The following is a 135,507-nucleotide window of genomic DNA, read 5'->3' on the forward strand; positions in this document are numbered from 1 at the left end:
AAAGCTCAGGACCCTGACCCCGATACCTTCCCATACTTTTCCACTCCACAAATCACCTGACCATATGATGTTAGTATCCTGGTATGTGTTCATATATTCACTCTTACAATCTATCGCCACTTATGAATGTCTAACTCCTATTCCAATTAATTCACCCACTGAGTATAGCATTTTTCACAGGAGGTTGCGGCCGTTCAAGGAGAAAAATCTGGCTGCTGCGCCTGAATGGGGAGGGGGGGGGGGGGCTAGCCTAGCTTAGCCTGATCCAGATTTGGATGGAGAGTCTGGAAGTTGCTTTCCTGGGAAGGAATATGTTATGACCCAACATTTACAATACTGTTGTAGGGTTGAAGACAGACTTGAAGACGTGGGTGCTGATGACTCAAAGCAAACTTGCCGCACTGTTTGTATGATAGTCTCAATAGTCTCTTTGGCTTTTGGGCGTTAGTGATAACATATTCATACTGTTCTCATGTCCTGTGAGCTCTTTGTGTATTTTGCAGTATTTTCCACAATAACCTGTATTTGCATTGCATTTTGGGTTTATGTACCCTTGTGAAACAAATACATCTTTAACAAATTCACCTGCACCTTGTATACATTGAGTCAGGGCCGACTGCAGTAATTTGTCTTAACAAAGTGTGACAAGAGATTATTATGTCCACCCCCTTAGAAAATATCAAGTCAAGGCGTATCTCTCTACCTCTTTCTTTCCTATACTCCTGTCGTATCCATTTCTCATCTCCTACCCATCTCCCGCTCTGAATTTCTATCCTCCCTTCTTTTCTTCCATTCTTCCAGTGTCTGTGCTTCTCTGTCGTCGCCCCCCCTTCCTTCCACACACGCACGCATGCACACGCACACGCACACGCACACACACACACACACACACACACACACACACACACAAGCACACGCACACACACACACACACACACACACACACACACACACACCAAACCTCTCCTTCCCAGGGCGCTTGTGTAGATCAGAGATGGCATGTCTCTCAGTTACTAGGCTCCTTGAGTCCTCTGAGCTATCTGGGTGACCCATTTCTGCTCAAACTCATGGATTTAAAAGCTGTGATATTAAGTAAAACATATTTCAACATCAACTTGAGAGTAGCTCTTTCACTGTCTTTGAAGTCTTTTCTCCCAATGATGCTGTCTGTTTAAGCATTTGAATTGCCTTTAATAGTAGAACAAACAAGATTAGGGTATTCTCATTAGGGCAAAATCTGTGGTATATTACATTTTGAAATATTCATGTGTTCTTTGAAAGTCATTGGAAGATGCAACAGTGGGCAGAGGCTTATACGGCAGTTGCATACTATTCTAAAGATATTGTTTCACTTGGGATGTAGTTATGATGGATGCACGGTTTTTAGAAAATAAATAATTTGAATGAGCCATAATTGCAGATAATTGGTGCAAGTGAGCCGCTGCGTTGCCATCACGCTCTGATCCTTGAGACCTGCAAGTTACTCAGAGCTATGGTCAGACCCCTTTAAAATTCTGAGTTTCGAAACAAAAACCTTCGAGGACCGGGAAGATACCAATCAGTCAGTTACCAACTTACCACTCTAGTCGAATCATGCAAAAGGAAAAGATGGGTTTACCAGAAATCAATCAATCAATAAAATGTAGAGCGTTTTTTTACAAAGACAATTATCTTAAAGTGCTTTACAACAACAATAATACAAACAATATAAACAATAAATACAAAACAAACAATATGAAATAACACCCGACCGTAGACCCCAAAAAGCAAGCCAAGGAAAAACTCCCCAGTGGGGAGAAAAACATAGGGCACAGTGGCAACGTCTGTCATCGCGAGACTACGGGTACACTATTCAATCTAAAAAATTATCCCTTACATTGACCTCCAGTCCAGTTTTCCCGTGCGCCTTCATTGAGCGCTATCATGCACAGAGAGAATTAGAGGAAATAACGGGACACAATAATAAAAAAAACGAAACGCAAGAATGACAGGAAAAAGGTTTTTCTATGATTATCTATAGTGAAAATGTGAGTAGAAACCCTGTATGATTTCAGGCGAATTTCTGTGTTGCGTTTGAGGTACCACATTGTGGATGCTGCGCCTGCAGACCATATATCTGTCGGCGTGCAGTCTCGTGTAAAGCAACGCTCAAATTATCGCTGAATTATTTCTTCTACATTTGGCAGATTGAAGCTGCACAGCGAATGCTTAAGCATGAACTATGCGTTTGATGTGGTTATTTATCTGCTATGATTTTAAAGATCCGCTGTCAAAGACATCTGCACGGCGCAGTGCTCATTCGCATCATTGCTGACTTCTGCTGGACGGAAAGAAAGGCACACTTGAGATAACCGTCTGACTCTTTAATATTTAAGAACAAGGATTCTACAAAGCCAAAGATATGCTAGTCTGTTTGTCTTACATATTCCACGCATGATCTTTGACCAAGACATCAGTGGCGACAGGATGAAAGCCCATGACCAACCTCCAAAATGCGGAGCACGCAACCTAAGTAGGTGGGCGGAGATCCACTATTGGAGCTCAGAGAACACAGATATTTCTCATCTTGTAGCTTAGGCTACGCATCACAACGCTGAGACTCGTGAATTAGTGACATCTTTTCAAAGATACTGCTCCTCGGATTCCGGACATCAACAACTTTAATGGCTTTTGTGTTGAGAAGATGGAGAGTGTTATTGGTGCTGAACGTGATTGCGGTTGCGGGGTTCATGACTTTTTGGGCCAAGTGCAACACACGCACCGTCAAAGCCATCGGTCAAGACGCATCGGGTGATGGGAAGAGACAATCCCGGTCCAACGGCACCGCTCAAGGTTCGAGCATAAGTCATGAGGTATTGTTGAAGAGACTCGGGTCATTGGAGGACGTGGTCTACAGACAGCTTAATGGTACAGCAGCGACCATTACCCACACTCTAAAGCAATAACAGTCTAGGCTATATGCACTTTAATTTCAATTAATCATTTGGACAACTTCTACCAAACTCCATTCATAAGACTCTTAATAGGCTATTCATTCACAATCTGATGCAACTTGTTTTTGTCAATGTCACTCAACTTATTAGCCCTCACTTGTAGGCTATGTGAAACATATAACAGGTTTCAATAACCTGTTTAGTAAAGTATGGCTATTATTGGTGACAAAATTCAATGATTCTCATCATTCATAAAGGTGGCAACATATCCTATTTTCCTTGATTGTGTTTTACAGGTCTGTCCAAATCACTGGGCCTCATCGAGGGCTTCGGGGGTCGAGGTACAGGAGGTCTCCCTGCCACCCTGTCCCCAGTGGAGGAGGCCGATGCCAAAAACCTGAGGGAGAAATATGGCTACAACGCCTTCCTCAGTGACAAAATCTCCCTGGATAGGACCATTCCAGACTACCGCCCTAGCAAGTGAGTGTTGCAAATGTGTTTTAAAAATCCACCATAGCTAAAGCCTCCTGTTGTTTTTAGTGCATTTGTGTTTTCCAAAGACTAATCCAGGCTTTGATATAGATGTTCATGTCATAACATCGCATAATCGTTGGTAAGCCACACACACTGTATTGTCCATGCATAGGCATTAGCATCATTTTTTTAGTTTGATACCCTTTTCTGGATCTCAGCCACATCTCTGATTCATGTCCTAATCAGACGTGAACACCATGGTGCTGTAGGCCTTCTGTTCTCCAGTGTTCATGTGTTTAAACGCTACCAGGATGTTGCCCCTCTCATTGACTGATCAAAGCCAGCAGATGTGTTGTCTTTTGCCACCACTTAGCTTTGTGGTCAAATAGACACTTAACTTTAAAAAAAAACTCTCTCTCTCTTTTTGTGGTGTTATTTTTGATGAACTTGCAGTCTTAATGCAGCTACCAACACACACACACGCAAGCACGCACGCAGACACACACACACACACACACACACACACACACACACACACACAGCCTCTCTCTCTCTCTCTCTCTCTCTCACACACACACACACACACACACACACACACACACACACACACACACACACACACACACACACACACACACACACACACACACACTGCTTGTACTGGCAAGTGTGTGTGTGTGTGTGTGTGTGTGTGTGTGTGTGTGTGTGTGTGTGTGTGTGTTTGTGTGTCTCCATGCTCAACCAATCAGCTCCCTGATACCATTATCTGTACGCATAGTGCAGCGCATCTAGTCCCCCATCCTTTCTCCCAATGCTGTGCTGGTTATTGGGCGACAACCCTATTTGAAAACCCCTGATGAGAAGCCCCTTGGCCCTAGCTCTGCCACCAGCTGTGAAGCATCCGGGGGGAAACAGGAATCCACACTCTCATTTGTCATTTTGAGTTTTGTGTTGCAAGATCAAAGAGGTGCATGGAGCCTGTTGGGTGCGATATCTCAGGGCTTGGCAACACAGTGTCATTGCCCAGCTCAGCTCTACAGAATCTGAGCCTCCTCTCTTAGGTCCCTCTGTGCCCCATAGCAGAAGGAGCTAGAAGCCCTGAACCAGACTAATATCACCCAATTCACACTTACTTTGTCTTAGTCAAAAGAGGCTTATCCATTCCTTTTGCACATGCATTGATCATAAAACACTTGTTGTCTAGACTTGCTCCAACCTGTCGAATTGAAAGTGTGGATAAAGGAATGTAGACAAGGGAACTAATAGGATGTAGCCACCAAGGGGAGGCTGGTGGAGGTAGAAATCAGAGGACGGGCTCATTGTAATGCATGGAGTGAAATTAGTAATGCTATGATACACGATACCATTCTTCATTCCATTCCATGCATTACAATGAGCCCGTCCTCCAATTTCTACCTCCACCAGCCTCCTCTAGTAGCCACAGCCTTCCTCGCTCTGCCTTCCCTTCCTCTCATTAGGGCGGAATCGCAATCATACAAAGGCTGGTGTAAAAATAGACCCTCTATCTCAAACACAGTGCAGTGAATGGGTGATATGAAGAAAAGTGTGATTATGTTGAACAGGAAGAGAGGCACATGATTTTCTTTCAACTCTGTGAACAAAACCGCAGTGCCTTGGAGAAAAAGAGGTCTTCTTTGGCAACATTCACATCAGAGTAATGGGAAGACTTATCTATTGCTTTTGTCTGTTATCCACGTTGCTTTTTAAATCTAGCTTATGACTTTCGGGTTTATATCATTGTTGTTCTTCTTTTCTTTTTTTTCCATTCATTTTTTTGTTTATATCATTATATATGATGATTATATATCATCATATCCATTCATTCTTTTGTAGATTTCCTTTTTGTTTCCCCTCTCTGCTTTTATTTTGTTTAAGTATTGTGTGATTGTGTCTGTCTGGATGTTTCTTTTCTTCTATTCAGGTCTTAGTAAGGTGTCCCTGTTTAAATAAAGGATACATAAGATGTTGCTTGGACCTGTGGTTATAGGAGCAGAATAACACTGCCATAAACACTGTGTGTTTGGGAATTTTTAGATGACTGAAGTTTTATGTTTAGACTTGTATAACCATAATGTGTTATATGATGATTATATGTGTAGAGTTAGAGTATATGACATGATGTCATGGCTGATCATATCACTAAATCATGTCTAGCTTTATGAATACTTTTATGTTCTATTTATAGTTCTATCACAGACTTGTTGGCTGATGTTCAGGGCCAGAATGAATAAACAGTATGATCACACGTGATGGTTTTATAAGTCTAAACATAAACTTCAGTAATCTCAAAATTCCCTGTCACAGACTGGCAGAAGGGCATTATGTAGGCCTTGTGATGGGAGGGTTTGAGTAAAAAATTAAACAGAATATTCCACAACGAGACAAGATTATTAATGCACTCACATGGACTCACCATTAGCATGTATCCATGTCCATGAGTCTTTTGCCATCACTGGTAATGCTAACTAATGGTTGGTAATTCTTTGGTAATGCTAACTAGTGGTATCTATCTATCGATCTATCTATCGATCTATCTATCGATCGATCGATCGATCGATCGATCGATCGATCTATCTATCTATCTATCTATCTATCTATCTATCTATCTATCTATCTATCTATCTATCTATCTATCTATCTATCTATCTATCTATCTATCTATCTATCTATCTATCTATCTATCTATCCAGGTGCAAAAAGGTGGGCTACCCCAGGGATCTTCCTCAAATCTCCCTCATCTTTATCTTCGTCAACGAGGCCCTGTCAGTGATACTGCGGTCCGTCCATTCAGCTGTCAATCACACCCCGGCACACCTGCTCAAGGAGATCATCCTGGTAGATGACAACAGTGATGATGGTTAGTGTAAATAGTTATACAATTTACAACAGCTATACACAATATTCATGTCAGTGGAGGTGAAATCGGAGGACGGGCTCAGTGTAATGCATGGAATGGAATGAGCCCGTCCTGCGATTTCTACCTCCACTAATTCATATATATTTATTATGTGACTGTAACTGGTGGGGTTTGAATTGGGGACCCCTTTGCATGGATGCTACAGACGTATACCATTCTACCGAGAGATGTTAAGTTTCAGGCAAGGCTACCTCATCACGAGAGCGTGATTCCAAATCATCTCTGCTACATGACCCACTTGGTATCAGACCTGGGTCATCTGTGTGCATATTAGCTGATTGAGCTAAAGTATTAGGTCTGAAAGATAACACAAGTCTTCAGGTTTCAGTGATATGAATACTCATCCATCCGTCCGTCCATCCATCCATCCATCCATCCATCCATCCATCCATCCATCCATCCATCCATCCATCCATCCATCCATCCATCCATCCATCCATCCATTCATCCATCCATACTGTACATATGTATCCAGTATATACATGTTGTAAATGCATTTTGTTTAATTATTTCATATTCAATGCCCTTTAAAAACATTGAATACGTCCAAAATGCTAAGTTGAACAGCATCGAGAGAAGAGAAAGAAGTCTCCTTGACAAAATCCATCTCAGTGTTATTGAGGCATTGAGTTGTGTTTGTGAATGATGGTGTCACATCTGCCACCAGAGGCGGCCAGAGGCGGCTTGCCACAATAACATGTCAATGGGATGTCTGAGTTTTATTTATTGGGTTACAAGGGTTTCTAAGGAGAGGGCGGCGGATGGAGGGAGGGAGGGAGGGAGAAAGGGAGAGAGAGAGAGAGGGAGAGAGAGAGGGAGAGAGAGAAGGAGAGTGAGAGAGAGAGAGAGGGAGAGAGAGAGAGGGATAGGGAGAAGGAGAGGGAGAGAGAGAGAGAGAGAGAGAGAGAGGGGGGGGGGGGAGGTTCCGTATCTTAGATTGTAGAATAGTTAGTGAACAAGTTTGATATGACTACAATTCATAAAAGATGATAGATTGGCTCCCTACTTGCCTATACTTGCCGTATATAATGAGCCTGAGGTTTATAGTCGGAATACCCTTATGGCCAGTAACGAGAGCAACTCACTAGACTCTTTGAATATACATACATTTTAGTCAGGAATCAATTATGCAAATAACTAGTTTAAGTAAGAGTAATTTCCTGTCGTGCTATACTATATGTACATCAGCAATTATCTGTGTTCTCTGAGCTCCAACTAGCTCTATCTAGCTCCATTAAGATTTCCTTTGCAGCTTTTTGCTTTATTCATTTATTTATTTATTTATTTATCATGTTTAGCCTTTGTTTTTTTTACAGTCCATAATGTGATGTGATCTAGACAATGCACTTGTAACTGTTGGGACACAGTAAAGTGGCAGTTATTGTTTGTATGACATCCCTCATGGTTGAAACTCAGTTGATGTGTGTACTAGAAGTGTTGTCAAGTACAATGGTAGTAAAAAATCATGTTTAGCCTTGGAACATATTTTGTGTACAGTCCATTATGTGTGTCCTACGCAGTGCAAATAGGGCACTTTGAGCTGTATGGCCGGAGTAAATAGCCAGTATGGAGTAAATAGCCAGTATGGAGTAAATAGCCAGTATGGAGTAAATAGCCAGCAACATTTGCAATGACATCGCTCTAGATTCAAACTCACCTGTTAGGCATTCTAGAAGTGTTGAGGAGTAGAGTGGTACCAGAGAAGTATTGAAATCTTTGAAAAATAGTTATGTACAGTCCAGTTTATACAAATATAATAGGCATGTGTAAAATGACATGTAATTCCACCAATATTTAAATTTTAAAGCTCAAATTTCTTTAAAAAAAATGTTATACATTTTCTGTTGCGTAATTACTGCTTATTTCAGCAAAAATAAGAGAAAATATTGTGATCCCATCACTTTTCATTCATGTTTTAACTCACGCTTTTGTTTTGAAGCCGCGAAAACGGTGATAAGCGAAACCAAAGTCTTAATGGAGCTAGATTGATCTTATGGAGCTCAGAGATTCAGAAATGTCTCTCCCAATTAGGAGATAAGATTCTAACTGCAGAAATTGCAAGTCTTTGAAACCTCAATCACTGATCCAAACCGTATTGTACGCTAAATCTTGGGTTTGCAACATAACGATGATCATAAAGTAATTTCTAGGCTTAACCTGGTCATTATTATTGCTTGCATACTTCTAGCAGATTATCCTAGCACAGATTCATCTGAGGCATTTTCAGACAAATGAGGAGAGCACCGTATCATCATTTGAGGAGATTTATTTAGACAAGAAATAATGTGATGATGTAATAATTGTTAATACAATCAAAAGTGTAAACATACAACATATGAAACATACTGTTGTAGGCGATGGTTCTAAGAAACAAATCAATTAAGAATAAGATTTTCTTAGCAAGACTATACGTGTTAACACCACGTAAGAGACTGGATAAGCCTTGTCAAAAGAAAGTTCTGAAAACATTTTATACCATCCCAGACCAAATGTCATTTCTACAGAAAACATCAGAGGACCTTTTATCAAATGGGGGAGACCTTCTGGCAAATTGTAAAACAACAATAGTATTAAATTCACAAACAGTGTTCTCCACAGGTATTCAGCTGGATCCGGAGCTAACTATGCAATACCATTTCCATTCCAGTTGACCATGGTAATAAACTGATTGTCCATTTGGCTGAATTCCTGTGGAGCGTTATCAAAGATACATAGCAAAATAATGGAAAAAAAACATCACAGAATAATGAAAATAACATCAAAATACTACTCGAAAGAACACATGTTAAATTTAGATCAAATATAACTATAACACAAGTCTATGAAACATTCAAATGTCATAATAGAAACACCTAGGAGAGAGAGATTAAGAGAATAAGAAAGTCAGAGTGGGAGGCAGAGAATGTGAGGCGTTGAGAGCTGGGGACAGAGACAGAAAGGAGGGAGGGAGGAAGGGAAAAAGGGAGAGAGTGAGTGGGAGAGAGAAAAAGAGGGAGAGACAGTCCAATTTCCCTCCACTCCTGCCACGGCAGAGGGCCAATCATCCATCACTAAGAGGGAAAGGGAAGAGATTGGAACAGTGGAGATGGAGAGGCATGCAAACAAATAACACACACCCTCTTACTGTCTGCATTACTCCTCTCAGCCACACAGTGTGGTGTGCCCACAACTCACTGTGTATCTGGCAGTGTCAAACATGGCCTGAGTGTATGTGTGTGTATGTGTGTGTGTGTGTGTGTGTGTGTGTGTGTGTTTTAATGTGTGTGTGTGTGTGTTTTAATGTGTGTGAGTATGTGTGTGTGAGTGAGTAAAGTTGTCGGTGCGTGTTTGTGTGTATGGGTAAGAGAGGAGATGTGCGGTTCTGAGAGAGTGTGTCCAGGGGGGAAAAGCACTTGAGCAAAAGATCAAAGGTACAGCGACAGCCATAGCTCAGGAAGCCCCAAACAACCCCGCGTGTTGTTCTGAGACTGTTAGAAAGTACTTGAGCACCCAGGGGCCATGAATAGAGATTCATCTCCGCTCTCCTGTGTGTGTGTGTGTGTGTGTGTGTGTGTGTGTGTGTGTGTGTGTGTGTGTGTGTGTGTATGTGTATGTGTATGTGTGTGTATGTGTGTGTGTGTGTGTGTGTGTGTGTGTGTGTGTCTGTATGTCTGTGTGTGTATCTGTGTGTGTGTGTGTGTGTGTGTGTGTGTATCTGTGTGTGTGTGTGTGTGTGTGGTATGTGTGTGTGTGTGTGCATGTGTCTGTCTATGTGTGCGTTTGTGCATGCGTGCGTGCGTGCGTGCGTGCGTGTGTGTGTGTGTGTGTGTGTGTGTATTCTCTATGTGTCACAGAGCAACTCAAAGGCCCATTGGAGGAGTATGTGAACAAGCGTTACCCAGGTCTGGTACAAATTGTGAGGAACCAGAAGAGAGAGGGACTGATTCGTGCTCGCATCGAAGGATGGAAGGTGGCCAGTGCTGAGGTGACGGGGTTCTTCGATGCCCATGTGGAGTTCACACCCTCCTGGTAGGTCCATCGTTGCTCAGTCCCCTCAAGTCAACAAACTGCAATTATTATTATTTTTTTCATTATCATATTTTTTCATTTGAGTAAGTTTACAGTAATGATCGTTCAACCCAGTATTGAGCAAATAATAATAACATAATACATAGATAATAGGGCAGTGATGTGTACATAACACTTATTTACAGTTGCATATATACATATATTTTATATATGTATATATGGTATACATATATAATGTATACCATTGGTGTTCAAACCCCCCTCTCCTTGGGTTGACTACTGAAGGATGTGCTTAGCTGTATCTTTCCTACAGCCCCTTAAGGCCTAGTCTGAGCCCCTCTTAATTCTGTCATAGCACTAGTTATTTACCATATCTGATTAAAAGGCATGCCAGTATAAAGTCATAAAGTCATCAGCTGTTATGCTCTGTATTATGCCTTGCTCATGATATCAATAAGTAGGCCAGGGGGGGCTGGTGGAGGTAGAAATCGGAGGATGGGTCATTGTAATGCACGAAATGGAATGAGGAATGGTATCAAACATGTTTGTTTGATACCATTCCTTATTCCGTTCCATGCGTTACAATGAGCCCTGTCCTGCAATTTCTACCTCCACCAGCCTCCCCTGAAGTAGGCCTATGAGTGTTGGTATGTAGTGCTTACATACAGTATAAACACCAAAGTTAACAGACATAAGAGCAACCCAGAGATTCTCCCTGTGGAGGAGTAACCCTTTGAGTCTGTTCAAATAGAATAATTTAAGTCCAACTCGTAAGAACTTAAAGGAACTGACTGACTTATAGGAGTGAGAGAACGAGGGGAGATCTTAAGACCATCTGTCTGTCTCCTTCTGCCAGGGCTGAGCCGGTTCTGACCCGAATCAAAGAGAACCACAAGAGGATCATCTTGCCCTCCATCGATAACATCAAGCACGATACATTTGAGCTGGAGCGCTACGAGAACTCAGGCCACGGTTACAACTGGGAACTGTGGTGCATGTATATCAACCCACCCAAGCAGTGGTGGGACAAGGGGGACACCTCCGCCCCCATTAGGTACACACACACACACACACACACACACACACACACACACACACACACACACACACACACACACACACACACACACACACACACACACTTTTTCTCTAGGTCCACTCATATTATCCCATCGTCTCAACCACACACTAAAGCAACCCCTTGAACATTTTTGGAATAACAACAAATAGTTTGTTTCGGGTCTTAGCTTAAAGGGACACTTTTTAACATTATATTTATAATCTCCAGAACTCCTGCGATGATTGGCTGCTCCTTCGTGGCCAACCGGGACTACTTTGGGGAGCTGGGGCTGCTGGACTCTGGCATGGATGTCTATGGAGGGGAGAATATAGAACTGGGGATCAGGGTTTGTGTGTCACCAATTTTCTCTTCTTCACCCTATGCTAAAGTAGAGCACCGGCCACAGTGGCTCTGCAGAGTCATAGAGGAGAGGTCCTCTCTATGTGGATGGAGTAATGGAGATAAACAGGACAGAGAGAGAGGAAGCCTAAATATTGTTTGTGTGCTCACTCACGAGAGGGGGGAGAGGGTTGTGAGTCAGGGGAGGCTGGTGGAGGTAGAAATCGGAGGACAGGCTCATTGTAATGTATGACACGGAAAAGGAATTGTATCAAACAGTCCAGTTTTATACCATTCTTCATTCCATTCCATGCATTACAATGAGCCCATCCTCTGATTTCTTCCCCTGATGTGAGTAGTGCATTCTGTCTGTACTTGGTTTTATGTGTTTTTGTGTGTCAGTACAGCACTGTGCTTCCCCTTGAGGGCATGCGGTTGTTCATGTTTATACATAATGTAATACAATATTTGTTTGTATAAATAAGTAAATCTCATCATCATACAGTGTTTCGTTTCTGCCAATGTGCACTACCAGGTGTGGCTGTGTGGGGGCAGTATGGAGGTGCTCCCCTGCTCCAGAGTGGCCCACATCGCCAGGATGAAAAAGCCCTACCACAGCAACATCGCCTTCCACACACGCCGTAATGCCCTGCGCGTGGCGGAGGTCTGGATGGACCAATACAAGTCCAACGTCTACCTGGCCTGGAACATTCCAATGGAGGTTGGTCGTTCCCAGACACTTTGCATGCTCAGAATGCTTTATAAATGCACGTATAAATGCTTTCATAACTAACCCTGATGTGAAATCATGCAAAATTATTTGCAATGGTTGCACAGTGGTTGAACAGTTGGTAAAGTTATTTCCTGAATTGTGGGGATGATTTGGCTGGCACCAAACCGATTGAACACATCTTTACATACAGTACAATGTGAAGATCTCAGAAAGTACAGTACAGCTGTCACCATGTTTTTTAACCATGGCTCTTGAAATCCTTGTCAACACATTCCTCATTTAATGTCCACCGTGCAGGTTCACAGATTCTATATGTTGATATATCTATCCACTACTTACCCCTGCTCTGTGTTCACTGATGTGTGGTTAGTGCTCTGAGTAGGTTTGGGTATATCAATGAATAGCCCACATTGATAATTAAGTCACGAGTACTCTTCTATCCTGTGTACTTATGCAGAACACCTCTGACCATATAAGAGGTACCAACATGTATAACTGATGAAATGTCAGACCGTTAACCATTTATTAATGAGTTATCAACATTTATTAATGAGTTATCAACATTTATTAATGAGTTATCAACATTTATTAATGAGTTATCAACATTTGTAACTGACGAAATGCTAGCTAGCTAGCTTTTATAGCTAGTTAGTAGCATCAACTTTGAAGGAAGTTGCGCTGTGTGATTTACATCTTGCTCTTTTTCTTTGAGGCAGCAGCTGGCCATTGCCTACCGATCGTTTGTAGATGTTATATATATATCATATATTTATATATCATTTGATAGTTTGGACCAAATATTGAGTAAAGATAACAATACAAGAGAGCTGTCAAACCCAGTTCCGCGTTTGTGATGTTTTTTGAAAGTCCTTCAAAATATGTTAAAGTTATAAGTTATTATTCTCTTTAAAATAAGATTTCTGCACTATAAACGGTTTAAATACTAGTCATGCTGAATTGGAACCAGGTACACTGCTGTAACATACAGAGTGACTGGTACTGTACAGTATATCGTGTCCCAGTAGCAGCCATTAGTGTTTGCAGCCATTAGTTTTCAAAGCAATTATAAGTGCATTTATAAAACATTAATAACTGTCTCCTGATTGCAAGCTCCCTATTTGGCAAGCACCAAGTGAACATCGATTGGCTGAACCTAATAAATTGTAACTGTTTGTAAATGGTTTATAATTGAATAATAAATTGATTATAAGTGATTTATTAACTAATTATGAACCATTTATAAACCTTTTACAAGTGTGACTTTAATGTAAAGTGTTAGCCAAATAGTTTATTCAGTAAATTCATTCCTACTGAGGCCAGGTTTAAGTCGTTGTATTCCAAGCTTATATGCACTGTAATAGCCTGGGGACAAGGTTACACACACACAGCAGACCCTTGAAAAAGAAAACACTCACTGAACACTTTATTAGGAACACTATACTAATACTGGGTAGGGCCTCCTTTTATTAGGAACACTATACTAATACTGGGTAGGGCCTCCCTTTGCTCTCAAAACAGCCTCAATTCTTCGTGGCATTGATTCCACAAGATGTTGGAAACATTCCTTTGAGATTCTGGTCTATGATGACATGATTGCATCATGACGAATCTCCCGTTCTACCACATCCCAAAGGTGTTCTATTGAATTCAGATTTGGTAACTGGGAAGGCCATGGAAGAACACTGAACTCATTGTCATGTTCATGAAACCAGTTTGAGATGACTTTTGCTTTGTGACACGGTGCATTATCATGCTGAAAGTAGCCATTAGAAGATGGGTAAATTGTGGCCATGAAGGGATGCACATTGTCAGTAATAATACTCAAATAGGCTGTGGCATTCAAGCGATGATTGATTGATATTAACGGGCCTAACGTGTGCCAAGAAAACATTCCCCACACCATTACACCACCTCCACCATGAGAAGGTGTACAGGTGTTAAAGTGCACGGTGAGTGTATGTCTGAACGTCAGGTGTTTTTGTGCAGGCTTTGATAAATGAATGAAAATTGGGAGCATAAAACTCTGATATCCCACGTGTGTTTTACCCTGTGGGCAGTTCTGACTGGAGGTTAGTTGGCTACATAGGGCTCAAAATTATGAATATAAATGTAAATAAATGTTTTACCTAAGTTTTATTTAACATCAAAGTCAAACTTCTAGCACATTTGGTTCCATTTATTGAGCTAGATACAGTACGTATCAGTAACCTTAAACAAGCAGGGTCAGTCACTATGTAATGCCCTATTTTTACTTTTAACTTACTTTTCATCTGTTGATTATCTTAACTGCTTCACTAACACTAACACTGCTTCACTAGCAGCCCTGCATGGCTATTATGTTTCATTAGTAGCATTATACATTGTTATACGTCGAGGTGAATATCCCCCCATACAATGTAAAGCACTTTAAACGCACCTGGTGGAAATGCGATATCCAGTATAAATCCAATCAATGATTGTCTCACCCTCTTTCGGAGTAATCAAAATGGTGGAACAAAGCACTTGAGAGCAGCAGATACCGTTTTCTTCAACGGCTTTTCATCATTATTGCCTTATCCTCTTTCAGAACCATGGGATAGACTACGGGGACCTCTCCCAGAGGGTTGCCCTGAGGAACGCTCTCCAGTGTAACAATTTTGAGTGGTACCTGGACAATGTCTACCCTGAGATGAGGCGGTACAACAACACACTCTTCTATGGAGAGGTGAGTTACACACTGGGCAGGGCTATCACACAAAGGCTATACTTTATGGTATGGCAGTTTCCTGAGCAGAGATTAAGCGTAGTCCTAGACTAAGTCACACTTTCAACGGAAAATGTCCATTGAGGATGCCTTTAAGGATTTTTCTAGGATTAGGCTTAATCTGTGTCCAGGAAACCAGCCACCAAGTGTTCAACAGAGATGCTGTTAGTACAGACCAGAAAGACAGGCTATCAAACAAAGGGTTAACAAAACCTGTACATCACGGGCTACATTTTAATGGCGTAAAAACATGGGCACTGTCGAGGGGTGCTGGTGGCAGCACTGTGGGGTGTATCTGAAATGTTAGTGCTATTTTCAATGCCAGAATGTTTCAGCGCACCGAAAGGCACTTGACCTGTGCATTGTCATGAATGCGCCTGTTTTACCACTACTGCACCCACCTGAGCGCAGACAAGATAGCACTTCAGCGCTGTGTGATATATTCACCAGTTACCGCCAACACAAATTGCCAATACGCCTGCGTTTGCACTCAACAGAGATGCTGTTAGAACAGCCCAGAAAGACAGGCTCATGATCTAGTTCATCTATCCCTTGGTTTGATATCTCTTTCTGTCTGTCTGTCTCTCTCCTTGTGTGTATGGGCAGATTCGTAACACCAAAGTCACCAACCTGTGTGTGGACCAGGGAGAGAAGGAGAACCACACCGCCACCCTGCACCCCTGTCATGGATGGGGACCTCAGGTGCTGACTGACTGCATCAACCCGGGGAGACTGGTGGAGGTAGAAATCTGAGGACCAGGTTCATTCTAATGCATGGAATGGAATGAGGAATGTTATCGAACATGTGTGTTTGATACCATTCCTCATTCTATTCCATGCATTACAATAAGCCCAACCTCCGATTTCTACCTCCACCAGCCTCCCCTGGCATCAACAGACTGTATGGCACTTGTCTTTCCTTAGAAATGTCTCCATAGAACCTAACCACAAGATATACTCTACAGAGCCTCCTTTAACATTGAACTGCAGTTGTAATGTGTATTGAGATTATAATATAGACTGTAGATTATGTCTAGAATGAAGGAGTCCTTGAAATGTTCTCAAAACTTTCACACAAGAGACGTTCACTTTAGAACCCCTATTCAAATGTAAAAGTGCTACAGACACTGAGCTGCTTTATTTTGTTGATAAGATCAGGTGTGAATTGTAAGAAACTAAAAGATTGCAAATAAGACATTTTCCTACCTATTCAATATGACTCCCTCGACTACCTGACCTGAATAATTGAATAACAACAAGAAACAGACTGACACCCAGGCAGTAAAAGTGGTGTTATGTACTGTACCTTGTGGCAAATAAAGCGAGCTGATATCACAACTAACTCCACTGTCTAAAGATAACTATAGGTCATAAACATTAACATGTCTGGAAATCATATTTTGCCACCAGTCTTTGAATGGGAACTGATATGAAATAATTTAAAATTTAGTTTCAGTAGATTGCAATGAATTGAAAATAGAAACAACTTGTCCTCCATAGAGCACAAAAATTAATGATGTAGCTCACAGGCTGAACTGTCCCCCAGACATGAGATAGTGAGACAAGTAGGTATTAGCATTTGTTAAATAAAATCAAGTAGGGGTGATTTCCCAGACACAGGTTAAGAATACTCTTTTAAATAAGGATCCTCAATGGAGAATCTCCACTGAGAGTACAATTTAGTCCAGGCATAATCTGTATCCAGGAAATTAGCCAGTGCCAGGTCTCCTTGTAAAATAGATATTTTGACCCCAGTGGGTCTTCCCGAATGAATTCAGATTAAATGAAATAAAAATAATATACATTTTTGGATTAGTGTCTCCTTGTTTTTCTGAGTGTCTTTCTGTGTTTCCCACCAGTTGGGGCGGTACACTAAGGAGGGTCAGTTCTTCCTGGGTCCACTGGGCAGTACTGGGGAGGACACACGATGTCTGGTGGATGACCAGGTCAGCAGCTTCCCTCAGCTCCTCAACTGTGACAAAGTCCCCAACACCAAGCAGAAGACTTGGCACTTCTCTCAGGTTAGTGTTCTTTGACATGATTGTCATGGAGGGCTGTGTATGATGTAATCATATAAGATGTAATGGAATGTAAAGCATGTTGGCTCTCGTGTTCAGAAAAGGTTCTGAGAGTGAATAATGACATCACAAAAAAATTACATATTGACTGGCTACACTATTGTGCTGTATTTTCAGCCAACGCAAAACAGACGCAAGTCGAAACATAGGTGTACCCCCCTGTACAGTTCCTCAACTGTAAATAATGTAAATAAACTGTAAAAAAAAGCATTGTTACATTGTTAAAACTTCTAGCATTGTTACAGCCCATGGCCCCTGGTACTAGCATATTTTTTTTTTTCTTATGATGACTGATGTATCGATGATTCACTTACTTTAAACAAATGTACTTGTTGTAAGACGCTTTGGATAAAGGCGTCTGCTAAATGTCAAAAATATAAAAATGTAAATGTAGGCGTATTGGCAATTTGTGTGTGGTGAAACGCTGAAGCGCTGAATCACCTGCACTCAGATGGGTGGAGTAGCAGTAATAGAGGTGTGTTTATGACAACGTGCAGGTCAAGTGCCATCAGGTGCACTGAAAAATTCTGGCCTTGAAAATAGCATGAATATTTCAGAAACACTCTAGTGCCACTGCACTCTAGTGGCCAGCACCCGTGTTTGACTGTTCTTTATGCCATTAAAAGATAGCCCAGAGTGTATTAATATAATATAATGGATTAATTCAGGTGCTGAATCCTCATATAATATCATAGCAAGTGAAAAATGGACAGCACTCCAACACATAAACTTCAAATGATAATATCTAATGAACTTTAAAACATAATATTTCATTGCCCATGTATTAAATGTTTTGATTTGAAAGTTTAATAATTGGAGTGCTGTCAGTTTTTTATTCGCTGTACTATAGAGCGGCCAGCAGACACTTTTCTCTGTCTCTCTCCTTGTACTGTACGTGAGAATCAGATAATCAGAATCAGAATCAGAATCAGAATCAGAATCAGAATCAGAATCAGAATTCTTTTATTTGGCCAAGTGTATTTGCACATACAGGAAACTGACTTGGTGAGGTTGGTGCATGGGACATAAGAAACAATATAAAAAACAATATATAAGCAAAAATATTGACAAAAGATTTACGAAATAGCAAAATATTAACAAAATAGCAATAACAAATTGACAAAATAGAACAATAAAACAATACATTTTGTAGGCTGTGCGAGGCTAAGTGGCAATGTACACCATAAATTAGAATAATTTTAAATAAATATAGATTACACTGTCAGTGCATTTATAGTACAGGTTATAGTACAGGGGAGGCTGGTAGAGGTAGAAATCCAAGGCCTCCACCAACCTCCCCTGTTCTAGTACACAACATGTAGTAAGTGACAACATTCTCTCCCTCTCCCTCAGAATGAGTCGATCATAAACCGAGCCACGGAGCGCTGTCTGGAGGTGGTACCAGCCAATGTTTACTTTGGACACATGCTGGTTCTCCAGTCCTGCTCTGGCCAGAGGTGGAACATCAAAAACACCATGAGGCAGTAGACTAGCCACCATGAGGCAGTAGACTAGCCACCATGAGGCAGTAAACTAGCCACCATGAGGCAGTAGACTAGCCACCATGAGGCAGTAAACTAGCCACCATGAGGCAGTAAACTAGCCACCGACATCAACTGTCTGAATCACTCTACGATATCGCAGATGGAGGTGACATCCACTTAACCCCTAACAAAGAGAGAACAAAGGAAGATGAATGGGGGACGAGCGGTACTATGAACAAGGACAGGACATCGTTTGATGTGTGGTGTGATGTAATTTCCGCATCAGCAAGAAAAGGAGATGTATGTAGCAAGAGGCTTTGGACTTGTGCTACAGGGGAGGTTGGGAATCTGGCCCTTTAGCACACTTGGCTCTCAAAGAGGGGGTATTTTAACTCTTGGTAGGCTATATCCTATTGGAGCATTGTTTGATCCAAATTCAACTGCTGTTTGATGTGCCATGTATGTCTATAATCAACTGCCACCTCCACTCCCATTCTGGGCATTTAAATACAAAGTTATTGAAACTTGATAAACCAAAACGGTTTACTTTTGGGGTATTGGTAAATCATAAATGACCTGTACCATGATGTAAGAAAAAAATATTTTATTGGCAACACATTTATTTATCAATTATAGTATGTCATTTGATTCATTGTGTAAGGTGTGGCTGTTTTCATATGATTTCATATGATAGTATCAGTGAAAAATGTTCTGGTGACCTTTATAGACCAGCATATATTGCTTAATGAAAAGCTAACATTTCATTATACAAGTTTATTGAGAATGTTGTGGATTAATTCATTTTGTACTTTTTCATGTTAATTCAAGGACTATGGACTATTTAAAACATACTTTAGAAAACATTCTGTAGCACCAGATACATTAAGTAGCATGACCTGTTGATATGCACATGGGAAAACTGATTTCCACAATTCTAAATGTATAGAGCTAGTTTTTCCTCAACTGGTGAGTCATACTTTTACATACTGAGTGCCATATTAAAGACAACCTAAATCAATAGGCTAAATGAACTTGAAGCACTTTTTGAACAATCTAATGGAACTGCAGGCTATGTAAATGAATGGAATAGCGCACAAATGTATAGGTCAAAGCTGAATTGTGTTGAGGTCAGTATTGTTATTGTACTGAATTGTGTCAGATGTCATATATTCAAATTCATTTTTTTTTTTTCAAGATTGTCTTCCAATAAACTGCTGGTCTGCTGGTTTAAAAAAAACAAGTAATATGAAAAAAAACTAAAACTATTTACTGTACAGTAATTGTGATTACCACATTCAATTGTTGCCACTGTCAATTCAGAATTCTAAAACGAAATATGTCAAACGCCCTGCATTAGGACACACAGTACAGCATTAGGACACACTGTACAGCATTAGGACACACGGTACAGCATTAGGACACACGGTACAGCATTAGGACACATGGTACAGCATTAGGACAGACAGTACAGCATTAGGACACACGGTACAGCATTAGGACACATGGTACAGCATTAGGACAGACAGTACAGCATTAGGACAGATCAGGACAACATTAGGACAGATCAGGACAACATTAGGACAGATCAGGACAACAGATACATAGCTACCACACTGTGTATCTATTAGTAGTCCATTTACAAGATCTTGTTAAAAATAATATGTACATGCTGAGCAGAAACTGCCAGCTGGTTGGAGGGGGGTGGGGAGCAGGGGCGGGGGGGTCCAAAACATTTCCAAATGATCTCAAAAGTAATTCGCCCTTGCCAATGGACCCATGTGGCTGCGATTGATGTATGAATAGAATATGAATATATTCAGTAATTATGAATGTAGTTGTGAGCAAAAGAAATTAAGCCATAAAAACACAAGTAGGCAGCTGAATAGAGCCTCTCTCTCCCTCTTCAAACACACAAGAGCCTTTTTTCCCAAGAAGGACAGTGAAGATGTGGTCTCGCTTAGAATGCATGCAAACACTGAATGCTAAACTGTTATTTAGACAGGGCCTGAAACCACAGCATGTGCATTGCTATATTACTGTTAGTAGATAGTAGCTAGTAGACAAAATAGGAGAGACACACAACAGTTGGCATAGATTATTTCAGTAGCCATGGGGATAGAGGCATATTTTGCAACATAACTATGCAGTGAGGTCTGCTGCACAGCACATAAGAGGGGGTTTTCCATTGACTTGATTTGCAGTGGTAATTTCAGGAATTTTGGCTTGCTCATCTTGTGAGATGATTTTATTGCTACTTCAATATTATTCTTTCAAAGAAAATGATGAATCTATTTCCAATGTGCCATCTTTATGACATTGCATTCACAATGTAACTTTGCAACAGCAATCTTTGTGAGAAACACAGTAGACATGAACTATCATTGATGACTGAGATAAGAGGGGCTAGATTAGGACAAGGACAAATACATATTACTTAGCCATACAGCTAAACCGATATATGGATGAACAAAGACACTCTCTTTCTCACACATAGGTAAACAGACACATTCCCTAGTGTACAGATATACACAGGAAAACAGGCATGCACGCACATGCACGCACGCATGCACGCACGCGCACACACACACACACTGGGTTATGCCTCCACCTTGTGGTCTTAGAGTGGAAGAGATACTGTTGGCGCAGGTCATCAAGACTTGAGACTACTGATAAGATAAATGGTAAGCAAACACATGTAATACAAAAAGGCAACATTTTTCTAATTTTGAAAAAACTAAACAGAAACACCACAGAGTACAAAAAGATTTTTTATTGAATAAATGCTTTTTCATTTACTTTTGTACAGATTTCATTATTTACAGATACAATATCCAGGCTATTCTTAATATAACAACTCTTGCCTACAAGTCTACATGTTCAAATTATGTGCATGCATTTGTTTACATGTGCATGTGTGTGTATTTCTATGTATTTTGTTTACATATTAGGTATGTACAGTGTTTATACAGAACAGACATGTGCGATTCAACCACCATGCTACTGAAATACCGCTGTGTGGTTCATTCATCCTTATTTCAACATCATTTCAACTCATTGTCAAGACATGCATTGATTGTGTGAAGGCAGGTGCAGTTCCATCACCTGTAAATGTGTTACCAATAGTCTTGCATTCCAGACTCGCAGGTAGCTTTGACACTAGGGCTACTGGAAAATACTATTACACTTAGGTATAACAGTGCATTTTGGGGTCATGACAATTCAAATGTGTTCAAAAAGAGAATCCACAATTCAACACCAGTTTGATTGTTTATACCGTAACAATTGTGAATTGTGAAAAAGGTGAGGATTCTGCTGAATTGGTGGATTTAGCCTTTTATATCCAGTGTAGCTTATAACATTTAATAAGAGACAGTATTGCACACACATCAGTGCTCTTATTCTGACATAGAACAGAGTAAAGTCAGAGATGTCATCCAAACATGATGATGCAAATGAACGTAGACATTCATAAACCATCCTTTAATTAAAAAAGGGAGATTTTCTGCCATGGGCAAGAACTATATTCCCATAAATACAGTTTGTTTAAATATGTTTTCACAAACAATGTAGTTCCACCAACAATTTTGGCAGAACATTTTACACAGATAAGATACAGATGTAAGAATCCTAATACATTTCAACATTTAAATGCCTGATAAGATCTGAATATTCAGCAATAGACAGGCCCACATTACTCTCATGTAATAAATGAGGAGTCTGTGACACATGTTAGACACTACAGCAAGAGCACATACATTTTGTATTACAAAAAAATACCACATTTCTTAGTCCAACCTCTAGGTGGCGCTCTTATACACGTTTGAGACTTTCTGTTTATCAGGCTGGTTCGAAAGTACAGTGCAAAAGGGTGAACCCAGCATACACAATGGACTGTTCCTGCCGAATATACACATTAATACAGATTGTTCTTTTTTTTTTTTTTTTTTTTTACATTGTAACAGAAAAGGCGTCCATTTTATTTTTCAGTACAACTCTGCTGAGTTCTATGGCTTTGGCCAGAGGGTGAGGGGTATACAGGGAGATGTTTGCCTGTGTATTGTGGTGCAGCAGATGCCCCTGGTTTGCAGTGCTCCCTCGCAAGCACCTCTAAACCTGTTTAAGCAAGAGGGTACCCACAATCATGCGCATACAGTAGAATACCCAATACATTTAGACACAACATGGGTAATATATTTACAGATGGTGACTTGATTGCATGCAATAGATATATAAGCAGACCTCAGAAAAACCATGAGAAAAACCATGAGAGTCAATATAGGAGTTTAGAAATACCTCAAGAGGAATTGTGTGTACCCCAATGGTCTCGTCCCATTGATCAATCAAATCATCATTTGGTTGGTGAGACAGTGCAAATGCTTGTTGGTGTTAGTTAGATTAGTATGCCTATCAATAGTGTCAGAAAAAAAAAAAAAGGCAAAGCCCCCAACTTTTCTTAGCTCTGGAGTTTCAAGGCTGGTTTCCCGGGATACAGATTAAGCCTAATCTGAGACTAAATAGCATCTTCAATGGAGATTTTTTTATTGAAAGTGTGATTTAATCCAGTACTAGGCTTCTCTGTGTTCGGGAAACCACCCCTCAAAGACTTTGCTCAACAATACTGTGAAAACATAGTGAAGGACTGCAAGTGTGTGTATAGGACGAATATGGAGCTTCTGGTCCACAACATTAGTTCAAGACTGATAAAATCCTGCAATACTCGTTGATACATTGCTGTTCACATATACATCATGATACGTCATTCAATGTATTACTGTTCACAATGCCGAATTTTGACAGCAAATGAGAGATTGGGCCATAACACTGATCATTCAGACAAGCTATTCAGACATGCACTGCTGAAAGCCTCTGAGTCTATCACATATTAAACAGCACAAGAGCAAAAGACACTGACGCCTGACGCATACGGGGCACTCCGATGGAGGGTTCCAATTCCCCTCTAGCAACTATAATAAGAGGCCAATTATTTCCTGCTCCTGCTTACCTCAGGAGGCCCGAGCCAGACAACACCTCCCAATAGCTCATCAGATTCTCTGTGGGAGACTGAGCTTCAGCTTCACACAGATACTCTCAGTGACTCTAATAATGAGGAGCGAAGCTTCACACAGATACACTCAAGTAGGGAATGTGGTCGGTCTGCAGCTCCACACAGAAACAGTCAATGACTGGGTGGGGTGACTGAGTGGGGTGGGGGAATGACTGAGTGGGGTGGGGGAATGACTGAGTGGGGTGGGGGAAAGAGTAGTTCTGAACTCCTGTACTTGGGTTTTTATTGCATTAGGGAACAGAGACAGCAGAGAAAGCGAAAGTCAGCCCTTGAATGTCCCTGCCAGAGTAAAGGGGAGGAGGACTCCATGGACTCCTCATGCTGGCTTCTCCGTCTCAATTGACATCGGAGTGTCACTCACTCAGAAAATCTGTTTTTTCTACTTTTTATGTCACCCAAAGTGAGGCAATTTTGTAGTTTTTTTTTTTTTTTTTTTTAACAAAGAGGAAATTACCTGACCCACTGGCATGCACATGCAGGTTGTTTTTTCCCGCTCACAGTGGGCGTAGCTAATCCATGCCATTACGCAGCATCTGATTGGCCGCGATGAGCATGACGCTGATGATGAAGGCCATGGCGAAAGCGCAGATCAGGCTTTTCCTCACGCACGTCTGCCGATTCTTCTTTTTCGAATGAACTGATTGATGAGAAAAGAGGAAAGGGAGGGACAGAAGGAGGAATGGAATGAGGAACAGAGGTTCATTACCAAATTAATTTAAATGTTGGCATGCAACATTTTTGCCATTTACCATTTCATACTGTGCTAGAAAAACCAAGACCAAGAAAGCTGACACTGAGTAGTTTTCAGCAGTGTTGCTGGTTCTTATTTTATTCTTACCTGAATGATAATAAATTAGACATTGATTGATTGAAATTATGTAACGCTGGTGTCTGTCTCACGTTCTTTATTTTGAGTGAAAAACACTACTCAATAAATCACACCTCTGGTATGAATGATCTAGCAGGACCTGATTTAGGTGTGAAAAATGAGTTGGGGGGGGGGGGGGGGGGGGGTGTGAGTGTGGGTGTGAGTGACTGTTTTAGTGGCAGCAGGGGACTGAGAGAGCAAAGATGAGACCAATCCCAGCAGCTGAGGCTCCGCTCTGCATGTTACATGGCTTATTTGTGTCTTCAGCTTGTCCGGGGATGAGAATAGAAATCAAATGATTGGTTGGCTTTAAAACTGTCAGGAATATATGTAGCACTGTATACACAGATGAACAAAGACACGTTCTTTCTCACACAGAGGCAAACAGACATATACACTTGTGTACAGATATACACACACACACTCACACACACACACACACGCACACGCACGCGCGCACGCGCACACGCACACGCACACGCACACGCACACGCACACACACACACACACACACACACACACACACACACACACACACACACACACACACACACACGGCATGTGCAAGCCAACATCTTCACATGATATAATTTTCCAGTTCATGCCAACCTCCGGCATGGAGTGGTAAATCAGCAAGTCTCACTGCCTCTGGCCTATCAGTGGCCTGGAAACGGTGGAGCTGGACTATGGGGCCATGGTAATTAGGTGAGGTGGGCCAATGACCTGCAGGTACAGAGTCATGTCTGTGTAGCCATCTCCCTTGAAATCTCACTCACTCATCTTCTATTTATAAATTTAAATTCAGGAAGGACAGAAATCATCACTTCACAGACTGCTTGTTCCTCAATATGGAGAATCGATTTAAGGAAATCAGTGTGGTTATTATACCTTCCTGCCAGTTACAAAAAGGTGGTAAATGACTCAACACTTTCCTGGGCAGCAATGCTGATTTTAGACAAAAATACAAATTCATTCAACATATGGACCATAGTGAGCAGACGTGTAACCAGTGGAGGCTGGTGGAGGTAGAAATCGGAGGATAGGCTCATTGTAATGCATGGAACGGAATAAGCAATGGTATCAGATACCATTCCTTATTCCATTCCACGCATTATCATTACAATGAGCCCGTCCTCCGATTTCTACCTCCACCAGCCTCCCCCGCGTGTGACGTACCACAAAGGTGATGACGAAACAGCACAGGCAGGGTTTGTGTTCAGCTGGCCGACTGTTATCAGCACAGGGTTTGTGTTCAGCTGGCCGACTGTTATCAGCACAGGGTTTGTGTTCAGCTGGCCGACTGTTATCAGCACAGCCACTTGCTGCCTACACTAACAACTTATACTGTAGTAAGATACACTCAGGTGCTGTGAAGTCCAGCGATACATAATTCATGCGTAGCTCCCTTGAGTCGAAGCATGGTGTCGGTGTAGGGGTCATCTGTTCAGCTGCTGCTGCTGAGCGGGAGTGTAAAGAAAGGCATTGATTGTAGTCACAGAGCTGTCACTCAGCATGTGGGTCACAACCTTCGCAGCAGGCCCTGCTGTCACCCCTGACACCTTGATGTCCCAGGGTTCCATTACATCTAAACACCCGGACACAAACAAACACACACTATTGCATACACACACACACAGGCACGCACACACATGCAGGCACACAGACAGACAGACAGACAGACAGACAGACAGACAGACAGACAGACAGACAGACAGACAGACAGACAGACAGACAGACAGACAGACAGACAGACACACACACACACACACACACACACACACACACACACACACACACACACACACACACACACACATGGCATGCAAGCCAACATGTTCACATGATATAATTTTCAGACTTTGATTTTGTTGATTATGCATTTCGGTGCTAGGCTAGATCTGCTGAATGCTAATATATAGGCATGTCTGGCCTGGCAGCTGTCTGGATGAAAATCTGTGATGTACCAGTACAGAGACAACACATATCTGTCTCTGCAACAAGTTTTATTATTATATATCAAATGTATATAAATTATCAGATCATGGGTCATCATCAGTATCTTTTGGGAAAGTATGTATTGCTCTCAATACATCACATCTGTATCAGGTATAATTTCTCACAGTACATGTGCCAGACAGTTCATACTGATATCAATGTACTGTATGGAGCAGTGCAGTAACCTAATGAATTGTGTTCTGCAGTAACATCAGGTATTGATGGTATTGATTTCTGCAGAGGGCAGAACTCATCCAAGTGGTCCTCAATTGCAGTGCCTCTCATAGACCTTTGGGCTGATAGAACGTGTCACAGCCTGCGGTGCAGGGGAGGCTGGTGGAGGTGGAAATCAGAGGACGGGCTCTGATTTCTCTGATTTCTCCGGCCATCAGCCATAAAACCAGTTGAAACATCCCATCCACATATCGTAAACCCTCTGTCCACCCTCCTGTTTTAATATTCTTATAAAGCACTGTACAATCCATGTCCAACCCTGCTGTCTCCACTCCTACTGCAGTAAATCTCCTGTGACAGGCCATTTCATCTCTGCATCACGCCGACTCTACAGTTTCACAAGGCAGCACTGTGACTGCCATAGAGTGAAATGAAGGAGGGTGTGATCCCTGAGGGTACATTTTGGCTCTGAACTAGCTCTAACGTTATACAGAAAGACAGCCAACCAGCCAGCCAGCCAGATAGACAGACAAACAAACAGCCAGCCAGCCAAACAGCCAGCCAGACACACAGCCAACCAGCCAGACAGCCAGACAGCCAAACAGCCAGCCAAACAGCCAGCCAGCCAGCCAGCCAGCCAGCCAGCCAGACAGCCAGACAGACAGACAGACAGACAGACAGACAGACAGACAGACACAAATTAAAACAAGTGTACAGTAAACATGTTGTCCTCCGGGAATGATGTAGCATCCTTCCATAAAAGGAGAGTATGGAGAAGCCTGTGAATGAAGCAAGACGTCTATTCATAAACTTTTTATTTGTACACTCTGGTTGTCTCTGGGAGGATTTTCCTCTTGGCGCGATCACCTTCTGTGACCAAAGAGAAACATAATTTGGGTGCTACTAGGCTACTATCATACTAACTCTAAGCTACTATCATACTAACTCTGTATTGACATAAGACGCCTTTACTTCAAAGACACATTTCACCAATAGACTAAGAAAAGATATTTGCACAGCCAAATTATTTGGTTAGTCTCTATTTTACAATTCATAGTCAAATTGTTCCTGAAAGTTCCTGAAAGTAGTCTGTGGGCCAGGAGAAAGTAATCCATGGTTTAGAGTTGTGTAAATAGCCATTACTAACTTCAGCATTATGGCTATTTAAACACCTCTTATCCTGGCCCATAGACTACTTTAAAGGTAAGGAACCGTCTGACTATAAGGTGTAAAGTGAACTATCCCTTTAATATCTCTGAAGACATATTTGACAGAGCCAAGTTACAGCATGAATATTTAATAAATGTTAGCGCTGCATAAGTGACCACATGGCTTCAAACCACATAAACACCTTCAATCAATAAATCAGTAGGTGCACTCTTTGACGGTAATGGAACCTGATAGGCAACCTGAAATTCTTTTTGACAGGAAGAAGACAGCCACGCATCGCGGTCTGGCCCTGGCAGTTACAGTTTCCCCACAGTCTCTCTCTCTCTCTCTTTCAACCCCCACCCCCCCTCTCTCTCTCAACCCCCCCTCTCACTCTCTCTCTCTCTCTCAACCCCCCGACCCCTCTCTCTCTCTCTCTCTCGCACATTTCATCTCTGTCTCTCCCTCTACACACACACACACTCACACACACACTCACACACACACTCACTCACACACACACACACACACACACACACACACACACACACACTCACACACACACACACACACACACACACACACACACACACACACACACACACACTCACTCACACAGATAAGACTCCAGTTCAACTCCACATACTTCCTTCATATTCGGGGCAGTTTCCTGAGTTCTCGTTCAGGCTTTCCTCCTCGTTGATGATGATGTTCTCGATGTCCTTCATGGTCAGGTGGTCCCGGAAGGCGTGGAACAGGATGTGCTTCAGCTCTTCCAGTGTGATTCGCTGCATGTCAAACTACAGAGGGAAGATATAAAACATATTTTTCCCTCAAGCAAACAACAAACATTGTTTGCTTCCAAAATAGACACAGAGGGACTGGGAGGTACAGCCTGCTCCTAAATCAATAAAGCACTTTTTTTTTTATAAATGGTGAAACCTTTGGGATAAGAATAAAGACATTGACTGAGTCTCTGCCAATTCCTGATAAATCCAAGTATATTTGTAGGTTACAATACTTCAAACATACACAGATCAAATAAATTTATATAGGGGATATAGAGGCCAGATTCGGTCAAAACTAATAACCAGGTTTCTGAGCTAACACACAAAAACCCAAAATTAATAAGACCTTTAGATTAGGTTTGTGAAGAAATACCCAACCCTAACCCTAACCCTAACCCTAACCCTAAATAAGAATGAAATTTCCCTAAAATTAGCTTTCTGCACAGCAAACTCACTTATCACAAATAAATTCTGTTAAGATTGTTGACACTCACAAGTGTTTATTCAACCCATACACTTCGGTGCCTCTTACTTGTCCTTCCGGTACATTCCCTCTAATGAAAGTACCAAAGAGTTATGGCCTGAAAGTGACTGATTTCATTTTAGGTGTTGATGAATGACTGCAGCTTTTTAATCTTATTATACCAAGCAATCCAATACAATGAGAAATAACAGAGCCAAAGCCTTGAAAGATTTACAAAGCTGATGAGACTTTGAAGTCCTTGGCAGTTTTCTGACGAAAGGAACTATTTAGTTTTAGAGCCCATACGCCCATGTATAAACAATGTATTTAATGTATGTAACGCTTTTGGAAGCACTTTGTAAACACTCCGTAAACACCCTCTTAGTATTGTGTTGTGAACACCTTTGTAAAACCTGACTGATCCAATCAAACAATACTCATTGCTATATTATACTTGATTTTGGAGAATTATCTTGGACTGAGGACAAATGAATTGTAGAGGCAGGTTCCATACAACACTAGAGACGATGATTTCTGACTATTTACTAGTGGTTCTAGAGCTATTTTTGTTTCCAGGGAAATTAAATCAAGCTCTCCAAATGCAATAAAGCTCTACAAAACAGGCCTCTAGACAAAGCCAGAGACCATGCATGTGTTGATACACCAGTAATGAGCAAGCCCTTGCCTGGAAATGTGCGATATGAAAACCAGTGGACTAAACAAACAAAAAGAAATCATTCTGCAAATGAATTAGACTGGCTACATTTCAAATACATTTCCGGACAAAAAAAGGGATGGATATTTTTGGATTATTTTCCGGAAAACCAGAGTGTGAATCATCAGTCCTACCACTAATGTCCTTGTAGGCTTGATCATTACAAATCATGTCTATGTTACAGTACATCAAGCGACGTGCTCAGAGTTATTGAAGGGCAGTTCCTTTCCCCCCAAAATGAGCACATCTGTGCACGTCCCTGATTACATCGATAATTGATTAGACTCTCTTTAAACTCCTTTACATTCTCTTAGATTAAGTTGGATTTAGCATGTTGAAAAATCCTTGGTTGTCTCAGCTTAGTCTTTTCAAGAAGACCCAGGGGCTGAAAACAGCCATCTACAATACCTACAGTATTTAATGAGACAGGACATACAGTACAGGACAGACCAAAACCAAAGAGCTAGTGGTAGATTTTAGGATAAATAAATATGTTTTATATCCCATTTTTATTTATGGTGAAGAGATTGGCACTATTGATTCTTATAAGTACTTGGGGGTTATAGTGGACAAAAGGCTAAACTGGAAGGACAATTCTCAAAGTGTTTATAAAAAAGCCCAATCCAGACTGTATGTTTTAAGAAAGCTCAGATCTTTACAGTATGTGACAAAATTCCCCACATGTTCAGCAGCAGTGTCGTGGCTAGTGTGTTGAGCTATGCCATTGTGTGTTGGACTGGGAGCGTAGCCAAGGAGGACATGAACAAGCTGGACAAGATCATAAAGAAAGCAAGTGATACAACTGTCTGCAGTCTGGAGTTAATGCAGGAAATGTTCATAAATAGGCTGCAAACCAAGACATGATCTTGGACAATGTCACATATCCACTACAAAGCACTTTAATGCAGTACAAAAGCAGCTTGAGTAGCACGGCCATCATGCTCCGGTGCACCAGAGAGTGGTTTAGACGGTTGTTTTTACCCACAGCTAGAATAAGCTATAGATGTTTTAATGAGTGTAAACAATGAATTGGTGGATGATGCTCATAATATGAATGTTGTTGTTGCTTGTTTTCCCCAGCAGGATAGACTACAGCATTCTTGCTTTTTTATTTTTTTTAAATGATCTCCTCAGTATCAGGTGCTTTCAGATGTTTTGTTGTGTTGTTTATCGTGTTTTGTCCTTTAGTAATTTATTGATGATGCAGGACAATAAAGTAATTTTCCTTTGGGAACAATACATTACTACTCTACTCTCTCTACACTACATGCCCACATGTTCTGCAGTAAAAACTGCTCAACAACAGTACTAATAAAATATGAGAATTCTCCTAGAGAATGATAGTGTTCAATGGACTTCATGGCTAGCTCTGTGGTTCGATAATTAAATAAATTACATATTAGAGTCAATAACATTTTGTTATCTCTTCGACTCAGGGTAAACTAATGAATACTCATCCAATCATGCTTCAAATTGTAATCACTTGTCATAAAGGATTTATTATCAGGGCTAATTAAAGGTCTAGGATCACAGTGTTTGTGCTTTGTTTGCAAAACTGTTAATTGAAAAAGAAAAGAGTTGGCAGTTTGAAGTGGTGGGTAAAATAGATAAATGACAAAGTATGACAACACATCTGTAAATCACTGAGGCTTTTATCTACTGTAAATGAAGTGCTCAAGTGAAGCATGACTGTGTTCACTTCATTTTGCAGCTGATTTTTCTGTAATGAATGAAATTGGTTGCAAGCAGCCAGCCAGGGCAGGTGAGAATGAGTGTCTAGATTACAGTTTAGTGCTCCCATCTGGGGAAAAAGTACCACTTGTACTTGGCTTGCAGCAATTTCAAGAAACTCATGAGACGACCAAACAGCTGGTATTACATTCACTAGCAGGCTAACAACTCTATTAAACTGTGAGGCATACCACAAATATGACTCTCATACAGTTGTTTTCACGGCATCACTGTGCTCAAACTTTTATAACTTTTCCCAACCCCAAATAGTTGTGAGTTTCTGCAACGACTACGCATCTTTGCTACATTGGTGTCAGGGGTGTAATAGCACCCTGTAAGGACATCACAACCCAGACATGTGAAAGGTGCGATGCTAATGTAGTGACACATGGTAGACATACTGTAGCTAAGGCAAACACAATTTCTTATTGCTACCTAATCAATACATCTGACAAAACCGCGAAAGTGTTTTAAAGTTAAAAATGATTTACAGTATTTAATGCTTACAATCAGATATGCCACACAGGCAGTAACAAAGTGTACAATTCCATCTGTTCCAAGCCTCTTAGAGACACAATAATGCATACTGTATGGAGGACATGGAGGTGGCCTTGTACTATCATTTCTGCCTACATGTTTTGCTAGGAGACTGTGTTGGGAACTAGGTCCTAATTGTGTTTACCTGGCCTTGGCATAACCTCCCTTACTCTCATCTCAGTTTTCAGTTTACTACATTGTTCCAGATGGGAAACCTGGCTTGCAGTTAGGAGTCACAATTAAAAACATACAATATACAAATATACAAATACAGCATACAATTACGCAGAACAGAACAAACATGGCGAACATCAATGATGTAAAATGCAGTTTTACATGTGCAAATGAAGAAAGTTTATTACACAGGGAATTAAAGAGTTTTTACTCCTATTGCATGGGGTACTCCTATTGCATGGGGTGAAGGGGGTGGACTTCACTGTACAACAAAGACCTGGCCTTACGGAGAACATGCTGATCAAAGATGACAGCGGGGGGGTCTGTTGGACACCTATAACTTTTCCAGCCACCTTGACAATAGAGCTCAGGTTCTCACTAGGAGACTTTAAAGACCCACATTAGTCATTCTTACATTTACATTGTCATACAGCCAATGTTACACAATGATTCAAGCCTGGAATTTGCCATTAAGGTCAAAGTACATGTATTTTGGCTGATACCTTATATTTTCTTTGCTCCTTCTAAAATGATTTCCCCATGTGCCGTGATGTATGTTATTTCATACAGCTACAGAGCTTTGATGTGTGACGTGGCTAGCCTGTTTGTAAAGTTAGAACCCAGAGTCAAATATAACCCTCCTAACCCCATTCACTGACTACCAACCTTTGAACACATTTTTACAGAGAATTGCTCCTAGCTATATCTGGCATTACTTTCCCAAATAGCTCTGTGAATGACTTACGTCACCACTCTGTGCATCAGTTCAAGAAAAGCCAGGAAGCAAAACTGGCTGGCGTGGGCCTTTAAGAGAGTGTTTTATTTTTAACTTGAGACGGAATGAGGGATGAGCCGGAAGACAAAATTCATTCAGCTCCCCCCTAGCTGGTCTCTTCTCTGTTTCTCGCCCTCTCTCTGCCTTCCTCTAAGGCTGTGTTTATACCCCGACAGAGTGCATGACCTTCAAGGGTCAGTGGGGGATGAGAGTGAGCCCAAGGAGACTACTGGACCACAGACGAACACTATTGGATGGCATCCTGAACTGTGAAAAAGTAGAAAGTCAGCAGAAACCATTTCTACAAATCATTCCAAATAACATACCTGAGGAGTTATTATCACTAAAATGTTGCGCCTTTGAAGCCCTCCAGAACCTGTGTTGTCACCCATCACTATGTTAAATCCATGAGAGGTAGTAAAGTGTTTGATGGTGAACAGATAGCATAGACATCTTTAGACATCTCCAACCACTCATTGGTTCTCCTGATCACTGAGCTGAATACTAAATCTATCAAAGTCACTGTGAGGTACTCATTCTTGCAAAAGCCCCACAAATATGAACTAAATATGAACAGTCTGTAAATCAATATTTACACTCAATTTAAGCCTTCTGCCCTTTTTTTCATCATCAAGGCCATTACTGGAAATGCTTAAACTGATGCATGGGTAACACCCCGGGCAGCTAAGTCAACAATCAATATCAAAACCAGAGAGTATGACAGGGTATAGACAGCAGAACATGACGTACTAATGACAATCATTTTCTCCTTTGGCATCCAGGGGGCAAATTATATTAAATTGTGATGGGAGTTACCAACTGTACAATACGCTTTGTGACCAGAGAGGTTAATGGCACTGCAGTACACTTGCTCCCATCCCACTGACTGTGTGGTGCAGGACTTATTGATCTGCTCTGCCCACTTTATGTATTAATCCACTTCAAGATAATTAATGACACATTAAGCGGATTCCTCCGGCTGGTCTCCATGGGTGCAGGTAGCCACAGTGATGCTCTGCATATGCTCTCCTAACTGCCCTTGTGGCCTCTGCCTCATGCATAGTATATTCAATAGATTCAATGAGCACACAAATGCACAACTCTCTCTTCTCTTTATTTCAAGGATGGAGAGGGTATACTCAAGATACCTTTCTCTGACCGTCTCAAACGAAACCTACTCTCATCTACACATCTTCCATAAAATGTTGGCACTGGAACACTTTACATTACATTTACATTTACATTTATGGCATTTAGCAGACGCCTTTATCCAAAGTGACTTACAACAAATACATTTGTTCAAGTAAGTGAATCATCTATCCATCAGTCATCATAAGATAAAGTAATCAATGCTTAAACCAGGGGCCATAGGCAGTCACAATGCTAAAAGAAGGAAAAAATACTTTTTTTAAATTTTATTTTTTATTACATTACATTACGTTTCCCCTCTACCAGTGTAATAATGTTATAATTACACTAGCTAGAAGACACTATGTACATGTGTTGTGTTATGTGCATGGTTGAACTGTCTTCAGTGTATTACACTGGTTTGTGCAAATGAGTTATTTTAGAAAAGTGGGGCTGTTAAGGGATTCTGGGGTCAGACTCGTGTGGCGCGGGTTTGTGCCTGTTGGTGCTTTGGTGCCCTTTTGCTGAACATTAATATAATTGTGGGATTTCTTAAAATATTGCAGTCCAGGACTGTTTATGCTTCACAAACTACATGTGAGAACCACAGGCTTGTTACAATATAAAATAAATAATTAAATTCTGTTCCTCTATTTAAGGATTGTTTTTCAGTAGTTTTTAAAATAAAGGAGGAACAGTATCTAATAGAGTCTACTGAAAAACAATACATAACCACATGTTATTGGATCATATAAACATGATCTTCGTTGGTAGCATATGATGACCGGATTTGGTATAGATTTGTCCGATAAAGCTGTCGAGAGGCAAGGATCTAAATGGGGAACACAATTTAACATAAAAGGTGATCATTTGATCCAAAACTGAACACCTGAGATTATGTGATTTTGAGAGACAGAGATATGATCAGCATGGGATGAGATTAAATGATCGAGATGAGTAAGCCCCCAAGTCTGCTCTAGCTAAATCTGTCTTAACCCCTTCTATACATATCTGTACATCACTGACGACTAGATGTGAGATAAAGAAACGGACATGAGAGGTAGTGAGAACCCTAGTGAGACTCTTAAAGGAGAAGCCATGGAGATAAGGCCAACAGCGCTTCTACTACAGCTCAACTGACACTTCACCTTTAAACCTCTTCATCAATAAAACCCCGGCCAACACATTTCATAGCCATTTACTCAGAATTGAAAAAAAGTCACAATTCAAACAGATAACAATGCCATGTCGCTTCACACCATTGCTTGATGAAATGAGTAAGATGACAAGTGAGATGAGCCTTCAGGTCTCCAAATCATTTTGGAATGCAGCTACTGTCATGGTGCTTGTCGAGGAGGCAGCATTACTGTGATGTACACCAGTTCTCACGGGGCAGCACTGTCAGTCTGTTCTGTTACTTTCGCTCCCTATCTTATATATATATATATATATATATATATATATATATATATACAGTATATGGGACACACTGACAACAATACAAAACAGCTACTCTTTGAGCTCCTGAGGAAAACACTATCACGCAATGCAGTCACACCAGCCTCGGGACGCTGGGTAAACCACTGGGGGCTTTGTAACTAGAACAGTACATGAAGAAATTAGCAAACACTGAATCTGGCTGCTGCCGACCTAAGCATTAGCAGGAGGTAAACTATGGTAAACAGAGGTTTAATATACAGTAAATACACAATATACATGAAGAAATTAGCAAACACTGAATCTGGCTGCTGCAGACCTAAGCATTAGCAGGAGGTAAACTATGGTAAACAGAGGTTTAATATACAGTAAATACACAATACTGACTACTCTACTGTGTTATTATAAAAAGAGACTCTAGGCAAGTCTTATTTTGTAGCTATTAGAAAAGCATCAAATCCTCCGAGACCAGATAGTCTCTCATCTCCGAAACCCATTAAGAAGGGCGAGCCCGCATCAGTGTTTCATTATTACCACGGCAACTCAACCAGAACTGGAAATAAGGGAACCCTGAGTGATGCTAATTTTCCGTTATGACAACACCTGCTACAAAAAGAACATGATTTCACAGCTCGGGTTTAAATTCTCCTATTAATATTTTGGTATGGAAATTGGATGTGCTGCCCATACTGAATGTTTAACTGCTGGTGTTAATGACAGGAAGAGGCCGTGACAGCTTGTACTCTGTTAATGTAGGAGAAGTGGGCTGATGAGCACTGCACCATAACCCTGAAGTAACACCTCAGGTATATGTAACAAGGTTCTTACACACAGAGGCGGACTCGATATTGCTGGTGAGGGAAACCCCGTTTATTTTATGATTCTCTGTCAGGACCTGGTTGACTTTTCAGTCACCGCTTTCCAGCCCTCTACCTGAAAGCAGAGGCACACACATCTTAAACCATTTCCTTACGAGGCTTCATTCGCAACAGGTGTGCGACAAAGCCTCGCTTCCGCACCTTGGCCACGGTCCTGTAGCACCCTCTACAGGCCGAACGCTGCATGTCCCCCCACATACCCCCACCGCCCGACACAGGCCGGGGACATGACGGCCGACAGCCTTCTCCCCCCCCCCTGCACGGGAGAGGAAGTCTGCCACGACCATCTGCACCCCCGGTCTGTGCACGACCGAAAAGTTGAAGGGCTGCAACGCGAGATACCTCCGGGTGATCCTCGCGTTCACATCCTTCATGCGGTGGAGCCACTGGAGGGGAGCATGGTCAGAATAGAGGGTGAAAGCGTGACCCAGCAGGTAGTAGCAGAGGGAGCCGACCGCCCATTTGATGGCGAGGCACACCTTCTCCACCGTGCTGTACCAGCCCTCCCTCTCCGACAGTTTGCGGCTCGGTACAGCACTGGCCGGTCAGCCCCCTCCACCCGCTGAGTCAGCACTGCTCCCAGGCCTCTATCCGACGTGTCCGTCTGTAGGGAGAAAGGGAGGTTAAAATCAGGCGCATACAGGACCGTTTCTCCACAAAGAGCGCCCTTAAGGGCCTCGAACGACCCCTGGCACTGGCCCGACCACTGGACCGGATCCGGGGCACCCTTCCGGGTGAGGTCCGTCAAGGGACTGGCCAGCTCTGAAAACCCCGGCACGAACTGCCGGTAATAGCCAGCCAGCCCCAGGAACGCCCTCACCTCCTTCTTAGTCTTGGGTCGCGGGGAGGCGGCGATGGCCACAGTCTTTTCAACCTGCGGCCACACCTCCCCTCGACCCAAGTGGTACCCCAGATACCGGATCTCCTTCCGCCCGATCACACACTTTTTCGGGTTGGCCGTCAGCCCCGCATGCCTCAGGGACCTCAGAACAGCAGCCACACGCTGTACATGCTGCGCCCAGGTGTCACTGTAAATGACAATGTCATCCAGGTAGGCCGCAGCATAGGCAGAGTGCAGCCGCAGAGTGCGGTCCATGAGGCGCTGGAAAGTGGCTGGGGCTGCGAACAACCCGAAAGGGAGCACCGTGAACTGATACAACCCGAGCGGAGTGGAGAATGCAGTCTTCTCCCGGGATACCGGCGAGAGGAGAATCTGCCAGTATCCCTTCGTGCAATCCAATGTCGTAAGAAACTTGGCCGTGCCAAGCCGGTCCAAGAGCTCGTCAACCCGGGGCATCGGGTAGGCATCGAATTTGGAGACCGCATTAACCCTTCTATAATCCACACAGAACCGTATAGACCCATCCAGCTTGTTGACAAGCACGATGGGGCTAGACCAGTCACTGCGGGACTCCTCGACCACACCCAGCTCCAGCATGGCTTCCAATTCCTTGCACAAAATGTCTCGTTTGTGTACCGGCAACCTATAGGGATGCGTGCGCACCGTTAAACCCGGCTGCGTTTCTATATGGTGGTCGATAAGCGTAGTCCGACTGGGCAGGGGAGAGAACACGTCAGCGAACCTAGCTTGCAAATCTGCAACGTCCGTGGCCTGGCTAGCAGAGAGATGGTTATCAATACCGACCGGAGTGCTAATTTTTGATTTTGGGACTTCCGGTCCAAACTCATCTCTCTCTGGAATTATTGTAGCCAGAGCAACAGTGACCATGTCGTTCCATTTTTTAAGGAGATTTACGTGATACACCTGCAAGCTATTCCCCCGGTCCGAGCATACTACCTCATAATCCACGTCCCCCATGCGACGTGTGACCACAAACGGCCCTTGCCACTTCGCAAGTAATTTCGTGCTGGAGTTGGGTAACAGTACAAGCACCTTGTCTCCCGGTGAAAATTCTCGCAGGTTAGTTCCCCTGTCGTAGAGGCGCTTTTGACGCTCCTGGGCTTGCTGCAAATGCTCGCGTGAGATAACCCCTAGGGCGTGGAGCTTTGTGCGCAAGTCCAGGACGTACTGAATCTCATTTTTACTGTCGCTAGACCCTTCCTCCCAATTTTCTTTAAGAAGGTCTAGGACACCCCGGGGCTTATGCCCGTAGAGTAATTCAAACGGGGAAAACCTGGTGGAAGCTTGGGGAACTTCCCGTACAGCAAACAGCAGGGGATCTAGCCATTTATGCCAATTCCTCGTGCACAAACTTCCGGATCATTGATTTCAAGGTCCGATTGAACTGCTCACAAAGGCCATCCGTGGCCGGGTGGTAAACACTGGTTCGAATCGCCTTGATGTTCGACAACCCGTACAGTTCCTTGAGGGTGCGTGACATAAAATTGGTGCCCTGGTCGGTGAGAATCTCTTTCGGGATTCCCACCCGGGAGATCACTTGAAACAATGCCTGCACTACACTCCTGGCAGAAATATTGCGCAGCGGTATTGCCTCGGGGTATCGGGTTGCGTAATCTATCAAGACCAACACAAATCGATATCCCTGTGTACACCGATCAAATGGCCGGATAATATCCATGGCAATGCGGTCGAATGGGTTCTCAACCAATGGTAAGGGCCGCAACGGAGCCCGGGGAATGGATGGGGGATTTACCAATTGACATTTGCGACAGGAAGCGCACCACCTACGCACCTCTGCCCGAATTCCCGGCCAATAAAATCCAGCCATTATACGGTTCAGTGTCTTATCATAACCTAAATGGCCCGCCATTGGGTTGAAATGAGCCACCTGGAAGACCATTTTCCGGCGGCTACGGGGAACCAACAACTGGGTTACTTCCTCCTGACTATGCGAGTCACGACTCACTCGGTATAACCTGTCACTGATGATCGCAAAGGGGTGGGCACGCACTGTGTCTGGCCGTACCAAAGTACCATCAATCGCTATCACTTGGTCATAGGCCGATCGTAGGGTCTCGTCATGAGACTGCTCGAGGGGGAAGTCAGCTGGCAGCGGGTAGTTCGGGGGGAAATCTCAGGTTGAGACCCCCCCGCCGGCTCTGGCTCCTCGGCAGTGTCGCGAGGCGCCGCCTCAGCACAGAGCACATTACACGCCTCACACCTCCCTCTCTGTCGTGCACGCACCCCGGTAGCCTGCTTTACCACTTGAGGAAACCCCTCCCAATCTACACCCAGAACAAGGGGATGCGTGAGGCGCGGGCTAACTGCTGCCTTTACACTATGCTTTTTCCCCTCAAAATGAATTTCGATAGCGACCACAGGATATTCGTGAATGTCCCCATGCACACACTTCACCAACACCCTCGATGCCTTTAACAATGCCAGGCGCTCCTGGATCATGGACTGCATGCAGCCCGAATCCAAGAACGCCTGGTGCGTATCGTTTTGTATCCTTACCGGAACACAATACGCCTCTCCTGGTCCGGGAGGAGGGCCTGGTATGTTGCCGATGCGGACAACCTGCCCCACCTCCATCACTGGGCAATCCGCCTGGACGTGGCCCGGCCGCCCGCAGCGCCAACACACCCCCCCTGCCGCTCGGGGTGCTTCCTGTGGGGCCAGGGCTGGTTCTCGACGTGCCTGCCCCTGCCATCTCGTCCTTGGGGCGGGCGCCGGGGCTCCCGCGGCGGGAGGGAAAGATGGTCCTCCGCCAAGGTAACGGCGGCCGCGAGATCCTGGGGCCGGTGGTACTGGACCCAGACGGCGGTCTGGGCCGGGAGCCCCGTGAGGAACTGCTCCATCACCACCCGGTCCCCGACCTCCTCCGCCGCTGTTCCCTGGGTCCAGCCACCGCCACGCGCTGTCCCGCAGCCGCTGAGCGTAGGCAAAGGGCCGGCTCCCCTCCTCTATCGTCAGGGCCCGGAACCAGCAACGGTGTTCCTCCGGGGTGAGGCCCAGGCGGTCTCGAATCGCCCGGGCTAGGGAGGGGTAATCCCGCTGGGTGGCCGCTGGCAGGCTGTGGGCAGCGAGCTGCGCCTCGCCTGACAGGAGGGGCAGCAGATGGTACGCCCACTCGCCGTCCGGCCACCCCGAGATCCTCGCCGTCCCCTCGAACACCGCCAGGAACGCCTCCGGGTCATCCAGGTCCCTCATCTTCTGGAGGTGGACCTTGGGGGGACCTTGTGCCGACCCGGGCGCCGGTCCCGCTTTGATGGCCCAGACGAGCTCCCGGAGGAGGGCACAGTCCTCAGCCCTCGCCATCGCCATCTCTCCCACCACGGACTGCTGCTCCTGCTGTAGGTGGGCCTGCTGCTCCAGGATGAGGGCCATCCTTGCGAAGGCCGCGCTTAATGTCTCCATTTCCTCTGTGTCCTACGCTGGGCGCCAATGTAACAAGGCTTTACAGGCCGAACGCTGCATGTCCCCTCACAGTATAAATACAGGTTTCCAACCAAATAATGTCTTCATTACCAAATATAATGTTTTGGTAATATTTATGTAATAATAATACAAAATATATACAGTATAATCTGTATATATACATCTTGCTTCTCTAAATGTGGTTAATGTACAAGTCGAAATGTTGACTTCCTCATTGTTGTTAAAATGGCAGCTCAGCAACAGTATCGATCTCAGCCTCTAAAACAGCATATTCATCCCCACTGAAAGGCCCAAGCCTTCAGGAGAAATGTATGTCTCCATTATCACAGCTTACCCAGCAGATGGGCAGGAGATTAATTGAGGAAAAAGAGAAAACATTAACGTGCGTTAACAACTACGACAGGATATAAAATGAATTGAGGCCACGCCTGAGACAATCATTAAAGCTGTGGGTGTTGATGACACTGACAAAGCCATTGGTCAGGTTCCATACTGGGTGTCAGAATCAGAGTAGGAGACCCATCCAACAAGGCCACAATGTAGCGATGAGAAGCCCATACCTGAAAATAAATCCATACAAGGCTACTAGGCACCAACTCTCAACTAAATACCAATGTTTGTAGGGGTGAGGGGACATGAGGCCGTACTGTAACTACAGGGTAGGTGCTAAGTGGGATCCTTGGGATGACCATACCCTAAATCCAACCTTGAAATCTCACCTTCAATGGGGTGACGTCAGAGTCGGGTAGTCCCATGCATCCAATTGTAGCGTGTGGCACCCAAGTATGTAGCGTGTAGCACCCAAGCATGTAGCGTGTAGAACCCAAGCATGTAGCATGTAGCACCCAAGCATGTAGCGTGTAGCACCCAAGCATGTAGCGTGTAGCACCCAAGCATGTAGCGTGTGAGCAGATACAGTCGGAGGAGAGGTGTGGAAATGAAGGGGACAGATGGTTTCTGTCCCTGCTGTTTTAGATGACAAGGTTGGGCCGTTGTCGCTTTAAAAAAACAGATGACAGATGTGTTTATCAGGTTGAGCAGTTCCAGGCCACCGCTCTGGCTTTATCTGTCCAGATCTCTCTCTCTCTCTCTCTCTCTCTCTTCTCTCTCTCTCTCGCTTCTCCCCCTCTGTCTATTTCTATGTATCTATTTAACCTTTATTTATCCAGGTTAGACTCAATTAGATGAAATCTCTTTTGCAGCACGTCAAGGGAACGGCAGCAGTCTCTAAGTATGTCAGTAAAAGTTTGTGTCATTTAGGGCTGCAATGATTAGTTGATTATTTCGATTTGTGCGCAGTGCAGTTTATCAAAATTCATCCTCCACGCATCCTCAAGTAATCTGTAATCTGAGCTTTTCAACACTATCCGAAAGTGCAGCACCTCCATCTGATGATCTATCTGATTCCTTCAGCATTTAGCTGGGCATAGATACAATTCTTTACAATTACAAAGAAAAAATGTCAAAAAATGCAAAAACTGCCGACTGATGGGTGTTCTATTCTTATAAGACAATAAAGCACAATCAAACAAATTGATAAAAAGTAGGAATACATGGATAATTGCATGGACTCCCCTTTACCTGTACTGTAGGTGTCCACACTCCTCAGCATTTACAGGCATTAAGCAAATGATAGTGTCATGATGAGCTATGTCATATTATCAATTGGTACAATTTCAATATGAAATATTGTATGTGACCGCTGAATGATGGCATTACAACTACCCACACTTTAATGCATTTAAAATGTTTTATATCAATATCATTGCATTCAAAAGCATGTTTTTGCGTCTGTAAATTAACCGTTTAGACTTATTGATTAATCGATAAAATAATCTACAGATTAATCGAACAAAATAATCATTAGTTGCAGCCCTAGTGTCATTTATACGTTTTCTCTCCATAATAATATGGCTGCAGGTCCTCTGATGATGACCACAGAGCTGACATTGTTGGACTCTTTTTAATTGCCTAATTTCCTTTGACTGATAATCAATGTGAATGTCAACAACACACACCTAACCGAGTAATCAATGAGAGGAACACTATACTATTAGAGCACTAGAACATAAGGATGAAGTAACTATGAGTCACAAATTTGGTAATAATTCAGCCCCTGGAGAGATTGGGAACAGACAAATTGTAGGATCAAGTAGGTTCACAATTGTGTTGTTTAGTGATAGTCTAAAACAAATCTGAAGCCTCCTTGTAGCTATGCAAAACCAGATTCCTCTCTTCTCTCACCTCAAAGAACCTTGGAAATAGCAGCAAAGATGAGTTTTTCAGTGGAACTATATGGCCCACCTTCTGTTATTAATTGCCTTTAACGACAGGAAGATAAGTAAAAGGAGGAGAGAGAAAGGAATAGAGGGGAAGAGAGTGGAGAGGGAGGTATGAGGAGGGGAGGAGAAGGATTAACGAGAAGAGAGAGTGAAAGAAAATGTGTAGTGTCCCAGAGTTACTACTGCATTACGGTAAAAACTACACAGAGTTGATACTGTCTCTGGCATCTATCTAAGTCCAATAAACTTCCAAGAATAGATGGAAGAGTAATGAAATGCATATGACAAATCTCACAGGCCTCTTCCTTCTTTCCTCTCCTCTCTCAGGGTCATATTATTATTACGCCAAGCCTAAAGAACAACGTCCTACATGTGAGGCAAGACTCTACTCAGCAGGAAGGGAGGGCTACATCCCTTCTTATTCCCATATCTGAAATTAAAATCATCTCAACAGAAACGTCACTTTAAGTGCTCAGTTTTAATATGCATGCATTGTTGTCTAAAAACAGCGTTACCCACGACTCCCAGTATGCACTTTCTGCCACAGATGAATGTTAATTCATACAGATTTCTTCGCCTTGCTGTGACTGGCACTGATGGGACTCTGAGTTCAGTTAAACTGAACTGCCTATCTTACATAAGAACAGGGACAAATATATACAGGACTTCCGTGCTAAAACTGCAAATATTGTTATCTGAAACTTTAATGCTCAAGCGTATGTTCACACCAGAAACATGCTGACTGAGCAATATGTCATTTCATGTGACTCTGCACAGTCTAGCATTTTCAGCATTCATCTTAACAACTGGGACATGTTCTAGGCATAACTGATGAAATACACCAGCAATAAATCCAGAATCCTGAATCCTCCATACAGAAGTGTGTATGAGTGTAGTTTGATTGACAGACACGGCATTAAGATTCAAAGCATGCAAGAGCACAGGAGATGCTGTGTGTGTGTGTGTGTCTGTGTGTGTGTGTGTGTGTGTGTGTGTGTGTGTGTGTGTGTGTGTGTGTGTGTGTGTGTGTGTGTGTGTGTGTGTGTGTGTGTGTGTGTGTGTGGTAGGTGATAGCACGGGGAGGGAGATGCATTAATCCGATGACACTTCCCAGCACTTAGGTCTGTATGGAAAATGCTGGAATTAAATGAATTTTGAAAAATGCGAAAGGTAGACTCACATGCAATTATAGCCATGGAACGCCAGTGAATATGTAAGGAAGATAGGGGAGAGAGAGAGAGAGAGAGAGAGAGAGAGAGAGAGAGAGAGAGAGAGAGAGAGAGAGAGCATACTAAGGATTCCTTCTCCCTCTTCTTGTCAGGAGAGACCCCAAAGTAAAAAGAGCTAACTGATCATACCTTAAGCTGAGTGCCTATAGATGGAGGGAGAGAGGGAGAGGGAGAGAGAGAGAGAGAGAGAGAGAGAGCTGAGTGCCTATAGTATGTGATAGTGCTATCTCTACAGAAAGCTGAAGTTCAATCAAACAGTGGAACCTCTGATCTGATCAGTGGAAGAGGGAACACTACTCTAGAACAACATTGTCACTCTAGAACAACATTGTCATTGAGGACTGGTGAGTACAGTTGGTCTTACAGAAACTACTCTCATGTTAATTTTAAATAGTTATAACAACAGATCAACGTTATGCCAAAAAGTCTATTTCAATGCGACATAGCCTAGTTGAAGCTAGACCAATTTGGCACAGCAAGTGCTGCTCACAAAGGTGTAGGAACCCACCTTTCCTCCCTCTACTTAACTCCCATGTTGTTGGTCCATATTCAGCCTGGCTCCTGGGGGAGCGCTTTGATTGGTTCTCACATACTTTGTACTTGCATTTGGGCGAGGCATCTCGTTCCTGGCTTCTTTCTCTGGTGCTAAAAGTAATGGGGCGATTCTTAAAGCAAACACACCTCATTGTTTGTTCAGTTAATAAAAGATACAAGATAAACGATACAGGGGATACACAAACAAGTGGAGGGCACAGCCCTTTATTATCGACTCACCGTGCCGACAACATCCAAGCGCCCCCCTAGACTCTGAAGTCAGGCACGAAGTACTACCAGACTTTGATTCAAGCTTTAGCTAGGCTAACATAGATGGGCAAAAGGTGAAAAAACTAGGTTACCTTTTTACGGCACATTTTGAGACAGTTCTCCTGTCTTTCTCAATGGCTCATTAGTTCAATTATGCTGCTGTCACTCATGGTGCGGCGGGCTCCCATTCTCCCAGCTACACATCAACCTCTTGTAAAACAAAAAGCTGAATGACTTTTCAAAATCTAACAATGTCACATCTCTAAATGATAGTGGGTATTTTCACATCCTTTCACGGCCTTTTTAAAATGAACTCAGTCCTCTTTAAGTGAACCAAGAGGTGAAATCTATTTATGTATTTAATTATGTTTGTATTCACACTGCCCTTCTGTTTGAGTGAGGACTTAATTTTCTTGCTGGTCCATGTCACTAGTGATGAGGTCTCACTAGTGATGAGGTCTCACTAGTGATGAGGTCTCAGTAGTGATGAGGTCTCACTAGTGATGAGGTCTCACTAGTGATGAGGTCTCAGTAGTGATGAGGTCTCACTAGTGATGAGGTCTCAGTAGTGATGAGGTCTCACTAGTGATGAGGTCTCACTAGTGATGAGGTCTCAGTAGTGATGAGGTCTCACTAGTGATGAGGTCTCACTAGTGATGAGGTCTCAGTAGTGATGAGGTCTCACTAGTGATGAGGTCTCACTAGTGATGAGGTCTCAGTAGTGATGAGGTCTCACTAGTGATGAGGTCTCAGTAGTGATGAGGTCTCACTAGTGATGAGGTCTCACTAGTGATGAGGTCTCACTAGTGATGAGGTCTCAGTAGTGATGAGGTCTCACTAGTGATGAGGTCTCAGTAGTGATGAGGTCTCACTAGTGATGAGGTCTCAGTAGTGATGAGGTCTCAGTAGTGATGAGGTCTCAGTAGTGATGAGGTCTCCATAGTGATGAGGTCTCAGTAGTGATGAGGTCTCACTAGTGATGAGGTCTCAGTAGTGATGAGGTCTCAGTAGTGATGAGGTCTCAGTAGTGATGAGGTCTCCATAGTGATGAGGTCTCAGTAGTGATGAGGTCTCACTAGTGATGAGGTCTCAGTAGTGATGAGGTCTCAGTAGTGATGAGGTCTCAGTAGTGATGAGGTCTCAGTAGTGATGAGGTCTCACTAGTGATGAGGTCTCACTAGTGATGAGGTCTCAGTAGTGATGAGGTCTCACTCCACTTTGCTTCCACAGGGTCATCTTTCATTGGACCTCAGGCCAATTGACAGCTTTGCACCTTGGGTAGTTGCACATTCATTGAGCATGTGACATGTACGGCAAGCACAAGGGCTAAGAGAGTCATGATAGTATAGGACAGAGCGGTTCCAATGACAAGTGGACTGGGAGTGCTTTGCACTCACATTGCACCCAAAAAAGTGAACCGAAGTTGAACCGAAAGTGAACCCTGAAGTGAACCCTAAAGTGAACCCTGAAGTGAACGGAAAGTGAACCAAACTCAGACTACCTCCTGAGATGAGCCTTTTCTCAATTGTTAGGAACATGACTCCTCCATCTTCTCCTCCGTCCTCCATTTGTGTCTTACTGAAAACGCATAGGAGGAGCAGATCTAGGTTCCTCCCATTACATATGCTCCTCCAATGCTTTTTGAGGATGAAGCGAGTGGAGACAAAAGTTAACTGTTTTATCTGCTCTTACACTGCGTGGGAAAATGACAGCAGGTTCATAATGCCTCTCTTTTTCTAAGCTGATGATGGTACTGATAGTTGCGTGTGGAGTGATTAAGACAAATGGAAGTCATTTTAATAGCAATAGGGCTGTATAATACAGCGCCCAACCTTTACACTGGAATCCAGGAATGAACATATGAGACAAACATAGCTCCAAGTGGATTAAACTGTTTGAAGGAGGGTGATTACAGATATGGAGATAGAGGAGGGGTTGATTAGCTGCTTGTGACGACTGTGTACCCCCCCCCCCCCCCCCCATCATTATTAGTATTCAGGTTCATGTTTGACACAGGGAATATTACAATGATTTTTCTCTGCTTTGCCAGGCGAACGCCCCCACAGTGCGTTTACATCCCCCGTGCCTGCCTTGAAGCCATCAGGCACGTACTAAAGTCGGGTGTCATTAACTGTCGCAGTGTGTCAGCCTGACCCAACAAGGCAGGAGATGGGAGAGAGAGAATGAGAGAGAGAGAGAGAGAGGGTGGGGGGGGGGAGAGACTATGGGGGACATCTGGTGCAGCCCTGCCTGCCCACTCTCTTTTCCCAGCACCCCCAACTACTGGTGTACTGTATACACACCAGTGGAGGCTGGTGGAGGTAGAATTCTGCGGATGGGCTCCTTGTAATGCACGGAATGGAATGAGGAATGGTATCAAACACACATGTTGAATACCATTCCTCATTCCAGTCGTTCCATACATTACAATGAGCCCGTCCTTGCCTTATCTTTATATATCTCTCCTCTGACCTGGCTATATTACTTTCTGATTTAAGAATCTCATATGGCTGACGAACTGTAAGTCTAGAAGCCTGTGCCTGTGCTTATGTAAAACCAGTATGATCCATTCTTTTTTGATATGAGCCCATTGTCGTTGTTTATTGATGCACAGCAATAAATGCTCCTCTTGCATGTTTTATAAGTGTGTCTGTCTCAGTCGCCTGGAGCTGCTTCATGACACTCTATACTTTATCTTTCCCATGTATAGTCAACTGTAATTTGAACCAACCAGGAAAAACAGGAAGATTGTAGAAGATGAGACATAATCCTGCCTTCCTACATAGCAATAAAGGCACGAGAGCCAAATTCCATTTCCAAATCCTAGCTCAACTGTCACTAATGAAGTCTACAGTAAACATGTTGAACTTGTTGCTCATGAGGGGCTGCAAATGTCCTGAGCTCAAACGGGACAGTTAGATATACTTGTTCAAAGTTTGGAATTTTAGTTGTTGCTATAGCACCCCCCTTGGGCCAATCCGTGTCATTTTATATATGCCAGATCTGTACGGCAAGACGCATCATTCATTCGAGTTCAAAATTGTCCCAGTGGTGTCTGAGATATCCCGTGTGACATAAGAACATATGAACAGACAGACAGATCCAGTCCCCTCCCTCATCTCATCGTGGGGGAGAATTACTCACATCACAAGGGCATGAGAGGTGTCAGAAATGCAGTGTAATTACTGCCTTCCCATTTCCTGTCTGTTGCTGTGAGAGAAGCCTCTAAACTATGTTCCATACAGTATGCCCCTGAAGCCAATTAAATCAGAGAGGCAATTAGACGGCATAATTTACTTTACCAGTTAAAATGTCTACGAAGTGGAAGGGCCCACGGATAAAAAACACCAACAAGGTTATTCCCTCGTTTTCTCTTCAGAAAAATGTATGTACTGCATGTATTATTCATCATATTTGCTTTGCCTCAAAATCATTAAGAACAAAAGGAGAGGGCTCCGCACAAAGGAAAAGGAAAATGAAAGATTAACAGATGTGATTTATGATGAGAATCACATTTATGCAGCTTCAAAGCCTTCGACTAATGCAGAACACATCCAGAGGAGCCTACAGTATGTAATGAGGCTGGGATCAGTAATGTACAGAACATCTTTACATTCATTTACAAAAGTTAGACTCATGGAAGGGCATGTGCTGTTTCCCAGAAAAGAGCAAAATGGACAGAGGAGCGACGGGGTGGGGGGGGGGGGGGGTGGGCAATGCAATAAGAACCATCCAGGAGGGCACTTTGAGAGTAGCGGGGCAAAGGCGCAGGTGCCGCTGCTCCTTTCGCTCCAACCTGTGCACGTGCCTGGCGACAGTTGATGTAAAAGTCTGTAATTGAACTGAACTCTGAGCTCACACAAGTCTCGAAACCTGTGTCCTCTGCATTGCCCACACACGTGACCGTCTCCTAAATACCCCATGGAAACCAGCTATGCCGAAAAGCTAGCAATTCCCTGGCGCGGGTGGGGGTATTTGAAACTGAGGAGTGAGTTTATCATCTGAACTTGGTTACATGAGCACAAGTGAAAAGAACCAGTTGATGAAGTGTGACCGTAAAATGGATAAAATCATTGTATGAATAACCTTAACAGCAAGCAACCATCAGAACAGCTGTGTGATCATGATCTGTGACAAAAAGCAAACGACGAAACAGCTGAAGTTTGATAACAGAAGGAAAAGATCATAAATGCATGTTATTTAGAGATGAATATCATAAAAGGGAACATTCACTAACAGTTCTGAATACTTAAAATTGCAATAATGAGCCCTGTTTGGGTGTGGGTGTGCGGGAATGCAGAATGTCAGCGTAGCGGCTAGACTATAATAAAGCTCAATCATCCTGTTCTCTGTCAAAGTCTTTTTCAGGCAGGCTCTAATCAGTCATTTCGCATGGCTGTCAATTACCTACGGGGAAAGTTATTTTCTTTTGCCAAAAACCACATTAGTCTTCACTTAATTTGCTCGGGGAAGAAAGAGAAAAATACAAACTATACCCCCCCCCCCCCAAGTAATACAATCTGTATGCACAGGAGATGACACAGGGGCAGACATCCTGCTCAAAATTCTGCAGGTGACTGACCAAGTGCTCTTGAAACAAAATGGTCTAGACTGAGAATTTATAATGTTGGACAGATTGGGTAGATTGGCTGATAGTTCTGACAGTATTCTGTTATTCACTTGACCTAGGTCGAGCCGGTCTGAGTCTAGGACCGGTGATCAGGGAGTTTACAAAAAAGAAACAAGCAAAGATGAACAACCTGAACTGTGGGGTAATATTATTAGCAATCAATAGCAATAAGGAGACTTTATGACATTTAGTCAATCATGAGCTCTGGCTTTTTCTGTATTCAAAGCTCACTGCATTTTCTTTGCACAAGGCTTGATGCCTTTTCAGAAAAATGACAAGAAAAAAAAAATGTGAAAGAGAAAGAGCGACCTTTCAATTTTTTGGATGGGAATGAAATGAATCCAAACTTGTGTATTCCTCTCAGCTACTAAGGTTTCTCATGCCCTCATCATTGTAAACAGTTCTCTCACATTCATCCTCCTCTCTCTTTCTTTCTTGAGCTATGACAGGGATGCATAGAAGAGCTACAGGAAGAGTCCCTACATGTGGTATATGATATGCCCTCTCTCTCTCTCTCTCTCTCTCTCTCTGCACCTCTCTCTCTCTCTCTCTCTCTCTCTGCCCCTCTCTCTCTCTCTCTCTCTCTCTGCCCCTCTCTCCCTCTCTCTCTCTCTCTCTCTCAAATCCAATTGAGTGTAACATATAAAATGCCTGAGGTTACTATGTTTAGAAAATATATATATTTCAGGATGTATACTATTCCAGCAAAATGTAATGCATAAATGATGAGCAGCAATGTGCACTGTTCCTTATAGAGAATGAGAATAGGGGCCTGAGTGTACAGTACGCAAACAAAGACTGAGCAAAAAAAGCAGCTCTTCTACAGGCTTGGGATGCGTGTTGGTTTTAAATAAATGAGTGAGATGGTAATGAGCCTTATTTAAGAGCCTCAGAGAAATTACTGAATTTTGTTATCATTAAAAAGACCTGATAAATAATCTATGGGTATGAAATATGGATTAAGGAAAGATTTGAGGCACAGTGGTTTTACAGTATCACGCAAGACGAGTATTGGCACAGGCACATGCACATGCACACGCACAGCATGTGCAGCAGGAGAGGCTGGCGGAGGTAGAAGTCGAAGGATTTCTGAGGTAATACATGGAGTGGAATGAGGAATGGTATGAAACACAGTGGTATATGTTTGATGCCATTCCTCATTCCATTCCATTCCATGCATTACAATGAGCCCGTCCTCTGGTTTATTCCTCCACCAGCCTCCCCTGGTGTACAGTATCTGGTCTATGAAGTACACACTGTATCTGGTCTATGAAGTACACACTGTATCTGGTCTATAAAGTACACACTGTATCTGGTCTATAAAGTACACACTGTGACTTGGAAGCCTCTCACATTCTCTTAATCTCTTCATATCTCATTCAGAACTGCTGTTGATCCACCCTTATCCCCTAGCCGAGGTCCCTGCCATCAAATCACGCTCTCCCTTCCCAGGCAGTGTGTTTCCCCAGCTCAGGGGGGGCTAATTAATGAAAGGGACATGGAGCTGTGATTAAAAACACAGACACGTGCCTTCACAGTCAAGTTTGTTTGTAGTCGTGGAGAAATGAATGGAATATGAATAAGATTAGCTGGCGCTGGAGTCACAGCTAATCCTGTCGGGAGGACTTGGAGGAAATCTTGTTAGTTAACAATATGTTATTATTAACTATTACAAGAGTTATTACACAGTTACTACACAGATATAGGCGGAAACTTAAGTACTGTATGAAACATTTTATTTGTTTTGTTTGTTGTAGCTTGAAAAACTAATGAGCAATGAAATACCATAACATTGGAAAGCATTGATCCTCCTGGTCCTGGACAGCTACAGTACTATACAGTTTTTGTCCCAGCTCCATACTGACCAGGGGAGGCTGGTGGAGGTAGAAATCGGAGGACGGGCTCAATGTAGTGCATGGAATGGAATGAGGAATGGTATCAACAGGGGAGGCATTAAAATCAGCCTCCGATATCTCCCTCCACCAGTACTGGTTCAGCTAATCAAGGTTTTAAAGATCTGTTTATCAGTTCAATCAGATGTTACAGCACGAAGCTGGTATGAAAACCAGGACACACTGCGGCTCTCCAGGACAGGATTGAGCATCACTGGTGTAAAGGAAGTGACTGTATCTGAGAGAGGAGACTGCCTGCTTTGCACTCCCACAGCAATTTAAAGGCAGGGACTTGAATATAGTTAAGCAACAACAAATATCCACATGAAACTGATGGAGTGTAATCATAATTGCGTATCATTAGAGGAACCCTGCAAATTCAAGAGGTGATTAACAACAAAAATGAAACTGAAATGCCCGTTGTCTAATGACATGCTCATGCAGATTCCATTTGAAATGGGATAATTAGCTCAATTAACAACTTCTTTCTTCCACAAGAGCAGAGATTAGTGAGTAGGTAGGTGAGAGACTATGTGATAGAAAGTTCATAATTTCTTCCCAAACCGCTCTGGCGACAGTAAGGGATGACTACAGAGAGGGATGACTACAGAGAGGGATGACTACAGAGAGGGATGACTACAGAGAGGGGATGACTACAGAGAGGGGATGACTACAGAGAGGGGGTGACTACAGAGAGGGGGTGACTACAGAGAGGGGGTGACTACAGAGAGGGGGTGACACTGGCTGGCCAACATTATCAGGTGCTAAGAGACGAAAAGTAACTAAAGAAAGAAAAACAGACAAGTCAAACGCTCCCCAGGAACCAAAGGAGTAAACACTTCAGGGGCCCCTGAAGTTCCTCTGAAGTGTCTTTAATAAATTAGCGACAAGCGAAGGCCTGCCGGTGGCTTCAGCGTGCTGAGTAAGTGCACTGGGTGACACAGTCCTGATGGAGACAAGCCCTGACACAGCATGCCAGAGAGAATAAATACTTGACAGCAAAGTCAGGCAGGGTAAAGGGAGATTTATGAAACACCAGCAGACACACTGACAGCACAAGTTTCATGAGGTTAACTCTCCCCCCAGCTAATGCTTTCAGTGTCGCATTGTTGTTGTGTGCCCAACTGTCGTGATTCATGTTTTATGGAACAGGTTGACTATTCAAATTGATTCTGATTTCACCCTGGCTATGCGCATGTTGTTTATCAGTCATAACAGTGTGGAAACCATTCAGTCTTGTTCAAAGGCCCACAAGCACTTTGTTCCTTGCATTTGTCTGGTTCTTTTCATTACGGAAAAGGGTCAGAAACTGGGACAGTTTCACCCTGTGCAGTTTTATGAGCCTGGAACCCTATTTTTACATTAACTATGAATGCGTTAGTATAGGCCTAATTTAGTCTTGGGAAAATATAAGTTGGTTCTTGATTGCTGAGGATGAGACCTCAGGCCAAGCTGGTTTTGCACTCTATCCAACTTTAGACCCTAGATGATTTATCTAAAATATCTGCTGAGGGGGCTTGTAGAAAGGAAAAATCCAGCTGGTCCAAATGTTTTTACACCTCCCTGTGAGGCTCTTTAAAGGGGAAGTTGACCTGAAATCCATTTTCATGGGTGTTTCTGGTCAATCCACGATGCATAGTGACATGTCTTGAACTATCATCATTTTGTGTGCAGCTGCAATCATAGCTATTGAAATGCAAGGTCTGTGTTTACTCCCTAATAAACTCTCATACTGCGTTAAAACACGTCAGAGAAGAGTTTTCACTCTGAACCCGCTCTACTATACCAGTGATTCCCAGGGAGCAGCATGGGCTACCTCTTTCCCAGTTCAATAGAAGGACATGCATGGAAAGGAGAGGGGAATGTTGGGAGTTGTAGGAATTGACTCAAATGGACAATTTGGAACATCAGGACTGCTCAGAGCATTCAAAGTGAGATACAGTATCTTGACTCAGAGATCGTTTTGAAACGTTATTTTTTTGTGAATGTGTCTCCCATTGACGAATGAAAACAACAAATCCACTGGATTACAGGGTAAAATTCTGCTTTACGTAAATTGCTTAAAGCTGCCCTCCGCAAGTGGGAATCGGCTGGCCCACCATTCTGGGTAAACAACATGGAAAACATGGCATTGCGCATAGTAAAAGTAACCACAAAGAAAGTTTATCAACACCACAACCCTTAAAAGTTAAGTTTATGGTGATATTGGGATATAGCATTGTATAAGGTTACCTGATCTCCCAGCTCTGCAGTCCAAAGGCAGGTGTTTGCTGCTCCACGATAAGGTGTATAAACAACAAGCTCTGCAGATAGTTGATGTGCTTCTGTGACCTCAAACCTCAAACCGTACCTTACTGTACTATGATTTTACCTCTGAACTAATTGTTTAGGGGCAGTCGCTTAGCAAATGTGTCTCGGTTACATTTACAAGCCATAAAACCAGGTTTTTCACACTGTAAACAAAGTGGTGGGCCAGCCTATTCTGCAACTGCATAAGGCAGCTTTAAGTAAATATGAAGGTTACATGTTAAATTAGCCATTTACAGTAAGTAACTCTGAAGGAGAGCAAAGCAAAACATCCAATCTTGAAGTTAGTATTGGAGAGACACTTGCGTCTTCAGTACTATATGTCGGATTAAGAAAAAAATATTCAGTCTGACTCATTCAAAGAACTGACTGTTTAGGTGAATGAATCGCCTTGAATCATAATTCAGAGAGAATGTACGACACACAAAAGGTTTCTGACTCATACAACCTCCAACCTTGACTTTAGAACACCCACAGAGAAAATGAATATCAAGAAATGCTTGTAGAACACCCACAGAGAAAATTAATTTCAAGAAATACCAGATCATCTCATATCAGACAATACAACCTTCACGGAAGAGGAAAGGAACTTGGCTTGCCCCCTGTAATATTTGCCCACTGGAGTCTAAAAAGCAGGGCCAAAAAGCAGTTGTACTCACCCATAGAGTACCACCTAGTCAATAGAGATTATTCAACAGGAAATGGGTGGGAAAACCATTGCGCAGATGTCACACAATTGCTGTCCATGAACTCAGGAAACCAAACATGAAAATGATTAACGGTAGGTGACAATTCACCCATGGTGAGTCAGGAGAGGAGGGATAATTATGATGAAATAACATTTTCTTTTCTGGTGAATATCAGGCAGAGATATATATCACAAATAAGATTAGATTAGCGTCATTTCACGTAGCACCTCTGGATATTCATTTATCAAATGATGATACATCTAGATATGAATGTGCAAAGCAACTCCTCCTGGGACTTAAAGTACAGATCATCTGAGAAACTCCTGATCCATTATATTTCCCTTTTCTCGGAAAGAGAAACATTCCTGGACAACCACCCGGGTCTCTCTCCGCTCTCCTCTGTGAGCCAATGTCAAATGGGCTTGTCTCAGCCAAATGTCTGCACCCGTACCACCAAAGAGCTTGTCCTCACAGTGTAAACCAAAAGCTGCTGCCCCCCAGAGACTACCCAGGTCACAGCGACGAGAGCATCAGAGAGAGGGCCCTGCCAGGTGCCAGTGCCAAATGTCCCTCTCCCTGTCAGTGCCAAATGTCCCTCTCCCTTTCTCTCTCTCACTCAGTGTCGTTTTCCCAACTCCCTCTTTCTCTCTCTCGCCATCTTTCTCTGGTTCACACTTTCTCACTCTTTCTCTCACTCACACTAAGTCACCCCACTTTCACTCTCACAATTCCTCCTCATTTTTCTTCCTCACTTTCACGACTATTCTCATGACCACTGCTCTAACCCTCTCCCATCTATCCATTATGACACTGTAAGCACATCTAGCCAATGGTGCATTAATCATTTCGCACAATTAAACTGTCACCAAATGACATCTGGACATCAGGGGCCTTATTAATACCATACTTTCAGTTCTGGCTCATAATTGGAAAAACCTCATGCTGTTTGCCTTTACCACCATTTCTTCACAGCATAACCTGAAAACTTGGGCATGCAACGTTGCTTTACAGAAACTCCTTACCTGCCAGAATATGCTGTCTATCGTGTTTCCCAGGAAGCCTTCTCTCGTCTCAGATGACAGGAGCTTGGGTCCCAGGATCGTCATGAACTCGTCAAAATCCACCTGCCCATCTCCTATAAAAAAAAATGTTTTATTGTAATTTTATAACTTCAAAATGATATACCACCACACAGAAACAAGAGCACAAACATAGAAAAAACTAGCACAACAAACAAAAACATGAAGAGAAATAAAAATACGTTAAGTACTGTAGTAATAAGACAATAATAATAATGAAAAAAAAATGAATAAAAAAAACAACAACCACAGAACATCTAACCTGTAAATGCAATGCAAAGTGCGGGAGGTGGTCAGCAGTGCTTGGGAAAAATTACCATATCAAAGTCAAAGTAATAATGACACAGGTGCAAATATTCCATCTGACTGCAGCAATATTGTGAATATTGTTGACGGTTAAACAGTAATACGTAATATGAATCCATATACAGTATAACTGTATGTTCAAATTAATTTAATTCTTTGTGCAACCACCATATGTTTGGGCTTGAAGAAAACATTCTGCGTGATTTGCGCCGATGGTTACAGTAGAGATGGGCCTCCATTCTCCTGCCAAGCACCTGTTCCCCTGCAGTGCAATAGACAAGAGTGAGATCCTCATCGTCTGTTATTTTCTCTCTTCTATTCCTTCCTCATATCTCTGAGGGTTTGATACTAAGAACTAAAGGAATCACTGAACCATGGACTGAGTAAGATGGGAGTGGGGCACAGAGCGGGAAAACAACACCTACTCACAATGTCAAGACTGCACAGTAGGGCAACTGATACAAAGACAGCAGTGGAGGCTGGTAGAAATTGGAGGCTGGTGGAAATTGGAGGATGTGCTCATTGTAATGCATGGTATGGAATAAGGTAAGGTATAATGGTAGAGTATGTGTGTTTGATTCCATTCCATGCATTACAATGAATGAGCCCATCCTCTGATTTCTACCTCCACCAGCCTCCCCTGAAAGACCGAAATGCCTTCATCTCCCCACACAGTGTTCACCCCCCCCGCCCCCCTGACACACACAGCCTTTCCCCTTTTCTTTCTCTCTCAACCATCCACTTTACCTCAGTCCTATCTCACCCTTTTCCATTCATACTCTCACCCCTTTCTTCTCCTTCTATAGCCTTCCTTCCCTATCTCCTCCCCATCTTTCTTCTGTTCCCCTGTAGGACGGGCTGTGTGTGTGACCTTGTCAGTGGAGCACTGCCCATGCAGGAAGACTCAATCTCCCCTCGCTCTAGCTCCTCCCCCCCCCTGACACTGGCAACCTCCCTGGGGCTATGCTGGCACTGTCACGTTTGATGCCGATCGATTGTCCCAGTTCCCATGCATATGCAGAGTGGCAACCTGATCACTGGGGACAGCTGGGGCATTGCAGCAGACAGCAGACCATAGAGCTGTCATGATAGAAGGATTAATGAGAAGGAGAGATGTGGTTGGGGCGGGGCAGGGTGGCGAGGTCAAGGTGGGAAAGTGTGTGGTAAGGACTGTATTAGTAATAATAGTGTGTGGTAAGGACTGTATTAGTAATAATAGTGTGTGGTAAGGACTGTATTAGTAATAATAGTGTGTGGTAAGGACTGTATTAGTAATAATAGTGTGTGGTAAGGACTGTATTAGTAATAATAGTGTGTGGTAAGGACTGTATTAGTAATAATAGTGTGTGGTAAGGACTGTATTAGTAATAAAAGTGTGTGGTAAGGACTGTATTAGTAATAATAGTGTGTGGTAAGGACTGTATTAGTAATAATAGTGTGTGGTAAGGACTGTATTAGTAATAATAGTGTGTGGTAAGGACTGTATTAGTAATAATAGTGTGTGGTAAGGACTGTATTAGTAATAATAGTGTGTGGTAAGGACTGTATTAGTAATAATAGTGTGTGGTAAGGACTGTATTAGTAATAATAGTGTGTGGTAAGGACTGTATTAGTAATAATAGTGTGTGGTAAGGACTGTATTAGTAATAATAGTGTGTGGTAAGGACTGTATTAGTAATAATAGTGTGTGGTAAGGACTGTATTAGTAATAATAGTGTGTGGTAAGGACTGTATTAGTAATAATAGTGTGTGGTAAGGACTGTATTAGTAATAATAGTGTGTGGTAAGGACTGTATTAGTAATAATAGTGTGTGGTAAGGACTGTATTAGTAATAATAGTGTGTGGTAAGGACTGTATTAGTAATAATAGTGTGTGGTAAGGACTGTATTAGTAATAATAGTGTGTGGTAAGGACTGTATTAGTAATAATAGTGTGTGGTAAGGACTGTATTAGTAATAATAGTGTGTGGTAAGGACTGTATTAGTAATAATAGTGTGTGGTAAGGACTGTATTAGTAATAATAGTGTGTGGTAAGGACTGTATTAGTAATAATAGTGTGTGGTAAGGACTGTATTAGTAATAATAGTGTGTGGTAAGGACTGTATTAGTAATAATAGTGTGTGGTAAGGACTGTATTAGTAATTTTTTTGTTTTATTAGCCCAACCACCGCCCCCCCTTCATCGAGGACCTCAGTATTTAGTTTCTTGTATTTGTTTTGACAGTTTTTACACATACATTTTATCTAGAAGGTACTATGTTTTTTAAATTGTATTATTTATTTATTTATTTATTTATTTATTTCACATGATAATTTCAGTCTTTTATGGTATATTTGGTATTATTTCTGGTGTACATGTTAAGATATTTTAAATTTTAACAGATTCTTGTGTTCTTGAGATTTATTGTTGTTGATGCGTTGGGGTTGAGCTAGGGACAAGGATGCTGAACTGACAGAGGAAGTGATGTCACACACAGGCTTTCATCACAGACTCTGATGACACTAATGAGTAGGGTTGTCAAAGTACTAGAATTCTTAACTTCGATAGGATACCAGTTCAGGGTGACTTCAACATTCAGTCGGAGAAGTTTCACTCGTCTGGCCTTCTTAACCTTCTCTCCTCGTTCGACCTTACCCTTTCCCACTCTCCTCTGACTCATAAGGCAGGCAATCAGCTCGACCTTGTCTTCATCAGATCCTCTCATACCTCTGTAGACGGATTTTGGTGGCGCCAGCCTTGATTTCAATGTGTATAACTATTTACAGTTGAATGAGCCTGGCGGACATCCTGAAGATGTCACACCCTCACCATTTATCAATTCCTTTGCGATTGTAATGTGTCTCACACCTTGTCCTTTGTTGAGAATGACATTTAAAGAGAGGGACAGCAAGATATTCTTTGAGTTCCCGAGTTAGGCCAATGGCCACCGGTCTCCTATGTTGTCCTTGACACATGTTAACGTATGGTTAAAACTTCAGTCATATGTTGCTTTGAAACTGTTAAATTGGTTATTTTGTTAATACTCTATTCTCATTCTTCCTGTGTGCATTAATTGATGTTGTGGGCTAGATAAAGGTTCTGTTAAAACAGCACGGCATAATCGTGACCAGGTACTCACAGAGTTCACCATTAATGTCTAATGTTGACATGCATAGTTAGCAACACGTAGACTCGAGTCATCACATCAGGTATCGGACCATGTGTAAACTCCTCACAATTTCTTCTAACTTAAAAGCATCGTCATAGCATATTAGGTATTCTTAATGGAATATAGGATCTGATATGATGGGGTGTCTGTCACACAGGGATGAGAAAATCATTATCAATCATTATTAATCATACAATATATTTTGGAGTCAGATATAACGTAATGTTAACTTGTGTTAGTTGGTCATGTGAACACTTGTGTTGAGTTCACTTCATCATGTCCATAACTGTTAGAAGTAATTACTGGGAATAAATGTAAGTCTTATGTTTGACCCGTCATCTATTCGTTTTATTTCATATTTATATTCTTCAGCTCCAACCTTACTGTTACCCCCTTCCAGTTTCTGACCATAATTTTGTATCCTTCTCCCTTCCCCTCAAATCCACCCCCTCCCAGTCAGACTCTACCCATTCTGTATCCACTCGTCTCAACCTGTGAACTCACCCCTTCACCTCTCTGTCTTCCTCTGTCTTATCCTCCCTACCCTCTGTTGAATCCTTCTCCCTTCTATCTACTAATGCAGCCTCCTCCACCCTCCTGTCCACTCTTTCCTTGACTCTTTCTATCCACTGACCACAAGGCCAGCATGATCCTCTATACGCGCTCCTTAGCTGTCTGAAACCCTTCAAGCTTGTAGATTAGGGCTCCGGGCAGCTGAGAGGAAATGGAGTAAATCCGGCCTCCCTGATGACCTAAAACCTTATCTCTCTCTCCTCAACTACACCTCCTCTGCATCAGCTGCTAAAACTTCTTACTACCATTCCAAAATTCAATCCTCTGTCTCTGACCCAAGGAATCTCTTCTCCATATTGTCCTCACTCCTCAACAACACTCAACAATAATCATTCTCTCCTTCTTATCTAAAACCCTTGAACATGCTGTCTCTAACCAACTTTCTCACTATCTCCTTCAGAACAACCTCCTTGACCCTCACCAATCCAGTTTTAAGGCTGGGCACTCTACTGAGACTGTTCTCCTCGCTGTCACGGAGACTCTCCACTCTGCTCGAGCTTCCTCCCTCTTCTCTGTTCTTCTGTATCTGTCCGCTGCATTCGACACAGTAAACCACCAGATCCTTCTCTCCACTCTCTCAGAGCTGGGCATCACTGGCTCTGCACTCTTCTGGTTTGCATCCTACCTGGCCGATCGCTCAGGGGTGACATGGGGACGTGGAGAGGGTCGCTGTCCTCTTCATGCACCCTTACGCGGCCTGGCACCTGAACAAGGCTATTCAGTCATGGTTTTTCGCTGCCTTGGCGCCCCGGTGGTGGAACGAGCTTCCCACTGCTGTCAAGACTGCAGAGTCACTATCCATCTTCCGCCGTAGACTGAAGACCCATCTCTTCAGGCTACATCTTGACTGTCCCTCCTAAAGACCTCTTCACCCCCACTACCCCTCTGTTCTTTCTTCTAGCGTTGTGACTGCCGATGGCACCTGGTCCTAGCATAGATTTTTGCTTATGATGACTGATGTATAGATGATTCACTTACTTTAGACAAAGGTACTCCTTGTAAGTCGCTTTGGATAAAAGCGTCTGCTAAATGTCAAAAATGTAAATGTAAATGTAAATGTAAAGTATCACCATATTTGATACCGAAACGATACTACGGCAGAGGAAAAAAAGCCTAAAAGTACAACAAACTGATTAATCTTGGACAGTATCCTGCATTATAATTGTATTATTATTTATATATTTACATCCATGGGAAACTCAAAGTAAATACATAACACTAAGCAAAACATATGACCTAATTCAGTATTGAGTTTGTCTTTTTAAATCTGAAATTATTCATAAAATGTTTTATTTGGGTTTCATCTGCCTCCGAGGTGTCATTGAAAAAGGAAAACAAACACTATTGGATCACTTTGCGTTCAACCAGTCTCTCATTAAACATGTGAAAGAAGTCCCTCTGTGAACTCCATACCCTTCAACTAGTCCCTCTGTGAACTCCATGCCCTTCAACTAGTCCCTCTGTGAACTCCATACCCTTCAACTAGTCCCTCTGTGAACTCCATACCCTTCAACTAGTCCCTCTGTGAACTCCATACCCTTCAACTAGTCCCTCTGTGAACTCCATACCCTTCAACTAGTCCCTCTGTGAACTCCATGCCCTTCAACTAGTCCCTCTGTGAACTCCATGCCCTTCAACTAGTCCCTCTGTGAACTCCATACCCTTCAACTAGTCCCTCTGTGAACTCCATACCCTTCAACTAGTCCCTCTGTGAACTCCATGCCCTTCAACTAGTCCCTCTGTGAACTCCATACCCTTCAACTAGTCCCTCTGTGAACTCCATACCCTTCAACTAGTCCCTCTGTGAACTCCATGCCCTTCAACTAGTCCCTCTGTGAACTCCATGCCCTTCAACTAGTCCTTCTGTAAACTCCATGCCCTTTAACTAGTCCCTCTGTGAACTCCATGCCCTTCAACTAGTCCCTCTGTGAACTCCATACCCTTCAACTAGTCCCTCTGTGAACTCCATACCCTTCAACTAGTCCCTCTGTGAACTCCTGAAGAAATGTGAACTCCTGAAGAAATGTGAACTCCTGAAGAAATCGCAACCTCACCATTCGTCATTTCCTTTGCGATTGTAATGTGTCTCACACCTTGTCCTTTGTTGGATTAATGATATTTAAAGAGAGGGACAGCGAGACATTATTTGAGTTACTGGGTTAGGCCCATGGCTATCGGTCTCCTGTGATGTCCTTGATGCACATTAACGTATGGTTAAAACTTACAGTCATATGTTGCTTTTAAACTGTTTAAAAAATTTGTTATTTTGTTGATACTCTATTCTCATTCGTCCTATGTGCATTAATGTGAGGTTGTGTGCTAGATAAAGGTTCTGTTAATACAGCACAACTTAATGTCTAATGTTCACATGCATCGTAAACGAGACGTAGAGAGAATCATCAGCTTCAGATATTGGCCTGAACGTAAACTCCTCGCAAGCCGATTTATCGTAACTTGAGGGCATGGTAAAATAGCATTTTGGGTATTCTAAATGAATCTAGGATCCAATATGATCGATGGTCTGTCGCGCAGGGATGAGCAAAGCATTGTCAATCATTATTAACCTTGTAATATCTTTTGGAGTCACATATAACGTAATGTTAACTTGTGTTATTTGGTCATGTGACCACTGGTGATGAGTTCGATTCATCATGTTCATAACCATTTGACGTATTAATTAATGGGAATAAATGTATGTCTTATTTCTGACCCGTCCTCCGATTTCTGCCTCCACCAGCCTCCCCTGAAACTCACAGCCATCCACAAAGGGCATGCTGTGCTGGATCACAAACCAATGGATTGCCCTGAGAGCAGAACAGATGATCAGATCTCCCCATCCATATATCATAGAGATCAGCTGGACTGTGTGCAGATTCTGCTAGGAATCGATGCCTCATATAAACGTGCAACATGTCTCCAATTCACCCAGCTGCCCGCTTGGCAGAGACACAATCAACAACCTCAATTCCCATTCGTCTGTCTTGTTAATGCTCTTTTGAAGCCTTGTCCTTTTGATCACCAGGTCTTTTGTGTCGCGTCTATGCACATGAAAATGAGACGAGATTGTGCAAATTGCTTTGAACACAAATTCTGTTTCGAAAACACATCCCCAGTGTGCGTGAGCAAAGTAACAACAACAAGGCTGGCCCTTTCTTATCTTTGTCCGTTTATCTCATTCTAAAGGCGTGTCTGCACAGCAAAATCAATTGACAATTTCTAACACTTGTAGGGATGAAGAATGGGCCTTATCCTCCATATCAAGCCGCCAGGGGCCATTAGATTCCTGTCACATCTCCTGTTATACAATATCTATAAAACATATATATAACAGATAGGTGGTAAACTGTGTTTTTTCATACCTGAAATGACAGCAGTACAACACAAGGATGCCAGAACCAGATTAATAGTGGATTATGAAGACTAACCTTATCCCTATGATGAGATGAAAAGTGCCCCCCCCCCCCCCCCCCACCTCAGCCTCCCCCGCTTCCGACGCCTATGTAAGAGGACCTTAACTTTGATGTGGAAGAGAAGATGCTTTACTTACAATTATGGAGAGGGGAAGCAAAGGGAAGCAGTTGACAACCTTGAACATTCACTTCAAATTCACAATCTCTCAGCCTCACTGCAACAAAACCCTTGGAGACCAATTTTTGCATAAACACTTGAGCATAGAGGCAAGAAGCAATGCAGGGTAGAAAGCTTTGTTGCCTTTCTGTGAAAAGACCCACAGAGCCTTTCAAGAAATACATTTTCTTGGACTAGTAGGTGTGCTGCTGACAGTGTACTTTAATGAAGGCCAAAGCCAAAGTGAAAAGAAATAAACTATGGACAAAGGTGAGATGCTGTGCAGAGATGTGGTTTTGTGGTGGCAGAGATCAGCTGATTCTTCTGTGTGCGTGCGTGTGTGTGTTTGCTTGAGCATGTGTGAGCATGCCTGTATGTGTTTGTGCGTCTGCAATACCATGCTCCATTGAGCGTTAACAACACTGAAATGACTTTCACAGTATCTTGAACCAAAAGCAAGCTACAGAACATTATGAAGGAGAGATGCGAGGGACCATACAGTAGCAAACATGTTACAGGAATATACAGTGAAATGATTTAAGGTATATATTTCCACATTGTGCCACTGTAAATATGTATGCATCTAAGTGAGTTCCTGCAGCATCAGGGACATGCATGGGGTACACATTCCATTCACAGATATAGAGTTACATTTCTATGATCCCATTCTGCATGCATGTATGCACAAGCATACTGTGTGTGTGTGTGTGTGTGTGTGTGTGTGTGTGTGTGTGTGTGTGTGTGTGTGTGTGTATGTATATCAGAGGAGGCTGGTGGAAACACGTGTTTAATACCATTCCTCATTCCATTCCATGCATTACAATGAGTCCGTCCTCCGATTTCTACCACCAAAGGGGAGAATGGACGATTATGATTATGCCCATGCACTGTACTTTATACCCCTATGTATTTGCCCTGCTTCTGTGTGGGCATGTCTCATCTTGTACTGTATGTACAGTACATAATTATGCTTGCTATTTGATTGTGCACGTTCTGTATCTGTATGAGTGTGTGAAAGGGAGGGGAGGGAGTGCAGAACGTACGTGTGTGTGTGTGTGTGTGTGTGTGTGTGTGTGTGTGTGTGTGACTCACCATCCATGTCTAGTCTCTGCATGATGATGGCCAGCTCCACTTCGCTGGGCATGTAACCCAGCGAGCGCATGGCCATGCCAAGCTCCTGCTTGGAGATGAACCCGTTGCCATCACGATCCAGCACCCTGAACGCTTCCCGTATTTCTGCCAAGACAAACAGGCGCACAACTCAGCATTGACGCGACCAGGAAGTTTCTCTCCATCTCTCTCTCATCTCTCTCCCTCACACACACAAACACACACACACACACACACACACACACATACACACACACACACACTGAAAAGAACAGGAAGGATATCAAGGACCATATAATAGATATAAGATTTTAGGTAGCAAGCACTGCAGTTTGTCCAGTAAGAACAGGGAGGAGGCAGAATGTTCAGGTTATAGAGGTTTAATGACAAATGCACACACACATCACACAATGATGACCACTCTTCACTGTTAAATCCAATATTAACTGTGGTTCTAAAAATACAAGGAGGAAAATTGCTATTGATCTATGCCTACAAAACATAGCGATACAGTAGAAGGTAAGCTAAGTATAATAAATTCTATGCATATAAATGTGTACAATACAATATATAACACACGCCTATCAGCGTTCACAATAAACAGAAATAGGGTATAAATATACTTGAATAGACAATACAAATGTAAACAATACCTAAATAGTTTGACTATTAACACCATTAACAAAGTACAGCAAGCAACAACGGTTACCTATCATGATGACTAGTGTTTATTTAAGTATAATTTTTACTTCAATACCGATACCAGCTTATCACGATTTTAAGTATCACGATTTTGACTCTTAAACGATACGACAGCAACCAAAAAAACAAACAATATGAAAACGAATAATATATGAATAAATATATAATAAATAATAAAGTACCTTGTTACAAAAAAATAAAGCTTTTTAATGCTCATTTCTGGTGACTTTTAGGATTAGGATATAGCAAGTTATTACCCTAGAATGAAGGCAAATTAGCTGCAAATCTAAAGAGGTCTTTGCAGAGGGGCAATTACTCCACTTGCGGCTTCCATCCGTCTCTTTTCTCACTGTCAAAGCTGCGTGGGCGGTGTGTTTAGCGTTGTCTTTCCCAGCCACACACACCCACTATGTATGCAGAGTGCATGTCCCCCATGAGCATATAGACAAATTACACTTAGAAGATAATATTCTGTACAGCTCAAAGTAAATACTGCATTTATGGTAAAAAAAAAAAAAAAAAAAAAAAAAATGGTTCTACATTTTCTTAGTATAGAACAGTTTTCAAAGCAGGGTATTGTCATACTTTTGTAGAACTGGTACATCGTGCAACACTAATGATGACACAATGTGAACGCTAATGCTAACATGCTAACATGACCAGTGGCTAACAAGGCAACACTCGACAGTAAAGTCCTCTAAACAGCACAACTCAGCTCCAAGCATCAGTAAAATATGCTAATGGCACTTACAGTTAGACGCATGCACAACTAATACTCTACTGCAATGGCTTTCAGTCCAAAAGAAGGTGGGAGAAGTCCGAACAGAAGGCAGGCTGTGTCCAGAAGATGAAGGAAGGCTCTTGTCTTCTTTTTTCCACTGAAAATACTAATTGGCAAAAGGGGGTCCTGCAATTGACCGCAGCATAGTCCAGGGCAACTAAATTTCTGATAGACTCAGGAGAGAGGGGGTGATTATTAATTGGCAGATTAATTATTAATTGGGCAGATTAATAAGAATAAGAACCATAGAACTAATAAATCCACAAAGGGGTGGTAACTGGCTGATTAGGCTGGCCTTTTTTACATCCAACCCCAAATGTGGGATACAGATTTGCTTAATCTGAAGGCCAGCTAGGGATAGGCGGTATCTTGAGGAACCATTCATAGACATCTGGGTGATCATTCTGGTTTGTGTCCCACCACGGGAATCGGAGAAGAGGCTTGTTTTCTGGTAGCAGATGGACTTGATGGAACATCACTTTGATGTCGCTGCTGATGGCCACCAAGTGTTCCCGGAAACGGAGAAGGACTCCCAGCAAAGTAACTCTTGTTTCGACCATGTGGCAAGCTTCTTGCTCCTGTATGGCAGTGTGTACAATTGCCAGAGCCTCTCTATATTGCTAAAAAGCTCTGCAGATTGTGAGATCACAAGTCAGAAGGCACTGTTGGGGAGTGAGACTGTGCTTCAGGAACATTGAAGGGCCTTGAAGGGTCCATCCAAGCTGATTCTTGATGGCTGCAGGTCCACCAGGGAGCCCCAGATGTACTGGTTCTGTTGGGGTTATAAGATGAGGGTAGTCTGATCCGATTAGCAGCAGTGGCTGTGCCTGGTGCAGAGGTTGAAAGGGCAGGCCATTGAGGTGCTGATACCTTTTCTGTAAAGCTTCAACAAGGTAGGTATACGGTGCAAGGCCCAATTCTTCAGCTGTGAAGGCTCTCTGGATGTTGAAGGATCGGTCTGGTTCAGTAGCAGGGACTACTGAGAATGACGCAGTAACTCCATGGATGATTTTGATGTCTTGTGTCACTGTGGCTAAGCCAAGTCCTCAAGGTTTCCTCTGAGTTGTAGCTGAAGGGCTGCTTTGTGAAGACGTATGGTGCATGGCTGCTCCATAAGATGACTCATCTTATGACTCTGACTCATGGCTCATCTTCAGCAACACCTTGCTACTTCCTGTACACTGGTCAACATAAAGGGTTTCTACTGTGGAGCTCACCAGGCAGTATTTCTTGGGCTTGTCCTGCGTCTTCTCGTCTGAAGACTGGTTTTGCTTATAAGATTCAGCTTCGTCTTTACTCTGCTCACCTCCATGGAGAATAGTTGTCGTCCTGGGGTTCTTGGAGTTTTTGTGCTTATCTTTGTGTAAGATGGGGCGCTCTTTCCCTTGATCACTGCTGAGCTGCATTCCATCTTGTTGCACTCAAACCTCATACTCAAGCCACTCTACAAGGTACAAGAGAGTTGGGATAGGCGTCCTGCTGGGGTTCACAAATCTCTTGAAGCTTGCTCTCAGGTTGTGGGGCAACTTAGCTAAGAGGCAGGAGACATGTGAGCCACATCTTAGTTCAGTCCAACCATCGTTTCCAAGCTGATCCAACATGCCAACCAGTGCCCGTACTTTCAAGGTGAATCTACTGAAACCTTCGGTGTCACCAATCTTGATATTAGGGCCATCCATTAGTGATGCAATGCGCTGGAGCACAAGCTGATGGGGCTGTCCATACAGGTCTGTGAGGCACTCCATGGTGTCACTGTATGGGTCTTGGCTATTGGTGTAAGACTCAGCAACTAGCTGGGCCTCTTCCAACTTGAGGTGGTGCACTAGTATCTGGAACTTGAAACGCTCTGTGGCATCTGTGGGCAATACATTGTCAAGGGCCACCTTCAACCTGGTAAACTCCCTAGGGTCTTCATTCACGAAATCGGGGATGGCCAGCCTCGGTCCGCAGTAGGTGGTTTCCCAGTTGGGTGGAGAAGGTGTGCGATGGTAGACAGCTAGATACTGGTGGTGGTCCGCAGGATTCCAACAGCGATCAGGTGAGTAACGGCGACGTCGATCAGGTGAGTACTGGCTGTAGCGATCAGGTGAGTACTGGCTGTGGTGATCAGGTGAGTAACGGCAACGTCGATCAGGTGAGTAGTGGCGGCGGTGATTTGGTGAGTACTGGCGGCGGCGACCTGGTGAATACTGGCTGTGGTGATCAGGTGAGTAACGGCAACGTCGATCAGGTGAGTACTGGTGACCTGGTGGGCTTCCATGACATTGGCCAGGTGAGCTCTCACAGCGACGTCCAGATGAGCTCTCACGGCGACAGTCAGGTGGGCTCCGATGACGGTGGTCAAGTGGGCTTTGAGTCCTGTGGTGAGAACGCAAGCTGTCTTTGCTGTGAGAAATTGTCTGGTCTGATGATGGCTGTGATCCGTCTGGGCTGGAGGGCCTTTGAATCCTCTGGAGCTTATCAATGATTTCTAGCAGGTCACGCTCTACATGGTGACACGCTGGGTCCTCTCTGGTTGTCATATGCGATGCTCGCTCAGGTGAATCAAGATCCTGGTGATCTCCTCCAGAGGTCAGCCTGTGCTGAGGAGCTGTCGTATCGGCAGCCGATGAGGATAGAGCTTTTCCTTCAATCTTGCATGTTGACATTAATAATGACTTCAGCTGCTGAGAAGCATTTGGAGGGGAGGGGGGCATCCTCTCCGATAACTGCCATATGTCATGTCTCAACTGTTCAGTTTGCTTTCTTATTTTTCTTCTCAACCGATCATTGTCCTCTTTGGCACTCTTCAAGCTTGATGAGGATTGTCCAGAAGAGGAGCTGGTATACATCTCATCAGGTGCAGAATGGAGGCTGAGACTAGTCTCAGCATTTTGGGTGGCACTTGTTCCTCCAACAGCACCCCCTAACTGCTGTCCCTCGTAGGAGTGGTGTTGTGATGTGTGTGGTGGCCTGCACCTCTTTTCTTGAACAACCTCATAATCTTCTAAATAACGTGGTTGGTGAGTCTGTCTATGGGGACGGGCATCATCATAGTTCTTCTCTTTTGGTAGACATTCTTACTCTTAGTGACTGTAGAACATGCAGGTATATCCGGCTTGAAGGACCATGAAAAGAAGGGGAAGGCTGCTGGTTTAGGATAGGTAGGAAGTACTGCAGGTTGCCAGGCAAGAACAGGGAGGTGGCAGAATGTCCAGGTTATGGAGGTTTAATGAGGACTGCACACACACATCATACAATGGCAACCACCCTTGACCATTAAATCCAGTATTAACTGTGGTTCTGAAATACAAGAGGGAAAATATGACTGCACATAGATATACAGGCTATACAAAGTAAACTAAGTATAATAAATGTGTACATACAATATATAACATACGCCTCTCAGCTTTCGCAATGCACAGAAATAGGGCAGAAATATATTTGAATAGAATATAATGACTATACAGTTCCTAAATTGTTTGACTATTAACACCATTCAAAGTACAGCAAGCAACAAGGGTTACTTATCAAGTCAAATCAAATCAAATCAAATTTTATTTGTCATGTACATCTCATACATTACGTATAATTGACATTACAGCGTTGTTGTTGACAACAATCAACAATCAATAATGCAATATATAAAGTAGTAAAAATAAAGTGACAATAGTAGTGCAGAAGGGTGTAGTGTAAGTAGCAGCAGTAATGACTGAATAATAACAATAGCAATACAGTGTAAGTAGTAGTGCAAGTAGCAGAAATAATTTACAGTAATATGTCAGATGTGCAAGAGCAGTGTCTACTGATCCGGGGGGGGGGGGGGGGGGGGGGAGTATTGAGCACAAATGGTGCAGCTGCCAGTGATACAGCCGGTCAGGATACACTCTGTGGTGCATCTCTAGAAGTTTGTAAAGATCTGGGGGTCCGTACCGAATTTCTTCAGCCGCCTGAGAAAAAACAGGCGTGGTCTCCCTCCTTTCTTCCTCCTGGGTTCCACGATCAGCTCTCTGATGTTCGGAGAGAGGTTGTTATCCTGGAACCAGTCTGCCAGGGCTCTTACCTCATCCCTGTAGGCTGACTCGTAATTTTCAGTGATCAAGCCAACAAATGGGCTGAACACATAACCCTGGGGAGTCCCAGTGTTGAAAGTCAAAGTGGATGAGGTGATGCTGCCTACCTTCACCACCTATCATGATGACACAATGCTAACAATGCTAACGCAAACACTAATGCAAACATCAGTAAAATACGCTAATGGCACTTACAGTTAGCAATGGCTTTCAGTCCAAAAAAGGTGGGAGAGGTCAGAACAGAAGGCAGGCTGTGTCCAGAAGATGAAGGAAGGCACTTATCTTCTTTTCTCCACTGAGAGTACTAATCGGCAATAGGGGGTCCTGCTGTTGACTGCAGCATAGTCCCAAACTAAATTGCTGATAGGCTCAGGAAAGAGGGCGATTATTGACTATGAATTGGTGTGCTCTAGGCCAATAGGGTAGATTAACAAGAATAAGAACCATAGAGCTAATAAATGGAATTGGTGTGCTCTAGGCCAATGGGGTAGATTAGCAAGAATAAGAACCATAGAACTAATAAATCCACAAGGGAGTGTAACTGGTTGGTTAGGCTGACCTCCTTTACACGCTGTTCATTTGTTCATCTCTCATCGCCCTTTACATTTGTGGCATTTAGCAGACGCCTTTATCCAAAGCAACTTCCAACAAATACGTTTGTTTAAGTAAGTGAATCATCTATCCATCAGTCATCATAAGATAAAGTAATCAATGCTCAGACCAGGGGCCATTGGCAGTCACAATGCTAGAAGAAGGAAAAATGACTAACCCTAACCCTTTTTTTAGCACTTTCTGCGTCTCCATCATCATGTAGGCACCTGTCCCCATAAACCTGTTTTACTTTTTACTCGCTCTCTCTCTCTTAATTTTGCCCTCCATACAACATCACTTGCCTTTATCCATCTTGTTTATTATGCACTTCTTCTCTCTCTCTCCTTCTGTTTCACTAATTCACTCCTGTCCCCTCCCACTCTGACACAGCTTTAGGCCATGCTCTATGTGATTGGTGTCTCCCTCCACTGCCTCCAGATAACAACATAAATTTGCCCTATTTTTTCTCCACCTGCTGTCACGGCCCCGCTTCAGATAGATGGCTGCCTACAATGCATACTCATTTTCCTCGCTCCCTCTTTTCTCTTCATTGAGCTCATTTTCTATTAAACAGCCTTGTATCGACACAGAGGATAGGGTGAAGGAACAGAGAGAAGCAAGAACCATCAGTGTCAGACACGCTATATCGTTATATCAGAGGTAATGAGAGAGAGAAAGAGATAGTGGAGGGAGGGAGGGAGAGAGAGAGAGAGAGAGAGAGAGAGAGAGAGAGAGAGAGAGAGAGAGCATAGCATCTACCACATGTACAGTATCTCCTGTAGCTCATCTATGCATCGATCCCTATCATAGCTTAGCCCCACAGCAGTGTGAGAACATCCTTCAAGAATAAAAACCTCACACTCACTGTGGTGACAAACAAGCTGGCCCTGTGTGTATCACAGACCTACTGTCTTGAGATACTCCTCTGCTCTTGCACTGGCTGTTAAGTTTGTGAGATCCCTGTCACTGTCCAGCCTGAGAGTCACCAGGCTCCTCTGTGCTCTTATGAATGCATATTTCATAAGTGTGTCTACAGAGAAGAGGCTTATGGCAGGCGGGAAGAGAAGAAGCGAGAGAGAGATGGAGATGGAGAGGTAGAGAGAGAGAGAGATGGAGGGGCAGAGAGAGAGATGGAGATGTACAGATAGAGAGAGGTGGAGAGGTAAAGAGAGAGAATAGAAGTGGAATCTCTAAAGAACACTAAGATTGCATAGTATGCTTGAGCACACTGCTGAGCACTGAATAATTTGAGGCTAGCTAATTTGGTACGTGGCTTTACCAGGACCTACAGTAGGTAGGGTTTTATTCCCTGGACACCACCGCTGAACGCCGCTAGACTTCAAAGGCACCGCTGCACCAGATATGCGGTATGAAGTGCTGCCGAAAGCCACCACAAGGTGGTGAGAAGAGCTGTGAAGGATGTTTGAAAAGAGAATGGTTTGCCTTATCAGTTTGCCTGATCGGATAGACCTTCATCACGCATTCTCACACAGCGCAGAGAAGCGGGGGAAATGTTTTAGCGCAATTATATTTCGTGAGGGGGTGCTGCCTAAAAATGCTATGAGGGGGGTGATGTCTTTGGATAAACCTTAATTTAGAAATAATTAATGTCTTCATGGACACTTCATAAAACGATGTCAGGGGTTAGGGGGGGGGGCGAGGCTGCACGAAGCCCATAGATTGCGTCGCTCACCGGTCCCACAGACCACAGATCGACCAGCCCATACACCAGCCCCGCAGATAAATCTACATTTTCATTAAAACATGGAGCAAATAAAATACTGCAATGTAATCTTATTTTGTGCACACATTTTTTACCATAATGTCATTGCCGTCAATCTTCTATGAACTAACAGAATTCGTTAAATTAAGAACTGTACTGTTCTAGGGGAGGAGTGCGATCATTCATCAGTCATATAAAGAGTCAAGTCAAGTGAAAGTTTATTGGTCATATGCACAGGATGGAGGTTGTAAACTGTAACTCAAGACATTATTAATCACATTCCGGATGCGCCACCTTCCAACTCGATGACCACTAGCAGAACCTTCCATAAGTGATCAATGTACTTGTTGCCGGCCACTCTTGTCAGCTTCTTGTCCCAAAATGTACTAATGGCCAGGAGACCTGTGTGAAAGATAATTTCATGTCAACTGATTTCAATACATAGTTTTTTAAATAGCTACAGCATTTCAAACAGCAGCCATATTCAGAATTGTGTAATTTACTTACGTGTCTTGATCCAGTTTATACCCTAATTTGCGATGCACACTGATGACGCGGTGTGCTTCGGATCATTGTCTGCATTAGTTGAAGAAAGTTATTGATCATGTAGACAAACAGATAGACAATTGAACTTAAATATGCTTATGAACAAAAATATATTAAACAATATGAAGGTTGATCCACTGTAATACTGTATCTTGGAAGAAACTATGAGTTTGACCCATAATTCCTGAAAGATGAAAGATGAATTCTGTCATTATCAAGCTATAAACATAATTTTGTTATCGTTATAAGAGCATTCCCGGCACTGAAATTTATAATCATAATTTGGACGGATGGTTTGTTACTTAAAAACAATTTCTCACCGGTGCGGTTCATGGATTATCACAACTATAGCAAATTCAAAGATCTGTCATTTACACAATTATAGCTAGACAAGATAACAAATTACAACAATTCAGTAATGCATGGATTAGGTGCATTGTTCTTACTGTGACTTTCCATATTTCCGCCCAAGGTTCCACAGATGTTTTCTGATGGTATCTATGTGGACCATGATATCTGGTCTCGAGTAGACCCTTAATGGCTTTTGCAGACTTTCCTCCAAGTAGGAATCGATGACTTCAAAGATATTGCTAGGACAAAAGAAGAACAATGTCAAACACCATGAATACAATAACATATGGTGAATGCTCTCTCTCTCTCATGCATTCATAGTGTATGCAATAGAATATAGAAACAGAAATAATACCTTGTCATTTTCCTGGGCATTCGCTTCCATCGCAAAACCGGGGTCTGACAGCAATGGCTTCGGATTGTGGTCCCTGATAGAAAAACTCCAGATGATAACAGGGTGGTTGCAATCTCGTGGACAGCATTGCCATTCCTCCTCATGATCTTCATCGCCTCACTTGTCGCAGCAGAGATCTTAGCATTCTGTGATCTGTCTTAAGAGGCTAGCAGGGGGTCTATTGTCAATGAGCAGGGGGTCTATTAGGCCGTGAACTTGTTACTATGGCCACCCACCCCCTGGCCCACCTCTAACACCTTTCAAGGTTTGGGCGGGAATTGTACCTATATATGTGAAGCCCACTGTTGTTACTGCTACCATGTACAGTAAAACTAAGGACAATTAGTCTACAAAGAACTACTCCTGCTGCACACGAATTCGAATGAAGATATCTGCTTTCTACAAGAACAGGACCCCTTCTCCCTCCGCGATGAAGGTACAGTAGCCTAATAAAAAATATTATTTATTTTACCATCTACTCTTGCTTCTCCTGCTCCAGCTAAGACGGCAACAATGGTCAATCAAAAGGTATGTCTTTCTTAATTTATTATTTGTTTTGACTCTCATTTGTACTGTGTGAAAGCGCTGGAATGACAGACGAGAGCACTCAAAGAGACGAATGCGCAGCTGGATAAGGTGATGATCTTACTGTTTACCACAGCGCGTCCTGCCAGCCCCAGAGAGGAGGTGCCGCCATCGCCATTGCTGTTTTTTCACGAGAGACCGACAATCGCATATACAGGCTGTGGGACCGGCCGTCCAGACTGTTATGGCTACCTGCTGTTCCGCAAGTCCATAACTAAAGAGCGGTAAACTGAGTGGGTGACTAACACCAACTGGGATGGTTCACAGGGCAAGTGGGGCTTGCCTCTCAATCTCAGGGACTTCGTCATGGACACAACAGCGGCCAAGTCTCCTGCTATGACCGATGGAGACCGGAGAAGTGTCAAGGACAGGATCAACGAGTCCTTGCACTCACCGAGAGCCCAACCTTCCGGGATGGTCTTGTAGTGTACAGTACATGGATACACTGTGTGCCTTATGTATGACCTTAAATAAACACTTTTCTGCATTTTTATTTCTGCATCAGTTTTCATTAGCGACTTGTCACAGTTAGCCACGTTAATTGGAGGCCTACTACTGTAGCAGACGTCTTGGATATCAAATACAAATATTTGATCACCGTGTCGTTCAACAATCTGGATTAAATAGATGTTTAGGGTTAAAAGATTTATTTTAGAATAATAGCTTTTTCCTACTGGATATTCGGAGATACATATAAACAATTGTCTTTACCATTCAATATATCATAAATATCAGTTGCTCCACCTCAATAGTAGGCGTACCACTTTGAGTAGTTTGGAATGCTGTAATGCTTTTACAGTTTGGAATGCTGCACGCGGCCTATCCACAAAATCTATTCAAATGTATTTAATACAGTACGTGTTAATATTTGGAATGTCACAAGCGGCCCTACCCACGACATGAAGACATGTCATATGTTCTAAATTAAGGTTTATCCAAGGACAGTACGGGCAGTAAAACTGTGAAAATAGAGTTACAAATTGCCAAAATGCGAGGTGTTCACCTTACTCCGTCTCACATTACGTTGCTCTGTCTCACTACTGTATATGAGATCACTTTGTGTGGTCGTGTGCATTGACATACAGTAGGCGCTTGCTAGATTTTACATGGCATGTAATGACTTGTGATTGATTCATGAAAGCTTTCATGTTGATAGGCAACATTTTTGCTGGGTAGAAAGGACAGACATCTTCTGACAATATGCTCTGGATAAATAGACAAAATGAGAGGGTGATCCGATCAGATTGACATACTGACAAATATATGCAACGCTCTCGTGATCAGAGCTGTTTATTTGTTTTGTTCTCGTCATTGCAAATGGCATGTAAACAATTTTGACTGATTCATGAAAGTTGAATTCATGAAATTTCAATCATCTGAAATATGTTCAGTGCCAGAGCAGAAAATTAATGTCACAAACGGTGCTCCTACAGTTACACAGGCATATGGTGAAAATGCAACTTTTTTCATAACTCCAATTTAGCTATAACCAAGAAAGTGGAGCTCTCTGCTCTCCGACTGACTCTCTGCCACTAATTGCAGACCCAAGGTAACCGAAGCGTTACAAAAATGGGTTACGCTCGAGCAGACTCTGCCAAAATGTCATTCACTCGTCAAACAATTGTCAATCAATAGTCAATCATCTACTGCCATTCCAAAGCATTCATGTGAGGAGCAATTTGGCGCACCGGGCTGCACTGTGAGGTGTGAATGTAAATGCTTTCTATGTATTCAAATCATCTCGTAAAAAAGGAGAGAGAGCGTTTTGGATCATTTAGGTGTCCAGATGTTACAGGGGCTCATGCCCTCTACCAGCCCTCTGAAGAGTGTTCTCTCACTCCCTGGTGCCCAAAACATCTGGCCCGAGCAGTGCAAATTACTCCCACATTATCATTCATAACACAATACGCGCACACGCACGCGCGCGCACACACACACACACACACACACACACACACACACACACACAAACAAAACAGAAACACAGGCACATCAAAGGCCTATGGATTTATTTTGGTACAATGAAATGGGTGTCTCATGAATAAATCCATCAGGAGCATGAGTGAGTCAGGTCTTTGTAGAGTACTTTCCTGTGTGTGTGGGGGTGTGTGTGTGTGCATGCGTTTGTGCGTGTGCGTGTGTGTGTGTGTATGCGTGTTTGTCTGGGGCTTGTTTGAACACAACAACATTCAGACCATGTTTTCAACAGCTCCCACTGTTTCACAAACAATTACTCCCCATCCTTCAAGGCCTTGCTCTGGATGTTCAGCAGATACACACCCACAGATTTACCAACAACTAAACTTTACATTACAGCTACAACTCTCAATATTACACATCCTGTAGGACGACTGGTCCAATGCCACCAGAAAAGTAGGACAGTGGAAAGTCGGAATAAGAAGATAAGACTGGAATTCAAACTGTATCCTACTGTACACGACCTGCTTCCCCACTGTTTATAATGTACTGCATATACTGTATGTACAGTATGTACTGTAGAGTACATGTGATAGGAGGAGATATGTGATGCTGCTGTGTGTCTGGTTTATGTAATCTCCTCACACATCCTGCCTGACCTTTCACACACACACACACACACACACACACACACACACACACACACACACACACACACACACACACACACACACACACACAGCAGCACGGATGAGCCTTGGTGGAGAGAGGGATGCCTGGCACACACACCCACACGCACGCACACACACACACACACACGTGCGTGCGCACGCACACACACATACACACACACCATTTACACTTAGTGTGTGACATATATTATGTCTTTATCAATTGAAAGTTATAAGTCTATCTATTTCATCATCAGAGTGATACACAATAGCCACTTAGGATTGTGAGTGTACTGTTGTTGGGGTTTATGATGAAAAGTAGACAAGATCTCAAGCTATGGCCATCCTGTGTATGGCCCTGTATATCTGCAAAACAGCTCTAGTGGTGCACAACAACAAAAAACAAAGATCTTGCCAAACACATTTGCAGCATTTTAAATAGACTAAAGAGAGGGCTTAATCTAAAACATGTCTGGAATACTTTTACTGCAGCTTCCAATTGCATGGTGTGCATTACATATATAGAGAAACTGCTTACTTTCCATTGCATAGCATTATCAGTACCATCTCATCATTCTGTTTAAATCAATTCAATTCAATACAATCCAATCAATCCCGAGGGACAATACGCTATGAGAGTCCGTATGCCACAAACTGCAGTAATGTAAACATAACTGGAGACAGTTGTCTTTTTTTGGAGACAGGCGTCACCATTATGATTGCTAGAAAAAGTAAATCTGAGCTGTTGCAAACAAACAGTAAGCAAACGGTTATGATTTGGCCCATGGCTGAGTAAGCTGGCAGGTAATGTAAATTGAGTCATTTACTGGAATTTGCCGTTAATCTGCTACCGTGCAGATACTTTTGCTAGCAATCATAACGTTGACGCCTGTCTCCAAAAATGAGGAATGTCGCCGACATAGATAGAAAATGCCAGTCTCGGTAATTAACACGGAGGACTCCTCATGCTGATGTGCTGGTGCCCAAAAGAGTTCTTCAAAGGACGGTGCTCCTGCAGGGACAAATGAAGAACCCTGTTTTGTTACAAACTAGAACTTTTTGTTGAGAGTGTAGTGTTGACATTGGAACTTAGCAGAAGACTCAAAGGGGAATATCAGCCAGTCCCCAGCTGATACAGCTTACTGGTGACATGCTGTTAAGGATGTGTCAACTCGGCTCAGGGAACCACTGTAATAGCCTTAGACAAAGACACGTACACCCAATTGTCTCAGTAGAGGTGTATATCAGCAGAGGCCGGTGGAGGGAGGAGTTGGTGGACGTACTCATTGTAATGCATGGAACGGAATGAGGAATGGTGTCATTCCTCATTCTATCCCATACATTACAGTACAATGAGCCCGTCCTCCGATTTCTACCTCCACCGGCCTCCCCTGCAGTACATAGTAGAGGTGTATATATTATGTGAGGTACTGTAGAAGTGGTAAGCTGTGCAAGCCGGATTGGATAAAAGTAGCCAAGAAAATAATTGGTAGTAGTGTACACCGAGCTCAATGACATGATCAGTACTGTAGCTTTATTTACTTTAGTTTATACTTCACAAGGGTGAGAGATTATACGGCCATGTTTTTGTCAGTTACATCAGCAGAATTTACATGGACCTCCCGATATGAGCTGCACAGTACATTACCGCTGTACTGAACAACAAGCCCCCAAAAAATCAAATGAGAAATTCATGAGGTGTCAATATTGCTGTGCATATTAAACTCGGCAACGTTGATGGAGTAGGTCGCTATTACAGTGCACTCTGCCAGCCAATTTGCTGGAGGCTGCTTAATGTGGCATCATTGGATTAATATTTTGGACCTGGGAGCATCTAGTTCATACAACCGCCATTAAGCCCCGCCATGCTGACTTGAGCAGAGAGTATCGATCAGGCCTGTGCTCTGGCGGCGAGGGCGATTACTCTCAGACATGGAAGAAAACAAATGGTTCATAAACACCACCTCAGCTACAGCTCTGATAACTGATGCCAAAAACAGAGAGCAGAGGCCTATGAAAGCTACTGGTGAGGTATAAGTGATGTAAAGAATGAAAAAAAAAAAAACAGTTTGTGTGTTGGCTCAGACAACAAGACCATGGGTGCTTGTTTGCTTATTTATGTTTTTGACTGGTCCTGTCTTAATGATTCATGTCAAGTATACTTAAAGGCCCACATTAGTCTTTTTTTTTGTATTGGTGCTGCACAATGTCATTGCACAATGAATCAAGTTTGAAATTGCCATCTGGATCAAAGTATGTGTATTTTGGGCGATACATTCTGTTTTCTTAGCTCCTCCTAAGACGATTTCCCATGTGCCGTGACATATCATCACATTTCATTCAGCAATGAGCTCCAAAGTGTGACGTGGCTAGCCTGTTTGTAAAGTTAGCGCCCAGAGTCAAATAGAACCTCAGAACACCCTTCATCTGCTTTTTTTGCGAGTGAGTCAAACAACCGTTCAACACATTTACTGAGAACCGCTCCTAGCTGTATCTGGCCTTACTTTCCCACATAGTTCAGTGATTGACTACCGTACCATTCAGCACATCCATTCTTTGAGTATTCCTTTCAAGAGAATCCGAGGAAGCAAAAATGGCTGCTGTGGGCCTTTAACATATTGCACTAACTCTGTAGTAGTAGTACTGTGATACCCCAGGCCTTCTTTTCACCAAACTTGAGCCGACCCAAACCCTCCCTCTCCCAGATGTCTCTCACCATCTAGCTCCTCCACGGAGATACTGGCTAGCTGGTCACTGTCACTTCCATCAGCAGACAGAGCACTACTCAGGTAGTTCCCCTTGTAGAGCAGACCTGCTGTCACATGGTGGAATGGCATCTTCTCCCTGAGAGAGAGAGAGAGAGAGAGAGAGAGAGAGAGAGAGGCAGCAGGGGTGTGAGAGAGAGAGAGAGAGAGAGAGAGAGAGAGAGAGAGAGAGAGAGAGCCGGGGCAAGACAGACAGTGAGAGAGAGACACATACAGAGAGAGAGGGGGCAAGAGCGAAAGACAGAGCAAGAGAGAGAGACAGAGAAGAGACAGAGAGTGTGAGAGAGAAGAGACAGAGAGAGAGAGAGAGAGAGAGAGAGAGAGAGAGAGAGAAAGAGGGTCATTAGACTACAGAATCTCTCTGCCACTGTGCACAAACACAAGCAGTAACCCAAACACAGATGACCCCATCATTAGCCTGGCACCTCTGCAGCCCATTGTCTGAGCAAGGGGGGATGTTAGCACTGGCAGCCCATCTGAATAAATACCTATAATTAGGGGAGCGCACAGGGGGGAGTGAGGGTGGTGAGAGTTTAAGTGTGGGAGCTGGGAGCTTATCTGAATTACATATCTAGTGCATACATGACTACTGATGGCCATGAACAGTGAATAGCTTGGATAAGCATCTCTGAAAATCAGGGGAGGCTGGTGGAGGTAGAAATCGGAGGACAGGCTCATTGTCATGGAATCAGGAATGGAATCAAACACGTGTGCTTAGACGTAGCTTGGATAAGCTACTCTGGAAATAGAAGAGGTGGATACACTTCTAAACTTCATATCAGGGATCAGTTTCACGAAAGCTTCTTAGTTAGAGTAGTACTTTATCGCTTTTGAAAGCCAGGCCTACTCCTCTCCTAGACTTTCTAAGTTATTAACGAATTCTGGTCTTTCATGCACAGAAGATTGACCTCCAAACATTGATTTTACAATTGTTACTCCCTCACGGGTTTGCGGCTGGCTTGTCAGGAGAATTTAAGTCCTACTTAAAAGCTACGAAGCATTCGGGAAACGGACCTCAGAACTGCTAGGACCATATATACTGAAAAATGTATGCACTCACTGCAATGTAAGTTGCTTTGGATAAAAGTGTCAGCTAAATGGCATATATTAACTGGACAACAGTTTCCTTATGTAAATAATAACATACAGTACAGGAAATTCACCACAGTTTTCAAAAACTCAAAACCAAACCCTAAATTGGAGACAGTGAGCTGCCGCTTGAGTTCCCCTCCTGTAAAATTAATAAAAACCACAATTCAAGACAAACAAAGTGACAACCTGAGTACCGTTTTTCCCTAAGAGCACGGGGAATCTGTGAACAAGGTCTATAAATAAGAGCTGAACTCATTCCCTAAATGGAAATCTCTCACATTGTGAGGCCAGTATAACAAGGGGGTGTGCGCGCCCATTAATTATTCAATAAATAGAAGCCCAAGGGTATAACAGAGAATAAAAACACAGAGAGCAGGAGATTTGGGAGCGCACTTCCTTCACATAATTGGATTTTGTTTTGATGAGCGATGAGAGGATGCCTCTTGAAACAGAATAAGTAATTGAAAGAGAGCGTTGTGTGATATCAAAAGACAATCCACTCTACCACTTAGAAGCATGTAGCCTCCCTCCGGGGGCACCAAGGAGAGCGAAAGGCAGGGTGCAACATTCCCAGCCACCCTTCATCTGACTGAGGGGTGTTTGACATGCCGTGGCTGTCTTCCAGCTTTAGAGCCATCCACACCATCCCAATTATATCTATGGAACCTATATTTCTTTACCTTCCCTCTGTATTATAGAAACCTCAGGGTTCACGCACGTTCTCCAAGTGTACTGTGGACCAGGGGAGGCTGGTGGAGGCAGAAATCGGAGGACGGGCTCATTGTAATTCATGGGATAGAACGAGGAATGGTATCAAACACGTGTGTGCATCGATGCGTGGAATGGAATGAGGAATGGTATCACACACGTGTGTGCATCGATGCATGGAATGGAATCACACACGTGTGCATGTTATTATTCCTCATTCCATTCTATGCATTAAAATGAGCCGTCCGCTGATTTCTATCTCCACCAGCCTCCCCTGCTGTAGATCTAGTCATATACTGTATGGGAAGCACTAGTGGAGCACACTCAATGGAGCGCAACTCTGAGGTTAAAATTGCATTACAGTTTATTTTTTATTTTCCTTTCCTTATTGGTGTACAGTGCTTTGTAACAACTGTTGAAAGAAGTGTTATTTATTCATAAAGATATGATTTTCATATGACACGAAAACACCTTGATAGAGCAAGCATCCTACTTAGACCATGAGGTAAAGAACTGAATTTCGCCCTAGACTATTCTTGTTCGTCAGTTTAATCGGTGATTACAGCTGTCTCTGCAGGTTTGCTTTTTAATAAGCTTTTGGAGTGTTATGTCAGGATTTGTTATATCCTAATTCCGATTGACATTATTAAGTTTAATAATTTAATGAACAGGGTTAATTAACTTAATTAATACCCCCTTTGATCAACTATTTTTAGTACCTAAACAGGGATGTTTAGGCCGGAATAGAGCAGGTAAAAGCAGCCTCATCAGCTTAATTCATGTTATGAAAATGCTCTCCTCAAAGACTAGGCGTGTGCTGGTTTTCTTTTCACTTTAGAGCGCAATTGATACAGCCACAGCACATTGGTCACGGAGTCCACTCCACCTGGTTTCCCTCTAACAAATGGCCGAGATCCATGGCCGAGATCCAGAGCACACGAAATTAGTCCTGCTTTGAGACATAACAATCCACTATATGGGAAAGCCCAGGGGTGTTCTACAGTGTCCTACATTAAGATCACCTTAGCTCACATTTCTCACACCTCTACTGTAGTTCTGCTCTGAAGTCAATAATTATCAGTCAGTGATTATCTAACAGAGAGCTCTGCTCGACAACAGAATACTGAGTAGAGAGGGGATCCCTACTGCAGATGTCTCCTCCTCAAAGGGGGAAAGTGAACGCCTCAGTCAACCTACCAGCTAAGGGTTAAACACTGTACATCAATTAATTACATAATTGATGAGTAACATAATAATAATCTCAATGGAACTAACCTGATTAAATAGGTAACATAAATAAATAGATTGGATTGAACTGGCTGGCTGGCATGAGGTCATATTTGCGCCCGAAGGGAGATCACAGAGTGGGGCTACTGTACTGTTCAAACAGCGGGGCAGTTTGGACAAACATCAGTGGGAGACAGCACAGCACGCAAAGCTACACGCACACACACACACACAAACACACACACACACACACACACACACACACACACACACACACACACACACACACACACACACACACACACACACACACACACGTGTACCCAAACAAAAAGGTACACATCATGGATGTGACATGGGAGCTGAGACATTACAGTAAGGTCTTAAAGGGATAGTTCACTATTTTACACCTTATAGTCAGATGGCTCCTTACACTGAAAGTAGTAGCCTATGGATGACAGTTTCACCTGGCCCATAGACTACTTTCAAGTTAAGGAACCATCTGACTATGAGTTGTAAAATATTGAATATTGAATATCCTTATTCTATTCCGTGCATCACAATGAGCCCGTCCTCTGTTTTCTACCCCACCGGTGTAGTGAGGAGGCTGCAGACACTGCAGGAGTACTTTAGCACCCACTGGCCAACGTTGGTGGCTGCACCCATTCTAGATTAAAAAAAAATCTTCTCTTTTTGTTTGAACTATTTTGTGACTTCAATACACTAGTTGTAATCTTTGGTAGCCATACCTCCAAATGATGTTGTTCTCACGCCTCCTTTGTAGGTCTGGAGAATTTTAGATTAGCTGATCTGGCTTGGATTGAACCTGGACGGAGAGATGGGAGAATGTGCTCGCAATTTCATTGGATGTTACATTGAAAGAGCCCTCCCCCACATGCCCATAGATGGTTGCTTGTTGTAATTGTCGTCTAGATTCTTTTCCAGGACTATTTCGCAGAGAGTTGTTGCTTGATGCTAGCTTGCAACATTGAAGAAAATGGAAGAAAACCTGAAGGAAAAACAGAATTCTGTTTTACCAGAAGTGCGCTCTATACACAAAATCTAGTCGGTGAAGGCATTAGGTATTTGATTGGTTTGACGTGTGGCGAGGCGTCACTCATTTCAAACGGGTTTCCACCCCTTTGTAGTGATTTTCTGCAAAGGACTTCACCAGGCTTTCCTAGTTCTCAACAAGGCTACACGAGTTGTGATAGGGCGGGAGGGATATAAACCAGAGTTGTGATAGGGCGGGAGGGATATAAACCAGAGTTGTGATAGGGCGGGAGGGATATAAACCAGAGTTGTGATAGGGCGGGAGGGATATAAACCAGAGTTGTGATAGGGCGGGAGGGATATAAACCAGAGTTGGTTGGTGTTTCACACTTTGAGATTTACAAGCTGGTAAAAGAGCCAGTATATTGAGATATAATTGTTGGATCAACCATCAATATTTCTGAGTGCAGGCTAGTCTCAGAGGGTGCTGTAAAAACATGCGCCTTGGACACTTTGGAGACGGTCTTTACTGCAGCTGTGTTATTTACAGAGGTCCTCTAAAGATGTAGCACCTTTAAGTAATGTTATTCATTTCAAAGAAGGAGGTCTAATGGATCGTAAAAACACAGACACTGGCAGATAGCTCGCATTGTATGCTAATATATATTGTAGCCCAAAGAGAGTTAGTCTTCAGTTTGACTAAGCAGATGAATTTGGAGAGAAACCTTATTAAAATCAGGACAGAATACAGTGTGCACAATTACTTCTACAACACATTAACAATGTTTTGTTGCCAGAAATCTATGTATTATTTATATACATTATTATATTTTATTATAAATAATATATATATATATATATATAGGAGGTGTAATGGTGTGGGGAATGTTTTCTTGGCACATTTGGGCCCGTTAATACCAATCAATCATCACTTGAATGCTACAGCCTATTTGAGTATGGTTGCTGACCATGTGCATCCCTTCATGACCACAATTTACCCATCTTCTAATGGCTACTTCCAGCATGATAATGCACCATGTCACAAAGCAAAAGTCGTCTCAAACTGGTTTCATCAACATGACAATGAGTTCAGTGTTCTTCAGTGGCCTTCCCAGTCACCGGATCTGAATCCAATAGAACACCATACATATATTATTTATAGAAAACTCACAGGGAGATCAGAGATCATCATACTGATGAAGTGTGAGCTCTTGAAATTACCGAATTGAGAACTAAACTTTAGCAAGGGCAAAAAGAGGTTTGACTTAATGGTAAAACCAACTTGCACTCACTACTAATGGTGTCTTTAAATTAACCTTTAAAAGTACTCTTCCAACATACTTTTCTAAGCATCATTAGAGTCAAGCAAAGGCAATTACCCAATTACAGCAAAGCTATAAATTAAACTAATGACATTGTGTTATACAGCATGTGTGCATGTTTGTGTGTGTGTGTCTGTGTGTGTGTGTGTGTGTGTGTGTGTGGCTCTGCGTGTGTCTCTGTGTGTGTGTGTGTGTGTGTGTGTGTGTGTGTGTGTGTGTGTGTGTGTGTGTGTGTGTGTGTGTGTGAATTTCGAAAGATACGCGCTACGACCCACTTAATAGACCCCAATCAAACAGTGTATTATGGAGTTTCCTTTAAGAGAGAAAGGCATGACTAATAAAAAAAGTCAGGGGAGAACAAGGCATAACCAATCAAACTTCCAACTCATTGTGGACCAAAACTCTGTATTGATGGAATGGGAATGGGACAGCATGCATGACCAATCAACCTACAGTATTGTCTCATTGTAGGCTGAAGCTATGTCAAGAGGGTATAGGCATGACTAATCAACCTACAGTATTGTCTCATTGTAGGCTGAAGCTATGTCCAGAGGGTATAGGCATGACTAATGAACCTGTTGCCACTCAGAGGACCACACTACAGTATGTCCTGAGGAAGAGAAGGGGAAAAGCCAGGCATGACAAATCAACCTGCTGCACAGCTGAAGACCAAATGGGTCCTATGGGAAGGCATGACTGTGCAACCTGGTACCCAACTAAAGACAAAAAAACCCATTTCCACAAGGAAGGCATGACTAAGCAACCTGCTGCACAGCTGAAGACCGATCCTGTGTCCCGAGGGCAGGCATGACTAATCGAAACTGCTGCCAGACTAAAAGACCACAGCGCTATGCTTGCGTGACGGGAGACCAGATGGCAATTTCTCTCATTCCCTCAAACCTCACAGCACAACTCAGAAGCCACCGGAGTAGTGCACTGATAGGATGCAAGAAAGCAGAACATGATGCACCCGCCCACTGGACACCCAAGCAGAGAGATTCTGCCTTGCTCATCAAAAAGACAGTTACCTCGTCATCAAGTGCATATCCCGTTTTACAATGTAGTTGGACCGCTGATTTAGGTTGTCCCAGTAGACTGAGTTGCGATGCTCTGGATACAGCGCCAAACCAACAGCCAATCATAGGGCCACATGAACAAAAATCGCTATCAGCGCTAAAGGTGAAACATAATGCACCCAAGCAGAGAGATTCCGCCTCAGTCATCAAAAAGTGATCTAGCCCATGTAGTTGGACCGCTGAGTTGCAATGCTCTGAATACGCACCAAACCAACAACGAATCGCAGGGGCAGTAATTAATGTGTACCGATATCCGTTATACAGTACGTGTACCTATGTTGATCCTCATGTTGAGGTAACAGTGCAGCAGACTGTAGCACAGAGCGACACTGACTTTATTACTCTTTGTTTAAGACTGCAGATGTGTTAAATATTCATACTCCAGCTGCTCAAGGGAGGACATAAGTCAAAACCCACTGCATCAAAAAATCACCAGTTATGACATCCCTGCCTATACACACACCCAGAAAGGATTGATGTGTTAATCGATCCTGCACACATAAACAATGATGATTGATCAATCAATAAAAGCTCAAATGAAGTTTAAATGATAACTAAGTTTAAGTGTGACGCTCGCCATTCTAGTTAACCTGAGGTCATATAACCTGGCCAATGCTTATTGATAGCAGTGTTTACTTTCTCAGAAGTGCTTTTGAGAAGCAAGTACACAGCAGTCCAAGTACACAGCAGTCCAAGTACACAGCAGTCCAAGTACACAGCAGACATGTGTTAAGAAGATGATGTCATGTATTGTATCCAATACAAATGATGTACAGATGATGTATTGTATTTATACTATAGTACTACAGTGTCTCAAAACTCTTTCTGATTGGTCCACAATGTGATTTCTAAATCTGTATTTTTGCAGTGTCAATTGATGTATGATTGTGGAGTGACACTGAAATAAACTCTCTATCTCTCTATCTATCTATCTATCTATCTATCTATCTATCTACCTACCTTAAAATGAACATTCCTGTAAGGAGAACACTGTTTTTTTAAAGACCAACTGTACTACATGTCCTCAATGACAATGTTGTTCTAGAGTAGTGTTCCCTCTTCCACTGATCAGATCAGAGGTTCCACTGTTTCATTAAACTTCAGCTTTCTGTAGAGATAGCACTATCACATACTATAGGCACTCAGCTCTCTCTCTCTCTCCATCTATCTATCTATCTATCTATCTATCTATCTATCTATCTATCTATCTATCTATCTATCTATCTATCTATCTATCTATCTATCTATCTATCTATCTATCTATCTATCTATCTATCTATCTATCTATCTATCTATCTATCTATCTCTCTCTCTCTCTCTCTCTCTCTCTCTCTCTCTCTCTCTCTCTCTCTCTCTCTCTCTCTCTCTCTCTCTCTCTCTCTCTCTCTCTCTCTCTCTCTCTCTCTCTCTCTCTCTCTCTCTCTCTCTCTCTCTCTCTCTCTCTCTCTCTCTACCTATCTATCTATCTATCTATCTATCTATCTATCTATCTATCTATCTATCTATCTATCTATCTATCTATCTATCTATCTACCTACCTACCTATCTATCTATCTATCTATCTATCTATCTATCTATCTATCTATCTATCTATCTATCTATCTATCTATCTATCTACCTACCTATCTATCTACCTATCTATCTATATCTATATCTATCTATCTATCTATATCTATATCTATATCTATCTATCTATCTATCTACCTATCTATCTATCTATCTATATCTATCTATCTATCTATCTATATCTATATCTATATCTATATCTATATCTATCTATCTATCTATCTATCTATCTATCTATCTATCTATCTATCTATCTATCTATCTATCTATCTATCTATCTATCTATCTATCTGTTTATAGCAAACATAAGGTGCAGTGAGGAGACACTTGTCAAAAAGTTGCCAAAACAACTAAAATTTTTCTCCAGTGCTAAATTATACAATAGGACTTTGACAAGATGCATTTTCTTAATAACAGATGTCCTGTGTAAAGTAAAGTACATGTTGCACCATGAGCCAACAGTCACTGAACACCTCATACAGTACATTCAGTCATTGTCTGCCGCGAGGACCACAGTTTTAATTTCACTTTAAACAAGGCATAACCAATCCAACTTCCAACAAATTCCAAAAACTTCATTTACATCTGTAATTATAACCACATAAGCCCTGATAAACCAATACAAACCCACCCCAAGGACAGACACTACATCAAAGTGTGCTAAGAATTGAACTGATACTGATATCACACTGCAACTTCTGCACAACAACTACTATGTGGCAAGACGGCCAAACATTACCAACACAGTGAGACAACACCTCCTATAGTGAGAGAGAGGAGCAGGCATCTCACAGCCACCCTTCCTGCCAGCCTGCTGCACATGGTATAGGAACAGCAGGGGAGGCTGCCGGAGGTAGAAATCTAATTCTATCATTCCTTATTCCGTTCCATGCATTACAATGAGCCTGTCCTTCGATTCTACCTCCACCAGCCTCCCCTGACGAGCAGAAGAAGACTAGAGCCAACAGTCTTCTCTCCCTGCTGTTGCTTACCCATACTGATTGTACTCTGTGGGGTACAGCACCACATGTTCCTTCTCTGGGCTCTCCATCACTTCCCTTTGGGAGGGGGTGCCTGGTAACTCTCCGTCTGCCTCTGCCTCTGGCTCCTCTGTTCGAGGATGTGGCTCTGTGACCTCCTCCTCCATCGGACAGCACAGGAGCAACTCCTAAATGCAGCAGCAGCAGGCTGCCTGTCCCTGGATGACTGAGCCTGACTGCCTCCAAAATGTGTGTTTCTCCCAAAGCAGCAGCATCAGTACCCGGAAATCCGTTGTTAATATTTGAGCAGAGAGCAGAGTAGGTCGTGGCTCTCTCACTCCCTGACTCGTTCTCGTTCTCTCGTTCTCTCTCTCTCTCTCTCTCTCTCTCTCTCTCTCTCTCTCACTAACTCAAGCAAACATTCCTCCACATGAGAAGACAGGTTGCAAAACTCATTAGTAAGTCAGTGACAAGCACAGCACTGCCTCTGCGGCTGCGCCACCACTCAGTGCGACTCTAGGCAGACAGCGTTCAGAGCGCGCCGCGGCACCGAGCGCGACAAAAAGCAGCAGTTCACAGAGCTATACTGCTGGAGCGCGATGTGCGTAAAAGCGGGACCTACCGTGACATGTAAAAACGCGGGGCATGCCATTGGACACGCGTAAAAGCTGGCGTCCCCTCGCGGGCGCGGCTAAGCAGCGTGCCTGGTCCGGCGCTACGGAACGACTCACAGCCCCGCGGGAGAGCCATTTGCTGAGGCAAGGTGTTTTAATGAGATCTGAGAAAACAGTCCTTCACACCTCAAGTACATTACAGCTCACTAAAAGCACTTCCTGTGAACTGTTAACACACTCATCAGTATGACAATGGGTCAGTGTTGACGGGGAAGAAATGATATTCATCAAATACTAGTCTACTCGATTAATAATGATCAGTCTCTATTATTCGCTGCATAATTAAAATGTTATGCCATTTTAATTGATATTTTTGTATTGATAAATGTGTTCTGTCTTGTGCTCAAAATTGATAGGCTGTTCATGGCATAAGATCGAAAAGCGACGATGGACGCTGTCTTGTGATTAACGCTTGTTCTTCATTAATTCAAAGTCCAAAGATATAATAAACGATTAATTCATCGTTTAGAATAATCAATAGTCTATCATAACAATGGTAAAAACATTGCTGGAACTGAAACATGTTCAGGAGTCAGGACACATATTCTAATAAAGCCACATTCCCTTCGATGTGTGTTTGAAGATGTAGGCTAATACACATGTAAATGCATCAAACAAAAAGGCTAAAACGAACATTATACTGGAGGGGGACGAAATGATCTCCACTCAACCGAATGGCCAATCATAATAGCGTATAGTCTGATGAACGTATTCAAATAACAACAGGTGCATGAGGGAAAGCATGATAAACTACATTGAGTGCAGGCAATCATAATGAAAAATCGTTTAAATCCCACTGAATGTGATTAGAATGTATCACCCTATGTTCCAGACTTACCTTTGAGGGCGGTAGTTGGTCTTCGAAAGTGATAAATCAAATCCGTAGTCGATACCCAATGCAGTCGCACAGGGAGTTGAAACACCTTGCTTCACACAACCTGCTCATATATATATGCCATGTATTGTAGACTATAAATAAAACAGGTACAACAGTTGTCTTGGTTGGTCGTTTTCCTAATGAGCAGTCCATGCGTACTTTGGACATTCAATGCCCCATATCCAGCCGGCCCAATCGAATAGTTGCACTTTTTGCCCAACTCCCACCAAATATAATGTCCTCTCTCATTCCAAAGTACTTATTTATTTTACATTGATTGATTGGTCATGTGACGCTTTTACACTAGCTCAAGCCGTTTATGACACTATCCTTAGGTGGCAGATTTTATTTGTGCCGAAAGAAAGAAAGATGTATGATAGCCTATCGGCATACAAAGGCGACGGACCCAAACAAATCAATAGGCAGCAGGGCGCAATCGAGTCCAATCTGAACTGTTTTCCGCAATCACCGTTTTGATGTCAATTCAACGGGGAAAAAAACACACAAAAACATTGCGCATCCTTGTTATATTCATAATTCTTCCACAGGAACTACGAAGTTAACCCATGCGCCGCTCAGCACGACAATACTTCCCTGGCAGAGTCATTACTGAACAGGCACAGCCTATCTGTTACATCTGCGCTCTTCTTTGACAAGCAAGTGCGTTCATCTGCATTCGATGGGGGCTAGACCAGATGGTGTTGGTGTTGAAACTCCTTTGTCATTCGTTTATTTGTTACTAAGCACTACAGTTGTGGTTCCTATATAGGACTAATACAAATCTAAGTATTTGGCATTAATAAATAGATAGAAAGATAATTGGCGTTGCTTTTTAATATTTATATATTATAATATAATATATGAATATAATCCTAGTCACTGATGGGGCTATAGCCTATAAATCATTTACTGATGGATAATATGGTCAATAATCAGATTTATCCTTCTGGCACCTACTGTATGGGCTGTCAAATTGTTTATACAACACGAGTCGACAAGACTTTTCCTTTTCCTTTTATTGAAGGTGTAGGCCTATCCCAAGCTGAAAAAGAGTAAACTTTAACTGTATTGAAAATAGATTCAAAGTAAAAAAGTTTTTTTTTTTTAAATATGCTAAAAATATATTCATGATTTTGTATACTTACTTAAAGTACACTAAAGTTGTACTGACTTTGTACTTCTGTGTATTAACTCAAAGTATACTTAGTATTCTATATTAAGTTAGTATTTATAAAGTTGTACTGTAAGATGTACTTTAAATTGTACTTTAGAATACTTACAACAATTATACTTGATTGTCATGTAATTGAATCTGTACTTTCGTATTTTTATTGTCATATCCTTAATGTGTACTTTAGTGTACTTAAAAAGTATACTTGACTGTCATGTCCGTAAATGTGCACTTTAGTATACCTAAAATGTAATACTTGTGTAATCCGATACTTCTTTAAAATTATTTTTTGAATTTGAACAAATGTACCTGAGAGACGGTATAGGATGTTAGGTAACCTGGCCCTTCAATTGCATTCCAGTTGCACCACTGAAATGTGTGGTTATTAATTGGATGCAGTGCTCATTTTGAGACTGGATTGTGCTACCCTTCAGTTTTGTATACTTGGATTCCTGCTATCGCTCAATTGTGTAAGTGCTGTTTCCCTTCCCAGTGCCAGGTGCTGTGTTAATGCAATGTGAACAACACCATCCAGGAGGGCACTTTGTGAGTGGCAGGGCAAAGGGGCAGGGGCAAAGGGGCAGGGGCAAAGGGGCAGGGGCAAAGGGGCAGGGGCTCAAACACCGAGACAAGTGTTTGGGACAAGGAGACACAATCTTGTTTGATTACAAAATTGAACCTGGCTAGAATTCAGCGGGGGCAGTGCATGTGTGCAGTTAAGTTGGACAACGAAGTGCAATTCTGACTGCGAGGCTTAATGATTCATATCCTACCACAGTGTACAGAAATTCCTGATTCAGGTGCACAGTATGTCAAGAAAACATGCATGATTGGTCAAGAAAAGTGCCTCACACAATGAAGGTGCTTGTTGTTCTATTCAGCCTGTGAGAAGTGACTGCGGGGCTTCACAGCGTCTTGCTTTTAAAACTGCGGAGGCCTCAAAAGAATGACTTCTTAATCTCAAGCAGCTGACAGATTTCATCCCCATCATGCAACAGGTATTGAAATGCCGGTGGTCGGCGCTTGACGACAAGTGCTTAAAATGTATCCTCTCAAAAATGGTCAAACTGAGCAACAAGTTTGAGGTTAACTTATGTTATTATCATTTCCCTAACTATATCAAGTGGATTCATGAGTCTCTATAGGTACAGGTACATGTATTTAGATATACAGTATGTGATACAGTCAGGGGAGGCTGGTGGAGGCAGAAATCAGAGGACAGGCTAATTATAATGATTTCTTCCGCCACCAGCCTCCCCTGGATACAGTAAATATGACTATGGCTTAAATTCAATCCATTATAGATAGCCAGGGAAGACAAAAACATGGTTCTTCTTGCAAAGCAATAATGAATGTGTGAATTTTTGATTGGCTCCCCCACATCAGCCACAGGCTTTGTTGTCATCCTTTATCATCTTAAAGAATACTTATCTAGGCGTACAGAACACACTATCCTTTCCATCCTTGTGCAGGCAGTTGAGTTTTTAATCTAACATTTCAGCCTGAATTATTTGTTCACTTTCCCCTGTAACATGTACAGTAGTTGTCACATCCGCTGGCTGATTGGCTCAGTCAGGGGAGGGTTGGAATCAGGTGGGTCATCAGCTGCTGTCGTCTCGGTGCATCAGTTTCGGATGCCGTCACGTGAGTCCAACAAACCCAAGCTAATTTATGACCTCATTACGATGTTAGATACTGCAAAAATAAAGACAAGTGTGTCACAAGTTGCATCCTTTGATTGGTCAACATAAGAGCACTGTAATGCATGAAATGGAATGAAGAATGGTATCAAATACATGTGCTAAAAACCTACATCATTTACAATTTTAGTATATTAAATACAACTTCAGTACAATTTAAGATGAGTAATTTTAGTATCCTTTAATATATTTGAGGATATTTAGCTTCAAGTATACTAGAATGTAAGTATTAGTATAAAAGTATAAGTATAAAAGTATTCGCTTGGGATAAATGATAATCTCGGAACTCAGAATCTCATCTCTCAGAGAGTCCGACTAATGATGCAATGGAAAGTCTCATATGAGTAGGCCAACACGAATAGATTCAGGTAGCAAGATTTTCAGTCTACAACAGTAGGGCCTAATTATCCACATCTTAATAAGTGAGCCATATCTCCAGTAATTCTCTAGACAGGCAATTCCCGCCTAAAACAGCACAGTATTACCCATGGGTGCTGCTGCGTGGTACTAGACCCCCTATTGTTAACTCCCATTTCAACGATAAGCCCATATAACTGGTTTCTATTAAAATTTCACTGAAATACATCCCATGGATTTAGACCGTAGCCTATCTGAATATAGGTTACATTAGGTTTGAGGCTAAAACCCATATGTCAGGCTTGGAGAGAAAAAATGCTTACACCATCATAAACTGCTGCTGAAATTCGAAGTCGTCAAGTTTAGACTTGAAAAGTTCTCAGTAAAGTGAGAAGACCAACCGTGAGGATTACCGTGGTAATCTGTCACAGAAATAATTTAAATCTCATAATGGTTCCCACCGAGGGTTCCTGCAGCGAATGTGGTCTGTCAGCCCAACTGTCGACCCACCTGTCGACCCACCTGTGTGACTCTGGAGGAGAGAATTGGGAATAGCTAGGAGTACACAGTTCTGTCTCTGTCTCTCTCTGTCTCTGTCTCTTTCTCTGTCTCTCTCTCTGTCTCTGTCTCTCTCTCTGTCTCTCTCTCTGTCTCTGTCTCTGTCTCTCTCTCTGTCTCTGTCTCTGTCTCTCTCTCTGTCTCTCTCTCTGTCTCTGTCTCTCTCTCTGTCTCTCTCTCTCTCTCTGTCTCTGTCTCTGTCTCTCTCTCTGTCTCTGTCTCTCTCTCTCTCTCTCTCTCTCTGTCTCTCTCTCTGTCTCTGTCTCTCTCTCTGTCTCTCTCTCTCTCTCTCTCTCTCTGTCTCTCTCTGTCTCTCTGTCTCTGTCTCTGTCTCTGTCTCTCTCTGTCTCTCTGTCTCTGTCTCTGTCTCTGTCTCTGTCTCTGTCTCTGTCTCTGTCTCTGTCTCTGTCTCTCTCTCTGTCTCTCTCTCTCTCTCTCTGTCTCTGTCTCTGTCTCTCTCTCTGTCTCTGTCTCTCTCTCTCTCTCTCTCTCTCTGTCTCTCTCTCTCTCTCTCTGTCTCTGTCTCTCTCTCTGTCTCTGTCTCTCTCTCTCTCTCTCTCTCTCTCTCTGTCTCTCTCTGTCTCTCTGTCTCTGTCTCTGTCTCTGTCTCTGTCTCTCTCTGTCTCTCTCTCTGTCTCTGTCTCTCTCTCTGTCTCTGTCTCTCTCTCTGTCTCTCTCTCTGTCTCTCTCTCTGTCTCTGTCTCTGTCTCTCTCTCTGTCTCTGTTTCTCTCTAACCTTACAAGAGAGGTGTTGAGAGAGATGAAGAGGGAGAAAATGAGAGGGAAGACAAAAGAAGAATGGGAGGAAAGGAAAGGGAGGAGAAAGGGAGGTGGGGAAAAAGATCAAACCATGCTCATCAGGAGGTTGACCTTATTGGACTAACATCTCCAAGGTCAAATTCTCTTGTTTCACACTGTCAGTCACTAAACATGTAGGGTACATACCAGTTGTCACATCGCAATGACACAGCACCTCGCACTTGGAAGGGAAACAGCATCTGCCCTTCCATAAGCCTGTGACAGGGGAGGCTGGTGGAGGTAGAAATCAGAGGACAGGCTCATTGTAATGCATGGGATGGTATCAAACCTCCACCAGCCTCCCCTGGTAAATACATGTTATGCTGTCAGGAAAGAAGAGGCAGCAGTTTGAGACCGGATGTCCCTGATGGCTACACGGTATACATTGCAATGCTTGTAGAGGGAAAATTTGCTTTACAAGACGCAAGCTTTCCAATTTCTTATTCATACACTGATGATTTAATTGACTTTCAATGATGAAACAGTCTTTCATCATTGCAAGCACTACCGAGACGATGTGAATCAAGGCCGATGTGCCTCTTGGGACTACTAGCACAAAAACACCTCACCTTAAATGCCATTATTTTATTATTATTTTATTATTATTTTATTCATCATAATTAGACCTACCTCAAGCTTCCAGCTAGAGTACAGTAGAGGGAGTCACAAGCAAATATTCACCGCATTGTATGTAAGCGGTCTGCGAGGCCAGGATAACAGAAAATAAAGAAACATGTAGGAAAAACAGCAATAACCCAAGACATACAAGCATCCATTCAGCAACAAAGGAAACTTCACTGAGCTGAAGCACTCCCTTAACTGCAGCAGAGGCCTGGCCACAGGGTATGGTCTCTTCATTTATCAGTGTAATAACACTGGGGATGGGAGACACCCAGGCCCAATGGATCACTCTTGACATCAAATAGTGCGCTCTATGCCTCATCTTAGGGGAATGATAAACTACCTCCACCATCATTCAAGTGCTGGATCTTTTGAGGAAGTACCCATCCTCCTCATTATAGAGCCGTGACCCTTTATATTACATAATGTTACTGAATTGTGGATTCTATCTACACTTTGTATTGGGGGGGGGGGGGGGGGGGGGGGGGGGAGTATTTGCAGAGGGCAAACAACTGAACCACTTGATAACTCATAACTTAAGTAAATTAGGGATACAGCAACAAGCAAATTAAGTTTTTCTTTTCAAGAATTTGTGAATTTGCTTCTCATTAGCAACATTTAGGGACTTAACTTTTGCCACTCTAAACTCTATCACACACGCGTACATACACACACACACACACACACACACACACACACACACACACACACACACACACACACACACACACACACACACACACACACACACACACACACACACACACACACACACACACACACACACACACACACACATATAAGCACACGTGTAAATGAATGAGAATCCCCCACACTTCTCACATCAGTTACAGCTCAATCCTTCAGACCAGCTGACTCAGAAGGCTCATCTTCATGTGAGCTGTGTGTGTGTATGTGTGTGTGTGTGTGTGTGTGTGTGTGTGTGTGTGTGTGTGTGTGTGTGTGTGTGTTGACTCACTTGATCTATGTCCCTGCTGTTGTTTCGTGGGATTTTTCATGTCGGGCTCTGGATTAGCTGACATGAAATTAAAATCCCCCAAAACATCTGACAACAGCTGAGAAGCTTATAGTGTTGGGATCTCTAAACCCTCTCTGGGACAAATATAGGATTTTCCTGCCAATTTAATGGCGCCGTGAAACATTGTCTTCACTGCCATGTAGCATCATCATCAGGTCTACAGCCAATGCTGTCAGCTTGCCTTGTTTGGCCCCTCGATGCTACGCGGGTAGGGACACCCTCCGTTGGGTTAGGCCGAACATACTGCAAGGGATACAAAATGAATAACCCTCTCACATACTCACCAGTATGGGCTCATTGTGATGCATGGAACGGAATAGGGAACGGTATCAAACACACGCGCTTGATACCATTCCCCGTTCCATTCCATGCATTACAATGAGCCCGTGCTCTGATTTCTACATATTTCAGTGTTACTTTAGTGTTTACTCTGATTCCTGGGACCTAAATACCGCCTGCCAGTTGTCTTCATGCAGTGCGCAGTGACTGAGAAATGGGGAAATCACTGTCATTAGCCAGGCAGAAGAGGAGCTAACTGGGTGGAAAATGTAAAAGTTGCCCTTTTTCCATGGCCAGGTGACAGACGGGACCTACTAACAGTGCTTACAGTGACACAGCCCAGCGCTGATGGCTTCTACACATGGCTTCCTTCATGCTGCTTCTGAGACCACATGTGTGATTGTCCAGCCTTTGTCTGTTTGTTTGCCAAGATGCCTGTATGTTTGCACTGCAAATATCCGTAAGAGATAATAATGTTTTCTTTCCATTGTATACTATTCTATCAATGTAATAATAATATATGCCATTTAGCTGACTCTTTTATCCATAACGACTTGCAGTGAGTGCATAAATCTTTCTGTATATATGGTCCCGGCGGGAATCAAATCTACAACTTTAGCATTGTTAGTGCCATGCTCTACCAGCTGAGCCACAGATGACCACCATCACTTGCTCCCTATGTAGAAGTGCTCTTATGTTGACCAATCAAAGGATGCAACTTGTGACACACTTGTCTTTATTTTTGCAGTATCTAACATCGTAATGAGGTCATAAAATTAGCTTGGGTTTGTTGGACTCACGTGACGGCATCCGAAACTGATGCACCGAGACGACAGCAGCTGATGACCCACCTGATTCCAACCCTCCCCTGACTGAGCCAATCAGCCAGCGGATGTGACAACTACTGTACATGTTACAGGGGAAAGTGAACAAATAATTCAGGCTGAAATGTTAGATTAAAAACTCAACTGCCTGCACAAGGATGGAAAGGATAGTGTGTTCTGTACGCCTAGATAAGTATTCTTTAAGATGATAAAGGATGACAACAAAGCCTGTGGCTGACGTGGGGGAGCCAATCAAAAATTCACACATTGTCTTTGCAAGAAGAACCATGTTTTTGTCTTCCCTGGCTATCTGCAATGGATTGAATTTAAGCCATAGTCATATTTACTGTATCCAGAGGAGGCTGGTGGTGGAAAAAATCATTATAATGAGCCTGTCCTCCGATTTCTGCCTCCACCAGCCTCCCCTGACTGTATCACATACTGTATATCTAAATACATGGACCTGTACCTGTAGGGTCTCATGAATCCACTTGATATAGTTTAGGGAAATGATAATAACATAAGTTAACCTCAAACTAACCTCAAGAAGACGCTGTGAAGCCCTGCAGTCACTTCTCACAGGCTGCATAGAACAACAAGCACCTTCATTGTGTGAGGCACTTTGAGGTTATCATTCATTAATGCTTTCTTGACATACAGTGCATTTGTAAAGTATTAAGACCCCTTAATTTTATCCACATTTCGATATGTTACAGCTTTATTCTAAATGGATTCAATTAATTTTTTTCCTCATCAATCTACACACAATACCCCATAATGACAACGCAAAAACAGGTTTTTAGAAATGTTTGCTAATTTATTCAAAATAAAAAACTGAAATATCACCTTTACATAAGTAGGCCTTTATGGTAGAGTGGCCAGACGAAAGCCACTCCTCAGTAAAAAGCACATGGGAGTTTGCCAAAAGGCACCTAAAGGACTCTCAGACCATGAGAAACAAGATTCTCTGGTATGATGAAACCAAGATTGAAAACTTTGGCCTGAATGTCAAGCATCACTTCTGGAGGAAACCAGGCACCGCTCATCATCTGGCCAATACCATCCCGACGGTGAAGCATGATGGTGGCAGTATCATGCTGTGGGGATGTTTTTCAGCGACAGGGACTGGGAGACTAGTCAGGATCGAGGGAAAGATGAACTGAAGCACACAGCCAAGACAATGCAGGAGTGGCTTTGGGACAAGTCTCTGAATGTCCTTGAGTGGCCCAGCCAGAACCCGGACTTGAAACCGATCGAACATCTCTGGAGAGACCTGAAAATAGCTGTGTACCGACCTTCCCCATCCAACCTGAGAGGATCTGCAGAGAAGAATGGGAGAAACTCCCCAAATACAGGTGTGCCAAGCTTGTAGTGTCATACCCAGGAAGACTTGAGGCTGTAATCGCTGGCAAAGGTGCTTCAACAAAGTACTGAGTAAAGGTCTGAATACTTGTAAATGTGATATTTCAGTTTTTTATTTTTAATAAATTAGCAAACATTTCTAAAAACCTGTTTTCGCTTTGTCATTATGGGGTATTGTGTGTAGATTGCTGAGGGGAAAAAAATCAATTGAATCCATTTTAGAATAAGGCTGTAACATAACAAAATGTGGAAAAAGTGAAGGGGTCTGAATACTTTCCGAATGCACTGTATGTACCTGAATCAGAAATTGTCCTATATGCCACGATGTGTACACTGTGGTAGGATATAAATCAATATGGTATTTGAAAGATGATTGCACATATACTGCATGTTGTGTTATGTGGTGATGATTCAAAGAGAATTCATAGGACATTTTATTGAGGACTTCATAGCTTAGTAATGTTGTCTCATCGCAATGACACAGCACCTCGCACTTGGAAGGGAAACAGCATCTGCCCTTCCATAAGTCTGTGACAGGGGAGGCTGGTGGAGGTAGAAATCAGAGGACAGGCTCATTGTAATGCATGGAATGGAATGAGGGATGGCATCAAACACGTGTTGATACCATTCCTCATTCTGTTCCATGCATGTGTAATAACTCTTCCCACCCTCCTCTCTCTTGAGGGGGCCTGGCTGCCCTGTCTCTGAGTTTTTATCAACAAATAAACAAGATGCTGAGTCTTTGTTAGAGCAGAGGTCACCCCAGAGGTCACCCCAGAGGTCACCCCAGAGGTCACCCCAGAGGTCACCCCAGGCTCAGGCGAGGGAATTGATCCAGCTTCTTCTCCTTTATATTGTCTCTCTCTCTACTCCAACTTCCTTACATTATGTGTCACTCTTTTATTCACACAACTGTTTCTGCCACATATCACATATCATGTGTTACCGTCTTGTTTTCATTTAAAAGATTTGACTCACTCAATCAGTTAAACAGCCTCTTCTCAAACACCCTCCTCTTCGCACAGTGTTATTAATCGATCAGAAGGTGGATTTCATGAGCGGTAGAACACCTCTCATGAAATCCATGTTCTGACATCGATTAATAACACTGTTATTTATTGATGATAAATATGTACACAGTTTGACTGCGGACAAAGTAAAGTAAATAAATCAATAAATAAAAATAATCAATTAATCACCCTGTTGACAAGAGTAGGGCTGAAACATCAGGTGTTTCGCCTATCTGGGGTTGTAGGGGGGGGGGGGGACGACGACGACGACTGGTGTACCATGTTATGCCATTTGACTCCTAGGAAAGTATCATAATCTATCATCTGTTAGCCTACTTGTTGTTGGAATTTGTATGTCTCCAACACCAGGTTAATGTAGGAGGAGGGTACACAATGTGTGTTACAGGATGACTCACTCAGGGGAGGCTGGTGGAGGTAGAAATCGGAGGACGGACTCATTGTGATGCATGGAACGGAATGAGGAATGGTATTAAACACACGCCCCTTTCCCAGTACATGTATAAGCTCTCAAAGCCATTAATCATGTATCAAAGTAGAACTCATCAGGAATAAACAGGAGGCCATAAGAGGTGTCTTAGTCTGGGAGCCAAGCTACAGTAGCTACGATACAGAACATACAGTTTCTGTCTCACCATAATCGAGAGACGGCCTGTGCATTGCACACGTGCGCACACATGCATACCAATTCTGTAACATTGCGTAACTGGTGATTGTGATGCCACTGGTGCAACAGCTCTGAGTGAAAATGGCTTAGCACCTGCACCACACGGTTCTGCAGCTCTGATTGGTTAGAACTTCAAGGCAAGGACATCCTGATCCTAAAACAAGGGTGGAGTGTAGAGACGGCTGGACACCAGACAGGGCATAAGGAACCAGTCTGCAATGGTGTGATGTGCATTCATCAGCGACAGTTTGTGATTCAGCTTAGACAGTTGGCTCCCTGCCTGAAAACCTGTCTGGAGCCTACATGAAAACCCACACATAATGTGCAGACACACACACAGAAATAAAGATGGATGCACACTCAAACACACACACACGCGTACGTATGCACGCACACACACCCGTGACGAGAAACCAACATACATACATTGTAATGGCAGTATACAAATTGGCCTTGGGGGATGATAAATATTGATAAAGCGCTGCAGCAGATCCATTATCATGTCTCACAAAGCAAGCATTGACAAAGGATTGGAAGACGAACCAGGACAGACACAAACACACGTTTCGCACATCTGCTCCAATGGTTTGGCACCTAGCACCCACATTCCTTTACTCTTTATTGAGACGGATTATCTGTGATTCATTGTGCTGTTATTGTGATTCATTGCCAGTCATTCCGCTGTTGAGTTCATTATATGCCATACAAAATGCAAATCCCCATCACAAAAGAACATCAGTAAGCCAGACGCAACACTTGTTTGGCGGTCATTTTTGGGTAATTTTAATGATAATTGTCTCCCCTCATTTAACAAGGGGATTACAATAAACGCTAATCAAAAAAGGATGTCCTCCGAGCGAGTGTCACACATCTGTGATCCAAGTCAACACTGCTCTCTGAATGCTGGTGGTCATAGGGCAATTCATTAAATTCACTAAGTTTTCAACATAATACAGTTTTTTTTACATTAACATTCAACCAAGGTTCCCCGGTGCTCTAGTCGTACCCTTGCCTTGAACTCAGCGGCAATTTTTTAGATCTGATTCGCAGATTGCTTGTAAGGAGGTCGAAGTGCATCTCCTGCTAAAACAAAAGCATTACAGGCTTGCAGTCACAGCTCAGTGTTGTTGATATCTCCAGACGTTTATATTGAATGGTGAATTATTCTTTCTACCTGTCGAAAATGATGGATTTTCCCAGCTGGTACAATAGCTTTGGCTAAAAAACGCAAAGAGCCCTGTGTAGAGTACTAAATAATTTTGCTGCATGGTTGTCATCAAATTATTTTGTGTGCTTGAGATTAGTGTTTGAGATTAGTGAAGTATGGGGGCAGAAAATAATAAAAGATTGAATGATAATCTAGTGTCCCCCACTCTCACACACAGATAGAAAGTGGCACCACATGCTGTGAGGCTCTCCATCGGTGTCACTGTTCTCATGTGTTTTGGGCTGTTGCTGTCATTTCCAGAAATTTCCTCAACTTTCAATTTGGCTCCCTCTCCCCGTAAATCTGTTTGCTTGACAGAGAGCCCAGAGTTCTTCCCCTCTTACGCACATGCACATGCACACGCACACGCACACGCACGCACACACACACACACACACACACACACACACACACACACACATACACACACACACACACACACACACACACACACACACACACTTTCTAAACATCAAACCAAGAATATCAGCAGTTTCATGCCTGCTATAGGGAAATGAAATAACAAAAACAACAAAATGTAGCAATTCCATCTACAAGTTTCTGTAAATGATACAGTACAAGCATCCAAGGCCTAGCCCTATCACAGGTCCCAGAGACCACACACACACAGGAGGTGTTGTGAACACTGGCCAGATGGAGGGATGCAGAACGGGTTGTGCCTCAGGGCCCTGTCCCTGTCCCTGTCTTAACACCTTTAACCCAGTGCTTCTGCCCAGAAACAAGACGCACGCACGCAGGCAGGCAGGCAGGCAGGCAGGCAGGCAGGCAGGCAGGCAGGCAGGCAGGCAGGCAGGCAGGCACGCACGCACACACTCACAAGCTATCTATTATTACCACATAAATCATTACCACACACACATCCCCTTGAGTCCAGGATACTATTCACATCATCATTAGCAAATGCAGACTCACATATTGCTCACAAACACACATATGCTCATCTGGGGGCATCTTGAAAATGGATGAGGATACCATCGTGAGACTACTGTACAACCGCTCAGCTCTTAAGATATTGAGTATTACCCCCGCTGTTTGGATTACAAATATGTTGTACTATACGGTATTGATACGTCTGCTCACAACCCATGAGTATAATAGGTGAGAATATTGCCCTATTCATCAGAGCTTAGAGAATATCTGCACTATCTCTATCTTTAGATCTCCACTTTCCTCTTAGAGGGGTAATCTGTAATTGGTACATACATTTTTTTTAAACTTTTAAATCAATGATATATACATAGCCATTGAGTTTTGAAGAATATAACATAGACATGCCTCATCAGCTTATATCAACTGTCCTATCCCTTCAGAACATATAATATAAGTTTGTTTTACTCCATTGTTTGTAAGTAATGCAATTGTAATCAGTGTAAATCAATGTAAATCAAGTAAATCAATTGTAGCTTCAAAACAAGGTTAAAACGATCTATTTTTATCTATTCGGATGGTTAGTCCTTGCATCCATAGCTCTGTCTGTGAAACTGAGAGTGGTTACATTTCTCCAGCCCCATCCCTCAGCTGTTTACCAAAAAGGTGGCGGGAGCCCACTCTTACAGATTGCATCTTTAATGGACCCCAGAATTAGAAGAAAAAGGCTACAAAATGGTTTGAACCAATCCAAGCGCATTTACTCTCCATCTGTCCATATGAGGGTATAGCCAAGAATCCTTTTCAAGCATCCCACCTTATGTTTTGTGTTGCTGTTCAATAAGGGGTCAGAGCCAAGCGACTTGGGTCTGATTATCTGGGATGATCAGAGGGTACGGAGTGTTCTGAGGGTGGGTTGTTCAGAAGCCCAGACAAGATGGGATGTGATGAGACTAGCTGCCAAGTCTTGACTCTCTATCAGGGGAGGTTGGTGGACTACCTCCACCAGCCTCCCCTGATCTTCACCCTGTCTCCTGTCTTGTTTTGGGGTCAGTTTACCGAACGTTTCTTTGCTAAAGTAGTACTTTATCTCTTTTAACAATCCAGGACCATTCCACTCTCCGAGACCAGCAAAGATCATCATTAAACACGGTTTGCTATTTCACAGCTTGGCTGCTGTACTGTCGAAAGACATTTTGGCTACTAACCCCTGTTCAATTACATCTTGCCCTTATTGCTTTCCAAGCCATCATGCTTAATGGCCTTTATGATTGGCTGGCTTGTGTCAGACACAAACCAACCATCTGCCTCAGGTCACTCTAACCTAGATCAAAGACATAGCTCCAAGTACACGGAAGACACGGATCAGCTTGCCTTCTCCCTATCCAAACTGTTGGCCTAATCATTAAGGGGATAACTCAAAACTGACCTAAGATCAGTGTCTACGGGCAACTTTCCTCTACTCTGAGGATGAACACAGACTACAGGATATATTGTATTTGGTGCCTGAAATGTTCTGTAAAATTACATTTCGTTTTTTACAATGCAGAGTTGATGCATGCCTTTGGTAATCTGTATAGAAGTGACCATCAATCCAGGCCTATCCCCTTTCTCTAATGCACACACACACACACACACACACACACACTGTTATTTTGGTGCTTGCCTGGACCATTATGTTGTTTTGGTGGTATGTTGTGGTATGTTTCTAAATCTAAAACAGTTCCGGCTATAAATTAAATATAAACCATATATATGAGCTAAGCTCATCTTTAGATATACCTGTACATGGTAAACAAACAACATGGCATTGAGACTGCATTAGTAAACAGTTGTCTGAGATGAAAATAACAACAATATGGCATAATACTTTTTTTTTTACATTAACATTCAACCAAGGTTCCCCGGTGCTCTAGTCGTACCCTTGCCTTGAACTCAGCGGCAATTTTTTAGATCTGATTCGCAGATTGCTTGTAAGGAGAAAAGATCATGAGGAACATGGCTATAGGCAGCATGAGACAACTCCACATAGATCAATATATACAAACACACAGGGTCTGCTGCTAAAGGCCTGTATAACCTTCACAAAAAACAAACATGTTGACTAAAAACCAATATCTCTCTCTAATAAGATGGCTCTTGTGAACATAAGGACAGGTTATTGGTTGTTTGCATTTGACACAGTAAACCAGATCCTTCTCTCCACCCTCTCAGAGCTGAGCATCTCTGGCTCTGCACTCTCCTGGTTTGACACAGTAAACCAGATCCTTCTCTCCACCCTCTCAGAGCTGAGCATCTCTGGCTCTGCACTCTCCTGGTTTGCATGCTACCCAGCCAATCGCTCTTAGCAGGTGATGTGGAGAGGGTCGCTGTCCTCTTCACGTGCCCCCACCCTTACTGTTTTCCCTTTATACCAAATCTCTAGGCTCTGTAATTTCCTCACATGGTTTCTCCTACCACTGCTGCGCTGATGACACTCAACTCTTTCTCTCTTTCCCCCCTTCTGACATAGAGGTTCTGACATGTGTCTCTGCCTGTCTTGCAGACATTTCTGCTTGGATGTCAGCCCACCACTTCAAGCTCAACCTTGACAAGACTGAGCTGCTCTTCCTCCCTGGGAAAGCCTGCCCACTCCAAGACTTCTCCATCACAGTCGAGAACTCCATTGTGACCTCCTCCCAGACAGTCAAGAATCTTGGGGGGAACCTTGGCAACCACTTATCCTGTGCTGCGAACATCACAGCGACAGCGCACTCGCTGTAGATTCTTCCTCTACAACATCCGAAGACGAGAGAAGCAGCACAACTCTTGGTCCTGGCACTTGTCATCTCCCGCCTTGATTACTGCAACACACTCTTGTCCGGGCTCCCCACCTCCGCCATCAGACCTCTGCTGCTCATCCAGAATGCTGCTGCCCATCTGGTGTTCAATCTCCCCAAATTCTCCCATGTTATCCCCCTCCTCTGCATACTTCACTGGCTCTTGGTAGCAGCTCGCATCAGATTCGAGACCCTGGTGCTCGTCGACCAGGCGGTAAAGGGAACAGCCCCTCCCTACTTGCAAGCAATGGTCAGCCCTCAAACCCCAGCCCGATCACTCTGTTCTTCCACCTCGGCTGGCTGCCTGGCACCGCCGCCTCTACGAGGATGCAGTGGTCGCACTGTTTAGTCACGGCTTTTCACTGTCTTGGCACCCCGGTGGTGGAATGAGCTTCCCACTGCTGTCAGGACTGCAGAGTCACTACCTATCTTACCTACCATCTCTTCAGGCTACATCTTGACTGTCCCTCCAAAGACCTATTCACCCCCCACTACCCCTCTGTACAGTTCCTCTACTGTTAACAATAAAAAAGTAGTATTGTGACTGCCAATGGCACTTGGTCCTAGCATAGATAGATAGATAGATGATTCACTTACTTTAGACAAATGTACTTGTTGTAAGTCGCTTTGGATAAAAGCATCTGCTAAATGTCAAAAATATAAATGTACATGTCAACAGCCATTAAGGATGTCAGTCACTACAACTAGGCCTGCCGTAACTGCTAAATTGTCCCTTTTTTTGTAACATTTGCAACAATTGCGTGCGTTCGTTTCCACCCCTGCTAAGTTGAAAAGAAAGAATGATGCCCACAGAGATGCGTAGCTAAACAGTCTCTCTCAAAACTTTGACTAAAGTGCAATGGCACTGCTGCCAATTCGCTATTTCACTTAGCATCACTGGGGGCACTCTGTGGTAGAATGCATGTAAATAGCCTATTTTATCAGCATCTAGGCCGACATAGTGCTCCATCATCAAAGCGAGCAGATCTGTCTCGACAAACCAACAACGGTGTCCTATCCAACTGCGCTTCCCCATCAGATTGACCTACACCCGCTTGAAATTCGTGATTTTTTTCCTCTTTTTTTTAATAAATGTTTTTATTGTAGACGGTTCACATTACAACGTAGTAGCAACTGAGACAGTGTACAAAATAGAAATAAAAAAAGAAAGACAGTGCTATAGCCAATACATTTTTGTTTTTCTTTTAGGTAGATAGAAGGTTGGATGGTGTTCCTTTGTTTTCCAATAGAAAGAGTGTGTCAGCAAAGTACATTACATCAGCCTCTGCCAACAGGTAAAAGTTAAATGGAAATTCCTGAGTACACAGCGCTTAACATCTACATTCAACATACTATATTTTCTTTTATAGTAACCCCCCCCCCCCACCACCCCATGTAGGTCAAGGTCACAACAAAAATAAAAACGTAAATAATAAGTAAAAAGGAAATAGGAAGAAAAATTATAACAATAACAGAAGATTAAAAGAGTAAAGAATAAAAAATAAATAAGTAAATAAAGAATAATAAGACAGTAAAAAGTGAGGAAAAAGGGGTTAAGGGGAAGAAACAGTGAGAATCTCTCTCTTTGCTGTGTTCCGTCTAGGGAGCACCCAAATCATCAGGAATGAGGTTGAGGTCGTTGATAAACACTAATAGGGGATTCCAGGTATTGTGGAAGGCCTTCAAAGATCCTCTCCGTGAGAATCTTAACTTCTCTAATTGTATGCATTGTAAGATTTCCTGTATCCACCTATCGTGTGTTGGGGGGGAGACATGCTTCCATTTAAGGAGAATAGAACGTCTGGTCAGCAAAGTGGTGAAGGCAATCACACGCTGTACAGTAGTGGGCATATATTGAGAAGGGGGGAGTCCAAACAAGGCAGTTAGAGGGTTAGGGTCTGTAGTTGTATTGTACGCCTGTTCAATGGTCTTAAAAACACTGGACCAAAAGTCGGTCAGTCTCGGGCATGACCAGAACATATGTACATGGTCAGCTGGGGATTGCTTACATCTATTACAGGCATCACTTCTATCTGGGAATATTTTTGCCAGTTTAGCATTGGTAAAGTGAGCTCTGTGAAGCACCTTGCATTGCAGTAGGCCATGCCTAGCACATATGGATGACAAGTGTAGCAGATTGAGAATGTCGCTCCACTGGCTGTCAGTGATGTCAATATCCAAGTCATGCTACCATGATTCCTTGAGAGGTACAGTGGGGGCCGGATTCAGTGAGTCAATTTCATAGTAGATAACGGATATCAGACGTTTTTGGTCATGATTGAGAGTAAGAAACCGGTCCAATATCGATTCAGGGGGCCGTTTGGGGAAATGGGGGAACTGCTTTTGGACGAAGTGTCTTATTTGGAAAAATCGGAAGAGATGATTGTTAGGCAAGTTAAATTTAACTGACAGGGAGGCAAAGGAGGAGAAGACCCCATCCTTATATAAGTCTTTAAGTGTCATAAGACCATTGTTTGACCACCTGCGGAAGGCGGGGTCAGAGCAGGATGGGGAGAAAAGATGGTTGTTCAAAATCGGCAAAAGAATAGAGGCTCTGTGAAGACCATGTTGTTTCCTGAATTGGAGCCAGATCTTAATTGTGCTAGAGACAACTGGGTTGCTTGATAATTTATGGACCGCCATAGGGAGCTGAGAGCAAACTACGGAGTGTAAAGAAGAAGACGGGGACGACACCTCGGTATGAAGCCAAGGTGGGCAGGGGCTGGAGAGTTTGCAGTTGGCCCAATAGAGGAGTTTATTAATGTTGTAGGCCCAAAAGTAGTGACGAAGATTCGGAAGAGCTAGTCCTCCTTTGGACTTAGGGAGCTGGAAAGTCAACCCATTGATACGGGCGGGTTTGTTATTCCAGATAAATGCACTCAGCTGCTGATCGAGACTAGTGAAAAAAGATGTATTAATGCAGATGGGGATGTGTTGGAAAAGGTATAAGAATTTTGGAAGAATGACCATTTTTATAAGATGAACACGGCCCGCAAGGGACAGGGGAAGGGAGGCCCATCTAGATATATCCGATTTACATTTGTCCAGAAGTGGCTGAAACTTTTTGATGAACAGCTCTTTAAAGGAGCTTGAGATAAACAAGTATCTGAACCCCCCCAAGGCTCTCCCACCAGGGAATGCAGATTGGGGCAGTGACTTTGCCTGTTGGTTTACAAAAAATATTTCGCTCTTTTGGAGATTTAGTTTGTAGCCTGAAATGCGACCAAACTGGTCTAATATTGACAAAATTGGGGGAAGAGAGGATGTGGGATTGGAAACAAAGAGGAGAAGGTCATCAGCATAGAGGGAAAGTTTATGGACCAGACCGTGGCGAGTGATGCCTTCAAACCCATCGTGACCTCTGAGCCAGATGGCAAGAGGCTCGATAGCTAAGTTGAACAAGAGTGGGGAAATTGGGCAACCTTGGCGTGTTCCACATTGGAGAGGGAAAGGGGGTGATCGGACACCATTGGTATGTACGGTTGCAGATGAGCAGGCTTAATCCAGGAGATAAATTGGGAGTCAAAGCCAAATTTTTCTAAAATAAAAAACAGATAGCCCCACTCCACCCTATTGAAAGCTTTCTCCGCGTCAAGTGCTAACACGATTTCAGGAGAGTTAGAGGAGGGAGAATGAATAACATTAAGTAACCTCCTAGTGTTAAAAAAAGAGTGTCTTCCTAACATAAAGCCTGATTGGCCCAGCGGAATTATGGCTGGTAGCACACGTTGGAGGCGGAGGGCCAGGATTTTGGCAAGTAATTTACAGTCAACATTCAAAAGCGAGATGGGCCTATAGCTACCGCAAGAGGTAGGGTCCTTATCCTTCTTCAGAAACAAAGAGATGGAGGCCATAGACAAAGTTGCTGGTAATCGTCCTTCCTGAGTCATTGTACATTCTAACTAGAATTGGGAGGATTGGGGGTCATTGCGAACCCCGAAGGGCATTCAGAAGTGTAGAGTTTGGTGTAGAATTCCAAGGGCTTATTAATTTCAGCCGGATCAGAGATAAGATTGCCCGAGGGCAACTTGATTTTCGGAATTAATCTTGAGGCACTGGTGGCGCGTGCCTGTTGCACTAGGAGCCTCCCAGCTTTGTCTCCTTGTTCAAAAAAGCGTTGCCTGGATTGCATCAGTTGTCTCTCTACTATGCGCATCAACAGAAGGTCATGTTCCGAGTGCAATAGAAGCCGTTTTTTATAAAGTATGGTGGAGGGAACTGAAGAGTACGCTCCATCAAGTATGAGAAGCTCGTCTGAGATTTCTGCTAGCCTGGCCCTCTCAGCCCTTCTCACATGTGAGATATAGGAAATGACCTGCCCTCGGATCGTGGCCTTAAGAGCCTCCCACAAGATGCCACTGCCCACGTCAGAAGTATCATTAAGTTCAATATAGAGACGAATCTGTGCCTCCACAAAGTCTTTAAATTCACCATCTGACAGCAAGTGCGAGCTAAATTTCCACAAAGGAGGAGGGGAGATAGCAAGAGGAAACTGAATGTCAACTGATGTAGGGGCATGATCCGAGGTGGCTATAGGGATGGTATTCGCACGCATTAACCAGATGCAACAAATTATTATCGAGCAGAAAGAAGTCAATTCGTGAAAATGTTTGGTGCCTGTGCGAAAAGAAGGAGAAAGCTTTACTTTGAGGGTTTCTAAATCTCCATGGGTCCGAGAGTCCCAACTGGGATGCATAATTCAACACAACCCCGGCAGATTTGGACAGGGTGGCTTGGGGAGGGGATGATCTGTCAAGGCTCACATTCTGAACTAAATTAAAATCTCCACCTATTATTATCAAGTCAAAGTCAAAGTGGCTTTATTGTCAATTCTTCACATGTCAAGACATACAAAGGAATCGAGAGGACGTTTCTCACTCTCCCACGGTGAGACAGATAAAGTGCACAGCCACAACAGAAATTATGCGATGATTGTCAGCGTTAGGGATTTTAGCGAAGAGGTTTATGAAAAATTGGTCATCGTCCCAAATGGGGGCATAAATGGAAACAAGAATTACTGGCGTGTTTTGTAACATGCCCGAAACCACAACATAGCAGCTGTTAACATCTAGTATTGAATTTGTCGGTTCGAACCTGACGTTTTTATGAATGATAATTGCAGCCCCTCTTGCTTTATGAGAGAATTTAGAGTGGAATAGATGACTCATCCACAGCCTCTTAATACGAAGGGTGTCAGAAGTCTGGAGGTGAGTTTCCTGAAGGAATACAATGTCCCCCTTAAGATGTTGCAGCCGTGTCAGGACATTACTAACCTTAGTAGCTTTGTTAATTCCCTTAGTATTCCAGGAGATTAGACGTACAGTTCTACCTGTCGTCATCATAGGCGTAGCCATCTAGGAATCCACAAGGTCGTGAGTCGACCTGAAAAGGCGCGTTGTGTTACGGGGGGGGGGGGGGTGTTGAGGGAGAGAAGCCAAAGAGAAGAGAGAAAGAAAAGAGAGAGAAAACTGACCAGGAATAAGTACATACATAAAAGTAAAACAAACAGGGAAAAACAACAACCCAGAATTGTGACCATAGCTAGAGTTACACCCACAATACAAACCATGAATGAGCGATATAGCTCAAAGCTTTAACAGCTAAACTTGTCTTCCGGGGTCTCCTACCCTAACTTAACAGCAGACAACCCCATACAATGCAGGTGGATGAACAAGAGAACACAGTCAAAGTCAAAGTCAAAGTGGCTTTATTGTCAATTCTTCACATGTCAAGACATACAAAGGAATCGAGAGGACGTTTCTCACTCTCCCACGGTGAGACAGATAAAGTGCCCAGGCACAACAGATAACACATACTAAAAGTAAAACATTCAATAAAAATAATTTAAACAGTGCAAAAAGAGCAGTCAGTAAAGACAGTAAGTAGCAGCCAAATACTGTGTATTCTGTATATAAAAAAAATATAATAGTGCAATAGTGCATTGTAGCAATAGAATAGTGGATTGTCCAGAGTCCGTAGTGTTTTTGGGGGGGGGGGGGGGGGCTGAAGGGTTGGGAGGGGGGGTGGTGGTTTCAGCTTCTTGACAGCTTGGAGGATGTGGCTGGGGGAAGTGAGGGGAGAGAATTTAGCTTCCTGACAGCTTGGGGTATGAAGCTTTTCGTGAGTCTGGTGGTGTGGGCACGGAGGCTCCTATACCTTCTTCCAGAAGGCAGGAGGCTGAACAGACTGTGTGCGGGGTGGCTTGCGTCGCTCACAATCGAGGTAGCTTTGCGGGTGAGGCGGGTGGAGTAAGTCTCTTGCAGGGAAGGGAGTGGGGCACCAATGATCTTAGCAGCTGTGTTCACAATGCGTTGCAGTGCTTTCCTACTGTGTTCGGTGCAGCTACCGCCCCACACAGTGATGCAGCTGGACAGGATGCTTTCAATGGTGCCTCGGTAGAATGTTGTCAGGATAGGTGTGGGAGCTTTCGCTCGCTTCAGCTTGCGGAGGAAGTAGAGGCGCCGCTGGGCTGTCTTCGCCAGTGATGCGGTGTTGGTGGTCCAGGAGAGGTCCTCACTGATGTGCACCCCCAGGAATTTGGTGCTGCTCACTCTCTCCACAGCAGCACCATCGATGGTCAGTGGTGGGTGTTCGGTGTGCCCTCTCCGGAAGTCGACCACAATCTCCTTCGTTTTGCTGACATTCAGCAGGAGGTTGTTGTCTCTGCACCACGTGGTCAGAAGGTTGACCTCCTTTCTATAGTGGGTCTCGTCGTTCTTGGAGATGAGACCCACCAGAGTTGTGTCGTCCGCAAACTTCACCATGTGATTGGTGCTGTGGGTTGATGTGCAGTCGTGAGTCAGCAGGGTGAAGAGCAGGGGACTGAGCACACAGCCTTGGGGGGCCCCTGTGCTGAGTGTGATGCTGCTCGAGGTGTTGTTGCCGACTCGTACTGCTTGTGGTCTCTCGCTGAGGAAGTCCAGCAGCCAGTTGCAGAGGGAGGTGTTGAGCCCCAGCTGGTCCAGTTTACAGATCAGTTGTTGCGGGATTATGGTGTTAAATGCTGAGCTAAAGTCTATGAAAAGCATTCTCACATATGAGTCTGCTTTTTCCAGGTGGGTGAGGGCTGGGTGGAGAGCAGAGCAGATTGCGTCCTCTGTGGAACGTTTTGCTCGGTATGCAAACTGAAAGGGGTCCAGGGTGGGGGGGAGGATGGACTTAATGTGAGACATGACTAGCCGTTCAAAGCACTTCATGATGATGGGGGTCAGTGCTACAGGGCGATAGTCATTGAAGCAGGATGGAGCGGATTTCTTTGGCACAGGTATGATGATGGAGGTCTTGAAATGTGATGGGACAGCAGCTTGACGCAAAGAAGTGTTAAAGATGTCCGTGAAGACATCCTTAAGCTCCTCTGCGCAGTCCCTCAGCACACGGCCTGGGATGTTGTCTGGGCCTGTTGCTTTGCGGGGGTTGATGGTAGAGAGTGTCCTCTTCACACTGGCAGCAGACAGGCACAGGACCTGATCGTGGGGGGGGGGTGGGGTTTTCTGTGGGCTTGTTGTGTTTGTTGCTTCAAACCGTGCAAAGAAGCTGTTGAGGTTGTTGAGCAGAGAGATGTTGTTGTCGCAGGTCTGTGGCGCGGGCTTGTAGTCCGTTATGGTCTGAATGCCCTGCCACAGGCTCCGCGTGTCTCTGCTGTCCTTGAAGTGGCAGGTAATCTTGTTGGTGTAGTCCCGTTTTGCTTTCCTGATGCCACGGGACAGGCTGGCTCTCGCTGTTCTTAGGCCATTTTCATCCCCGGCTCTGAAGGCTTTGTCTCTGGCCCTCAGCAGCCGATGGACTGCCCCTGTCAGCCATGGCTTCTGGTTAGCCCGAGTGATGATGGTCTTTTTGTGGGTCACATCATCAGAGCACTTACGGATGTAGGAGAGGACAGTGTCTGTGAGCTCCTCATTGTCCGTATGGTTGTTCTGTGTGGCTGCTTGCTTGAACATGTCCCAGTCTGTTGTTGCAAGACAGTCCTTGAGAGCAGACCTGGACCCCTCCGGCCACACAGTTATCTCTTTCCGGACCGGTTTTCCGACTTTCACTCTGGGCCTATATGCTGGCATTAGCATGACAGTGATGTGATCAGAGAGTCCGATGTGGGGGAGGGGGGAGGCCTTGTATGCTCCTTTGTGAGAAGTGTAGACCAAGTCCAAGGTGTTTTCCCCTCTTGTTGGGAAATTGACATGCTGATGGAGTTTTGGTAGGACAGTCTTAAGGTCAGCATGATTAAAATCTCCAGCGAGGATGGTAAATCCATCTGGGTGTGCCGTCTGTTGTTCACTGATGGCCTGGTACAGTTCACAAAGTGCCGCATTCCTGTCACTGTTGCTGGAGGTTGGAGGGATGTATACTGCGGCTAGCAAGACCGCAGTAAACTCCCTCGGCAGATAGAAAGGACGGCACTTTATGATCATAAACTCCGCCAGTGGTGAACAGAATCACATAGCACCACCAAATAACTCCAAACTCCAAAATAAATAAATAAAATAAATAAATAAATAAAGTATGTCTGCCAGACACTGATTATACGTGCAAGGTAGGAATGCACACACCAATTAAAACAACAGTGAAAAGGGATAAGCCTACAACGGGCAGAGCCTCACCCCCGATCAGAAAAGTGACCGGATCAACAACTGAGGCCGCAAAGAAGCCCAAAAGATGCATTGGCCGAGCTTTACACAGGCACTATGGTTAACCTGAACAAAATGGCCCCTGTAGAGCTGGTTGGAACAATTATAATTAACAGTAATAATAAATCAGTAATACCATTAATTTAGAGATATATCAGTTTTGTTCTCAACTCAATTATCTTCCTCCAAATCTCTGCCTTAACTTACAAAAGTATAATTTCATCTGGTGCACTCATTCTCTCTAAATTGAGACATTTGAGCAAATTAAAATGGAATGTGTATATATTTGTACTGGCACACTTAGGAAAAGTGTCAACGTGCCAGTTGGCCCTCATGCTAGGAGGCTAATGTAGCAGCAATAGGCTAAAGTGGCTAACCCCAGCCCACACAGCAGACCGGTGGAGCCAGCAACATAACCATGCTAGTTTGCATCAGGACTGATGGATGCTATAAAATATTTGGCCTCAGCTACTGAGGAGAATATCCCTCAACACGACAGATAGCTTGGCAGGAAACAGCAGGGATGGTTTGAGGCCTAGCTTATAGAGCTCTGACATGACCTCCCGATACTTGTATCGTTGCTCGACCACCTCCGGCACGTAGTCTTCATATATGGCGATGGGAGTGCCTCGGTACTGCAGTTTGCCTCTCTTGGATCTCTTGCCTCACCGATTATTTTCTCCTTTTGCTGGTACCTGTGGAGCCGAATGATGACGGCCCTAGGCCTCATGCCAGCGGCAGGTTTCTCCGTCAGTGAGCGATGAGCCCTGTCACACTCGGGGGGGGGGAATCGAGGACACCAATGCCAAAAACCTCCACCAGGAGGAAAAAATGCAGAAGGATGTGACCCTTCAATGGACTCGGGTAGGCCAACGATCCTGATGTTGTTCCGTCGACTGCGTGATTCCAAGTCGGTGAGCTTGGATTGTAGCCTAGCGTTGTTCTCCGTTAGCCTAGAGCACGTTGCCTCCAGAGCTAGCAAACAACTATCTTATGTGTTAGCATTGGACTCCAGCAAAGCAATCGACTGAGCATGGTCCGAGACTGTAGATTGGATACGGTCTAGCTTTGCTTCGAGGGTCGAAATGGACGCTTTGAAGTCAGCAGAGAGGGCTCTTCGGTGGTCATCAAGTCTCGAGTCTTTCTGTGTTACGCTGAGTATACTGTCGATATCATCCACTTGGCTAATTGTTGTAACAAAATGTTGGGGTTAATATAGGTAAATTGAGAAAAGTAACGGGAGCGAGTATATTTCGTGCCTACTCCATCGGCGCCAACCCCGAAAGTCTATAGATATTTTTAAACCACTGGTCTAGAATTATACAATTACAGTTGTCTTTGAGCTAGAGTTGCACAGCTCACACCTCTCTCCTTCCATGTTCCGTTCAGTACCTACGTCTCTGCTTTTATAATAAGCAGTGGGCTGCAAAAAGAGGTTAAATGAGCAGGGCGTACGTCGGTTGGAAATCTGCCACCTCTAGCCATCACAACGAAATTCAGAAAGAAGTTCCAAACAACAACATCCTCCCTAATAACAATATAACTCCCTGAAATGGACTTGCAGTGTCGGACATTAGCTGTTGTGTTTCTGCACACGAAAAAAGGCGAAAATCTGTGAATCCACTCCCCTAGAACACCCCTGGCAGTAACAACATGTTTGTATGGAAACTGAGAGTCAGGTAGGACACTCCTTTTTAGAAAGCTTTTTTCCCAACCAAAAAAGTGTTCATAAATAAAATATTTATTTCAAGGGATCTCATTCTCTTATTGCTGCCGATTAACATAACCATTACAACCATTCGAAAGCTTTTAGGAAGCTGGACCTTTAAGGATGACAGATCGCATACATCACTTAGAGGAATTAGGGGAACCACAACACCTATTCTGATTTTAGCAGAGTTGATGCACGCCTTTGGTAATCTGTATAGAAGTGAGCATCAATCCAAGCCCATCCCCTTTTTCTACTGCAGGCACGCACACACACGCTCACGCGCACGCACACACACACACACACACACACACACACACACACACACACACACACACACACACACACACACACACACACACACACACACAGAGAGAGAGAGAGAGAGAGAGACAGACAGACAGACAGACAGACAGACAGACAGACAGACAGACAGACAGACAGACAGACAGACAGACAGACAGACAGACAGACAGACACACACACACACACACACACACACACACACACACACACACACACACACACACACACACACACTAACACACACACTGTGGAGCTGAAAGCTACCTACAGTAATCAGTAATGGTTGGATTCAGTTTGTTGCTGTTGCTACCCGTGGAGGACAGTGGGAAATACAGCATAAGCTTCCCCACAGCTCATGCCTCCTCTGAGCATTCTTCTTCATCTACTGCTCCACTTCAGGGCATTGGTGAACGCTACAGTATCATAGTACCTAGGAGGACTAATAAGACAATCGCACAATGTATCTGATAAATGTAAGGCTTACACATCCACTTTAGTGGTTTAATTTGCCCAGGGTGGCTAGGCGTCCATCACCTTAACCAGCCCACACACTCACAACTGACACCACTGCTCGAGGGACATACAGCACGCACACACGCATACATACACACCCAAACTCCCATGCATTCACGCAAGCACACACGCATACACACACACACCCAAACTCCCATGCATTCACGCAAGCACACACACACACACACAAACACCCATTCAGAATCAGAATCAGAATCAGAATTCTTTTATTTGGCCAAGTATATTTGCACATACAGGAAATTGACTTGGTGAGGTTGGTGCATGGACATAAAAAACATTGCCTGGCACGGCAACTGCACCGCCCTCAACTGCAAGGCGTTGCAGAAGGTGGTGCGGACAGCTGAGCGCATCAGTGGATGTGAGTTTCCCTCCATCCAGGACATATACAACAAGCGATGTGTCAGCAAAGCCCGGAGGATCATCAGAGACCCCAGCCACCCCAATCACAGCCTGTTTGAACTGTTGCCGTCCAAAAGACGGAGCCTCCTCCGGAGCCTCAGGGCCAAAACTCAGAGGCTCTCCAACAGCTACTTCCCCCAGGCCATCAGGCTAATGAACAAGCCTACCCCAAACCCATGACTTTACCCCCAGCACACCCACAGAATGGACTCTACTAGCACACAGTCACTTTAACAACACCTCTACACCTACGGTACAGTGCAATAATAATGACATTCCACTGCACCACTTTACTTTTGTACTCTACTATTTATACTGCAATTGTGTCATGTCTACTGTCTTGTGTCCCCAACAATCGTCACTGTCCAACCGTCTCACTTATATTGTACTATGTCACTTATTGTCTTGTCTCACTTATATTGTACTATGTCACTTATTGTCTTGTCCTTACCTCATTGCACTACTGCGTATTTTGTATTATTTGTATTATTTGTATTATTTGTATTCTGTATGCTGCATTGTCAAGGAACCGAGCCCAAGAATTTTACTCCCTGCACTCGTGTATGAGGCGTAACAAATAAACTTGAAACTTGAATGAGGCTAGAGGCTTTGAAATGGTGAAATGGGGGGAGAGGGGGGTGGAAGTCCCAGAGTCAGTGAGAGGCAGGGGGCTTGGTTGTGAGCCCCACTGCCATGGGAAAGAAACTGTTCAGGTGGCGCAAGGTTTTAGTCTTGATTGACCGGAACCTTTTGCTGGATGGAAGTCTCTGGAAGAGGTTGTGACCAGGATGGGAAGGATCAGCGATATCTTTCCTACTCTCTTACTGGTCCTGGAGTGGAACAGGTCCAGGAGAGATGGCAGGTTACAGGTCTCGGCTGACTGAATAATCCGCTGCAGTCTGCCTTTGTCCTTGGCAGTGGAGGCAGCGAACCAGACGGTGATTGATGAGTTGAGGATGGACTCAATGATGGCCGTGTAGAACTCAACCATCACTTTCTGCGGCATGTTGAATTTCTTTAGCTGCCGCAGGAAGAACATCCTCTGCTGGGCCTTCTTGATGGTGGAGGTGATGTTCTCCACCCACCTGAGGTCCTTTGAAATTATTGTCCCCAGGAATCTGAATGACTCCACAATGTTAACTGGGGAGTCACACATGATGAGGGGGGCGGTTGGGGCTGGGCTTCTCCTGAAGTCTACTACCATCTCTACAGTTTTTAGGGCGTTCAGCTCCAAGTAGTTCTGGCTGCACCAGGAATCCAGGCTGTCAACTTCCTCTCTGTAGGCAGCAGGGTGACAGAAGGGTGGCTAGAGGTGCAGCTGTTGGTGTAGAGGGAGAAGAGTAGAGGAGAGAGCACACAGCCTTGTGGGGCTCCGGTGCTGATGGTCCGGGGCTCCGAGACAAGCTTGCCCAGCTGTACCGGCTGCTTCCTGTCTGTCAGAAAGTCAGTGATCCACCTGCAGGTGGGCTCAGGCACGCTCAGCTGGGATAGCTTGTCCTGGAGGAGAGCTGGGGCAATATGTCAGCAAAACTAAGGAGATTGAATGTCAGCAAAACTAAGGAGATTGTGGTCGACTTCCGGAGAGGCCACACCAAACACCCACCACTGACCATCGATGGTGCTGCTGTGGAGAGAGTGAGCAGCACCAAATTCCTGGGGGTGCACATCAGCGAGGACCTCTCCTGGACCACCAACACTGCATCACTGGCGAAGACAGCCCAGCGGCGCCTCTACTTCCTCCGCAAGCTGAAGCGAGTGAAAGCTCCCACACCAATCCTGACAACATTCTACCGAGGCACCATTGAAAGCATCCTGTCCAGCTGCATCACTGTGTGGGGCGGTAGCTGCACCGAACACAGCAGGAAAGCACTGCAACGCATAGTGAACACAGCTGGCAAGATCATTGGTGCCCCACTCCCTTCCCTGCAAGAGACTTACTCCACCTGCCTCACCTGAAAAGCTACCTCAATTGTGAGTGACGCAAGCCACCCCGCACACAGTCTGTTTAGCCTCCTGCCTTCTGGAAGAAGGTATAGGAGCCTCTGTGCCCACACCACCAGACTCACGAAAAGCTTCATACCCCAAGCTGTCAGGAAGCTAAATTCTCTCCCCTCACTCCCCCCAGCCACATCCTCCAGGCTGTCAGGAAGCTGAAACCCCCCCCCTTAAAAACACTACGGACTCTGGACAATCTACTATTCTATTGTTATAATCTACTATTGCACTATTATTTGTACACAGAATACATAGTATTTGGCTGCTATTTACTGTCTCTACTGACTGTTCTTTTTGCACTGTTTAAATTATTTTTATTGAATGTTTTACTTTTAGTATGTCTTGTCTTATCTGTTGTGCCTGGGCACTTTATCTGTCTCACCGTGGGAGAGTGAGAAACGTCCTTTCGATTCCTTTGTATGTCTTGACATGTGAAGAATTGACATTAAAGCCACTTTGACTTTGACTTTAACTTTGATAGTGTTAAATGCAGTTTGTTGACGTCTCTCTCCTGGATGGATAGAGGTGTGACGGGGGGAGGGGGCTGTAGAGGTTAGTGTCTCTGTCCAGGCTGGGAAGAAGAGGTGTGATAGCTGTGGGGGAGGGTTGGTTTTGTGGGTCAGAGTCAGGGCTGCTCCATTGTCTGTTGAATCTACAGTAGAAGTCATTCAGGTCATTTGCAAGTCTGAGGTCATCCATAGAGTGGGGGGATCTGGTTTTGCAGTCTGTGATCACTCGGTGGCCTTTCCAGACTGACGAGGAGTCGTTGGCTGCAAACTGTTGTTCTAGCTTCTTTGAGTACTGTCGTCTGGCCTCCTTAATCTCCTTGCCAAACGTGTACTTAGCCAGTCTAAACCTTTCCTTGTCACCACTCCTGAAAGCCCTCTCCTTCTCCAAAGGAAGCTATTTGAGTCTTGCTGTGAACCAGGGCTTGTCATTGTTGTAACTCACCCTGGTGCTTGTTGGAATACATCTGTCCTCACAGAAGCTGATGTATGACGTCACAGACTCTGTGTATTCGTCCAGGCTGTTGGAAGCAGTCTTAAAAATGTCCCAATCTGTGGTGTCAAGGCAGTCACGCAGCTCCTCCACTGCATCTCTGCTGCTCCAATTCTTAGATGTCCGCACAGCAGGTTTAGAAAGTTTTAGTTTCTGCCTGTATGCCGGGAACAGATGAATAAGAGCATGGTCAGATAGACCCAGAGCCGCGCGGGGAACTGCGTGATAAGCTCTGCTGATGGTGCTGTAACAGTGATCCAAAATCTTCTCCTCCCTGGTGGGGCATTTGATTAACTGTTTATATTTAGGGAGTTTGTGAGTTAAGTTGCCCTTGTTAAAGTCCCCAAGGACAATAACTGGGGAATACGTGTTCACTTTCCTTCTCTCCACTCCTAATATTTGGTCGGTGAGTTGACGTTGAGCCACTTTCATGCAAGCACATGCACATGCACACACACGCAGACACACACACACACACACACACACACACACACACACACACACACACACACACACACACACACACACACACATAAATTCACACAAGCACACACGAACGTGCCCACACACACACACACACACTTTATTCTACCCGTGGGACTGGACTGGTGTTGACTATGACTCACTGAGAGATGTACAGTATGGATCAATATAACCAAAGGTTATTGTGTGAACAAGAGCATTCAATTAGCAGTTTGAATCAATATCCCCTCTATTAAAGGCACAATGCAGCCACTAGGACTGAAAAACAAATTAATGATTGCACCGTTAAAGAAATAATGTTAGAGGCAAAACGTTGATGTCGAATTTGAAAAGCAGGCTAGTGATTCTAATCAGAACATAATCATCAACTCAGATACAAGCACAGCAGGAGCTTAGATCTGAGGTAATGAGCTTCTGCCGGTAAATACTCCATGAGAGATTTGGATGTTCCTCAGAACATTTATTTTGTCCAGTTGATGGGAGAGATAAAGAGGTATAAGCTGTGGGTTAATAACCTCCTTTGGGAGACGTGCAGCGGGAAGTTAAAAGATCTCTTACAACTGAACTCTCATGCAGAACCCCAATATGACCTCTAGATCTTGGCTCCCCAAGCCTGTGAATCTTCCTGATGGGGAGGATTCCAGCATGGTGTCTGAGGTGAGATACTAGCCAGCACAAAGCCGGTGTGTGGTTGAAAACAAATAAAGTAGCCCATTTTGACCTGCTCTCTACTGTATGTACTGTTGTCACACACAAGATACCAACAGGATGCTTTCAGGCATCCTTTAAAGGCCCACAACAGCCAGTTTTGCTTCCTGGCTTTTCTGAAAAAATATACTATTAAGAACGCAAACACTGTGGGGTGATGTTAGTCATTCATGGGGCTATATGGGAAAGTAACGCCAGATACTGCAAAGAGGAATTCTCAATGAAATGTGTGGAAAGGTTGTTTGACTCAGTCGCCAGTGAAGGGAGTTCAGAGGGTGATATTTGACGCTGGGTTCTAGCCATGTAACACTTGGAGCTCTGATGAATGAAATGTCATATGTCACTGCACGTGGGAAATCGTTTCAGGAGGAGCTAAGAATGTTTCCCAAAATACATATACATTGACCTAAATGGCAATGTTCAGACTTGAATCATTGTGCTATAACATTGTGCAGCATCAGGATATCATATACAGTATCAGCAATTTTTTTTTTTTTTAAATGACTAATGTGGGCCTTTAGCTTGTGTCTCCCCTGGAGACCAGAGCCATTACAGTTCAACCTCCAGCCCACACTTCCTCTCTCCCAAGAGGTTTGTCCAATCTACTGGTATCGTCTGTCTTGCTGCACAAAAAAACAGGGGAAGGACCATGTTTAGAGCAGTGGAGGCTGGTGGAAGTAAAAATCAGAGGATGGGCTCATTGTAATACATGGAATGGAATGAGGAATGGTATCATACATGTGCGTGTCCTCCAATTTCTACCTCCACCAGCCTCCCCTGGTTTAGAGGGACTATAATGGAGATGGGAAGTGAACTAAAACAGCCTTTTTGATGCATACTCTACGAGAGGCTTTTTCTCTCAAGTTGCAAAAATATGAATCGATTGAAACCTAAAAATACACTCACTCGCACTTTATTAGGAACACTATACTAATACTGGGTAGGGCCTCCCTTTGCTCTCAAAACAGCCTCAATTCTTCAGCCTCAAAAGAGATTTGAGATTCTGGTCCATGATGACATGATTGCATCATGCAATTCCAGCAGATTTTTCAGGTGCACTTTCAAGCTGTGAATCTCCCATTCTACCACATCCCAAAGGTGTTCTAATGGATTCAGATCCGGTGACTGGGAAGGCCACTGAAGAACACTGAACTCATTGTCATGTTCATGAAACCAGTTTGAGACGACTTTTGCTTTGTGACATGGTGCATTATCATGCTGGAAGGAGCCATTAGAAGATGGGTAAATTGTGGCCATGAAGGGATACACATGGTCAGCAACAATACTCAAATAGGCTGTGGCATTCAAGCGATGATTCATTGGTATTAACGGGCCCCAAGTGTGCCAAGAAAACATTGCTTCAAGATATCCTGCTTTTTTGTTGTGTTTAAATTAAATGTGTTTAAATTAAGTTAAAATGCTCACCCATTAGTCAGACTTATGTTTTATTAGTTTTTAACTGTGACTGGTTTATTTCAGGTTCCTGGTGATGCCATGCCAACCCTTTCCCCTCAAATCAAAATAACAAGACAGAAAACAGAACATCAGAAGTTCTATTTTGACTTCATTTCAACTTTTCGCAAGAACAAACTATATGTATATCTTTGCCAATTGGGGAGAAGCCTCTGGTAGAATTCAGTTGTAACTAACTTCATGATTGAAGCAGTGGAGGCTGGTGGAGGTAGAAATTGGAGGATGGGCTCATTGCAATGCATGGAATGGAATGAGGAATGTTGTAATGCATGGAATGGAATGTGGAATGGCATCAAACACACATTGTGTACAGTACTTACCATCCGTAGCCTGCTTACTATTATTCCTACTGAAGGTATTTCACATATTTCAGTTCTCAGACGGTACTGTTGATGTTTCAGTAATAGAGATACTTCATGAAAGAAAAAGTGACACATTCCAAAATAGAAATAACTTATATTTATTTAAATGTAATGATAAAAAAAACAAAAAAACAAAAAACAGAAAGCACGTTTTGATACCATTCCTCATTCCATTCCAGGCATTACAATGAGCCCCGTCCTCCGATTTCTGCTTCCACCGGCCTCCACTGAGACACGCCTAGCAAGTCCAACAGAGTCTCGACATCAATGATTCAACAATGTTTCAGCATTCTGCCATGTCCTATTGCTGTCTGACATCTGAACTCTCCCGTCCGTCAGTCACTCAGTCAGCATCCACTCTCCGGCCAATGACTATGACCTTGTTCAGAGACCAATATACACAGGCTATAAACCCTATCCTGTCAATCCCCTGGCCTTACAAGTGTGTTAAAATGTCAGCTTCCAATTCAGGAACTAATAAAAGCATGACAAATGTAAAGTAAATGTGAGGTTGGCAGCAGTGCTCACAAAGTGCTCACCTCAGTGTACCTGTGTTGGCTGTCACAGCTTTGTGACCTCACAGTGTGTCCTATAAAAAAGGAAGGAGGACAAAAGGATTCTTGCATCATTTAGACTTTTATTACAACGACATACAGTACCATACTGTATGTACATCTGCTCTCACTGTATGGTACCCTATTTGCGAGGCAATGCAGTAACATGGACCAAACAAAACAAGACAGTGAAAACAAAATCAATTTAAAAAAAAAAAATCAATAAAATCCACAATGAAAATGTACAAAATAGTTTTTTCTTTTCAAGTAAATAATTGGATATGCAGTAATCTCATCCCAGTAAAGGCTTGGTAGACTGGCATACTGATGTCAGGGGAGGCTGGTGGAGGTAGAAATCAGAGGATGCGCTCATTGTAATGCATGGAACGGAATAAGGAGTGGTACAAACACGTGTTTAATACCATTCCATTCCATAGATTACAATGAGCGCGTCCTCCGATCTCTACCTCCTCCAGCCTCCCCTGGTGTGTTACGCTGCCATAGTGTGTATTGTACAACCTTGTTGCCAATCTTGCTGAGCCATCTTGTCGTAAGAAGACCTGTATTGTGTATTATCCTTGATGATTTTATGCATGTTTATTATTTGTATTATGTGTGCTTGATTTTAATTGTCTTAACTAAACTAAGCATCACTAGGTGCCCTTGGTGTTGCCTGTCCTCTCTCTCTCCCAGACTTGCACCACAGGGGAGTAATCATTGTCCTGAGTGGGCAGAGCAGCAAAAGCCCCTGGGATACACCTGTAGTTCCCTGGGGGTATTAAAACATTCCGAGCACGTTCTACTGGGCATCACGCTACCATCAGCAGACCAGGGGCAGGGTCATAAAACTGTCAGGGAGAAGGAGATGATGGGAGGCCCAAATGGCTCAACTTAACTAGTGCAATCCTCCATATCGGCTGCCAGCCAGCAGTAAAAAAATCAAAACAAATTACATTAACAATAATGACGATAAAAAGTGTGTGTGTGTGTGTGTGTGTGTGGAGGGGGGGGGGGGGGTGCGGGGGATATTGAAGATCTATTTACTTAAAAGGAGGGAAAATAATAGTAACAGTAAAAGGGAATGGCTTAAGAATAGTGCTGAGGAATTGATTTAAGTTTGAGCTGATCTTTGAGGTTAAGCCAATGGATATAAACATCGCCGGGCAGAGAGAGAGCAGCTTTAGCTCAACAAAACACCATGAGAGGCTCGGGGAGCATCGATAGTTAAAAACTGAACGGTAAAGTCAAAAATCAAAGTTCATGTGAAACTCAAGTGTGGACAGAAAGGAGGATTGTATTCTCTTTCTCTCTCTCTCTCTCTCTCTCTCTCTCTCTCTCTCAACAACCGGAGATGTCTTTGGTCTTGTTTTTCCTTTGAAAGCGTGTGTCGACGGGGTCGAAGCCTCGTTCTCTGCCTCCAAACAGGGCCCAGCTGGGAGTCTTGGCCATGTAGTCGTCAGCAGAGAAGCTCTGGCTTCCCCCGCTCTCCTCGTAGCCCTGCACCAACTCCTGGAACCTCTCGTAGTCGATCCACGTCCACCACTCGCTTTCCACCTTGAACTGTGGAAACCAGCACACACACACACACACACACACACAGACACACACAGACACACACACACACACACACACACACACACACACACACACACACACACACACACACACACACACACACACACACACACACGCACGCACGCCCCACACCACATGCACACATGCACACGCACGTACAGAGAAAGAGGTAGAAGGTTAGAGGATGAGTGAGAGCTCTAGAAGTGATCAATCACACTCAGACTGGCTGATCAGGGTGCAGTCTCCAATGAGCTGCTCACCTGACAGGTATCATTCATTGCAGTCTGCAATCAGGACCCAAAATATAAGTTTGTTTTACGCCATTGTTTATAAACAAAGCAATTGTAAACAAACAGTGTATAGCGTCAAAACATAGTTAAAACTATAATTTTGATCTCATGGATGGTCAGTCATTGTATCCATAGCTCCGTCTATGAATTTGAGAGTGGTTACATTTCTCCAGCCCCATCACTCAGCTGTTTACCAAAAACAGTGGTGGGGAGTCTGCTTTGTTGGTGTTTGAATCCCAGATTATCCCTTTAACCAATGAGACTCTTCCACCTTTCAACTCTGGATACTTCTCCAGTTGGACCCAGCCTCTGGAAGGGTTAGGGTTAGGGTTGGGGGGGGGGGGGGGTCAGAGAAAGAGAGAAGAGGGTGTGGGAAAGATGGGGTATGAGGTATGAGAAGAAGAGAAGTAAAGCTAAGGACTGTGAGAGCATACAAAGCAGCCCTCCCGGTTCCATCTCCATTGCTTGTTTACTCCCTGTGCAGTTCAGGAATTCACATCTGAAAGCATCTCTCTCTCCATCAATCACACCTTATTGCAACGCAGAAGCCCTCCCACTGCGAGTGAGAGAGAGTGAGAGAGATACAGACAGAGAAAGAGAGAGAGAGAGAGAGTGAGAGAGATACAGACAGAGAAAGAGAGAGAGAGAGAGAGTGAGAGAGATACAGACAGAGAAAGAGAGAGAGAGAGAGAGAGTGAGCAACAAGTGTCATTCCCCATGTCTCATCTCGCCTGTTCCGTTTCATCACAGTGGAGGAGATCATGGTGACCCTGCCATATCCCAGTATGTAACAGTGCTGTATTCTGCTGCTATGATTGGCTTTCATAATGACGCCGACGCAACACTACACTCAGACTCAAGGCTCTGTGTTGGACAAACTGGAGCACCGCAAACTCCACCATGGCGCTTAACCCAGCTTGATATCAACAGTAAGCTTCGAGAAAGATTACGATTATTATTTCTCCACACTACTTGTGAAGGTTTAATGGAGCGCAGCGTTAGTACTTCTATTTTATTTTATTCTATTCTATTTTAAAACTTATTGTATTGTTGCACTACTCTGTGGCACTGTCACTTTTGCATTTCACTGTATACTTGTATGCACGTGACAAATAAAGAATCTTGAATCTTGAATCTAGTTCCGGCAGGACACTCTAAGTCAAGCGGCGCAGCTGTCTGTCAGGTGACAGGACCAAGGCTTAAAAGCAAGCCAAGTTTTACCCTCCTCCATAGTTTCAGTTGTGACATGATTGCGCTGGCTAAGGGGGTACGTTTTGTGTGGTCGTCCCACCCACCACCCCCAGCCTCTACCCGTTCGGTCACTCTGTATGTAGCCTATTGTATTGTATACTTGTATGTTGTGGTCGTTTAACCCCTACAGAGCTGAGCCATCCAATTATGCCGAGCTTAAATGTATAACCATTTTCATGCGATAAATAGTTAAACTGACTTGAGTGTTCTGACTGAACTGTTGTGTACGACAGACTAAGGAGTGGAGTTTATCTTTATTGTCCCAATGGGTCGTTTGTTGTGCCTGTCTGTGCTCCTTCCACTCAGCTCAGAGGAACATTTAAGTTTGGGCTTCTTAATAGTCCAAAAAAATTGTTTTTTTTTAGTGAGGTCTTGTGTTGGGCATTGCCTTTAGTGTTTCTTTAAGTGCTTAACAATAAACACACAAACATGAAGGCTGCACTGGGGACACCCAGCTTTTAGCAGAACCTAGGCCTATTAGCAGAATTTTAAATGTTACTGTAAAAGTTCACAAACCTGCCTCCCTCTGGTGTGGGTCAACTATAATGTAACTCTGTAGAGATCACCGGAGGATATAGCAGAACTGAAGGGAAAGCAGCAGCATTTCCCTGGCCAGAACTAACAGGCTTAACAAGTAGCTACAGCAATAAAGAACAGCCGCAGAGATTCTTATTCTGGAAGAAATAAGAGCATCTACTTGGCCAAATTCAGACCCTTTGCAGGGCAGAAGGAGTTCAGACTATACAGTACACGTTAGAGTGTTGCCTATCAGCATTAGCATGTTGGCTATTTGCTGGGCTGTCACTGTACCTTTCTATGCCAATGGAAAATAGTTAGATGCTACAGTACATTGATAATCAAGGCTTATACAAAGAAAATGAACACAGAGCCAACTATGTAACAGTAAGACCCACTCTGGTGAGTCTTATAACTAGCCTGAACCCCTAGAGAGGTTTGTCTGAGTGTGCAGTGCCCCATACCACCACCACAACTTCATTCTGATTCTAGTGCAGTTACTCTCCGCACGCACGCACGCACACATGCACGCACGCACGCACGCACACAACCAGTTTGTCTGTGTAAAGCTTCTAACCTCTGTGCTCTCCGGGAACCCCCGTCTCCTAAGCCTGCTGTTTTCATTACAGATCTAGTCATCATCTCAGGGATGCGTCCTCTCCACCTGGAGAGCCAGGCCCTGGGTAAACAGCAGCTGGTCGATAGGGGGTCCCAGGGTGGTGGGGAACATGGACAGATGATGGAGGGAGGCTGGATAATGTGAGCTCTCTTGAGACTCATACAACCCAACGAAAGATGAGGATTGCGCACCTATTCACCTCCACAGATAAGGTGACTTATCTGTCTCTGCTCTTTCCACAGCCATGAAACAAACTTTGTAAAAACAGCATATACAGCATTCGAATGCTCTATTGCTCGTAATGTAAGTGCTTTGCTTTCATTAATTATTGATGGATCACAAAGCAGCAGCTGACACACACACACACACACACACACACACACACCGGCACGCACACACACACACACACACTTGCTCGCATGCACGCGCACTCTTTGAAATCACTTATTCAATTACAGAGGTATTAAAACAGCTCCTCCCCAGGACTGAAACCTCTTCTTAAGTGTAGCTTATGGAAAATCCCATTTAATGCTCAGGGTATAAAACCAGGTGTTCAAGACAAACCGACACAGACGTGTGCTTCAGGGCTATGGCCATATCGCATACAGCTTCAACCTAGGTATGAGGGGATAAAGAAACTGTTGTGTTTGTGTGTGTACGTGTGTAGAGGACATTGAAAAGATAGATGGAGGCAGAGAGAGAGAGAGAGAGAGAGAGGAGGGTGAAAATCAATGCAGTTAAATATAGTTGGTGGCCTTGCTGGCTGGCTTGTGAAAGATGGAGGTGAACTAAAGGAACAATTGGCTTTTTAGCACATTTTGTGTGTGTCGAGACGTGCCTACCGGAGACACCCACCTACTCAGCCTCCGCTGATGGAGTGTCGTCAAGGAGACGTATATATATTTCTGTTGTGGCCCATGGTCTTCATTAACATCATCATTGTTCAGGGGATTTTAAGGGGAGCCCTTTAGGGAGGGCCTAGTCCACTACCAACTTTGCACTTTGACAAACCTTAACAAGAAGGGTGGCCACAGCAGTGTTTGTGTGTGTGTGTGTGTGTGTGTGTGTGTGTGTGTGTGTGTGTGAGCATGTGCGTGTATGTGCCCACACCTGCGCGCGTGTGTTTATTTTAATTAGAGTGGTTGATCCTGAAGGAAGGGAATCAACCTGCCCACTCATTGCTGTCAAACGATAATTGGGAGGCCCGTCTGTTTGTCGATGGAAAATTACAATAAAAACATGATTCAAAATAATAACGATAACCGGGAGGGCCTAGTCCACTGCCAAGATCACAAGGGTACACAGGGAAATCATTCAGTTCACTTTTTTTTTTTTAACCAGGAATAAGTAGCGTAAAGCTCATACTGTCACCATAACACTCCATTCCTTAAGACACATCTTTATTAACTGGCCTACCCTTTCTCCTAGACTTTGATTGCTGCTTTTATGATATGGTTATATGTATATTATTTTATCTTTTATTTTATGCACTTTGAGATTATTCTTGCATAATGAAAAGTGCTTTATACATTTAATCCATTATTATTATTATTATTATTATTATTATTATTATTCCAGAAGAGGGATACATTATAAACTGCAAGCCTGACTAGGGGTTCTCTCACCAAAAATGGGTGAAGGCTTGTCCTGCATGTCTTACCCCTACCAGACAACTTTAAGAGCATGAGATATCCATCACCTTATCCAGCAGGTATCTAGTATCGAACATCATGTTAGTGTGGCCTTACTCACCGAGACACCAGGAAACAAGAAACAAGAAACATCAGAAACACACTTTTCTGAGAATCATCCCCCCCCCCCCCCCCCCCCCACCCACCCCCAACAGTGACTCAACCCAAAAAGACAGAGTTAATTAGAATTAAATCAGAGCTCTCTCCTGCCCCTGTCAGCCCTCCTGTCCTCAGACAGCAGGAGCCCACAGAGCCTGAGAGATGGGGGGGGGGGGGGGTAAACAAAGTTGATATTCAGATCATTAATACGCCAGTCACATCAAACAGAAGCCTGTAAAATAACGGCAAGATTAGGGGAGGAAAAAATGAGAAGTCTGAGATTGCGTGAGGGAGGGGGAGAACATTTTTTGGCCCGAAAGATGAGGAGGAAACGACTATTGAGGGGGTTCAGGGCCACACGGTCGATGAATGAATGCATTATGGATGGAGATTTGGCTCTGCTTCACTTCATCGCTGTCTGAGCCAACAAAACGAGAGATTTCTGTTTTCCTTAGATTGTAGAAAATCATTAAAGGAAGTCAGGAAAAGGTATGCTTACAGACAACTAAACCAAACAACAAAAGCGAAGAAGCCTAAAGCAATGCCTTCCTTTCTGTCTGAAAACGAATTCAGCCGGGTATCGTGTGATTTTTAGTCTGGTGGAGGTAGAAATCGAAGGACAGGCTCATTGTAATGAAAGGAATGGAATGTAGAATGGCATCAAACACACACATTTGTGGCAGACAGCCATTGCACCGTGTAAAAAAGAAAAGAAAAAAAGAGCCATTTAGACATGGATGTGGAGGTAGATGCCCGTAGGCACTGCACAGCACATAAATACATGCCATTATTAGGGGAGAGGGCGACTGAGAGAGAGAGAGAGAGAGAGAGAGAGAGAGAGAGAGAGACACACACAGACAGACATAAGGGGGGGGGGGGGGGGGGGGGGGTAGGATATAGTAAGGATTATATATACCTTGGTGTGGGCGATGAGTAGACAGTTGGAGTGCTCATGCTCACAGGCGATCTCGTACTGGGGCAGCATGTTGGCCAGCTGCTGGACAAAGTGGATGACCTCCTCATGCCACGGCACGTTGGCCATGGTTAGAGTACTGGCCGGGCTCTCCCCACAGTATGTCACTCCCTGGAGAAAGAGAGAGAGAGAGGGGGGGGGGGTAAGGAATAGTGAGGGAGGGATAAAGAAAAGGGGGGGAAGGGGTTCAAATATATTTATCATAACTACAAACTATGAAATATTGAGAGCAGCAAAAACCTGCACACTGTCTTCAGAAAACACTGATTTACAAGCAAGAAAGAGGGGGAGAAGTAGAGAGAGGGGGAGAGGTAGAGAGAGGGAGGTAGAGAGAGGTGGAGAGGTAGAGAGAGGGGGAGAGGTAGAGAGAGGGAGGTAGAGAGAGGGGGAGAGGTAGAGAGAGGGAGGTAGAGAGAGGGGGAGAGGTAGAGAGAGGGAGGTAGAGAGAGGGGGAGAGGTAGAGAGAAGGAGGTAGAGAGAGGGGAGAAGTAGAGAGAGGGAGGTAGGGGGAGAGGTAGAGAGAGGGGGAGAGGTAGAGAGAGGGAGGTAGAGAGAGAGGGAGGTAGAGAGAGGGGGAGAGGTAGAGAGAGGGTGGTAGAGAGAGGGGGAGAGAGGGAGGTAGAGAGAGGGGGGTAGAGAGAGGGGGAGAGGTAGAGAGAGGGGAGAGGTAGAGAGAGGGAGGTAGAGAGAGGGATGTAGAGAGAGGGGGAGAGGTAGAGAGAGGGAGGTAGAGAGAGGGGGAGAGGTAGAGAGAGGGAGGTAGAGAGAGCACAAGCGAGCAACAGAGAGAGAGTAATAACATTTTAATTTAATTGTTTTAATGTCCCTCAGCCAACTGAGGCTTGGGCTCATTGACTACTGGGCTGACTCACACACTGAACACACTGAAGGACACAGAGAAACAGACATATGGAGAGATGTGTGCTCAGAATGAGATAGGAAATGTGGACCCTGGCAGCTGTTGTTCTCTGTCTCTTCACTGTTCCCTGCACCTGTAGATCACACTTTTTCCCTCCCTGGGATGTTGTATCCACTACTGAAGTCACTCAGCGAGGCTGGTGGAGGTAGAAATCAGAGGATGGGTTCATTGTAATGCATGAAATGGTATCAAACGTGTGATGATACCCTTCCTCATTCCATTCCATTCCATTCCATTCCACTCCACCAGCCTCCACTGGTACTGACTGAGACACACTGACAATCACACTCTCGCAATGAGGAGACGAAAAACACCCTGATTTATTCAGAGTGCTATTGGATCATGTTGCATTCAACCAGCCTCTAATTGAACTACTGGGAAATCAGCAACATGTGAAAAATGTCCCTCTGTGAACTCAATGCCCTTCAACTAAACATTTTTAAAAATATATATATATTTTAACTCACCTCCTAGCGATTTCAAGCATAGAAACATTCTCTGATAGAAATATAAAGTGCACTTTTGACACAATGTTGTGGTGTTCACAAACGTGGCTAAATGCTTCCTCTTTGCTAGTAGCAAGACAGCCAAATTCATGCATGGAAACCTTCTCTTTGATAGAGATATAAAATGCACTTTATATTTCTGTTGTTCACAAATGCGGCCGGCTGCGGGAAAATGTATACAATGTTGCGCTGCATGCGGCCGTGGTAGCGAGGCTTTCGATACACTGGATCACGTTGCATTCAACCATATATGACATATATAAAAATGACATATATATGACATATAAAATGATCTACAGCACCAGCACTACCATGCAACACTACTACAGTATACACAATACCCTATTTCAATAGCTATACCTCAGACAGGTACACTGTGTATGAACACCTGACTTTAGCTCTCAAGTACTTTCATGTCCCACAATGGTCAGGACTGCAGTCACTTCCGATCTTCCGCCGTAGATTGAAAACCCATCTCTTCAGGCTACATCTTAACAGTCCCTCCTAAAGACCGCTTCACCCTCACTACCCCCCCTATACTAACCCTAACCCCGAGACCTCTTCTCCCCTGCTACCCCCCTGTACAAGTTCTCTCCTGCTAATGAAATATATTTAAAGAAATATATATATAATAATTAGCCTACTGGCATTACGACTGCCTGTGGCCCCTGGTGTGAGCATTGACTTCACTTTCACTTTGTCTTATGATGACTGTTGGATAGATGATTGGCTTACTTAAACAAATGTATTGTTGTACATCGCTTTGGATAAAGGCGTCTGCTAAATGCCATAAATGTAAATGTAAAATAAATCACATCACAATTTATAGCCCCAGACCCTGTATCTCACTCACACACACACACACACACACACACACACACACACACAGAGCTACAACTCCACAAGTTTGTCGTCTTCTAAAAGATTTAAAGCCACTCAATCTCGAGAAATAGAAAGGAAGAGAGGCAGGGTTCTCTAACGGGTGACATCAGTCAAACCTTTTAGCACCTTGTCAAGACAGAGCACAGACCATCTCAAGCTTTTTGGGGATTACTTGTGTGATCTGTCAACCCCAAGAAATATGAGGGGTGTAATATTGTATTTAAAAAAAAAAATTGTTTTACATCATACAGTTTAGAAGATTTAGTAAGTATTATTTTCCCGATGGCTGCATGAACACAACAGCCAGTTCTATTGTTCTTGATGATCTAGATCATTCTCACACGTTTTCCCTTTCACATGAACCGTTTCCATTCACTGATGGAAATGTTGTATAAAAAAATAAATAGAAAATAAAATAAAAAAAAAGAAGAAAAATCCCCCCCAAAAAAACGTATGAAAAAAAATAAAAAAAATAATCTAATCAAATCGGAGCCTTCACCATGTGGTCACAATCAATAAAGGCCAAGTCGTGTTGTTCATATGAGGGCTGGAAAGGCAGAGTAATGAGGAGGGAACAATGGAGGAGCATACAAATCCTCAAGGGCTGTGGGGACAATACCACAGAGGCTGTAGGGACAATACCACAGAGGCTGTGGGGACAATACCACAGAGGCTGTAGGGACAATACCACAGAGGCTGTAGGGACAATACCACAGAGGCTGTAGGGACAATACCACAGAGGCTGTAGGGACAATACCACAGAGGCTGTAGGGACAATACCACAGAGGCTGTGGGGACAATACCACAGAGGCTGTGGGGACAATACCACAGAGGCTGTGGGGACAATACCACAGAGGCTGGGGGGACAATACCACAGAGGCTGTAGGGACAATACCACAGAGGCTGTAGGGACAATACCACAGAGGCTGTAGGGACAATACCACAGAGGCTGTGGGGACAATACCACAGAGGCTGTAGGGACAATACCACAGAGGCTGTGGGGACAATACCACAGAGGCGGTCGTGCCTCAAGCATAGGCAGCAACACAATCTCCCAAGGCCAGCGGGAAGGACAAAAACAAAGTAAGTGAGGGATGAAAACCAAGAAGAGAGGATAGATGGAAGGAATCGGGGGAGAAATGATGATATATATACAGTTGTGGTCAGAAGTTTACATACACTTGTAAAGAGTATGTCATGGCAGTCTTGAGTTTCCAATCATTTCTACAACTCTTATTTTTCTGTGATGGATTGATTGGAGCAAATACTTCTTTGTCACAAAAAACATTCATGAAGTTTGGTTCTTTTATGAATTTATTATGGGTCTTCTGAAAATGTGACAATCTGCTGGGTCAAAAATATACATACAGCACCTTGAATTATCAATTTTGGTGATGTAGAAAGTTGTGTCAATCAAATTTGCTTTGTGGCATGGCCTCTTAACTTCTTATGAGTCATTATGATTGACTACAGCTGGTGACTTATTTCATTTAAATAGGGCTCGTTTGATACACTCATTACACTCAGCCAAAAACGCTACAATGGGAAAGTCTAAGGAGCTCAGCACGGAGCATAATTGACTTGAACAAGTCAGGAAAGTCACTTGGAGCCATTTCAAAGCAGCTACAGGTCCCAAGATCAACTGTGCAAACAATTGTTTGTAAGTATAAAATGCATGGCACAGTTGTGTCACTGCCACGATCAGGAAGAAAACACAAGCTATCACCTGCTGCTGACACACACTCACACTCACACTCACACACACTCTCACACACACACACACACACACACACACACACACACACACACACACACACACACACACACACAAGCCCACACGCACACGCACACACACGCACTGTATACAGTCCATCAAAAAGACAACCTCACATTATCTGTTCATTATCTGTTGAGTTATCATCTAATCCCTCCCTTGTTGGCCAGTCGACCAGGCATTGACATCAATCTCTCCGTCCATTCACAATACCACACTTCTCCACAAGGGAGGTCCCAGAGACGCAGAGCCAACCAATCATCCCGACCTGCGGCTCATTCATTTCACATGGACTCAGAAGAAGAAAAAAAAAAAGACGAAAAAAAAAACGGAGAGGGAAAACCGGTCTTTCATTTTGCTCTCGCTCCGTGATTGAGGAGGCGGAGACAATAGCATTTAGGGAATATAAATTGGAGTAGGCGAAGAGGTGAGGACAGACATAAAAGAGCAAAAAGGTCCGCCCCCCCCCCTAGCCCCTCCTCCTCTCAGCCTTTGGGACGAAAAGCCACAGGACGTCAGGACAAAATTGATGGGAAGCCCTGAGTGTTATCAGCCTTGCCTGTAGAATAATGATCACCTATACAGGCGGGGGTATAAATCACCTGGCCTCTGGAAGAGAGGGAACCAGGGAGAGAGAGAGAGAGAGAGAATATAGTATCTGAGTGAGAGAGAAAGAATATGTATAGTATGTGAGTAAGAAAGAGAGAGAGAGAGAGTGGGGGGGAGAGAGAGAGAGATAGTATATAGTATCTGAGTGAGAGAGAGAGAGAGA

At 43.5% G+C, this 135,507-nt stretch overlaps 3 protein-coding genes across 4 annotated transcripts in view; 1 reads left to right on the forward strand and 2 right to left on the reverse strand.

The window, feature by feature from the left end:
• Nucleotides 1–2,645: 2,645 nt before the first annotated feature.
• Nucleotides 2,646–18,794, forward strand: galnt17 (polypeptide N-acetylgalactosaminyltransferase 17; the record flags this gene model as incomplete). The annotated part of the gene is made up of 11 exons (XM_083696292.1): nt 2,646–2,907; nt 3,230–3,413; nt 6,119–6,285; nt 10,179–10,353; nt 11,210–11,407; nt 11,642–11,759; nt 12,288–12,473; nt 15,052–15,189; nt 15,835–15,930; nt 17,088–17,249; nt 18,660–18,794. The coding sequence occupies exons 1-11, from the start codon at nt 2,664–2,666 to the stop codon at nt 18,792–18,794; spliced, it is 1,803 nt and encodes a 600-aa protein (XP_083552418.1). The 5' UTR covers nt 2,646–2,663.
• A 5,570-nt stretch (nt 18,795–24,364) lies between these two features.
• Nucleotides 24,365–79,744, reverse strand: caln1 (calneuron 1; the record flags this gene model as incomplete). Its single annotated transcript, XM_083696310.1, has 5 exons — nt 79,617–79,744; nt 64,570–64,713; nt 55,826–55,938; nt 28,688–28,841; nt 24,365–24,492 (listed from the first exon to the last, which is right to left on the reverse strand). The coding sequence occupies exons 1-5, from the start codon at nt 79,735–79,737 to the stop codon at nt 24,365–24,367; spliced, it is 660 nt and encodes a 219-aa protein (XP_083552436.1). The 5' UTR covers nt 79,738–79,744.
• Nucleotides 79,745–124,093: 44,349 nt separating this feature from the next.
• tyw1 (tRNA-yW synthesizing protein 1 homolog) overlaps nt 124,094–135,507 on the reverse strand; it is a 63,514-nt gene continuing 52,100 nt past the window's right edge. For both annotated transcript variants that reach the window (XM_083696283.1, XM_083696284.1), the window contains 2 exons: nt 130,598–130,765; nt 124,094–125,200 (listed from right to left, as the gene is read on the reverse strand). In XM_083696283.1, the coding sequence (XP_083552409.1) occupies nt 124,979–125,200; nt 130,598–130,765 (390 nt within the window). In that variant the 3' untranslated portion in view covers nt 124,094–124,978. The remainder of the gene's footprint in view (nt 125,201–130,597; nt 130,766–135,507) is intronic.

Source organism: Argentina silus, assembly GCF_951799395.1.
Source record: "Argentina silus genome assembly, chromosome: X".
NCBI classification, from domain to species: domain Eukaryota; kingdom Metazoa; phylum Chordata; class Actinopteri; order Argentiniformes; family Argentinidae; genus Argentina; species Argentina silus.